At 43.1% G+C, this 118,163-nt stretch overlaps 1 protein-coding gene, 1 long non-coding RNA gene and 2 pseudogenes across 6 annotated transcripts; 2 read left to right on the forward strand and 2 right to left on the reverse strand.

Annotated features, from left to right (window-relative positions):
• The first annotated feature begins 8,833 nt into the window (after nucleotides 1-8,833).
• Nucleotides 8,834-97,098, forward strand: Mtr (5-methyltetrahydrofolate-homocysteine methyltransferase). Of its 4 annotated transcripts, none has more exons than XM_087591587.1 (33): nucleotides 8,834-8,951; nucleotides 15,662-15,876; nucleotides 20,027-20,116; nucleotides 21,421-21,490; nucleotides 23,482-23,574; nucleotides 25,089-25,195; nucleotides 27,797-27,859; nucleotides 36,615-36,709; nucleotides 38,057-38,157; nucleotides 39,785-39,846; nucleotides 41,683-41,750; nucleotides 44,095-44,174; nucleotides 45,738-45,850; nucleotides 47,624-47,764; nucleotides 50,919-51,104; nucleotides 55,840-56,019; nucleotides 58,845-58,961; nucleotides 59,546-59,686; nucleotides 61,521-61,610; nucleotides 62,695-62,847; nucleotides 67,757-67,864; nucleotides 68,741-68,841; nucleotides 76,175-76,242; nucleotides 76,687-76,807; nucleotides 80,695-80,776; nucleotides 81,903-82,001; nucleotides 83,054-83,129; nucleotides 85,598-85,753; nucleotides 87,159-87,355; nucleotides 89,915-90,115; nucleotides 90,788-90,980; nucleotides 92,187-92,299; nucleotides 92,850-97,098. In XM_087591587.1, the coding sequence occupies exons 2-33, from the start codon at nucleotides 15,667-15,669 to the stop codon at nucleotides 92,934-92,936; spliced, it is 3,762 nt and encodes a 1,253-aa protein (XP_087447713.1). In that variant the 5' UTR covers nucleotides 8,834-8,951; nucleotides 15,662-15,666; the 3' UTR covers nucleotides 92,937-97,098.
• LOC120097915 (uncharacterized) lies at nucleotides 28,704-36,508 on the reverse strand. Its single transcript, XR_015641311.1, has 3 exons — nucleotides 36,347-36,508; nucleotides 35,833-35,985; nucleotides 28,704-32,518 (listed from the first exon to the last, which is right to left on the reverse strand). It is a non-coding gene; the product is annotated as an uncharacterized LOC120097915 (long non-coding RNA).
• On the reverse strand, nucleotides 62,868-65,420 carry LOC120097928 (SWI/SNF-related matrix-associated actin-dependent regulator of chromatin subfamily A member 5-like; annotated as a pseudogene). Its single transcript, XR_015641310.1, has one exon. The product of XR_015641310.1 is annotated as an SWI/SNF-related matrix-associated actin-dependent regulator of chromatin subfamily A member 5-like (transcript).
• Nucleotides 97,099-111,175: 14,077 nt separating the features above from the next.
• Nucleotides 111,176-111,733, forward strand: LOC148000230 (small ribosomal subunit protein eS7 pseudogene; annotated as a pseudogene).
• The last annotated feature ends 6,430 nt before the right edge of the window (nucleotides 111,734-118,163 follow it).

The raw sequence follows: 118,163 nt of genomic DNA on the forward strand, positions 1-118,163 counted from the left end.
TTGGTTTGTTTCTTTGACTAAGATCTTTCCATACTATCCAAAGGGGGCAGTGAAAATGTGGAAATTGAAACATTCAGGATGCATCACCAGGGAAGCAATGGCTTGCTCTTTTGGTATTCCAAGGTCTGGTGAAGGTTTGACGTTTAAAATACATCTCTTTGCCTTTTATGTCCGTGTGGGTATCCTTGGGAGGACACACTGGGGGAGGACATGGTTGGGATTCTAGCATGTTTTTTTTTTTTCTTTCCTTGCTTATTCAGAGATCAGCTGGACTTACCTATAAGTGACATCATTAGTGGAATTAAGCATTACGGGATTGGCCTGCCAGTGGGGGAAAACTGATTGCTCAGAAGATGTTTAACACTTTTTTCCTGAGACAGTGTTTCTCTTTGTAGCCCAGGCTGGCTTCAAACAGACAGTCTTCCTGCCTCAGCTTCCTAATTACAGGGAGAGTATGGATATATGTCAGTCTGGCCCCCTTTTAATAATCAAAACGTTTTTGGTTTTTGGTTTGTTTGATTGTTTGTTTGTTTTGAGAGTCTAATGTAGTCCAAGTTGACCTTGAACTCCTGATCCTCCTGCCTCTGCCTCCAAAGTGCTAGACTTACAGTGTGTCCCCAAGTCAGGCTCATTAAAATCTAAAAATTATTTTATTTATTCTGTTGTTATATCTTAACATTGTGTGTGTGTGTGTGTGTGTGTGTGTGTGTGTGTGTGTGGTCAGAGGACAACTTCTGGAAGCTGGTTCTGTCACATGTAAGTCCCAGGGATCCAACTCTGGTTGTCAGGCTCGGTGGCAGGTGCCTTTACTTCCTGAGCCTTCCTGTTGGCTTTCCTCAACATATTTGGATAATTAAGTTCATCAATTTTAATTATGTAAATGTGTGTTTTTGTGTGGTTATGTGTATCCACACGAGTGTAGGCACATGAGAAGCTCAGAGGTATTGGATCTTCTGGAAGTGGAGTCACAGGCAATTTTAGGTTACCAGACCCAGATGCCGAGAACCGAACTCTGGCCTTCTGAAAGGGCAGTTAGTCTCCTTAACTTCTGAGCCATCTCTTTAGCCCTTATTAATGTTCTTGAAGTGGAGTTTTCAGTCATCTCTTCACTGTATTGGAGTGGACGGTCGGATTTGGGGGTGGGGGTGGGTGATCTTTCTGGGATTAGAAGTTGGCAGAGATGGAGGTGGAGTCAAGAAGAAAAAGGAGGTTTCTGTTACTGTCTCTTGATTTCCTGATGCCCACATTTTCCCCCTAGAGCCTTTCATAGAAGTTTCAGAAAGACAGCTCTAAGTGCTTTGTACTTACTTAATAAGGAGCTTGCTATAGCTGTTCCCAATGAGACTAGAAAGCTATAGCCTAGGGCACTAGGTAGAGCTCCCCCATGCGGAGTAAAGGGCTGCCATTCTCAGAGAAAGGAGGTGAAGTTTTCCTCCATGGCCCCTTTGCATTCCTTTGCTGCCTTCCTCCTGGGAGTCAATAGTACTAGAAGTTAGACCTTCTCCTCTTGGATGGGGCAGTGTCTAGGTCCAGCCCGGCTCTCCTGAAGGACACAGGATATCATCTGTGCTCCTGCTTGGTGTCTTCGCCTGGTGAGTGTGTGTTAATTTTCCACTCCTGTTGTCCAAACCTATATTACACGTCACCCCTCTTCACCACACCCCCCCTCCCTGGCCCCCGCCCCCAGAGTTTCCATCATGCAGACAGCTTGCAGTAAATAAAGAAGAAACACCTGTTAAATGTTGGTCCTTGACGACTAGAAAATGAGCTATAAACAAACGAAAACAATTGCTAATTGCAGTTAAAGTGTGAATGGAAAGGGAACAAAGTGTCTAACTGAGTCTGTTTCCTTGGGTTTGATAAGTTTCTGCCTGGAAATTTGTTCTTCTTTTCATTTACCAGTGTTTGCTGATAACCTTACTGACTTTTCACCTTGGCCCATTTTCTTAATTTGCTTCATAATTATTAAGTAGTTGACAGTTTGAAAAGTCTCTGAAATACCTGGGCCTTTGAGTTTAATAGCAGGTGTTTTGGGGTGGTGTGGGGAGGGGAGGGGGTGAGCTTTTGACTATTATATGTGAAACAGGTGCTATGCTCTAACCAGAACTGTGGAGGAGAATCCAGGAAGTCATTCCTCTTAACTAGGAACTTGTGTTTCAGGGTGGCCCTAGGCAACCCATCTCTCTAAAATTTTTTGACCTGTCTATAATATCCCGCAAGGGATTGGATCAGTACTACCTAGTGATATGTGAGAAGAGGAATAAACCATGAAAAACAATAAAATATTTATACCACCATCCTACAAGTTGTTTTATTTCTGATCACAAATTATCAGTTAAAGTTGCCAAAGTGTTTTTTTAAATCATTTTAAAGGATATGCAGGCAATTTGATTAGCTGTAAGCAGACTTCTCATATTCTGAAAGCATTCAGTTGGTGTTGCATTTGCCTCCCTTAAAGAGTAAGAGATGCTTCTTTAAAAGGGGAACAAGAATACCCTTGGCAGGGAATAGGGAGGCAAAGATTAAAACAGAGACAGAAGGAACACCCATTCAGAGCCTGCCCCACATGTGGCCCATACATATACAGTCATCCAATTAGTCAAGATGGATGAAGCAAAGAAGTGCAGGCTGTCAGGAACCGGATGTAGATCCCTCCTGAGAGACACAGCCAGAATACAGCAAATACATAGGCGAATACCAGCAGCAAACCACTGAACTGAGAACGGGACCCCCGTTGAAGGAATCAGAGAAAGGTCTGGAAGAGCTTGATGGGGCTCGGGACCCCATATGAACAACAATGCCAAGCAACCAGAGCTTCCAGGGACTAAGCCACTACCCAAAGACTATACATGGATTGACCCTCATAGGTAGCAATGAATAGCCTAGTAAGAGCACCAGTGGAAGGGGAAGCCCTTGATCCTGCCAAGACTGAACCCCAAGTGAATGTGATTCTTGGGGGGGGGTGGTAATGGGGGGAGGATGAGGAGGGGAACAGCCATATAGAAGGGGAGGGGGAGGGGCTAGGGGGATGTTGGCCCGGAAACCAGGAAAGGGAATAACATTCGAAATGTAAATAAGAAATACTCAAGTTAATAAAGAAAAAAAGGGGGGGGGGTGAAGAGTCAGAGATGGTTGGTAGAGTGCTTACCTAGCATACATGGAGCCCTGTGTTCCCGCAGGAGTGTGTAAACCAAGTTTGGTGGCCCCTGCCTATAATCCTAGTATTGTGTGGGTAAAAGCAGGGGGATCGGAAGCTCTAGGTTGTCTTTACCTACACAAGGAGTTCCTAGACGGCCTGGGTTACACGGATGAGACTCTGCCTCGAAAAGAAAAATAAAGGAAGGATGGGGGATCTCATTTATAGCATGTGGTACGCTGGTGATGGGGAATTGGAACTGACCCACTTCAGGCTGAGTGGTACATGATTTAAGAGGAATGTTTAAACAACAGGTCAGTACGGAATTCCCAGGAGATACATATTTATTAGATGCATTTAACCCAGTTCTTCCAGGTTTCACAGTATGACTGTCTGGACTATGACTCAGACATCTGCGTTTTTTATAAACGCCACAGGCCATACTACTTAACCCTCAAGTGAGGGCCTGTGGCTTAGAGGAAAGTCCATTTGACAATCAACACTGGTAGAAATTAGAAAAGCCCTCACTGAGGAGCTTAATAGGAAGATGGACAACTGCCCAGGCCAGGTCTTTGTGTTGTCTCTTTGTCATTATAAAACTGCTTGGTCATAGCCAGGCATGAGGCTCCTACCTGCAAGGCCAGCGCTTGGGTGGTAGAGTCAGGAGGATTAGCAGTCCAAGGTCACCCATCCTTGGGAGTCAGACTCTCCGGGTCTATGTAAGTCTCTGTTTCAAAGCAAGTTCCCACGACAGCAGTGTGGGCCTCTCTACTGAGAAAACAAACAGAAAACTTGCTTGGGAGGCCATCAAGGCACATGGGTAACTCCTTTTGTATGGCTAGGAACTTCCTGGAAGGGAAGCCACGGAGGCAGATGGATAGGAAGTGGGTCATATGGGCCTTTGCAAGACAAGAGCAGAGAAGGAAGAAGAGTCACACAGAATCTTACACAGAAGGCAGAAAGTCCCTATGAATACTCAGTGTGAACCTTGAAATGGTACAATGGTCAGAACCTAATTAGAAAGAATTGAATTGAGGATAGGGAAGACAAAGAACGAGACTTCAGAGGGTAGGAGGACTTTGCATTTGTTGGCATTTCCTCTAGGCTCCGCCCCACAGTTACCTAGCAATAGCTAGGTGTGCCCGACAGCTGGCCCCTCCTCACTCTCTTCTCTTGCTCCCTTACCCTCTACTTCCTCTCTCCCCATTCCTCTCCCCTCTCTCTCGATCCAGGAGCTCATGCCCCACCCCTGCCCCAGTCTTTCTCTGTCCCTACTCCCCTCCCCATAACCCTAAATAACTCTATTCTATACTATACTGTCCTGTGGCTGGTACTTCAGGGAGAAGGGATACCTCAGCATGGGCCTGCAGAGGCACCCCCCTTCCTCCACGCCATACCGTGCCTCCACTAAACACATCCCTGGCTTTTTTTTTTCTTTTTATAAAACGCAACAGCACTGACCCAGCAGCAGGCCACAGGCTGTGCTAGTTATGTCAACTTGACAAACTAGGCTTACCTGAGAGAACCTCAATAGAGAACGTGCCTCCGCGAGATCTTGCTGCAAGGCATTTCTACGTTAGTGATTGATGGAAGAGGGCCCCGCCCATTGTGGGAGGTCCCGGCCAGCCTGGGTTCTAGAAGGAAGCAGGCTGAGCAGACTAGGGCGAGCAAGCTAGCAAGCAGCAATTGCTCTATGACCTCTACATCAGCTTCTGCCTCCAGGTTCCAGCCCTGTTTGAGTTCCTGTCTTGATTTCTCTTCAGTGATGAGCTATGCTGTGAAAGAATAAGCCAGATAAACCCTTTCCTCCCCAACCTGCCTTTTGGTCATGGTGTTTCACCAGGGCAATAAAGACTATGACAGGCACCACTGGGGGGGAAAAAAAGGACAGATCAAACAGGGTGAAGGAGAACTAAAATCTGTACCAGAACTGGACTTTTTAGTCATTTATTTTGACACGGGGTCTCACTCTAATATAAGACAGTATCCGATTCAGGGTGCTGTCCCTGACCCTCCTTATATCTCATTGCTAACAGTGAGAGGAATTAGCAGCTATCGAGTTCTGCTCTTAATTCGGACATTTAAGCTGATTAACTGTCGTGAACAACAGCTTTCAGAAGCTTTGTCTTTAAACCAAGCCGTGTCGAGGCTGATTAACTCATTAGGACTTGAGCAAAGGTGGAGAGTGTGGAATGTTTCAGGCCCACCACCTACTTAAATTTATCTTGGACTGTTTTAGTCTTCTAAACAGTCATTCATAGCCAGCCTCTGTGTCAGACTTAATACCTCGTGATTAGAAGGCTAAAAACCTTTTGGGCTGTATTAACAAAACACATGCTTCCATCAATCAAAAGTCTAATACCATCAGATAGCCCTCTGAGGCAGATAGCAGAGGTTTCCCCACTGTGCTGTAACCAATGTATTTGTAACATGTCAGATTTCAAAGAAACCCAGAACAAGGCTCACTCAATACCTGTGGCTCCTCTCATCACTTCTCTCCATGCCCCAACCTAACCTCTCCAGCCAAGGGCTTTCCCCCTTCCCCTTGCCCTTCCCCTTCCCCCTTCCCCTCCCTCTTCCCCTCCCTCCTCTTCCCCTCCCTGCTCTTCCCTTCCCTTCTCTTCCCTTCCCTTCCCTTCCCTTCCCTTCCCTTCCCTTCCCTTCCCTTCCCTGTGCTTCTCATTCCTATAAAACTGCCAGGTCAGCCCTGTCTTCTCTTGACCCCTCTCTTCCCCTCCCTCCTCTTTTTCCTCCCTTGACCCAGTTCAGACTCTTCCAGATACCTCCCTTGTATTTACAATAATAACCTCCCCAATCATACCTTGGATTGGTCGTATACTCACTTTTTAATCCATAAAACATCTTGAATTATGAAGTTTTCTTTTTTTAAAAGATTTATTTATTTATTATATATATAAGCACATTGTAGCTGTCTTCCCACCCACTAGAAGAGGGCATCAGATCTCATTACAGATGGTTGTGAGCTGCCATGTGGTTGCTGGGAATTGAATTCAGGGCCTCTGGAAGAGCAGTCAGTGCTCTTAACCACTGAGCCATCTCTCCAGCCCAAGTTTCCTTTGTTTTATTAACCAACTAAATTTATCAACAAACTTCGAAGGATAGGTGATAATCCCTCCCTCCCTCCTATTCTTTCCTAACCCATTCCATATCTCCCCTCCCAGGTATAGCCATCTTTAGTAAGGTGTATAAAACATGCTTGGAGTCTCAAGAAAATTACCTCACGATCCAAACTATGGCAGCCAGGCAAAAGCATTGTTTCTGTAGAAGTGTGTGTAGCTGCACTTGAGGGAGCAAGCGCACCCAGGGAGTGGGTTCTCACTGGGTTTATATTCCTACCACAAGGTGGCTTAGCATTCTTATGAGCCTGGTTAATTTAAAGCTACTCAGTAAGAAGAAAGCAATTTTCTCAAGACTCAGACCCTTGAAGAATCTGATTCCCCACCACCCCCAGCCAAATAGCTTATGTGCAGTTTTTAAAAAGAGTTTGTCAGCTGGGTGCGGTGGCACATGCTTTCAATTCTAGTAGTCAGGACACAGAGGAGGGTGGATCTCTGTGTTTTAGATGCCAGTCTATATTGCAAGTTCCATTCCAAGCAGGGCCATATAATGGGACTATCTCGAAAAACAAGCAAGCAAGCAAACAAATAAAAAATGGAGTTTGTCTTGCTTAACTCTCTTTGATAGAAAAGATGATGGCACAGGGGCTAGAATGATGGTTCAATGGTTAAGAACACTTGCTGGGTTTACAGACGACTTTGATTTGTTTCTACCACCCACCACAGCTCATGACCTCCAGTTCCTCCAGTTCCAGCAGACTTAACTCATTTCTTTGGCCTCTGGTAAAATAAATAGAAAGAGAAAAAGACTCTATTTACGTCTTCTACACAAGGATGCTACAGATATTCTTATACATTTTAAAGATTTACTTTTTATGTTATGTGTATGAGTGTGTACCTGAATGCATGTGTGTACGTCATGCAGGTACCTAAGGAGGCCAGCAGATGGCACTGTATCCCTTGAAACCTGAGTTACAGAAGCTTGTGAGCCTTCAGGTGGGTAATGGGAACCATATCTGGTCCTCTACAAGAGCAGCAAGCGCTTTTCACGGATGAGCTTCCTCTTCAACCTATGCTATAACTTTAAAGTTTACTAATTGAGTCGGGGGTAGGTGGCTTATTCCTATAATGCCAACACTTAGAAGGCTGGGCAGACAGATTGCCTGTTTGAGGGTAGCCTGGGCTACTAAACAGTTCTAGGATGGTTTAGATAACAATGGGAGACCATTGGAAAAACCAATCAAATAAATAAAAACGGTGGTGGAATTAAATACATGGAAATGTTAGACTTCATTTTCCTTCCATGAACACAGCCTTGCTATGTAGCCCAGGCTAGGCTGGAACTCATAAGCCTACTGCCTCATTCTCTTAAATGCTGGGATTATAGGCCTGTACCACTAACTACCCCTGTTCCACCACTCCTGGCTTTATGTATCTTTTTATTCTTCTAGATACATTTGCTTTTAATCTCTTTACCCATAACCCACCTTACTGAACTATCCTTTGTTTTTAAAACACTGGGGGAAAAGATGCTGTGTCTTGCAGGTCTTGATGATAAACAGGAGGCCAATTCAAAGCCAAACTGTACTATATACTAAAATTCTATATTAAAATATGTTGTATTTAAATGTATTTCCTCTGACCCTTCCTTTAAGACCCAGCTACTGTGTGTGTGTGTGTGTGTGTGTGTGTGTGTGTGTGTGTGTGTGTGTGTTGTATGCATGTCTGTGCGCTGAGATGAACGAGCCCCTGGCTTGCAGAGCCCAAAGGAGAACATCTGTATCTTCCTTTCTCACTACCTTATTTCTTGACCTAGGATTGTTTTCTGAACCTGTAGCTCACTGGTTTTTCGTTCAGGCCGGCAGCTAGCGAAACCCAGAAATCTTCCTGTCTCTGTGTCTCATAGAAAATACCCAGGTACTTAGTTGCCTGTCTTTTGGGACATTTCCTATTTTTTTTAATGCTTATTTATTTATGCAGAGTTCTTATTGGCCCACTTGTGCAAGTGTGTATCTCAACGTTTTACATATAGGTACTCAATGTTTACTATCAGCGTGGCCATTAGCATCTACAGTACCTCAGAATTTCCATCGAACATTCACGGGTTTTTATTTTATTTATTTATTTATTTATTTCGGAGCTGGGGACCGAACCCAGGGCCTTGCACTTGCTAGGCAAGCAATCTACCACTGAGCTAAATCCCCAACCCCTACGGGTTTTTATTTTAATCCCTATTACAAGCCTATAAACTAATAGTCACTTTCATTTTAGTCTTGTCTGTGGGTGAGGGAGACAAGATATTTAGTGTCAGCAAAACTAAGCTACAATCGGTTTTCTGACTTCAGATTCCCGGCGCCTGATACTGCACCACTGGTGCGAGTGTATGTACTATGGATTTTTCTACTACAACTTGGAGCAGCCTTTGGGAGGCATTTCCGGAACTCAGAGAAGAGACGCTCCGGTCTCCATAGGGACCCAGTACTCAGGACTACATCTCCCATAGGGCCACGGAGCAAAGCCTCCGGCGATTGGTTACTCCCAACAGCCTATACATAGCGGCGAGGAACTAGTGAGGACCAATCGCATGCCGAGGAGGGGGCGGGCCCTCCTGCGGGAGGCTAGATTGAGCGGAGAGCTAAGGGCCCTGCGGGGGCCTGTGGCCGTGTCTACGTAGTCTACTCCTTTAGTCTTACGTTGAGGCCTTGGCAGTAACGCGGACCTCTGCGCTTGGGAGTTAGGTAAGAAGCGCGTGCCCGAGGTGCAGTACCCGGAGGCCCGGTGTGTCTGCTCTGGAGCTTCAGGGATCTCGTGAGCCAGTTCGTCAGGCCACTAAACGCTGGCTGGAGTCGCCTGCGGTAGGATTCTTTGGAGATCAAGCTTTCTTTGCTTGAAGAGGACGTTTGGCGGCGTGTCGCCTGCGCTGGTGCAGCCGGGTAACTCCTCCACCCAGGTCTAGCGGTTCTGTGGGTCCCTCCGCTCTTCGGTGGTGGTGGGGGCGGTCCTTGCTGGGTCTCTTTCGTCCCTCACCCACACGCGCATGGTCTGGTCCCGGAGCGTTGCCTTTAGCGCCGCAACTACAAGCAACAACTTCCAGCAGGGCTCCTGGAAAGTTTTGCATGATGTAACCGTATTCAGTAAATATTTACCGATCGCTGTCTGCCAGAGACTAGTTCAGAAGCTGGGAGACAGTAAGGCAGTCTAGACAGTTGAACCACGTGGGTTTTTAGTTTTCTTTTCTACTCTTTTGCAAACTCCACGGTTGGCTTGACCGGATTCCCAGTACCCAGGGCTGGGGATGGGAGGTGGAATAGTAATCGTAAATGATTCTGATATTGGTGGCACCGGCTTCCACAATGAGAAAAGACACAAAGGGAGTATAATTTCAGTTTTGAGTGTCTTAAATATTTGGGCAGAGATTCCCGTAAGACGTGTGAGGTAAGACGTAGAAAGGAGAAAATTAGTAATAAGGACATCAGGTTGTGCCTGCAGGCTGGCAGGAAGCCCTCGTTTAATCCCTAGCTCTGTGTAAAACTAGACTCGGAAGTAGAAGAATCTTAAGCTTAAGGCTTTTCTCTGCCACATAATGAGTTCAAGACCAGCCTGGGTTACATGAGACTGTCTGTCTGTCTGTCTGTCTGTCTGTCTCTCTCTCCCTCTTTCTTTCTTTCTATTTATTTATTTTTGATCCTGTTTATTTTTAAGACAGAACAGTGACTGTGTTATGGCATGGTGTGTAGTCCTAGGAAGAGGGTTGCTATAAATAATATCACTCTTTTTCATAGGTCTATGACATAGTCTTTTAGGGCTTCAGGCTTCTTTCTTTCTTTTTAGGAAAGGAAGAGCAATCTCTATTGCTGTCAGCAGAAAGCCTCTGAAATTTAGAATAGATTGAATAGTGAGTGATCCCTTTGCAGAAAAATGGAAGAAAACGGTTGAACATTTGCACCTGACCCTGCTTCTCCACTTTCCTCCATGGTTGAACATTAATTTCTAGGTTTCTTACCTCCTTACCTGTGGTTTAGAAATATTTCTGCTTCTTTCCCCTGTGTGTTGGCATTACAGCCATGTTTTAACATCCTAAAATCTCTTAGTCACTGATGTCCAGCTTTTGTTTTTTGTTTCTCTCTGCATTATTTTTTATCATATTGTCAAGTCTTAAGGAAGATCTAAGATTGTTGAACTTCCAGGTTGAACTGAAAGCTGATGTTTCCTGAGCTGTGGATATGGTTCAGTGGTGGTGGAATGCTCACTTATTGAGAATCAAGGCCAAGAGTTAATCCTTCCAGCAAGTGGTCAGAGAGAGAGTCTAACCTCAGACCCTTTGTATGAGAAAGTTTCAACTGCAGCTTCTAGTGATTTCTTGGTTTCTTCCTTGCATGTTTTTATGAACTTAGCTAAGAACGATTAATGGGAGAATGTATAAAAGGAGCCAGTGAATTGTTAGCATCTCAAATCTTCTGCCCTTTAAAAATTAATGTGAAAAAAAATATTTCAAAAATGAGATAATATGTAAACAGATGCCTATAAAATGTAGCAAATCAGTTCAAACTAGAGATTAGAGGCCCCGCCTCCCCCAACCAATGAAAGACGTTCTGCAAGGAACTTGTGGGGCAGATATTAAAATAGCCAAAGTGGGGAACTGCTGAGAAAGCGTTGAGGTAGTGCTTACAGTGCAGACAAGAGAAGTATGTTTTGTTCCACTCCATTTTGTCCTGTGAGAGGGGAGTCCTTTGCAGACCCATGTGAAGGCCATTCTCTCCAGAGGAGCCGTGTTCCTGACACTGCAGTCACTTACATGCACATATCAGGAACAAATCATCTTATATCTTCTTATTCTTTAAGTTGCTTGGTTTTCATTTGTTTGTTTGCAGTGCTGGGGATCTGCTGTAAGACTTCGTACACGCTAGGAAACTATTTACCCTGAGCTGTATCCCCAGTCTTAGGTAGTTCTCAGGTGCCCTCTGACTTTGTGTTCCTTTCATCATCTGATGGGTGCTATAACCAGTTAGTCCTACGTCCATTTTTCCTTTCGGATATTTGCTGTGAATACAATTGGCAGCAAGTCAAGAAAAGGAAGAAAAAAGAAAAAAGAAAAAACAAAACCTAAAACAACAAAACACCCTATCCTACAAGGCTGTAGGATCTACTCAAACTGGGGAAAATACAATGTGATCTCACTCCTTGGGCTTATTCACCAGGACAGTTCTTGGACTCTTTTCTGTATAGCACTTACTTACATGTACACAGATATTAAACATAAAGCTATTTCTGATTGTCTACTGGGAGTTACTATGAAACATTGTATTCTTGTATTCACCCTTAAAGATGTGTCAAGAATCCATTCTACTTAGAGTCAGAGCAGTTATCACGTCCCTATTTTTCCACCAAGATTACAGATAGAATCTTCTCTATTAAGTTGTAAACCACACAGAATATTCTAGATCTAATGAACTGAACACAGAAACTTTAGGGCGGGGTTCTTTACAGAAGAATAACATTTCAGTGAATGCCCACAGTGTGCTAAGGGAAAGGACAATCATTAAGAGGATTTGGTTTTAACTTTACTTATTGTTTGAGGGATGGTTCGGGTATGTTGGTTTGTAGCTGTTGGTTAAAGTCTCAGGAGACCTGGTCTTTCCTCCCACCACAGCGAGGTAGAGACTCCGGCTCTCAGGTTTACACCGTAAGTACATTTCCTACCGAGTCTTTTCCTTGGCCCAAGGGGATTTACATTTAATAGAGGGTTCTGATGGTAATTAGGAATGCTGGTCTCTAATGATAATTAGACCTAGTAAAAGATAACCTCCTACTAGAAGAGTCAGTGGCCTCTTATGATAAAGTGTACATTTTTACTCTTTAAGGATAATAAACATATGGATGATGTAGAATTGTACTTTGTTGTTGTTTTGAGAAAGAGTCTCATGTAGCCAAGGCTGGCCTCTGAACTCACTATATAGCAAGAATAGCCTTGAAGTCCTGATTCTCCTGCTTCTGACAGTGTTGGAATTACCGGAATGTACCACCAAGCCCAGCTAGCAATAAATTTTCAAGGGCCTAAGTTGCAGAGTTTTGTCTTTAATTCCCACTTATTTATTGTGTATACTCTTTTAATCAATTTGTATTTACTACTCATGATTCTCTTGCTTCTGTAGACTCTTTCATATATAACTATGTAGTTATGTATTTCCTTCTAGATTTCAGAATTTGTATGTGTGGGGGTTTGGTTTTTTATGGTATACAGTGAACTGTTGCAAAGATGGAGATTTACATAAATATAGTAGTTAATTGTTTCTGCCTTTTTCCTATCTATCGATCTATCTATCCATCTATCCATACACTCCAGATTCCCCTCCAGTCCATCCCCCCAGGGTTCCCCATCCCATTCCTTCTCCCCACACTTCCCTCACTGCATTCTCCCCCTCCTCAATACCCACCCCACCAGACCTCTAAACCTTCTGGGGCCTCCAATCTCTTGGGGATTAGGTGCATCTTCTCTGACTGAACCCAGACCCGGGAGTCCTCTGCTGTGTGTGTGTTGTAGGCCTCATCTCAGCTGGTGTATGCTGTCTGGTTGGTGATCCGGTGTCTGAGAGATCTTGGGGGTCCAGGTTAATTGAGACCTCTGGTCCCCCTACAGGATTGCCCTCCTCCTTAGCTTCCTCCAGCTTTTCCCTAATTCAGCCAAAGGGGTCAGCAGCTTCTGCTCATAGGTTGGGTGCACATATCTGCATCTGATTCTTTCAGCTGCTTCTTTGGGTCATTTGGAGAGCAGTCATGGTAGGTCCCTTTTTGTGAATGGCCATAGCTTCAGTAATGGTGTCAGGTCTTGGGGCCTGTTTCTGCCTTTTATGTTCATTCACTGACCCACTAAGAACCAGTTATATTGGTCTAATTATCATTAGAGACCAGCATTCGTAATTACCATCAGAACCCTCTCTTAAACGTAAATCCCCTTGGTCCGAGGAGAAGGCTCAGTAGGAAAATCTGGTCAGTATGCTTAGTGCACTGGGACTTTTGGGGGTGAGGTTCAAGACAGGGTTTCCCTGTGTAACAGAGCTCTGGCTATCTTGAAGTTCACTAGGGTGCCTTCCGACTCAGAGATCCACCTGCCTCTGCCTCCTGAGTGCTGTGTGGTATGCACCACTGTGCCGGGTTGAGTAGGACTTACTTTAGAGTCCACACTGGTAGGTCTCGTGATCTGAGTAGGCAGGTGGTTATTTTCAGGGAGAGGAGAAATCAGATAATAGTGAGACTTGGAGTTTACATTTCTGGGAAGGACATTGTCAGTCACAGAAATAGGGATGTGAGCCAATACATTGAGATTGGTTTTGGAAATTAGATTGAATAATTGGGTATTCTGGGGGAAAATGTCAGGTATGGATAGTTTGAAGCTTGGTCCTCAGCTCAGATTGATTGGTATCTTCAGTAACTAATAGGTCATTGGTTACTGTAGAAAGTAATTTTTTGAAGAGTGGCACAAGAGGAAGCCATATCAGGAAGATGAGGAATCTGCATGTTGGAGATGGGAAGTGGTAGATTAGGGCCACAGGAAGTATTGGGATGTTGCTGATCATATACTCTGTTGGTACTATATTATTACTGTTGCTGTGACAACTACTGTATAGTGAAGGTAACTTAACAGAAACTTTACTTGGGCTTAGTGTTCTAGAAATAATAAGAGTCTGTCATGGTGGGGAAGGAAGCATGGTAGCAAGTGGCGGGAGGATCATGGCTGCAGGAGCTGGAAGATACATTTTACATTTTGACCACAGACAGGAAGCAGAGAGAGTAGAGTGAGACTGTATTCTCAAAGCCCCTAAACCTCCCCAACAGCACAACCAACTGGGACCAAGTGTCAAGTGCCTGACACTTTTAGGGACATTTTCTGTTCAATCATCATGGTACAGAGACAAGGAAATAGCCCAGCTGCAGGAGGAATTTGAGGAGCTTCTAACAGAAGCCATTTGCGTTAGGTTGGTCACTTGTAGAGTGAAAAGGATGAATTAGCAGACGCTGGAGGGATTGAAAAGATGAGCCAGAGAGGCCTCGTTTGTGACCTTCCAGTAGTTCTGAGAAGGCAGGACGGAAGGTAGAGAAGAATGCAGTTGGGAGCTTTTCGGGAAGCAGGCAGAGAGGTGGGGAGCTGGAGGTGCGGGGGGGGGTATTATTTCCTAGAGCAGAGGTGAGTCAGGATCCCCATGCTAGGACTGCTACTGATTCTGGCAGTGGGTGAACGAGTGAGAGTTGAAGCTAACACTTCGAAGGTCAGGTTGGAATTACCAATCTTTTTCCACTGTAATAGCTTTATAGAGTTAACAAAGAAAGCCCCGAAGAGTTAGTGCTTAGGCCCCTTAAACGATTGTTGACTTTTCCTGAACTCTGAGACAGAACTCGCTAAGCCTGCTTCACTTTTGTCTGGGGATTCATCTGTGCTTTGTGGTATGTAAGACAATTGATTGTATAGAGATGTATCATCGTTTTTTGCCAGCAGTGTTCCGATCCTTGTCCTTACCTCTTTCATGAGCTCCGTGCTGTGAGTTATGGGCTCTGCCTCTTTCTTTTTCCTCTTGTGGTGTTGGAGGTCAGACTCAGGTCTTACACACCATGCACTGTCTACCCTTACGTAAATCCTGTCGTTGTAAAAATATAAAAAGTAGAAAAAGTATGGTGTCTTTTATCCCCCCGACACCGCGGTACCCCAAGATATCTGCTAGATATCTTGGTGGAAACATAACCCAACTCCGTGGTGGTGCCCAGTGTCTCCGCACACTTTCCTACACTCAAACCGTCACATAAAAGAACATACAGCACAATAACCTTGGGCCCAATTGATAAGATATAATTGCCCACCTAAACATACAAAGCCCAGTACCATCCATCCCTTAAGAACATTAATAACGGCCTGGAGAGATGGCTCAGCGGTTAAGAGCACCAACTGCTCTTCCAGAGGACCTGAGTTCAAATCCCAGCAACCACATGGTGGCTCACAACCATCTGTAATGGGATCCGATACCCTTTTCTGGTGTGTCTGAAGACAGCTACAGTGTACTTATATATAATAAATCTTTAAAAAAAAAAAGAACATTAATAACACAGAGGGGAACCTTAACATCAGTCTCCATTGTTGTCCCTTGGCTCTTCTCATTCCCACTGCTGTCTCTTCCCCTCTTCCTTCAAGTCTCCTCCTCTTCCTCCAAACTTCTCTCCCGCCCATCCTTCCATCTCATCCAGTGACAGGCCTCCTTCTATCCTGTACCTGCCTCTCACCTGTATTTTACAAATTCAATGGAGAGAAGGTTCTGGTGAAGTCACCTGTGTCCTGAGTATGTGATTGTCCTTGGGGCAGTGGAATTAGCATCAAAATACAGATAACTCCAGGGCAAACCACCACAAAATGCCCAACATAGCTTCTTTCATTCTTTAAAATCAGTTTTTACTTTCTTTAAAGGAGAGATGAAGAAAACCCTGCAGGATGAGATTGAAGCCATTCTTCGGAAGAGGATTATGGTGCTAGATGGCGGGATGGGGACCATGATCCAGCGGTACAAACTAAGCGAAGAAAATTTCCAAGGTCAAGAGTTTAAAGACCACAGCAGGCCACTGAAAGGCAACAATGACATCTTGAGTATAACTCAGCCTGATGTTATTTACCAGATTCATAAGGTGAGTTATTTCCAGGCCCTTAAACGTTTGAGCAAGTTATTTCATGTGTCAGTCTCAGACTGCTGTGGCCTTTGCTCTAGAGAACATGAAGAAAGGACGTGATGTATTTGAAAAGCTGGTGATTTATTTGAAAACCAAGTAAAAGTTACAAGTAAAAGTGTCCACTGTGGAGTTGGGGATTTAGCTCAGTGGTAGAGCGCTTGCCTAGGAAGCGCAAGGCCCTGGGTTCGGTCCCCAGCTCCGAAAAAAAGAACCAAAAAAAAAAAAAAAAAAAAAAAAAAAAAGTGTCCACTGTGTTGGACACTTGGGGTAAGCAGATGATAAAGACAGGGTGTTTTGTTTATTGTTTGTTTGGTTTTTGGTGGTTAAGCATTTAAACTTTTTTTGAAAAACCATAAATTGTGGAATAAATTAGAAGTTCCATGTTTGTCTATTAATAACTTGTTAAGAGATATTGGGTGGGTCTTAGTTTGTGCTGCTATAAAAATTCTCAGATTGGGTGGCTCAAACAACATTTCTGTTTGTCTGTCTGTCATCCGTCCATCCATCCATCCATCCATCCACCCATCCACCCATCCATCCATCCATCCACCCATCCACCCATCCACCCACCCACCCATCCATCCATCCATCCATCCATCCACCCATCCATCCATCCATCCACCCATCCACCCATCCACCCATCCATCCATCCATCCATCCATCCATCTATGTGTGGGTTTTTTTATTTTTTAAGGATTTATTTGTTTATTGTACATATGTGAATACACTGTAGCTGTATCAGAAGAGGGCATTGGATTCCATTACCGATGGTTGTGAGCCACCATGTGGTGCTGGGAATTGAACTCAGGACCTTTAGAAGAGCAGCCAGTGCTCTTAGCCGCTGAGCCATTTCTCTAACCCCCTATGTGTGGGTTTTTTGACTGTATGTAAGCATTGTATAATGTTATTTAATATATATGGGTTTTGACTATATGTTTGTATGTGCATCATGTGTGTGTCTGGTGCCCAGGGAAGCCAAAAGCAGGTGTCAGACCCTCTGGAACTGGAATTTCAAATGGTTGTGAACTGATGTGTGGGTATTGAGAATCAAACCCTTGTCTCCTGGAAGAGGACCCAGTACTCTTTAACGATCGAGCCCTTTCTTCAGGCCCCAGCATTTTATTTCTTATGGTTCACAACAGTGGGAAAGCACATCATTGAGATGCCATTAATCTGGTGTTTGCTGAGGGCCCTCTTTTGCTTATCATGGGCATTTCTTTCCATTGTATGGTAGGGTGCAGCAAAAGAAAGCAGATTTGTTTCTTCTAGTGGGGTATGCTAAGGTCTCTCACTGCCAAGATTCATATGTTAAATTTTAATATGACTTTAGGAGGTACCCTTAAATTTGTTTTGTTTTTTAACACACACATACACACACATACTATATATAAATTAATATATTAATAGATTGTAAGTATATAATGTATACATTATATGTTTTATAAAACATATATAATTGAAGTTTATGTATGATTTGGGTCCATGTATGTCTATACTGCATGCATGGATGTCTAGTACCTGTGGAGCCTGTAGAAGATGTCTGATCCTCTGGGACTGTAGTCACATATGGCTGTGAGCCACCATAGGAATGCTGGGAATAAAGGCATGCTCCTTAGAAGAGCAGCCAGCTCTTAGCCTTAGAACCATCTCTCCAGCCCCCACCTTTTGCTTTTTACGTGTAAGAATAAATCCTATTTGACTATTGCTATAAATTGTTATCTTTCTCAGATAAATACCATCGGTTGGTGCTTATCTTCTTTTTTTTTTCTCTGAGACAGGGTTTATCTGTGTAACCCTGACTGTCCTGGAACTTGCTCTGTAGACCAGGCTGGCCTCAAACTCACAGAGATCCTCCTGCCTCTGCCTCCCAAGTGTAGGAATTAGGACTACTGCCTGGCCCTAATTTTTTTTTTATTGCACATTTTATACTGCATATAAGTGAGTAGAATATGTATGCTTTAAATTTAATGGTTATATGTTTAAGTTACTTTTGTCACTTCTGCTAAAATAGCTGACAGAAATAAAAAGTTATTTTGGCTCATAGAGAAGGCACAGTTTATTGTGGCAAAAGGCACAATAGCAGTTGCTTGCCGTATGTCATTGATCCTGTGACATTGTGCTCATTAGGGAGCAGAGGGAGATTTCTTCCTCCTGCTTGGCCTACTTCCCAAGGCTTCTACAACCTCTTGAAAGTGCTATCAGTTGGGACCAAGTCTTTGAGCATGAATCTAAGTACATTTTACATCCAGACTGTAGCAATATGCTTTACACTTGTGTTCTCTTGTTCAGTGGTGCTTTGGATGGCCTCTCCATGTCATAGAAACATACAGTGGCCTTTTCAGTGTCGTATGACATATAATAAAGTTGCATTAGTTATCTCCTTTTTGATGACTGTATTATAAATGGGCTCATGTTGGTTTTCATTTTTAGGTCTGTAAACATTGTATTCATCAGCTTAGGGAAGACTGAGTTTGTTGACTATTAGAAATCAAAGGAGTCCAGGCTGTGAGTCAGATGGAGATGGAGATGTTATCCAGACAGAGAAACAAGGAAGGCAGGCTTTAAACAACAGAATGGTAGGATGTCGTCTCAGTGATCCGGTGTGTGTGTGTGTGTGTGTGTGTGTGCGCGTGCGTGTGTGCGTGCGTGTGTGTGTGCGTGTGTGTGTGTGCGTGTGTGTGTGTGCATGTGCGCGTGTGTGTGTGCACGTGTGTGTGCGCGCGTCTGTGTGTGTGCACGTGTGCACGTGTGTGTGTGCATGTGCGTGTGTGTGTGCGTGCGTGTGTGTGTGTGCATGTGCGCGCACGTGTGTGTGTATGTGCGCGCACGTGTGTGTGTATGTGTGTGTGCGTGTGTGTGTGTGCATGTGCGTGCACGTGTGTGTGTGCATGTGCGTGTGTGTGTGCACGTGTGTGTGTATGTGTGTGTGTGCGTGTGTGTGTGCATGTGCGTGCACGTGTGTGTGTGTATGTGCGCGCATGTGTGTATGTGTGTGTGTGCGTGTGTGTGTGCATGCGTGCGTGTGCATGCGTGCGTGTGTGTGCATGTGCGTGCACGTGTGTGTATGTGTGTGTGTGTGCATGTGCGTGTGTGTGTGTGCGTGCACGTGTGTGTGTATGTGTGTGCGTGTGCGTATGTGTGTGCATGTGCACGCGTGTGTGTGCATGTGTGTGTATGTGCGCGTGTGTGTGCGTGTGTGTGTGTGCATGTGCGTGCACATGTGTGTGTGAGCATGTGCGTGTGTGTGTGCACGTGTGTGTGTGCGTGCACGTGTGTGTGCATGTGCGTGCACGTGTGTGTGCATGTGCGTGTGTGTGCACGTGTGTGTGTGCGTGCACGTGTGTGTGTGCATGTGCGCGTGTGCGTGTGTGTGCACGTGTGTGTGTGCATGTGCGCGCATGTGTGTGTATGTGTGCGTGCGTGTGTGTGTGTGCGTGCACGTGTGTGTATGTGTGTGCGTGTGCGCGCGTGTGTGTGCATGTGCGCGCACGTGTGTGTGCATGTGCACGCATGTGTGTATGTGTGTGTGCGTGTGTGTGTGCATGTGCGTGTGTGTGCATGTGCGTGCACGTGTGTGTGTATGTGTGTGTGTGTGAGAGAGAGAGAGAGAGAGAGAGAGAGAGAGAGAGAGAGAGAGAGAGAAAGGGAACAGAGTTGGTGTCTTCTGAGTGTCCAGGGTGTGCCAGACACTTGAAGTGCTGGCTGATATTATGTAGACTTACTGTAGGCAGAAAATGGCTTTAATACTTTGGATGAGGAGGCTGGTACTCAGAAAATTTATGGAACTTGATAGGCAGGATTCTTGTTACTGCCCACCCACTGCCCTTTGAAATATCTATTTATATTTTCCCCCTTAAAAATGGCAACAAGTTGGGCGTGGTGGTGCAGGCCTTTAATCTCAGCAGCATCTCTGAGTTCAAGGCCAGCCTGGTGTCTGAATTGTGTTCTGTGCTTATATATAACAACACATGCCTTTCCTTGAGATCTTTGTACCTGCTCACATCTCTAATCTTGAGTGTATTGTTTTAAATGTTGGTTAAAATGTGATTGCTTGTTGGGGCCAGGGACTCTAAGTTCAGGACAGCTGACTTCCTGTCTTTTATTGCAGGAATACTTGCTGGCTGGAGCAGACATCATTGAAACAAACACTTTCAGCAGCACTAGTATCGCCCAGGCTGACTATGGCCTCGAACACTTGGTGAGACTTTCATGTCTAAAATGCATATTAGTATTTGCTGCATTGGAGATTGGTAGTGACAAAACCCCCAAGAGGCAGCCAGTTTAATCCCGTCAGGATCATGGTGCTTATGAGGGTGGTAGTCTATTCATTTTGCACAGTAAGAGTCACACAGCAGTGTGTTCTTTGGTAAAGCAGCATAACTGACTGAGCGACTTGCACATGTAAGTCAATGGCTGTGGCTGTTGCAGTACAGAAGTGGGCAATTAGATGAGCCATGATTCGCAGTGCACCAAGCCCGTTTAGATATCCTGGTTTGCTAATTGCATAATCTGAGGAGCCAAGGCAGTTAAAGGAGACGGCACAGATCACAGATCTAGGAGCACATGCCTGACGGGTCCTTTACTTGTTGTAAGCTGCTTTACATGTATGTACCTACTTGCTTGCTTTTTCCCAGAGAGAAGTCCACGGCCCTTACTCAGATGAAAAAAATTATTCATTTTTATTTGCTTAATGTTTTGCTTGAATATATGTCTGTGCATTCATGAGTGTGCTTGGTGCCCGTGGGGCCAGACGACAGTATCAGTTCTCCTGGAACTCAGTTAACAGGTGATAAAAGCTACCATGTGGGTGCTGGGAATTGAACTCAGGTCCTCTGGAAGAGCATCCAGTGCTTTAACTGGTCAGTCTCTCCAAGGCTGGGTTTCCCTGTGTAGCTCTGGCTATTTTGGAACTCGCTCTGTAGAACAAGCTGACCTCAAACTCAGAGATCTACCTGCCTCTGTCTCTCTGGTGCTGGGATTAAAGTTGTGCACCACCACCCAGCAGAATTTTCAAGGTGTTAATAAACTTCAGAAAGTTCAGAACTGCTTTTCCCCACCATTGTCCAGTGAGAAAATCTGGGCCAGGGAGAGTTACCTTGGGCGCTGCCAGCTGCTCGGCTGAGACAGGATGAAACACCTTAGATGTTGGTGTTTTTCCCGGTAGAGTACTCTCTCTCCCTCCTTCTCTTTCTCTCTTTTTCGAGAGAGACTCCTTTTATAGCCTTGGCAGGATTTGAATTCAGTCTCAACTTCACCAGTGATAGGATTATAGGCTACTATCACTGGGTTAGCATATTTTATTAATCTGTAGACTATTTGGCTGGATCAGCTTATTTGACCTGCTGGATGTCCAGATATCAGCCTTACAGATTATGGTTTCACCCAGCCCTCCTTAGTTCTTACTCCAGTGCCTTGGTGAGTTCAGATAAGAGTCAGTCAGTTACAGATCCCGTCCTGGGCGGAAGAGAAGCAGGACAGACTAACCAGTGGTTGATATGTTAGGCCTACCGGATGAACAAATGCTCCGCAGACGTGGCCAGAAAAGCCGCCGAGGAGATAACTCTGCAGACAGGTAAGGGACATTCTTCTTTCTCTGTTGCACACACACAAGTCCTTTTATGTTCTCAACTCTAATGTGCAGATTTCTCTTACATGATGTTTGGCCTGGGAGCAGATTATTTACTTATTTGTAGGGAACTACTCTGTATTACCATAGTGAACGGTTCAGTGTCTCTGTCATGACACTGTCCCCATGAGCCTTCAGTTCAGGATTTACTCTCCTACCCTGATGACGCTCATAGCCCGCCTTGGTAACTAGGCTCACGATGTTCTGGGTACTTAAAGCTGGGATAATTTTTCCCCTTTGACATTATTGGATCATTAAATAGCAACTGGCTGATTTGATTTTGGTTATTATTAGAGTATTTGATCTTATCCCTGTGAAGCCGCCTTCTTCCCCATGCTCAACTCACTGAAGCAGTGATTGCCTTTGAGCATTTTCCTGTGTAGTCTACCCATGACCTGATTGCTCTTCCTGACTGATGGAGGATATAGCATTAGATTCAGTCTTGCTGGGGCTTGGAAAGTGGTTCCTGAAAGAATTAACCTCCTGGCTAGCTGCCACCAGAACACTTGGGCTGGTGGGAGGCTCTGAGACAGGAAAAGCAATAGAAGGGATAGATATAAAGTTATTGTCAGTAGCAGAGATGTGAAGACATTGTTAGGAAGTGACTGGCAGCATACTAATGAGGACCAAAGCAATTTACGAGGAAATCTGTTTCGAGGAGATAGTGTTTAAGTTCATGGATTTGCAGAGCCTATTAGGCCAACAGATAGGTGGTCATGGGCTATTGAACCAGTCCAACACCAAAGATAAGTACATTGTCCTTACACCTATAATGCCACTGTTCAGCACTGGGGAAGAGTAAGAACATTTGGGCCTGTAACCTTTCCACAGGCTACAAAATGATTTCTTTTTCTTTTTTCTTTTTAATTGTCTTAGAGTCCAAGGTGGGTCTCAGAAAGTGTTGCAGAGGGAACTCTGACCTATTGACCTCTGCCTCCTAAGTGCTAGAATCCCAAATGTGTGCAGTCGTGCCCAGCCAGAGCAGCTCGTCAGCAGTTGGCCGTCCCTTCCTGTGTAGTTGTAAAGCACAGCCCATGTTACTATGTGACTGAAGCCATCAGGCAGTGAGTTATAGGACTCCTGGCCTTTGTTCTGATGTGCATGAGCACAGCCTCCCAGGCTGCTACAGAAACAAGTTCACTTCTGACCTAGAGGCAACATTTTTTAAAATGTAGACTAGAGTGACATTCATTCTGCTTCATACTAGAATTTCAGGCTTTATAATTGTTAATTCGGATTTAGTGTTTATTGAGTTAAAGGCCTGTAGTATAATGCTATAAGGCAGCTCGCATTGTGTTCTGATGTGAGGCACCTTGTTATAGTCAAGACCCCAAGTTTGTCTTGAGAGGAAAGTGTGCCAGCGCACAGCTTTAATAGAGAATGCATGCAGACATATGTGACTTAGAGTTTGGGAGTGCTTTTGACTCCTTAGGGCACTAATATTTATTTGTCCCTTTTATTATGTGATTTTCCTAGTTATGACAAATATGTTAAGATAATTTGTCAGCTATCTCAGTGGCATAAAGTTAAATAGCCTTTTATTAGTTCAATACAAGTTTTGTTTCAAATGAATTCTTAAAAATTAGGCTTTTAGGACTTTAGGTTTCTGATTTATGGGGTTTTACAGCTTTGTATTCAAGGAAAAGTCTCCCCCACCCCCTTCTTTTTCCTTTATTGGGGGTGTTGAGCCAGGATGAGCCCCTCATGTGTGCTAGGCAAGCACCCTACCACTAAGTCCCAGTCATAGCCCGTTTTATTTTATTTTGAGATTGAGTCTCACTAGGAAGTCCCGGTCAGCCTCAACCTCACAGTCCTCCTGCTTCTGAGTACTGAGATTATAGGCGAGTCTTACTGCACTTGATCCTGCAGTCTGTGGGCTCATAGCAAAAGGCCGAGCGACTTGTGATTTCACACTGGTTTTTTCTCTTTTCCCAAAGGAGTCAAGAGGTTTGTGGCTGGATCTCTGGGTCCGACTAACAAGACACTTTCAGTTTCCCCATCTGTGGAAAGGCCAGATTACAGGAACATCAGTGAGTATTCACGTACACAACAGACCTTGGGGAGGTGCTTCAGTAATGTGCAAAGTGGGGCCCCAGAAATGTGTGATTGTACCCGTGTCAAGGGCCTGAAGTACCCAAAAGTTAGCTTTTTTACTTTTAGCATTTTTACTTGAGCTTCCTCTCAGTTCTTGGCAATGTGTCAGTGCTTCCAATAAAACTAACTGAAATAGTACGTAAGAGGAAATAGATTGGGTATCAGCACTTGGTGATACTCTACAGTAACTGCTGTGTTGTTTCTCTCTTCCTCTCCTGTAACTTTTTGGAATTTTTTTTTTTTTTTAAATCTTTTGTTGAGACAGGCTCTGATACAATAGTTTGGGCTAGGTGGCCTAGAACTCTGACTGGTCCATGCTGTTCTCAGCCTTGTGGGAGTCTTTTCATGTCCACCATGCCCAGTTCATACCACCTTTTACTTTATCTAAATAAACTAGCCTTAACTAGATAATTACCATATATAAACTTGTTTTGTTAAAATTTGACCAAAAATTAGGAGTGTAAGTGAGCATTAGCACTGCATAGAAAGGATTTAAAGTCCTAGAACTAATCGTACCACTTGTGGTAATGGATTTTGTGTAGGTGACAAAGCTGGCGGGTTCAGCTTTTGGTATCTCGTGTACAGAATTGTTCATGCTGTGCTAACACGCCTCTTTACTAAGAGCGGCTCTTCCCAGGCTGATGTGTGGTCTGTGTTGTGTTCTCTAGACTGGATGTGACAGTGGGGAGCATGTTTCCAACTGTATGAGTCAGGTGTAGCTATATAGCAAACACAAAGGTATTATATAAGCATCTCTATTAAGTAGCTAGACACCACAGGGCGTTTTAAATAAAGTTTTCCTAGCTGTTACTGGACACTGTTGGTTGAGTCAAAACTTGTCTTCTGTAGAGGCCTCTTCTCTGAAATGAGCGAGGGTAAAATCTGTGGGCTCACAGCTTTTGTTAGAGATTTACCTGTGATGTATCCAGATGTCACTTACTTATTGCACTGTATATTTATTTGGTGTGTGTCTGTGTGTAAATCTAGATGCAGCATCGAATCACCTGGAACTTGAGTTATAGGCAGTTGTGAGCTGCCTGATGTGTGTGCTGGGGTAGAACTCAGGGCCTCTGGAAGAGCAGCAAGTACTCTTAACCACTGAGCCATCCCTCCAGCTCTTGAATCCCATTTCTTAGATTTCTCTCTGACTGGCTAAGATGATGTATGTAAGAGTGATGTGTTTATTGTAAAGATGTAGACAACACAGTTCAGCAAGTCACTGTGCCTGCCCCTGCCGGCTCATCTGTGAGAAGCAGGACAGGTGGCAACAGTTTAGAGAGCCTTGTGCTTACCTCCTTCTACTGCATTTGGTTTATGGAGTGCTATCCTCAAACAACTGCGTTTTTCACCATCATTAATTCACCAGTGCCAGACTTGAGTGCAGCGCACCCTGGTGTCGTTCAGAGGGTGCGGGTTCCTCACGTGCTGCCTGGGATTTGTTTTTTCGCAGCATTTGATGAGCTTGTTGAAGCATACCAGGAGCAGGCCAAGGGACTGCTGGATGGTGGGGTTGACATCTTACTCATTGAGACGATTTTTGATACAGCCAATGCCAAAGTAAGTGAAGGGGGAAAGCGGAGTTGGGCGATGGGGTGAAGAATCTTCTACAGTTAGAAGATAATAATAGCTGTTAACTATTATTATCAGTAAGCTGAAGTTAAATAAATTTCTTGTGTTTGCTCCATTTTCGTCTGTCTCTGATTGACACCACCACACCTGAGTCTAGAAACCATATTTTCTTTTCTGTGATTTATGTCTTCTGCTCTTTTTTCCTAGACTCTTAAAAATTATGAGAGAGAGAGAGAGAGAGAGAGAGAGAGAGAGAGAGAGAGTGAGTGTGTGTTTGTGTGTGTCTGTGTGTGTGTACGTGCACACACGGCTGGGCATGTCTGTAAGTAACAGGTGCCCAGAGTCCAGAAGCATCTGATTCCACCTATATAAAGCTGGAGTTATGGGTGTTTTGAGCTGCCTGATATGATTGATGGGAATCAAACTTGGGTACCATGGAAGAGCAGTCTGTGTTTTTAACCACTGAACTAGCAGATACACAACTGAAAAGACTTAATAGTATTGTTTTTATTGGAAACATGGGTGGCTAAAGAAGAATATAAAGACTAGGTTAGGTTTTTTTTTTTAATTTGGTTAGGTTTTTTTTTTTTTAATTTGGTGGAAAAATACTGAATTTAGAAGTTTTTACATCTGCGGTCTACATTTTTTATGCAGCTATATGTATGAGTTTATATATGTACATACGCATGTATGGGGCATGTGGAAGATGTTAGGTAAGCTTTGTGTCATCCTCAGGAATCCTTAAATCTGTAAAGGATGCTAGCCACTTCCTTTAAGATTTCTCATTGTTCTGGATCTGTCCAGTTAGACTGGCTAGCCAGCAAGCCCCAGGGATCCTTCTGTTTCTGCCTCCCCAGAACTGGGATTACATGTGCACCACCACACCCAGCTTTTAAGTGAGTTCTGGGTGTTGAACTCAGGTCCTCATGCTTCTAAGGCAAGTGTTTCATCAACTGAACTATCTTTCATGTTTAGAATACTTTGTATACATGTGTGTGTGTGTGTGTGTGTGTGTGTGTGTGTGTGGGTATTTAAGTGCCACAGTGTATCAGCAGGCAGCAGACAGTGTCAGTGGACAGCTTGGGGAGTCAGGCCTCTGTTTCTACCATGTGGTCTCTTGACCAAGCTTAGGTTATTCGTGTGGGCAGCAGGCACCTTTACCCAATGAATTGTCTTGTAGGCTTTTTATATTAGAAGTTTCCCTATTGGTATATTTGGAATTTATTTATTTTGGAGTATGAAGTAGAGAGAACATTTCTTTTAATCTTTTTCATTTCATGTGTTTAGGTATTTTTGCTTGCATGTATGCATGTATACCACATACATGCCTGATGCCCACAGAGGCCAGAGAGGATGTAGGATACCTGGAACTGGGTTACAGAGGGTTATGAAGTCATATGGGTATTGGTATTTGAACCTGGATCGTCTGAAAGAGCAGCCTGTGCATTAACCATTGAGCCATCTCTCCAGCCCTAAACAGTTTATTATTTCTCAGTGAAATGAACATACATAAGATTACCTGTCCTGATTAGTTTTTGTCAACCTGGTACAAGCCAGGGTCCTTTGGCAATAGGGAACTTAAGTTGAGAAAATGCTTCCATTAGATTGGCCTGTAAGGAAGACTGTGGTTGATGAGGGAGGGCCCAGCCTCCCACTTGGGAGACAGAGGCAGGTGAGTCTCGGCATTTGAGGCTATCCTGGTCTAGGGCTACACGGTTAAACCCTGTCTTGAAAAAAAAGGAAAACAAAACCAACAACCAACCAGTCAACCAACAACAGCAAAACAAAGAAGATTTTAAGGATCACTTTTTTTTCATTATAAAATAAGAATTTCAGTTTTGTTATTTTTGTAACAGAGTCTTGCTCTGTAGCCCAGGCTGACCTAGAACTGGTCTCATAGGCTGGCCTCAAACTTGATGTCCTTCTAACTTCAGCCTCTCGTGTATTAGAGTTACAGGTGTGCATCACCACATCCAACATTCGGTATTGTCTACTTACGAACTTTCCATGTCAAACAAAGTCAGTGACTCTGAAGATGAAAGGAAGAAGAGATCGAAGATCATTGCTTAGAACTTAAAGCTTGCACTTTTAAGAGTGAAACTGTTTCACAAGCCAAGTTCATGATGGTCTTTCCTAGTGATACACATCTTTGGTTCACATACCTACCTTTGATGTGTACAAAAGGCTGACAGAATAGGCAGGGCATTTTTATGTATATATGTTTATTTTGATTGAAGGAGGAAAGAAAGAAAAGTTAACTCTTTAGTTCTTCAAAGCAAATAATTAGCTTGTTACGTGACCTCAGATTATTTTAATGGTTTGGGGCTTGAACCTAGGCCCTTGTTCATCATGCTAGGCAAGGGCTCCAGTACTGAGCTCTTTTCTTCAATTGAGCATTTGTTACCATGTGCAGTGGACACCCAGAAATGGGCATTACAGTTATGCATTTAGGGGAGATTTCCTTTCCTCAGCTTTGAGTGTATCCTACCTAAAGAAGTCTTGGGAAAGGATGGTTCTGATCAGGCAGTTAGATTGACCTTTGATCTCTCTCAGAAATAAAGATATTCTTTATTTTTTTTTTCTTAACAGGCAGCCTTGTTTGCGCTCCAGAAACTCTTTGAAGAGAATTATGCTTCTCCCAGGCCTATCTTTGTAAGTTCTTAAATGTGTGCATGATAACCCTTAACCCTTTAAAAAGAAAATTTTTTTACAATTAAGGTTTTTATTGTAGATTTTTTTCCTCCTCTGTTCACCACCCTCCTGTTCACCTCCCTCCTATCAATAGCCAGCTTCCTTTTGGAGAAAAGGAAAACGAGCCTCGAAGAGGTTGATTGAACAAGCCAGCTCAATTAGTCCACAGGATCTTGAAGGAAGGAGTGAGGATAAACAAAGTCCGGTAGTCACTGTGCCTAGGGGCTTATCAGGATGACCAAGATAAAAGGAATGCCACAAAATTCCTATCTTGTGTTTACCTTGAACTTTGTGTTAGCCCAAATGTAAATATTATCTGAGTCTACTTTCTTGTCCTGACCTAATGTCCAATTCTTGCCAAATTTCTAGAAGTAGCACCAAGAGCTCTCCACATCTCCCCTTTTTTATTTCATAAACAAGACTGCGTCTGTCTTAGGATATTCTGACAAAACTGTCTTACTTACTCATCCTAGAATACGCATTATCAAGAGCAATGCGCTTTTGTCTTAGGTGGGTAAGGCTCTGTGCAGAATCTTACCCATCTTTGACTGCCAGCCTGTTATATTAATGACTCTGTCTGGGGATCCATTTTTAGTTTCGCATGTGTTTTGGCCACCAACATGTTGATATTATTAAAGGCAAGTTTTATCCCAATGGGCAGGAATAAAAGTATTCCTAGGACAAGAAGGACCAACATGATCAAGCTATATGTGCATTCTTGAAGCTTGACCAAGATGAAAATACTGACCTTAAGCCATGAATAATTTTATCAGCAGTATCCGCAGGATTAAAACTCAGCAGAGCAGCATTCTTTAAATTTATTATATCGTTGTTGCACAGTTAAAACATCCAGAGAAGTGTTAGAATTATGCCAAATACCCTGCAAGTGTCTTTGACTTTGCTCCCAGTTGTAGCAATTGTCATTGTAAATTTTAGGCACAAACTTATTGGCATTTAGCATGACACTTGATGGCTTCATACTCTCAAATGCTGATCCTCCTCTCCAGTACTTTGAGTATAGGCAAAGAGCATCAGAACGCGTTGCTCTGAGCGCCGTCCTCATCTTCACACTCAGCAGTTGCAGAAGCAGTGCTAGCTATTAGTGTAATCAAAGCTGGTACGCTGGCAGCAGTCATGCCCACTGCCCTCTTGCTTCTGCTTAAGGCTGGACTCGCTTCTTCCAGTATCTGCCAGCATTTTTCAGAATACCAAGGTCCTCTAATACTCACAGGCAATGAAACACAAGCTGGCCAATAGACCACCATAAACAACATGCCAGATTTCAGCACACTAACACAATTAGAAAGTGTACAATCAATGCAATTTACATTAAATATGGTAGAATAAACAAAAGTAATTTTAACGTGGCCAATTAACAAAAGATGAGGAGCCTTGGCACATGTATTGACATTTGTTCAAAATCCAGATCCTGTCATTGTTCTAAATCTAGATCTTCTCCCAGTTTTATCTATTGCTAACATATCTTCATAAAGAACCACAGCTAACTTCCAAATATGTTTCTGAAAATGTCCAGGACTTGATTGCCAAAGACCTAGGAATATCTCCTTTTGTCCAGTGTTTGATTCCCAGACTCGTCCATGATTGAGTCAGAATAACTGGTCATATTAAAGGAAGGAGAAAGGTCATTATAACAACTTCTCTATTTGATTAATTTTTTAAAGTCAGTTTCCACAGCCTCCATGTTCTCTGTCCCACAAGGTCTAAAAGCTTGAGACAAGGCAGCTTGTCCAGTCTGGGATACAGGCAGGCAAAGGCCGGTCAGGAACATATGCCGAATACAGCTTCCCTGCCACCATTGTTAGAGTACTCAGCAAGCTCACAGTCAGCATCATTCTTTGTCCCAGCATCAGCATGTCTCACCAGTCACTCTGGAAGCCACCACACACCTTTAGCATCCTGTGGAAACAAACACAGACCTGTCCTCTGCCCCATATTAGTAACAGATTGAGGCCATACCATTGGCCTGTCATAGACTCCTTCCATTTTACCTAGGCATAAGTATGCTGAGTTGTAGGGTGCCATAGACACTCAATAGCAGAGAGTCCCTTGGCGTCTAAGGTCAAGAAATTCAAAATAAAATTTTGCAGAGGATCCCGGCCCGCAGCAGCTCTCTGCTCCCAAACCCCGTGGGAGAGAGACCTCACCGCCTGATCAGGTGGGCACTCCTGAGGCTGCAGAGCGGAGGAGACCAACAACACTGCCCACCCCTGCCCACATCCCTGGCCCAAGAGGCAACTGTATAAGGCCTCTGGGTTCCCGTAGGGGAGGGCCCGGGAGCGGCAGGACCCCTGTGCCTGAGACACCGCCGGAACCTGAAGGAAACAGACCGGATAAACAGTTCTCTGCACCCAAATCCCGTGGGAGGGAGAGCTAAACCTTCAGAGAGGCGGACACGCCTGGGAAACCAGAAGAGACTGCACTTTGTGCACATCCAGACGCCAGAGGAAAACACCAAAGGCCATCTGGAACCCTGGTGCACGGAGGCTCCCGGAAAGAGCGGCGCAGATCTTCCCGGTTGCTGCCACCGCGGAGAGGACTTAGGCAGTACCCCACGAGCAAACTTGAGCCTTGGAACCGCAGGTAGGACCAACTTTTCCCCTGCAAGAAACCTGCTTAGTGAACTCAAGACACAGGCCCACAGGAACAGCTGAAGACCTGTAGAGAGGAAAAACTACACGCCCGAAAGCAGAACACTCTGTCCCCATAACTGGCTGAAAGAAAACAGGAAAACAGGTCTACAGCACTCCTGACACACAGGCTTATAGGACAGTCTAGCCACGGTCAGAAATAGCAGAACAAAGTAACACTAGAGATAATCTGATGGCGAGAGGCAAGCGCAAGAACCCAAGCAACAGAAACCAAGACTACATGGCATCATCGGAGCCCAATTCTCCCACCAAAGCAAACACGGAATATCCAAACACACCAGAAAAGCAAGATCTAGTTTCAAAATCATATTTGATCATGATGCTGGAGGACTTCAAGAAAGACATAAAGAACTCCCTTAGAGAACAAGTAGAAGCCTACAGAGAGGAATCGCAAAAATCCCTGAAAGAATTCCAGGAAAACACAATCAAACAGTTGAAGGAATTAAAAATGGAAATAGAAGCAATCAAGAAAGAACACATGGAAACAACCCTGGACATAGAAAATCAAAAGAAAAGACAAGGAGCTGTAGATACAAGCTTCACCAACAGAATACAAGAGATGGAAGAGAGAATCTCGGGAGCAGAAGATTCCATAGAAATCATTGACTCAACTGTCAAAGATAATGTAAAGCGGAAATAGCTACTGGTCCAAAACATACAGGAAATCCAGGACTCAATGAGAAGATCAAACCTAAGGATAATAGGTATAGAAGAGAGTGAAGACTCCCAGCTCAAAGGACCAGTAAATATCTTCAACAAAATCATAGAAGAAAACTTCCCTAACCTAAAAAAAGAGATACCCATAGGCATACAAGAAGCCTACAGAACTCCAAATAGATTGGACCAGAAAAGAAACACCTCCCGTCACATAATTGTCAAAACACCAAACACACAAAATAAAGAAAGAATATTAAAAGCAGTAGGGGAAAAAGGTCAAGTAACATATAAAGGCAGACCTATCAGAATCACACCAGACTTTTTGCCAGAAACTATGAAGGCCAGAAGATCCTGGACAGATGTCATACAGACCCTAAGAGAACACAAATGCCAGCCCAGGTTACTGTATCCTGCAAAACTCTCAATTAACATAGATGGAGAAACCAAGATATTCCATGACAAAACCAAATTTACACAATATCTTTCTACAAATCCAGCACTACAAAGGATAATAAAGGGTAAAGCCCAACATAAGGAGGCAAGCTATACCCTAGAAGAAGCAAGAAACTAATCGTCTTGGCAACAAAACAAAGAGAATGAAAGCACACAAACATAACCTCACATCCAAATATGAATATAACAGGAAGCAATAATCACTATTCCTTAATATCTCTCAATATCAATGGCCTCAACTCCCCAATAAAAAGACATAGATTAACAAACTGGATACGCAATGAGGACCCTGCATTCTGCTGCCTACAGGAAACACACCTCAGAGACAAAGACAGACACTACCTCAGAGTGAAAGGCTGGAAAACAACTTTCCAAGCAAATGGTCAGAAGAAGCAAGCTGGAGTAGCCATTCTAATATCAAATAAAATCAATTTTCAATTAAAAGTCATCAAAAAAGATAAGGAAGGACACTTCATATTCATCAAAGGAAAAATCCACCAAGATGAACTCTCAATCCTCATCTTCGATTGGTTTATATACAAGTGTGCAATTTCTAGGCTTGAAAGTAAAATGATGCTATCTGGTGCTGGATAGAGGAGCCTTATTTTTTATTATGGCAGCTTGCTATTTTTGTAACATGGTGATTTGGTTGAACACATTAAAGTACAGTAGTAACTGATCTCCCCCTCTTCCTGGATGAGTGAGGAGATGATTAAATGTTGATGTCAGCATCCATGAGCATATTCAGATGAGCTTCTGCTTCTGTTGAAAAGGATGCTGTGTTTGATTGTGGTCCGAAGCTTTGAAGCACTACTTGGCATCTCCTTCCTTGGAGGTCTCACTGTTTAAACATAACAGATTTGATAGCTTGTTGGTAAGGTGAGGTCCAGCTTGTCTCCACTAGGTCATCTTCATGTGAATCTGGTGGTTATACGGTTTTGTTCTAGGGATATTTCATTTTTTTAATAACGGTTTTAGCTGACATTCATGGAGAGAATGAATCCTTAGAAGTGTGTCACTAGTGAAAGGAAATCCTGTCTAGAGTATGTTTCTTTACAAAGCTGTGTCACACCATCTTTTGGGCCCTCTGCTGGAAAAGTAGAATCAAGTCTCAAATAATGCCTTTTAAATTGTATCCTCTAGTATTATAGATGTAGGACAGTACTGTATCATACCTCTGTGGATGTAAAATAGCTTGTACCTGCTTTATGATACGTAGTAGTGACCGTGCTTTATCAGAGCTGTTTTTAATGATGTTGCTCAGAATGTTTTCTTTCCAGATGATGATTGAGAAGCTAATTTAAAAAAAAAATGGTGCCATGTACCACAAGAGTAACAGAACTGTGCTGTTTTCTCGGGTTTTGTTTTTTTACTTTTTTTTTTTTTTAATGGAGTGTGCTGGATGTCTCTACAGTTTTGTTCAGATGACTGCAGAACCTGGAAAAGCTGTTGCTGCTGTTGATGCATAACACACTGCTATTATTGGTCTTTTTATATAAATATAAATATATATATACAGATATATAATTTGAATTTTTTGAAACTTTACCTGTGCTGTCAACTTTCGAAAAAAGTATCCCCGTTTACTGTGTTGAGTTGGCACTGTACAGAAATTAACAGCCATATTGGTCTAGAAATGTTGAACTTAAGTTTTTTCCATTTGTACAGGGGTAACACACTGTATTAAATATATAAGGTCTTATATACGTGGGTTTGATTACAAAAACTAATAAAGTATTCTCTAAATAAAAAAAAAAAAGTAGAGAGAGAGGGGTTGGGGATTTAGCTCAGCGGTAGAGAGCTTGCCTAGCAAGTGAGAGGCCCTGGGTTCTGTCCCCAGCTCCGGAAGAAAAAAAAAAAGTAGAGAGAGAGAGAAATTAAAATTACGCTTTTTTACGCTTTTTTTTTTTTTTTGCTTCTATGTGCGTTTCACATCATGTACCCCAGTTCTGCATTGGTCCCCTCAAACCCAAACTTTGCCCCTGTATCCTTCCTACAAAATAAAAACTACACCAACAAAACAAAAAAAAAAAATTTGCAGAAATAAAAGATTGTGGTGAAGGAGTATACAACTCCCCCTTTTTTGTTTTATGTAACTGATTTTTTTTGGGAGACTCTATGGGCTTGTTCCACACTACCTTGTCCTTGAGTATTATAAAGAGTTCCAGTAATATGGGTAATATTAAATCATCAACAAAATGTCTCAAATGTTTGACTCAATAGCCAGTTCCATTATCTGTTCTAATCTGATTTGGTATACCCAGCATAGAGAAACAACACAAATAATGGGTAATTACATTTTTTGTTGCTTCTTCTGTTAAAACAGTTGCTACAAGAAAGCCTGAAAAGGTGCCAATATTCATATACATATTTTAATTTTCTAAAATCAGAAATATGAATAACATCCATTTGCCATAATTGATAAGGTACGAGTGCTCAAGGATTAACACTGTTATGTGGTATAGAAAGAAATTGAAGACATTGAGGACAAGTCTTTACAATTTGACATGCACATTCTCTAAAAATATCAAGATGTCTGAAGCTATTACTATTTTGAGAAAAGCATGCATAGAGGCAAATTGGAACGACTTCTGGTTAATGATTATCCATTTTGTCTAAAACGTTTGCACATGCAATAGGTCAAATGCAGTATTCTGCAATAACCAATTTTCTTGCTGTTTGGAATAAGGAATAAATATTTCATCAGGCTTTTGTGATTGGATTGCAAACTGCCAATGTTCCACTACACACACACACACACACACACACACACACACACACAACTATCAGTTTAAAAAGTTTCTTTTGCCATATGAGAGCATAACCATAATTTTGGAAAGCAAAACCAATTTTTTTTTCTTTTTTCTTTTTTTCGGAACTGGGGACCGAACCCAGGGCCTTGCGCTTGCTAGGCAAGCGCTCTATCTACCACTGAGCTAATCCCCAACCCGGCAAAATCAATTTTTAACAATGTAAACAATCTAGTCTTTCTAAAATCAGTACTAAATACATTGCTTTCATGTTACAAAGTTTGGCTGCCAGTTCTTGTATGTGAATGCATGATGGTGCAGCTTTTAATATATCATTAAAGAAACATTATTTCAAATCCTATATTTATAAGTCTGATTCCTACGATAGGAATTACATAAAATATATTCTAATTTAAAGGTATCTTTAGAGAACTTTTTCCCTGGGTTGGCACATGCCATGTGTTGTTGCCCAGAATGGCTTCAACCCTGAGTTACCAGTTTTAAGCTAACTTTCTATTACCAATATTATAAAATTTTTAATCATACCCAATAACTTATCAGCCAATAATCTATAACCAATCCATGTAGAACATATTTATACATTTAGGATTAGTCAGAAACCAACATGAAGTGGCTACACACTTTTATGTCTTTAGACTAGTCAAAACTTTTTCTAGCTGTAATTTCAAGAAGCCAATAATCTCAGCCACAGAGATTTTTTTTTTGTAGGAAAAATAGTCATTAGCTTCCTTTCCAGAGAAGCCAAGAAGTTGCTGGCCCCTTTAAGACTGGCTTGTATAGCCAGCCAGCCCTGGCAGGGCTTCTCCAACTGTGCTGGACTCCTAGCTACAGGTGCAGGCTCCTAAGGTAGTTTGTCAGTTCTGTCCTGTCAGTTGAGACTGCTTTTTTTTTTTTTTTTTTTTTTTTTTTTAAATAAGTTAAAACTAAGTCAAGGGGCAAATGATTAGCAGGTAAAGTTTTAACCATTTTTCTTTTGGATATGAAACATAGCAACAATCAAGCAATGAAACAAAAACATCAACTGACAGACATGGACAGATGGTATACCAAGGACAGACAATAGACAGAGGGGGGAGAAAACCAGATGTGCTACCTAAGGGACCCAGAACCAGAACTAAGCATTGCCCCATTGGTAGCCAGAGAGAAGGACGTATCCCGACCTCCTCCTGTCCCTAGGAGAGCTCTGGAACAGCTTACATTCCTTTTCCTTCTCTTTCTCTAAAAGCAGTGTGGAGGACTGCTTTTCTCAAATTCTCCCTCTTGTGTCTAGGGTCTAAACTATCTCTAATCAAGGTTTAAAGACTAAAATCATCTATGAGAATTATCTTCGCTTCTCTAGATTTTAACATAACTAAACACATACACAAAAGGCATTCTGCATTACCTTGTCCCTTTTTACAAGGGTTATTTACTGCTGGCCCAAATTTTCCTTTGCATGTGCTTCCTTTTGCTGCGGTGTTCTTCACTGTATCCATCGGATTCAAGCTCCAGAGTTGAAAGTGGCATCTGACCAAGCCAGCTCAGTCATCAACAGGGTCTTCAGGGAGAGAGTGAGGGTTGAAAAGAAAAAGACTATTAGACAACACTATAACATGACTCCAGCCAGTGGTGAGACTGAAGCTAAATAGGTTTATTTTTTTTCCAGTCTGCTTTTATATCATTCTAGGTACATAACAAAGAATATGGTCATTCCTAAGGCATAAACAGAGTAGTCAAGGAACAAACAAGGCATAAACAGAGGTCCTATGATTACTGCATCAGGGTCTTAACCAGACCTATCTTGATCAAGATACAAAGAACACATTCCTCAGCTGTATTCCCCAAAGCTCTCCACAGTTGAGGAAGAGCGGGCTGTTAAAGGAGGGAAGAGCTTAAGGATTCATGTTGTTAGGGCTTACCGAGGGATGGGCTCGGCCCTGTGACTCCCGAGGCTGCTTGTGGTTTTCTTGCCTCTGATGCTGCCTTTCTCTGTCCTTCTGTAGTCACTTGGCACCTATCGATTGGGACACTTGGGCAGCCCACTGCATGCTGTTGAGCTTGAGTTCCACAGTTCTTGTCCTCATGAAGGAACAAAGAGCTCGCACTTGTTTACAACGTCACACTTTGTCTTTGTGCCCACATTCTTGACCAGAGTCTATATTGCAGCTTTGTTTCCATTGTTAACAGATTTCTGGGACCATTGTTGATAAAAGTGGACGGACTCTTTCTGGCCAGACAGGAGAGGCTTTTGTCACCAGCGTGTCTCATTCAGACCCCCTGTGGTGAGTGACCCTTTCTTGTGCCATTTCCAGGGTGACTGGATTTCCTCTAGTCTGTCAGACTTGACTCTAAGGGCTTCAAGCCACTGTCATGTCGACCTCAGGAGAGCAGCTCCCGTACCTTTTGGGCAGTAAAATGTTTGCCTGTGAGTCTGAAGGTGCTTATAGCTCAAGACCATGCTTGGTCTGGGCAGTGCATTAGGTTATTAACAGTTTATATTTTCAGAACAATGATTGTAGAATGTGGAATGTTAAAGGTCAGGTTTTTATTTTTAGTAGAAGGTTATATAGAAGTTAACAGTCATATAGGATAAGGGCTAACATATGAGAGACTGTTGTTTAATTCTTGACTGTTATCACAGACTCTTTGTTAACAAAGAACATTAGAGTTCTGTGTCATTAATTCACCATTTATTGAAATCCTGCTGTGTGTCCTTGAATACTGGGTAAGTGAAGTAGTCCTCATTGAGGAGAAACACTTCACCAAATAAGAGTGTAAGACATGTTCAGGGGGTAAAGGTGCTTGCTGCTAGGCTTGGTGACCTGAGTGGATCAGGAACTGTATGTGGAAGGAGAGAATCCATTCCTGCATGTCTTCCTCGGACTCCCAGATATGCATGTGTCCCTCTCATGTTCCCTCTTTCTAAATCCAGATGGTAAATTACATGGCGCTGTGTAAAGACACTGCAGGAAATCTGGCTCTGTGCAGTAGTGAGTCCTTGCTTGACTCAGCGACGACTCTTTGGGGACGGTAACATCTGAGCTATGTTGGAAGCTCAAGCCTCAGTTTGTAAGCAGGGAGGCAGGACAGAAGCATGTGTCAGAGTGACCTAAGGTCAGTATGAGAACTGAATAGTTGATGAAGAAGGCCCATATGTGATGTTTTCTTTGAGCATCTCATGGAACCTCAGGTTGGTTTCAAATTCGCTGGGCACTAAGTAGGCTTCCTGCCTCTACCTCCTAAGGGCTGGGATTACAGACATTGGCTATCAAGCCTGGACTTGGATTTAGCAGTCTTAGGGAATGTGAGGATTGGTTGAAAGTTGGCGATCAGAGAATCATGTTTGCTTTAGATCAGGTATAGGTTTATTTAAAAAGAAAAAAAAAGGGTGTAAAACAGAGTTTTCTATCTTCCCTCCTTGCCTCTACTTTTATCAGTTTTCCCTGTTAACATCTTGCCTTGGTGTGGTTCAGTACTAATCTACATTAGTATTAAGTATGGAATTACTTTTGTGCATTCTATGGATCTCTCCAAATATGTAGTGACATATATATGCCATTATAACTTTCATGCATAAATATTTTGAATGAAATGATGACAATTCTAATATCTGCTTATTGTTTTTCTAGCATTGGATTAAATTGTGCTCTGGGTGCAGCTGAAATGAGGCCTTTCATTGAAACAATTGGAAAATGTACAACAGCTTATGTCCTCTGTTACCCAAATGCAGGTGTGTTTAAGGTTCGGGTTGCACATGAAGAACTCTGTATTTTCAAGGCATGGTAAATGGGATGACAGATTTGATTTGAATAATTTGTGTTTTGGGAATATGTTTGTATGTCTGTGTACAAGCATATATGGGAGGGAGGGAATGGGAGACAGAGATGGGGTTGCTCAAGTGTATGTGTTTGAGACTCAACATGAATTTTAGGAAAAAAAAAAGAGTATTTGGGTATATATCGGTCTACTTAGACCTGAAAGAACAGTTTTGCACAAGTTGAAGTTTCAAAATAAGATGTAACTTCAGGGACTTAGTCTAGTTATGTCACTGATGAGTTTTGCTGTGTGAATGTAACCAGAGAAGCCAAAATAAAAAGGTCCCCTTTCCTGTTTCATTTTATTAGCAGAAAAGCTATGGGTAATGTTATGTTCTAAAGGCTAAGAATTCTAGTTAATGGCACATAAAAACTTCAAAGGTATTTGTAGATCTCAAACTATCCAGTAAATATTGATAATTTGGACTGGGCTTGCTGGATTTTCCAGGGAATGTTTTGAGCACTGTTCAGCTACTTAGAGCTAAAAGTAATTTTCTGTATTTTTTAATCCATATGTATTCATTAAAAAAATTTAAACAATTTTATTAGTATCTGTATACATAATCAGTATGTGTGAGTGCAATGACATGTGTGTCATGGAGTACGTAAGGAAGTCAGAGGATAACTTTCAGGAATTGGATCTCCTTCCCTCATGGGTTTTGAGACTTGAACTCAGGTCATCGGTTTATGCAGCAAATGCTTTTACTTGCTGAGACCTCTCACCAGCCTCAAATCGATATGTGTAAAAATGCCTAATACGTGTCTGAGAGATGTTTTGGTGGTTAAAAGCGCTTGTTCTTTCAGAGGACCTGAGTTCAGTACCCAGCACCCACATGTTGGCTCACAACCATCTAAACTCCAGTTCTAGGCAGTTCAACACCTCTTCTGACTCCAGTGGGCACCGGGCACACAGGTGGAACACAGGCATGAATCCGAACAAAATATTCAGGCACAATAAATAAACCTTAAACACGCATAATATATTCTATTTTCCTTTAGTAATTAAGGGCAGAGCATGAATCCAACAGGAAACTTCATAGAGTATAATGTATAAGGTTATACTAAGGAGAGAAACATTTGCTTTAGATACAAAGAGTCACAGCAGTAGGTAAAAGTTACACATGGGAGATAGTTCGGATACTATGACACCTTCTTATGCCCGAAACCCGATTGAAATGCTTGCCTGATTTCAAAGGAGACTTGTTTGTAATTGCATCGCATGTCAAATATTCGTTAGTTCAAAGGCTGTGGGAGTGTGTACAGGGTGATTTCCACACACACAGCTTTATAAAAAGAATGAATTATCTTGTAAGGAGCTTGGAGGTGGAGACTGAGGCGTCTGTGTCATATGGAACTAAACTTGTTTAATAGGCAAAAGCAAAGTAAATGTTCTCCAGATTTTATTTTGCTATACTATTTCTGATGTAGAAATACTGTGTTATTTACTTCTGCAAGCAATTATCATTTTACTGTCAATATAGGACTTTATAATTTTAAAGCACTTGTTAGGAGAGTTTTGAGTAATGGTTGATGTTCTTTCAGGTCTTCCCAATACCTTTGGTGATTATGATGAAACACCAGCCATGATGGCCATGCACCTGAAGGTCAGGAATCCTTTCCTTTCAGTTTTGAGGAGACAGATAGTTATTATGTTGTTTGAATTAATAAACTAATTAACTAACTTTGCAGTCTGGCTTGTCTTGCCTAGGCTGCTCTTATAGAATAATAAGAATTGGCCATTCTTATGCCTTAACCTCCAGAATAGTTGAGATTATGCAGGCATGTGCCACCATGCCTGACGGAAGATGGACTTTAGACAGCATATTTAGAAGCAGAATTGTCCCTCAAGATCTAATCTATAAATAGCAAAGTAAGGTTTAGTTACTCTGAGATAAGGTCGTGGAAGCATAAGGAGGGTCTTAGCTATCTGCTTACTTATTGATTGGCAGTAGTAGCTGTTGGGACATTCCCAGTGAGGTCTGCTCCAAGCTAAATGAGATGAGACTCTCCTCTACAGTGTCACTTCTGCAACCCTACCAAATGATGACCTCCTCTCTCATTCACTTCAAACTGGTGCATGGACTAACTGTCCATGCAGCTGCCTGTTGTTACCTACAAGTCCTCCTTCTCATGACTGTACTTGCTGGTTTTGACTCAGGGGACTGTTGTGAACTGTGACTGAGGAGACTGTTGTGAGCTGTGACTGATTCAGGAGACTGCTGTGAGCTGTGACTGACTCAGGAGACTGTTGTGAGCTGTGACTGACTCAGGAGACTGTTGTGAGCTGTGACTGACTCAGGAGACTGTTGTGAGCTGTGACTGACTCAGGAGACTGTTGTGAGCTGTGACTGACTCAGGAGACTGTTGTGAGCTGTGACTGATTCAGGAGACTGTTGTGAGCTGTGACTGATTCAGGAGACTGTTGTGAGCTGTGACTGACTCAGGAGACTGTTGTGAGCTGTGACTGATTCAGGAGACTGTTGTGAGCTGTGACTGACTCAGGAGACTGTTGTGAGCCGCCGTTGCTTAGCTCATGCATGTCTCATGCTGGCTCTGTTTTCCTTTATCTTTTTGAATTTTTAGCTCCTGGCTCTGATGTTTTCTCCTAGGCTGTTTCTGAGTCAGTTCCTAGGATTTCAGGATTCATTTTGTTTGTTTGTGTCTATCGAGAGGGGTTTTTCTGCAGACTGTACTTGAGCTCGTGATTCTTCTGCCTCAGACTCCTGAGTACTGAGATGATAATTTGAATTATCTTAGTAAATAATCTTGGTACTCTGCTGTCTTAGCCCCTTCATTGGCCTCCGGTTACTGCAGATCCTGCTGATCAGCATGGCGCCTTACCCCACGTGTTTGATGGAGCACTTAAAACATGGCTAATGTGACGGGGGACTTTCTCTTTCTTTCTTTCTTTCTTTCTTTCTTTCTTTCTTTCTTTCTTTCTTTCTTTCTTTCTTTTTTTTTTTTTAATGTTTTTGGGGTTTAGATATGGTTTCTCTGTGTAGCCCTGGCTTTCCTGGAACTTGCTGTATGACCAGGGTGGCCCACCTGCATGTTGGAATTAAAGGTGTTTGCCACCACCACCTGCCATTTTTTATCTTAAAAAACTTAAAATTAAATGGAAAACTGACACTCATGTTATTTGAAAATGCTTTGTCCATTTCATATTCATTCTGCCTAGCATATGGGTAGAAAACTTTCATTTCTTTATACAGGAAGATAAGATTTCCACTGTGTTTCAGACAGCAATGAAAGGTTTCCTAGTATCTGAACTACTTCTTAGTGTATCTTTTACTAGGGCTTATGTCATTTTTGTATCTAAAGTAAATATGTTTATCACTCTTAAGTATGATCATAGTTATTCAGTAAATGCAGAAAGCACATGCTCTTGCGTTGAGTTTTGGTGAGTTAGAATTCAGACGGACTTGCTCTTCCTAATGCAGGACTTTGCCGTGGACGGCTTGGTGAATGTAGTTGGTGGATGCTGTGGTTCAACGCCTGATCACATCAGGTAATGGGGTAATGGTTACTTTTTTTTTTTGCTTTAAAATTTTGTTTGGTTTTATTTATTGATTGTTTTTAATGATATTTTTATTAACTTTTGGAGAGTTTCACATGTATATAATTTTGATGATAATTACTTTGTACTCCGTCTTTTCTGTGCCTCTGAGGCAGGGTCTTGCTATGTAGCTCCTACTGGCCTGGTCCTCATTGTGTATAGCCCATGCTGGCCTCCTGCATCCTGCTGACTTAGCTTCTCAAATTCTGGGATTATGTGTGCCCTTTAATGTTTCGTGTGTGTGTGTGTGTGTGTGTGTGTGTGTGTGTGTGTGTGTAGTGAAAATAACAGTGTTGCTATGGGGACATTTATCCTTATACTTTATGGATCTCAGAGAGATTAGAATCAGTCAGAGGAGGATGTAGTTTAGGACTCTGCCTTTTTCCCTAGAGTAGACAGTGATTGGACTTTTAGCCAGCCCTCCCTATCCTGTGTTTGCACACATAATCCATTATCTCAATTGAATTACCAAAAACTTTTTATTTCCTGCTTTTGTTTACTTGAAAAATTTTTCGTTGGAACTTCCTGTGTAGACCAGGCTGGCTTGGAACTCACAGAGATCTGAGAGCCTCTGCCTTCCAAGTGCTGGTATTAAAGTGAGTGCCTCCATACACCTGGCTTCTGTGAGATTCTTAATAACTATAAGGTTATTGTGTATTTGTCTTTTTGGTGCTGTTACTTGCACCCAGGGGTTTTGTATATACTCAGCATCTACTCTCATACATTATGCCTACATCTCCGTTTTTATACATCTTTTAACAACGTTTTATTGGTTCTTTGTGGATTTCACATCATGCATCCCAGTCCCACTTATCTTCTCCCCTGGTACTTGTCCTCCACCCATGCCCCTCCATGTGGAAGCTGTAGTGCAGCACAGTGTATCCCATAGGACACCCTTTTGTCCACTCTTCATTGCTTGCAAATGCTCATTGCAGTCACTCATGGGTCTATGAAGCCCCTGGCTACACCATCAATACTGGAACCTCACTGGGACCAGATGGCCTGTTGTCGTCCTGTGTTGTAGAGATCCTGTATGTAGTTTTGAGTCTGTAGGTCCAGCCCTTTCATACACTCAAGCAGTTGTTCATCAATGGGATAGAGGTTGGGATGGGCTAATTCAAAGCCCTGGATCTGGGCCTGAGAAGTATCAGAGCTGGTCAGCCTGTTCTCCAGGTCTTATACCCCCAAGGGGTGTGCGGGGAGGTCTATAAGCAACCCCACCCTCCACTCACTGCAATCTGGGTCAGCTCTACCCTCTGTCCAGGTTAAGTACAGGGCCCGCTCTCCTGAGTGTTCAAGCCAGTGAGGGACATGGCTAGTTCTCCCACTTTCATGGCCCAGGGCCAGCTCTGCTGTGCTGCCCAGGTGAGGTGCTACTCTCCTGAGTGCTGCAGGTGAGGAGCAGGGACAGCTGCCCTGCTCTCATAACCCCAAGGGCTGGGTCTCTTGCTCACTACAGTAGGCGAGAGGGCAGAAGGGCATGGACGGGGAGAAATGCAGCCACACCTGCAGTGTCGCTAGGTTACGTCTTTTATGTTATAGTTGAAGGATCGTATCTTCGGATCACAGATTAACTTTTCATTTTTTAGATCACTTCCTCTTGAAAAGAAGTTGTTCTAGCTTGTGTATTTGTGTGTTGATATCTATACTTGTGTATTTAACTCCTACTTTTACTTAGTCATCCACATTCTGATTTGGGGGCAGTAGAGTGAGCAGTACCTACAGTTCCTGATAAACAGAAGCTAGATTTTTATGACTTATCAAAGACACGATTCATTAGAGTTGACAGTGTTACAGAGACTGGATAACTGAAACAGATTTTGAGGAGAGGAGCAATTGTATTTGTACCTTCCCTGCTGCGTGTCTACTGTAGCTAAAACAAAGGCATAGGACCCGATCTCCACACTCCACCCCACACACCCTCTCTAGTATTTCTCAGAGCTACAGACTTCTTTTTGAAGTTGTTGAACTGTTGCTTAGGTTGGTAGCAAAGACCATGCTCTGTGTGTGGATTTGTAAAGACTGTTGTGGGCTGGAGGAATGGAGGCTTGCAGTTGGCATTGCGCACTCACAGAGCTCCGGGCTCTGGTAGTACAGGCAGCGCAGTCGGCAATGGTGAGCTTTGTGTTGCTGAGACGGCTGACGGATGGATGTCTCTGCTGCTGTACACTTAAGTAGGCATATCGTTATGTGCATGGATATAGTGATGCAGAATTAATGTCATAGCTGGAAACTAGCTTAATTAGATTTATGCTACTGTGAATTAATGAATATGGTATTTTCTCTTTTAATTTAGGGAAATTGCAGAAGCTGTGAAAAATTGTAAGCCAAGAGTTCCCCCTGATAGTGTTTTTGAAGGACATATGTTACTGTCTGGTAAGTCATGAGGATGTAGTTGTTAGGGTGAATTTAATGTGCTTATTCTAAGTGGATAGTGATATTTATGCCAGGAAGCTTATGGGGTCAAAGAATGCTTAGTTTTCTTGACACTTAGGTACATTTTTACTAAAGAACTCTTTTTTTTCTAGAGATGGGGTAGAAAGATTAATTTTGGGGTAAAAAATGCCCTCAAACTCCCAGAGATCCACCTGCCTCTGCCTCTGCCTCCTGAGTGTTAAAGGTGTGTATTACCATGCCTAGCTGTTTTGAATTTTTTCCTGAAATGGTGGTATATTAAGACAGTCTCACTGTATAGCCAGGGGTCACCTCAAACTAGCAATCCTCCTGTCTCCACTCTTTGAGTGTTAGGATCACAAGTATGTGCCACCATGTCCTCTCTGAGGGATACTTTCATTAATCTTAGTGGAGATGGTAAACAAGAGGAGTACTGCGGCTTTATCTGACATGTCATTCCTGCTGGATCAGAAGCACTTTGTAGAAGCTCTCAGATCACACAAACACCCTCAACATTTAGTGGTGGTCCTCTCTATTTGCCTGGTAGACAAACCTGCAGATTCTGTGAAAGGTCAAGGGCACAAGGCTCATTGGCACTGAGAAAAGTCAGCAACTGACACTGTAGAAAGCCATTGCTTCCTGAGTCTGTGAACAAATGGCCTGGAATATCTGTATAAAAACCCAGTCTGTATTCATAATCTTCCTCCTGCTCATGCTGGTTTCTTTATATAATGCTTTGGCAACCGACTTAAGGGCTGTTTTCTTTTTTTAGTGACAGCTCTGATAGATGATGCTAATTTTGTGCTTCATTTTTATGATAATTAAGGCAGAGACACTTGGCTGATTGGTAAGCTGAAAAGTTGTCTGGGCAGTTGTCTCAAGATCCTACTCCTACAAGGCCTTGTGTCCCCAGATCTGCCCGTGGCTATTTGGAGAGACTATTTCTTATAAAACTTTTAAAATAAAGGCAGTGTGAGAACCTTTTCGGTGACACCTCACAGTCCTTTTGTTGCTTTTTTACCTGAGTGTAATGCATCTACATGTATTATCTGGTACTTGCCTTGAATTAGCCTGTGCCGGGGGAGATGCTCTTACTCCTTAGCTTTCGGACGTTGCAGGTAGCATAAGCAGGGTTTCCAGACAGAGCAGTAGCTGCACATACGAACTCAAGCAGTTAGGGCAGCATGACAAGACCTGCTCAAGCTCGATCCTCTTTTGACTAGAAGTTTCTTCGTGGCTCTCACCCCAGGCCTTTGGTTATGCAAGGACAATGATGACTTTCTTCATTTTCAGAGGTCGTATGGTTCAGCCCACTAGGGGTAGTTGTAGCACAGAGCTCTGGACTGTTTCTTCCTTTGGAGATCTGTTGTAAGCACAGTTGCAACAAGTAGTCCCTTTCGTGTTCTGAAAAAGAGAGACTGAGCCTGTTTCCCTGTTAGCTCTCCTGCCCCATCTGCTCAGGTGGACTTTTTTTGCTGAAAATATTTTGTTTCATGTCATCCATGTACATTTTCAAGGATTTCTCAAAATGTTTCTCCTTTTAAGGTCTAGAGCCCTTCAGGATTGGACCATACACTAACTTTGTTAACATTGGAGAGCGCTGTAACGTGGCAGGATCCAAGAAATTTGCTAAGCTCATCATGGCAGGAAACTATGAAGTGAGCATCCCGCTGAGGGTCCTGGACATTGACATACCTCTGGGTGACTGCATATCAGCAGAGTGAGGTGTTCTGGCTGCTGCTAGTGCAGGGCTGTAGAATATGTGAGGGTGCTGATGGCATCTGGTAGGAGGTGAGGCTCCTGGAAGACTTGAAGCTGCTGCTGTTGCTACTGCTCAGAAAGCATTACATTTGGGGCGTGGAGGGAGGTGACTCGGAGGGATCCAGCTTCTAGTCTTTCATTGTTAAGTAAGTTTGGATATTTGCAACACTTTCCATTTTGGCCTCCCTGAAACAGTTTGTTTTACAGAACTGTTCTACAGAAAGTGAAAGCTCCTTGGCTTTTTAAAAGATTATGTATTATGTATATGAGCATTTTGCTTGTGTGCATGTGTGTGCACCAGAAGAAGGCATTGGATCCCCAGGAGATGGAGTTACATGTGGTCTGGGGAACTGAACCTGGGACCTCTATAAGAACTGCTCAGTATTTTAACTGCTCCTCCCAAGGAAAATTTTTACTCATCTGACTACATCACATACTTACTGATGAAGATATTGCTGATCCTCTTAGCCGTAGGTTAAACCAAAACAAACAGACCCTTGCCTTGAGAACTCTGAATGTTTAAGCTTTGTAATACTGAAGATGAATCAAATTTAATCCACACAGTGCATGCCCAAGATATCTGGATAGAGTTTACTTTTCTACAAATAGGAAATTAAAAACAGAGGAAAATGGATGAGGTTTTAGGTTGTTTCTATTTGTTTTACTGTGACATAATTTTATTTTATTTTTAAGAAACTGGGGCATAGTGATACATATTTTTCATCTCAGCACTTGGAAGGCATAGGCAGGTAGATTTCTCTGAAATCAGGCTGGCCTTGTCTACATAGTGAGACCCTGTCTCAAAAAGTTTTTTCTTTTAATTAACTTACTCTGTGTGTGTGTGTGTGTGTGTGTGTGTGTGTGTGTGTGTGTGTGTGTGTGTGTGTGTTTTGTACTTTTGTGCAGCTGCATGCATGTGGAGGTCAAGGGACAACTTGCAAGAGTTGATTCTCTTCCTACACGTTTATGCTTTGGGAATCAAACTCAGGTTGTCAGGTTTGGATTCAAGCGCCTTCACCAGAATCATCTCATTGTTCTTTTAATGATGTTTTTTAAATTTCAGGATCTGAATAGATTTAGTTTTTTTAAAATATACTTATTTTGTGAGCTTATTGTGAGTGTGTGTGTGTGTGCGCGCGCAGAAAAGGGCATTGAACTCCTTAGAGCTGGAGTTAGAGGCATTCTGTGGGCTTGTTTCATGTGCCCTGAGGTACAACCTTAGATCCTCATGGTTGTGCATTAAATGCCCTTACTCCTTGGACCATCTTTCTAGCCTATGGATTTAGCCTCACCTCTGCCCAAGAAAGGGTCTTATAACTTCTAGCTGTCCTGGTGCAACTCACTATGTAGACCAAGCCGGCCTTGAACTCACAGTGATCTGTCTGCCTTGTCCTCCCAAGTGTTATAATTAGCCTCATTTTTGGAATTGCTAATTACCGTTTCTTGGCATCCCCTAGAGTTGACTTTTTTAGTGCAGGTGTTGGTTGCCTCGTGGAAGGAAGCTGCTTTGGTGGGCTTCAAGCAGTGAGATGATGTGTGGAAGGGTTGCAGAAGGACACAGGCCCAGTTGGAGCCAGTGTGTTTGTTTCAGTAACAAAGGACCTCCGGGGAAGGGAGGAATTACTCTGCTTAGACATCTCCTAACCATGCTTCTCCCTTTCTTCCTCCAGGAAGCCCTGAGCGTTGCCAAAGTGCAGGTGGAAATGGGAGCTCAGGTGCTGGATATCAACATGGATGACGGCATGCTGGATGGTCCCAGTGCGATGACCAAATTTTGCAACTTCATTGCTTCGGAGCCTGACATTGCCAAGGTTGTACAAGGGTTACAGTCATTAAGAGTGTTTCCCTGGCTTGCCGTTGTTCATTTAGCTTGTCTGTCCTACCTCAGAGGGATGCACTTAGCTATTGCTGCTACACTGATTCTATTCCCACCAGGGGAAATGGAGCTCAGTTAGAGCTTCCTTACCGCAAAAGACACCTTGTTAGGGTATCAGACTAAGACAGGGATGTGTAATGCTTCAATCAAGGTATCGTGTCTTTGTTTATACTCGTGAAAGTTAGGGATCATTGATTAAAAGCATGTGCTGTTTCTGTGGAGGACCTGAGTTAAATTCCCTGTACTTACTTCTGCAAGCTCACAACTGCCTATTAACACCAGCTCCAGGGGATCCAACCTCTCTGCCCCCTAGCCCCATTTGAGTATACAGACCCCCAGACAGACACAGACATACACACATATGCACAAAAGTTTGCTTGTTTGTTTTTGAGACAGGGTCTTACTATGTAGTCCTGGCTGGCCTTGAATTCACAAATATCCATTAAAAAAAATGCTAAAAAAAGTGAAAGTCTTTCTGCATTTGTCTTTTAGTATGTTTTAGAGGGTTCCAGCTAAACCTCATTTCATTTTTGGGTCATTAAATGAATCTCTGTGTGTTCTGGTTCTCAACTTGGGTCATGAGGCTTCATCTGTAATGCCCACTACTAGCCCACTGTGTGTGTGGTGTATGTCGCTGTGTGTGTGTGTGTGTGTGTGTGTGTGTGTGTGTGTGTGTCTGTGTCTGTGTGTCTGTGTGTGTTGGTGTTAGTTTTTAAGATGGGTGTCTGCTGTAGTACACATGACTGGTGTTGGTGTTGGTTTTGAGATGGGTGTCTACTCTATTACACATGACTGGTGTTGGTGTTGGTTTTGGTTTTGAGATGGATGTCTACTCTAGTACACATGACTGGTGTTGGTATTGGTGTTGGTTTTAAGATGGGTGTCTACTCTAGTACACATGACTGGTGTTGGTGTTGGTTTTGGTTTTGAGATGGGTGTCTACTCTAGTACACATGACTGGTGTTGGTATTGGTGTTGGTTTTAAGATGGGTGTCTGCTGTAGTACACATGACTGGTGTTGGTGTTGGTGTTGGTGTTGGTTTTGAGATGGGTGTCTACTCTAGTACACATGACTGGTGTTGGTGTTGGTGTTGGTTTTAAGATGGGTGTCTGCTGTAGTACACATGACTGGTGTTGGTGTTGGTTTTGGTTTAAGATGGGTGTCTGCTGTAGTACACATGACTGGCTTCAAACTCATTATGTAGCCAAAGTTGACCTTGAATCCCTGCTGCATCTACCCTGGACTTTTAAGAGTTTTTTGCTTGCTTTTTGTTTTAAAGAAACTTTCTAGAGTTTCATATCTTTAGGTTTAGGTGTCATTTAGAAACAAATTAGGCCTAGCAAGAGCTTAAGAGAAGCCTGTAGTAAGCACTCAATTATATTTACCCATCTTCCATTTGTGTACTAAAACTTACTAAAAGCTCTTCCACTTTCCGAAGTAGCCCTTTGAGACTGTGAGGTTCAGAGTTTGTCTGAATCAGAGCTCAAGTGGGTGGGTGGGTGGAGGCTGTTGATGAACTGCCTTGGGAAGAAGCCTGCCTCACTGTAGAGCTAAGCACCCTGACGAGGAAGGTGCTGACTCCTTCCTCATCTCTGAAGTGAGATGATCAGACCTGAGGTACTCAATTCGTGGCTTGTGGTGGTGAGTGTCTTATTAACCGTGTGTCCTGGCTTGTTAGTGCTCTGATTGCTGCACCCACTGACCTTCCTTTCCTGGTTTGTATTTACTATTAAACTTCCTGGGGGACACACTTTAGCCATTAGGATAGAATGAAAAAGGGCTGCTAAGCAGAGAGGCTAAGGAAGATCACAGCTGAAGACCAGCGTGGGTTACATCGTGGGACTCCCCCCCACCCCCCAAGACCCTGCCTCTAAAAACCCAAAATATGAGTAGTTCATCTTTAGCAGTAGAGTTAAAACCCCAAACTATTTGCAAGCTCTTCCAGACACTGGCCTGGTTATTAATGCCACTGTGTTTGACCCTTTCCAGGAAAGCTCTTTATTGCTAGTGTTCTAAGGAAAAGCAAAATTGGTAGAGGTTTTCTGTTTTGTTTTTTGTTTTTGTTTTTGAAATGGTGTCTTATATCCTACCCTGACCTAGAAATCAGTATGTAGTTGAGGAAAGCCTTGAACCTCTTATTCTCCCGCCTCCATCTTCTATTGCTAGGATTATAGATTTGTGCCACCAGTTTATAAACTGAGGACCTCTGCGAGAACTCCACCAGTCATGCTATTTCCCTAACCACACCCCCTCCCCTTTAAAACAGTTTAATAGTCATGTGTGCGTTTATGGTACTGGGAAACAAAGCCAGGGCCTCACAGGCCAGACACTGTTGCTGAGGCAGACCTACCCTCACCTCCTTGTTCTTTTTGTTGTGCCGTATTCTAGCCTCTCTTGCCCTCTTGTGATTACTCGTTTAATCATTATCTTGGTGAGCATGGTGAAGCCAAGGACCGTGTGCCTTAAATGGAGGGAGTCAGGTACTGATGGACTGCCCTACGTTACAGTCCTGAGTCAGTTCTCTGACAGGCCTATTTCTTTGGAGCAGTGAGTAGCTCCTTTCACAAGTCTTGGAGCAGAGGCTGGATTAGACCATGGTCTCTCATGTGTTTGTCCTAGTTGTTTGTTTTAGTTTTACTATTATTTTGGAGGGAAGAGGATTAGATCTGATTTTCTTTTCTAATAACTTTTTTTTCTGCTCAGGAATTTATTTTTATAAAGAGAAGATTTAATTTGAGTAACTTGACCAGAGGGTCGTTCCCAAAGGCCAAGAGATTCTACCTTAATATGAGTCAGGGTAGAGTTCTTGAAACTAGAGAAGGTGTTTGCCTTAGGGTTGTGTACTTGGAAGTGTAAACTAGGCACAAGCCTTTTGAATTCCCTGTCTGTCCATGCACATAGTCTCCTGTAAGCTGATCTTAATTTAAATATTTGAACTTCAAGCTTAAGTACGTATATTAAAATCCTACTTCTAACACCCTAAATTTGTTTATTGTTCCCCTGAAGAAAAAATAGAATGTTTTTGGAACCCCTCAAAGGGGACTTGTGGTGATTTGTGAGCCATGATCTTCCTGTCTTCCTGCCGCAGGTGCCCCTGTGCATTGACTCTTCCAATTTTGCTGTGATCGAGGCGGGGTTGAAGTGCTGCCAAGGGAAGTGCATAGTCAACAGCATCAGCCTGAAGGAGGGGGAGGAGGACTTCCTGGAGAAGGCCAGGAAGATTAAGAAGTTTGGAGCTGCTGTGGTGGTTATGGCTTTTGATGAGGAAGGACAGGTAAGTGATTTCTTTTGGGCTGGCACTGTTGTGTCACCCAGGTGAGAAAGCAGTGAGAAAAAACCCAGGTCTGAAATAGCTAATGTGTATACACATAAACATGTACGTATGTTTGTCTTTGCGTATAAATTTACATACACATACATGTTATATTTCTGGAAATTTGATTCTTTACATCAATAGAGAACCTCCCTCTCTTTTTTTTTCCAATAGGAAATGGTTGAATTATTCACTAAGTTCCTGGACAGACAGCTGGTTATGCATTTGGAAGAAATAGAGTCCTGACCATTCATTTCGTGCCACTGTAGTAGAATACCACTACCTTAGTTACTATCCTGTTGTTATGACAACACACCTTGACCAAAGCAACTTAAAAAAAATTCTTTAAGGCTCATGGTTGCAGAGGATTAGAGTCCATGTTTATCATGGTAAGGAGCATGGTGCCAGGCAGGCAGGCAGGCAGGCAGGCAGGCAGGCAGGCAGGCAGGCAGGGTTCTGGAGCAGTAGCTGAGAGCTTACTTCTGATCCACAACTAAAGGGAGGGAAGGTCTGTGTGAGAGAGCACACAAACTGGGAAAGCCCTCACCCAACACCTCCTCCAATAAGGCCACACCTCTTAATCATTCCCCAGAAGTTCTTCAGTGTCTGGACATTAACATTACCAATGGCTCCTGAATTGCTGGAGCCAGTCTCAAGACCATGATTCAGCGGGTCTCAGGTACTATTACTAAGAATAAATAAGCAAAAGTCCCTTATAGCAGAGAACCCTGCCTGACTGAGGCATCCTTCATCTCATTCTGCTGAGCTTCGAGTGGGTCTGTGAAATCCCTGAGGGTATCTGAGGCTTACCAGCCTGTGTGTTTCACAGTGCCCAAAACGATGCCTAGTAGGACCTGCTCCCTACAGAGGCCTCTACTAGGCCTCAGTCTGAGGTCTGTTTCTTTTACTTGGTGGCCAGAATCTAGCTACCGTTCTTGGGGTAGAAGATACCATAAGAATAATATGACAAGGGCTTACCTAGGTTGTAGAGCGGTCCTAGTGTAGCTGTTTTAGCCCTGAAAGCTCCTATCCTAGGAGCATGTCCATGATGTCTTTGGTATGGAACAGTACCCCAGTCTATACATTGCATACTCTGTGCCCAGTTGGCTCAGATAAACATTACCAGAGTGTGCTGTCTTTATTTGCCAATCAAGTGAGGTTACTGAAGAGGTCTTCAGGAGACTCAGTGTTCCCATCCAACAGTGGGGTCCTCCCACCATGCAAGGCTCCTAGAGACTAGAGTATGTATTTTTAAGAACATCTTTTTGTACATTGAGAGTCTACCCTTGTCATTGTTACGCATTCTTATGGAGTGACAGTAAGCCCAGTAATGTGCCCTTACCTGTCCCGTCCTGTCCATACTGTACTTTTTTCTGCACACAAAGCTTGGAACTTAGGAACAGGAAGAAGTTAACAGTATCTGTCATGCCAGTTTTTCTCACTTGCACAGGGTGCTTTACAGCCATTGCTGGTGTACCCAGCTTGTCAGTGTCACCAGTCCTGTGCTCAGGAGCCACTGAGTAAAATAAGGGCCCTGCGTCAGGTGTGGCAGTTCCTTTGTTGCCAGCACTTTAGGGGCACAGACAGGGGGATTTCTGAGAGTTCTAGGGTAGCACGGCAAGTTTCAAGTCATCCAGGACCACAGAATGAGACCCTGTCCCAAAATAAATAAGTGTAAAAAGGATCGAGTGAACATATATTTGTAGATGTTACACAAAAATGCTCCTATCCCAGGTGGGATGGAGCAGGATGGTTGAAGGTATGAGGTTTCTTCACAGTCTCAGATTGGCATGAAATTGAAAACTTAACAATATTACTTTCTGGGTCTTCCATTTATCATTTTTGGACTGCAGGTGACAGTAGGTAATTAGTTCCATGAAACGTAAAAGGACTAAGAAAGGACTACTGGTTTTTCTTCTGCCCATGCTCAGAACACACTGTGTTAGCAATATTCAGAAATTCGGAATGCAGTTTGAAGGGTATGCTGTTTGGAGGTTTGATCCGAAGTCAGCTTTCTTGACAAAATTGAGAAACACTGAGTAAAAGTAGCACTCACCACTCACTCACCCACTCACTCACCCACTCACTCACCCACTCACTCATCACTCACTCACTCACCCACTCACTCACCCACCCACTCACTCATCACTAACCCACTCACTCACCCACTCACTCATCACTCACTCACCCACTCACTCACTCACCCACCCACTCACCCACTCACTCACTCACCCACTCACTCATCACTCACTCACCCACTCACTCACCCACTCACCCACTCACTCATCACTCACCCACTCACTCACTCACCCACTCACCACTCACTCACTCACTCATCACTCACTCACTCACCCTCTCACTCATCACTCACCTACTCACTCACTCACCCACCCACTCACTCATCACTCACTCACTCACCCACTCACTCACCCACTCACCCACCCACTCACTCACTCACCCACTCACTCACTCACCCACTCACTCACCCACTCACTCACCCACTCACTCACTCACCCACTCACTCACCCACCCACTCACTCACTCACCCACTCACTCACCCACTCACTCACCCACCCACTCACTCACTCACTCACCCACTCACTCACCCACCCACTCACTCACCCACTCACTCACTCACCCACTCACTCACCCACTCACTCACCCACCCACTCACTCACCCACTCACCCACTCACTCACCCACTCACCTACTCACTCACTCACCCACTCACTCACTCACCCACTCACTCACTCACTCACCCACTCACTCACCCACTCACCCACCCACTCACTCACTCACCCACTCACTCACTCACCCACTCACCCACCCACCCACTCACCCACTCACTCACTCACTCACTCACCCACTCACTCACCCACTCACTCACCCACCCACTCACTCACTCACTCACCCACTCACCCACTCACTCACCCACTCACCCACTCACCCACTCACTCACTCACCCACTCACCCACCCGCCCACCCACCCGCTCACCCACCCGCTCACTCACCCGCTCACTCACTCACTCACCCGCTCACTCACCCGCTCACTCACCCAGTCACCCACCCACCCACCCACCCACTCACTCACTCACTCACCCGCTCACTCACCCGCTCACTCACCCACTCACCCACCCACCCACTCACTCACTCACCCACTCACTCACCCACCCACTCACCCACCCACCCACTCACCCACCCACTCACTCACCCACCCACCCACTCACTCACCCACTCACTCACCACTCACTCACCCACCCACTCACTCACCCGCTCACTCACCCACTCACTCACTCACCCACCCAGTCACCCACCCACTCACTCACTCACCCACTCACTCACCCACTCACCCACCCACCCACTGACTCATCCCTTCAACATGGTATGGAACACACAGTCTATGGGGATCCAGTGAGATTGACATTCTAGTTAGTGGAGATAATAGTAGAGATTAAAATAACCAAGAACAGTAAGTTGCCAAGCTAATGTCTCTGGAAAGAGATGCCCCAAGGGAAGGAGAAAGGGGAAGGGTGGAGGTGTGCTGATTTGAAGGAAGTGATTAAGGCAGATCTGAAGGGACAGTTGACTCCAAACTTGTTAGCTGTGAAATACAGTTAGGCCTTGTATCGTCCGGGTAGGGCGGCACAGGATGGAAAAGCTCTGAGACTGCAACAGCATGGCAGGTTTTAGGAACGTCGTAGGAGAAGTGAGGGCAAAGGGTGGAGCCGTGGTGGAGGTAGAGGCCCTGGCTAAGTATGACAGGCTGAGGAGCAGGGCGGTGAGCCTTGCTGGAATCTGCGGTTTGCTTTTTTTCAGGGTTCTTTGAGTGGGGAGGAGGAGGATAATTTGTAGGGGTTTGTTTGTTTTTAGGATTTTATTTATTTTATATGTATGAATGTTGCCTGCATGTATGTATGTACATGATTGGCAGGCAGTGTCCATAGATCAGAAGAAGAGTCAGTGGTGAGCCTCCTCATAGGTGATGGGAACCAAACTTGGGTCTTGACTGTTAAGGCATCTTTCTAGCTTTGCTTTTGTTTTGAGACAGGATCTCATTATGTAGTCCAGGCTGACCTTGAACTCAAGAAATTCACTTGTCTCTGCTTTCCTGGGTGCTGAGCCCAGAACTGATTTGTAGTTGCAACTTGAGACACATGGTAACAAGCATACAGGTGTGGGGAATAAATGCATGTCATTCAGTCTGCCTTGCAGGGAGACCCAAGACAGCAACAGTGGTGTTCGAGAGTAGTCGGCACATTGCGGGCAGGTCAGGAGAGGTGGCGCACTTCGAGGACTCTTTCCCAGTGTAGCCCACAGAGGCCTGGCACTCATGCATGTAAACCAGAGTTCTGCCTCTCCATCCCGTGTGCTAGAATTACATGTCTGATACTCAGCTGCTTATTTTTTTAATCTGTCTTTAGAGTTTAATTGTTAATCACTTCTGTCTTTAGAAAGCCAATTTGTTAGTATCACATATAAATGAAATTTTTACATAAGGAGTAAAATTATTATATTGAAAATATAAAATCTTTAACTGATTCTGTTCTGAGATAAGTTGAACACTTAAAAGTTTGATACTTGCTTTTAGAAGAAATTCAGTCATTGAGATTTGAGTGGTTTTGACAAGTGACGTATGCCATTTTCATAGATAACACTTTGCTTTTCTATTGTAAATCACATTTCTGCTTATTTCTCAGGCAACAGAAACAGATGTTAAAGTCAGTGTGTGCACTAGAGCCTACCATCTACTTGTGGAAAAAGTGGGCTTCAATCCAAATGATATCATCTTTGACCCCAACATCCTTACCATTGGAACTGGAATGGAAGAACATAACTTGTATGCTATCAATTTTATTCATGCAACGAGAGTCATTAAGGTAAGTCTGGGTATTTACTGTCTTTACCAATGATAGAGCTCAGATCTGTCAACTTGAGTTAGTGCATGCTTACAACTCACAATACTGATTTGCTCAGAATAGTAACATTTCCTGTCCTTAGCAAATCGTTTTCTTTTCTTTCTTTTTTTTTTTTCTCTCTCTTTTTTTTTTTCTTTTTTTCGGAGCTGGGGACCGAACCCAGGACCTTGTGCTTGCTAGGCAAGCGCTCTACCACTGAGCTAAATCCCCAACCCCAGCAAATCATTTTCTAGAATGTAGGGACTGAATCTTTTATAGAATGCTCTTGTAACACACACGAGAATGTATAAAACATATAGTCTCTACAGGAGATAAGTACTTATGAACCATATAGTAGCTTCACTTTTCTGAAGTGGCCTGAGGCTTCTGTCCCATAGATCCCTCCTTTTCTAAGGAAAATTTCAATTTTCAATTTCATGAAGTAACTCATTTTGATATCTCTTTCTGAGATTTTTTTTTGGTAATTTTATTACTTATATACATGTTCAGTTTATATTATTATCCATTGCTTTTTGTGTTTGCCAGTGCATGTTCTAAATTCTAGTTTTTACCTGAGTCAGTGCCCACACTGCTTTTGTAGTTGGCTGTGGACATGGCCTGTGCAGGCTTGCCTCACATGTCAGATGAGGACAACCTTAGAGACAGTCAGCTCCTACGCTGTAAGCAGGCGTCTTGTTAGTCCCGTTCAGTGCCCTTTCATATTGTTCTGCCTTTGGTTTGTGGTTTCCATTTTTGAAAATGCTCTCTGGTCCCGATGGTAGTGCTTTTTGTGTTCACAAGTACAGGACAGCTGTGGTGTGCCCGTGGACAAAATGCTGTTGGTTACGCCTTATTCAGACATAAGTCACAGGGCTGCTCGCCATGGATTCAGTGTTAATATTCAAGATGCACATCAAATAAAGTTTTTAAAGTGTGTTTATTTGTATTTATGTATATGTATGTGTACCTGGTTGAGCTTTCATGTATTACGTATGTGTTCCAAGTGCCAAAGGAAGCAAAAGAGTGTTGGATTCCCTGGAACTACATTAGAGGTTATTGTGAGCTACTGGACATGGGTCCTCTTGTCTCTTTACCAGAGCACCGTGCACTCTTAACTACTCTACCATCTCCATCCCATAGGACGCCGTTAGCAAACACAAAATAAGGTTGTATGTTGATGACTAGCGCTGCCAGCTGCGATGTCAGGAACAGGCCCTCAGAGTTCTAATTTAGTCTGCCAAGGAGTCTCAAAAAGCAGCTCTATGCCCACACAGCATGAATTGGCCTCTGAGTTTGATGTTATTCAAGTCCTAAAATGCTATTCGACCTCTTTTTGTTTTGGATGGAGGATCTCACTGCATAGCCTAGGATGGTTTAAACTTACACACCTCTTGCCCAACCCCCTTTCCAGTGCCACCAAGCCCATATCAGCCTCATTTTAAGTTTCATCTGTGTTGCTGGTTTTTATCAGCGTGTAATACGCTCCTGTTTCCCTGAATCACAACTAGCCAGTCTACTGTTGGTAACTGGTGTGTAGAACAGTTGTGTTGCGAGCATTCTTGTATTAGGTCAGCACAAAGTTAATTGCAGTTACAGACAGGGAATTTAATCACAGCTAGGTCAAACAGATCTTCATTAATCGGACTAGGAATCAGTATAATCAACTTGGTTTTGCCAATGAGAAATAATTTTTTATTTTTAGCATTAAGAAATAAGTGTTTTGAGGCTGGCCAGATGCTTCAGTGGGTAAATGCATGGTGTCAGTTCAGCATGGTGATGTGAATTTGATTCCCAGCTCCTACATAATAGGGGAGGTGAGAACTGACTCCTGCAGGTTATGTTCTGACCTCTTGATACATTCTGGCTTGTCTACGTATTCCTCCAAATGAATACATGTAGTAAGCATGTTTGCGTAGTCAGTGCTTTAGAATTCAGTAACTCCTAGAAAGAGTTTTCTGTCCTAATGATTGTGGATATTTCCGACATGCAAAGCATTATCAAGATTTTTGACAAATGGTAGTATGTTGCTGAGTGATGGGTAAATATGGTAGATAAACTTAACAGCGAGTAGTAAATCATTAGCAGGAACTCATAAAACAGGACTGCACACTAAAATAGTGTATCACATAACCACATTTATCAAGAGTATATTTTAACATTAAGGAACAGATTTCAACATTGCAATCTTACTACGTTTGCACCAACCTGACAAGTTAACCACGTGTGCCTGAGTTTGTCTGTAGCGTGTGTCCAGGAGTAGAATGACTATACAGTGGTAAGCTGTCTCCCTGGACACTTAGGCCTGTATCTGAGTGAGAGTTACTGTGGTGGGTTAGAGAGCTTGTTCATTTAAGTTACTGAATCCTTCCAGCTTTGCAAGGGTCAGGAATGTATGCGTGTGTGCATTTACAGATGCATTCACCTAACCCTTTGTTTTCCCCGGTCATTTATTCAGCAAATATGTCATGTAACTTCCTCTGCGATGCGCTGCCATGGTCATTATAGAGGTAGTGGAGGTAGAATCAGATGTCGTGTTTTTCCCGCAGCGTTTAAAGTCTAGCAGGAAAAGCCGTTTGTGCTTCAGGGCCTCTGTGACACTGAAGAGGTGGTGGGTTATATGGTACAAGAGGAGCCAGAGCACACGATACAGCAATGTGGCAGACTGGGCTTTGTCCCTAACAAGCTTAGAGTCAGTTACTTTGCACTTTCTTGCTTTTTACTTTTCCTTTGTACAAAGCTTGCAAGCTATGGCTGATGGTGGCTTTTGCAAACTAGAGAATCTTTTCATGCTTTTACATCCTTGCCAGGAAACATTACCAGGAGTCAGAATAAGTGGAGGTCTCTCCAACCTATCCTTCGCCTTCCGAGGGATGGACGCCATTCGAGAAGCAATGCACGGTGTTTTCCTTTATCATGCAATCAAGGTACGGTGAAACCAATTTTGACATAGGTACTGGGAAGAAGGCCCTGTGAGTAAGGTGTTCACTGCATGCGTCTGAGGACTTGTGTTGAAATTTCAGAGCTTGTGTGAAACTTAAGTGTAGTAGTAGTTCCTACTGTAGAATGAGAGATGGACACAGGGTCCTTGGAAGATTGTAGCGCCAGCTTGGCATGTCTAGTGGTAAACAAGAGAGAGACCTTGCCGAAACAATATGAAAGGCAAGAACCAACACTCCATGTTGTCCTCAGACTTTCATACATGTGCCATGGTAAGTGTGTGCATTTGCACACATAAGAGTTTTCAAATAATTGAAACAAAAATGATGGCAGTGTAACTTTGACTTAGAGTAGGACTTACAAAATGAATCCTGCAGGATAGCCTGCTTTGTCTCCTTTAAATGAGGCTTCAGTGGAACAGAGTGCCCTCACCCCTCCACCTGTGTCTTGTCTAGGGCTGCCTTTAGACTGTAGCAGAGTTGACTAGCGGCTGACTGTGTTAGAAAGTTGTCCTCTGATCCCCGAGTTAGGGTATCAATGGAAATCCTCATTGTCTTTTCATTACCTGTAGTTCGGTATGGACATGGGGATAGTCAATGCCGGCAGTCTCCCCGTGTACGATGATATCCATAAGGACCTTCTTCAGCTCTGTGAAGACCTCATCTGGAACAGAGACGCTGAGGCTACTGAGAAACTCTTACGATATGCCCAGGTAAAGGGAAAAGTGTCTTCCTGCCTTAGAGTTTACCACTCACCGGCAGTTACTGAACCTTTATCGTAGAATAGGAGCAAATGGAGAACAAATGTATCTCTGGGTCATTGATCATCATCACCATGGTTTTTATAGCTCTAGAGAAGCTGTTGCATTAGGACGAGGAGGGAGAAATAGACCTTATCTAGGCTTAGTATTCTGAACCTAGATTTCTCTAAATTGATTTTTGAATTTGAAATAGGTCACATTAAGTTGTAGAAAAGTCGCAGAATATCATAGTCAAAAGAAAACCAAAATCACTTACAATCTTGCCCCCTGAAGTTAACCATTGTAGAATGAGGTATTATTACCTCTAGTCATTTTTTTAATATATTACTTGTATGTGCACATATATGGTTTATTGAGAATAATTTTTCCTACAATATATTTTGATCACTGCTTCCGCTTTTCAACTCTTAGATCTTCTCTGTTTTCTCACCCGTCCAACTCTATGCCTCCTTTCTTTCTCTCTTGAGAAAACATACAAACAATAATAATAACTAATAATAATAAAGAATAAAGAAGCATTCTTCCTAACTGCGTCCTTCATGGTCACTGTTCTGTATTGGCTTTCTGTCTGTCTTTCTCTCTTCCTGTTATCAGGCCTTCGGTACAGATCACATTACCCTCCTTCTGCATGTCCTTTAGAAACAATGCAGTGTGACTCTGGCTACAGACCTTTGAGTACTATCTTCCCCCTTCTGCACTTGAACAAAATTCTGTGACTGGGCCTCTCTTACCTTGCATAAATGTCGCTCCAGCAGTATCACTGCTGACCAGTCATTCGTCATTCAGGTTCTGGTCACCAAGCTGCTCTGTCTGGCTTGCAGGGTCTGAGTAGTAGGAGCTGACCCTGCCTTCCAGGGCCTGCAGACACGCGTGTGGGAATCTGAAAGCTGTGGAGCCAGCTCTTGCCTTTCATGTTTACACAGTTTCTGGGGATCGAGGTCAGACCATCAGGCTTCACAGCAAGTGCTTGTTCTACCTGGCTGCTCAACACTGAGATTTCCTATTTGGTCACCTGGTGCCACCAGCGGAGGGGAAACATAGTGGCGTAATCTCCTTGTATTGTGCCTTCGCCCCTTTTCTGGGTTTCTTCCCTGGAGGCTGAGGTTCTCTGAAGGCCTTCATCAGTGTTGAGTTGGTTCTGTTCTCTCAAACTTCCGTGTTGCTGTTACACATCCTGTGCTCACTCAGCCCCAGCCCCTGTACATTCAGACATTCTCAGAACTTCCCCTTCTTTATGTTTTCCTCTCCCTTCCTTATGCGGGTAAAATCTTGAGGTAGATGATCTTACGATGCCACCTCCAGGAACATCCTGCCTTCACTCTAGCCTTTCTTTCTTTTGGGATTCTTTGAGACAAGGTTTCGCTATGTAGTATATGTTGGCCCGGCACTCAGAGTCCTCCCACCTTAGGTTCCCAAGTGCTAGGGACAGGAGTGGGCCACGACTGCTTATGGCTGCCAGCTCCTCTACAGCTGTGTGTGGTGATGTTGATCCTTCCTGAGAGCTGGAGTGTTAGTAACCCTGTGTCCTGGAAATATTTTGACGCCAGTTGTTAAGTTTTAGGAAAGAAGGAAAAAAAATAACCATTACTTTTCTCTACTGAAAGTTCAAATTTTAAAATGTTTCTTTTTCTCTCTCACCACTTACTTCAGTCTTGATTCATGTTGCACACCCTGGGGTCCGGGAACTTAAAGGAAGAATAAGACAATGATTTTTTTTTTTTTAATTGCTGCAAAGAGTTCACTATATACCATCTGTATCCAATTCTTGGTCTTAATTTTAATTCAGACTCATGGCAAAGGAGGGAAGAAAGTCATCCAGACAGATGAGTGGAGGAATGGCTCGATTGAAGAGCGCCTGGAGTATGCTCTTGTGAAGGTGAGTACTAGAGCCTGTCCTGGAAGCCTGGTGGCTCAGTCTGGCTCCCTGGTGCCATTGCTGACAGTAGTTGCAGTAGGAGATGCCTTAGACTTTTGACTGTTGGCCTTTAATCTGAAGATGTCTGTCTGCCAGTGTCTAAAGGGGAATTCCATTTTCATAGATGGGTGTGGCCGGTGCTCTGGAACTCAGTGGCTGCAGTGGGCGAGATAGGCCCACACGCATAACCAGGGCTTACAATTCGTAGTTCTGAGGTCAAGAACCCTCCCCAGTCCCTGTAGTGAGGCTCTAGAATTCAACTTTTAATTCTTCTGAGAGCCACATATTTCAGTTTGTCGACTATTTGTATCCTCCAATTCTTGAGGATCCTGGGCTTTGGAGGAAGGCTTGTTAGCAGTGGCCAGGCAAGTGGGAAAGAAATTCCATGGTATTTTGTTTTGTTTGTTTTATTTTGTTTTCGTTGCTGTCACTTTTGAACTTCACCTTTTAACAATCTTTATCCTGTTGAATCCTGTTCTAGCCAAGTGTTATAGTGAGAGAAGAGACAGATTTATTTATTTGAGACAGGACACTACTGTGTATCCCTGGCCGGCCTTGAACTTAAGGAGGTTCTCTTGCCAATGCCTCTTGAATGCTAGAATTAAAGGCATGCACTACCATACCTCATTGAGCAGATACATTTCATAGATGTGTGTATTTATCAGCATATAGCCAGTTGCTAAGGTTTGAACCCAGACCTCCACACATGTTAAGCACATACTCTACCGCTGAGCTACATTCCTCCTCTTCACTAATACCTTTTTTTTTTTTTTCCTGTGTACTTACCTCCTATTATTAGCTAGGCTCCGAAGATAAATTATATCACAGTGATTGTCACAAACATGAAGTTGGTACTTTTGTTTCTGTAAGTGAGGAAACCAAAACTTAGTGAGTTGCTGTGTCGGTGATGGAACAAGGACTCAGACTCTGGCTGGCTGATCTGGGGTTCATGTTCTAAGTATCTGTGTGATTCATTCTTTGGTTTTGGCCTCAATACAGTTTTCTGTTGTTCCCTTCCCTTACTTCTTTCTTTTTTTCTTTTAAGGGCATTGAAAAGCACATTGTTGAAGACACTGAAGAAGCCAGGTTAAACCGGGAAAAATACCCCCGGCCTCTGAATATAATTGAAGGGCCCCTGATGAATGGCATGAAAGTGGTTGGTGATCTTTTTGGAGCTGGAAAAATGTTTCTACCTCAGGTTGGCAAAATAGAGAGAAATTTTTTTTTAATTAATAAATGAAGCCTGTTTTATTACTTCAATTGTTAATGATAAAAAAAATTTCAGCACAGCTGTTGCATTTAAAAAAGGGAAACTACATACTATGTTTCTAGCTCAGTAAGCAGATGACCTCATGTCTCTGAATGACAGTAACAGTTGAGCACTGTACAGAACATCTTATGAAGACCCGTAAATTAAAGAACTACTAGTTAGTGATTATAAGACAAAACGCATTCATAGTTTCAGCTTCTTTTTTCTTCCTTGGCCATCAGGGGCACCATCCATCTTACGTTTCTGTGTGGAAGGCTTTGGTCCTCTTTTCTTTTTCTCTGCCTTCTCCTTTTCTTCTAGTTCCATATTTTCCCTTTCAATCAAAGTAATTAAGGTATTACACCTCCTCTGGAGCGCCATCGCAGTTCTGGACTTGAGAAACCAATCAAATCTGAACTGAGGGGAGTTTCGGATGCATTGTCGTAACTCATCATAAACATTTTCCTTGTCGAAGCCAAGCTTGTGAAGCATACAAATGAGAAAGCGGTTCTCTTCTTCCGTGTAGTTTTTCCCTTTGTTAGTACCATACGATATTCTTAGTTGGTGAAAGGGTGCTTTGTACCGTCCAATCTTTGTATCTAGTGCTTTCTTGATACTTATTCTTCTTTGAATCCTTGCCTCTCCCCTTTCAATCTGAGCCATAATCTTCTCTATGTCCTGGAGCTCATTGCATCTTTCCCAGAACACAGCTGAGTACTCAATGACTTCTTCTGGAGTTTTCCCTTCTACTTCTCTGGCTATGTTCTCAATATCATTGCGACCCCACTTTTCATTAGCCTTGATAAACTGGTTAAAATCTCTCTTATTCCAATTAGTGAACCCCTGAGTCAGAAGCTTCTCTTTTTCCTCTAACTCCTCGTCATTAAGGGGCCCTGCTTCGTCGATTTTAAGCTGCTCTTCCTTCTGTGCCTGTGCTGCATTGGGTAGATCAGGACTCCGAGGTACCTTGTAACCGATAGTTTTCCTGTAATATAGAATTTCTTTTTCCAGTAATTCAAATAAACATGGAGGAAAGAACTGGAAATCCTGAACATTTGGTTGTTTTGGAGGTCGAGGCGCCTTGGGTGCTTTAGGCTCACTGACACGCAGAGCTTCCCTGAAGTACGCATCTGCAGCATAGTTGGCTTTTCTTTCTCTCTTAGGTGGTTCAATCCACTCTGTGAATGCAATCTTTTGTTTTTCTCTATAGTCTTCTCCTTCAAAGTTATAAACACTGGACTCTGTATCCATCGTAAAGTTTCTAAGTGAGCTTTCACCCATCTTGGAGAGCTTTTCATTCATTTCTGCAGTCTTCTTTGCACCTCTTTCCAAAATACCATCAATATCCTCATCAGTGATTTCACTTTCTTTTGAAGCAAACACATGTGTGGCACCATGTCGAATCATTTGAAGCATTTCATCTTTCCCAATTTTGTTCAGGTTCTGATCTACAAGCCTCCCTTGTTGAATTACGATGGAATCCAGTCTGAGCTTCATCTCGGCACGTTCTACTATTCTTTCTTCCACAGTGTTATCAGTTATAAAGCGGAACACTCGAACAGTCTTCGTTTGTCCAATTCTATGTGCTCGGTCCATAGCCTGAAGATCAACTTGAGGATTCCAATCTGAATCATATAAAATTACTACATCAGCAGTTGCAAGGTTGATGCCCAGACCACCAGCACGTGTGCTTAGCATAAATACAAACTTGGTGCTATTTGGTTCATTGTATGCATTAATGGAGTCTTGTCTCTCATCATGGGGTGTCTGTCCATCCAACCTGCAGTACTCATAATTTCTCCACATGCAATAATCTTCCAAAATGTCTAATACCCTTGTCATCTGACTAAAGATTAGTACTCTTGAACCTTGTTCTTTTAATTTAGGGAGCAGTTTGTCCAACACCACCATCTTGCCGCTGTTGGTAACCAGATGCATATCTGTGGTGTAGGGAGGCCCAGGCTCAGCCCCGTCAAAGAGATAAGGGTGGTTACAGCACTTCCTCAGCTGCATCAAGATGTTCAACAGTCTCATCTTGTCCATCTTCCCTGCTGAGTTCAGTATGTCTATGTCTTTCATTAATATCCGAGTATACCATTCCCTTTGCATTTTGCTAAGACCCACATAGATTTTTACTTCTTTCTTTGGAGGCAAACTCTTTTCAACATCAGCTTTAATTCGACGAAGAAGGAATGGACGCAAAACCATATGAAGCCTCTCAACTAGTTTTTTATCCCCAAGGCAATTATTTGTATCAAACCAGGAATCAAAGTCATCAGCTGAATTAAACACATCTGGTAACAAAAAGTTTAGCAGGGACCAGAGCTCGTGCAGGTTGTTCTGAAGAGGCGTCCCTGTCAGCAACAGTCGGTTTGTAGTCTTGAATTCTCTCACTATTTCTGACAACTTAGATTTTTCATTTTTTATCCTGTGAGCTTCATCTATAACTAAGTATCTCCAGTTAAATTTTTTGAACACAGACTTCTCTTTAATAAGCATTTCATAAGATGTGACACATACATCCCACTAGAGAGAAATTTTAACATTCCCTTTTTTCTGTTTTTCAGTAAATAGTGTTTTCTGAGGTTGCAGAATAGACAGAACTTGAAAGCATTATTTGGTCACTCCTTCTCTGGGTATATTTAGGAACCATTCCTGGCCAGTCTATCTTCACAGTGTATATAGACTAGAAAGCTTGCAGGCATTCTTAGCACCACAGTCTTCTTTTCTGTATTTCCATACTGCCAGGGGCCATGCAGGAGGTGACAGATGGCTTTAGAACTCATAGAATGCGGCCCACCAGTTAGCACAGCCACGATGGGTGTAGGTCAGTTGAGGCTCAACCCTGAGGACGTCATGCTGTTATGGAGTTCTGCTCTGCTTGCTGCCCTCATATCCCTCTCAATCCAAGAACTGTATGAAAACTCTAAGGGGTTTCCAGTCCTTTCCTGGGCAGTGTCTCTGGTCCTCACAACAGTAGTGCTTGATCTCATTCAGGCATTGCTGATGGAGCAGATTAATGATTCACTCACTACCCTGGGAAAGAACTTAAGAGCCATGACCACCATTCTTGGAAAGCATTTGGAAAAATAGTTAGTGAAGCGAGGTTAAGATGTTTTTTGCTACTGGCTCTGATATAGAAAATCTTAGGGAATAATTGGAAGTTCAGAAAGGCACACTCTTATTAGTTAAGCTAGGGACCCTTTATGGTCAGGGAATAAGAACAACGGCAGCACTGGCTGATGTGTCTCACTGAGGCTGGACTGGTGATGACTGACATCTTGTACCCACTTTTGCCCTCGGCTTTTTGATTTGATTAAATAAGAATTACTGATGAGATGAGTAGATGTACATCCTAGAATTTAAAGTAGATGTGACTCATTTTTATATAAAAGTTCAGGTTTGTGATTCCCTTAAGATTCTTATAAGATTACTTTTAAAGATTAGTAATAAAATAATTAGTCATTTCTTTGTAACTGCAAATTGCTGCCTGCCAGTAAGAGAAGCTGGCTGAGAAAACTACCTGTTTGCTCACACTTCATTCATCTAAAGCAAGTTACTTAGTTACAAATGTGTGTGAATTTTGGGGAATCATTTTGTTTTCTTTACCTGTAGTTTTTAATGTGACTTCTTGTAAAATTATTGGGTTACGTACTCGTATTTTTAGTCATTTACTAGAAAAAACTAATTTGTAATCACATGATTTTATATGACTTGAAAGATTTTGCTGGGATATATAAGCCATGAGAGAAAAAATAAACTTGTTGGAACTTTGTTCCTTCCACCTCCAAGTATGTATGTGTACTTATGTATACATGTGTATGTACATGTGTAGTTTGTGTGGGGATATGTTGGGTCTTTGTTCGTCCATCCAGTCTGTATGGTGTATATGTGTAAAGCCTGTCTGCGTGCGTGCTGGTGCTTGCCCCATCCACCAGTTGTGGTGTGTGTTACGTACGTCTGTGCGGGATGCTTGGAGCCTGCTTGCTGGAGCCTTGCCCCATCCAATCTATGTGTGAATATGTACATGTCTGTCTGTATGTAAGTGTATGTGTTTGTATGTATAAAGTTATTAGAGTCAGAGAGAGAAGAGAGGGAGAGAACCTGAGAAAGAGTTTTCTCTTTCCTTTTCTTTCTATCTGCCCCCAAGGAATTAAAAAAGTTCAGAGTTTTCACTGGCTATAGGGAGTGCCAGCCCCAGTAAATTAAGCTTTGTTCCCATAGAGAAAAATCTGCTGAGTAATTTCTCTAATCACTGGCTGCCATTTTAAGCAACCCCTATCAGTATCTGGACTGCCCATCAACTGCTCTCAGCACTGACCTCCACCTGCTGCCTGCCTCAGTTTACCTCCTCGATGTCAAAGCTGGCTATTGACACCATACCACCTCTTACCTCAGTGCCCACCTAAGATAAATGTAATATTAATACTAATATTTGACTTGAAAAGCCAGTGGTCATCTTTAAGAATGCATATTTTGAAAATAATGTTACTCTTTTAAATATTAGGGCTTTAAATAGTATGTTTTAAGTAAAGGCATAATTCTTTATTATTGCAAGTACTTAAAACTATCATTTAGCAAGTCGTGGATGAGCATCTAGTTACGGGGCTCTGAAGTATGTAAAAAGCTCAGAGGGCCTCTTCGTAAACCTCAGTTTTAAGTGAGTTAAAATCCTCTTCATAGAATGCTGGGATGAATTGTACTGAAACATGAAACTTAAAAGATGCATTGAATTCAGAGACAAGGTAAATTTCTCACTATAGAAATCCAGGAACGTCAAATCAGACATTCTTAAGAGACCAACATTGTCAGTCATGTGATGGTTTGCTAATGGTGCCCAACTCTGCTTTTTTTCCAGGTTATAAAGTCAGCCCGTGTCATGAAGAAGGCTGTTGGCCACCTTATCCCTTTCATGGAAAAAGAAAGAGAAGAAGCCAGGGTGCTTAATGGTTCGGTTGAAGAAGAGGCAAGTCATTTAGTCCAGGCCTGGGGCCTCTTTCAGCAAACCTGAAAGACTTGCTTTTCTGAGGTTGGGAACATCGTCAGTAAAGCTTTGATGAGGGTGTTCTCCTGTTTGTGAGCTCAGAGGATTGAACTCAGGCCCATCGCAGCAGGTACTCTGCCTGCTGAGTCAGGTTTGGAGGAAGCAGGTTTGCTTTTAGAAAGCCCTTCCTGAATATGTTTTAGGTGTGCCCTTGTACTACGTGTAGATCCCATTCATCCTGGCTACATCACCAGAATCAGCCGTTAGCCTTTTACTTATTTAGAACTCTGTGAAATTCAGACAACATTGGACACCAGAATTGTAAATTCTTAATCTTAATTTGCGGTTGGCTGAATTAGAGAGATGATGCTTGCCTGCATGCCTTTTCTTCCCATCACTTTCTTGTTGCTGTCATTGTACAAATGTATTGTTCCAGGGAAAGAAAGATGTTTATACACCCTGCACTAGGCTCTTTCAAAATCTGAGGTAATCTGCAGTCACCTAATCTCTCTCTCTCAATTCCCCCCCCCCCCCCAGCTCTCAGCAATACCTCAGCAATTTCAGGGTTTAAGATATGGTCTTTTGCTGTACGAATGTTTCTGTATGAGGATGCTGACTCTGTTTCACATGCTAGAACCTATGAGCTCAGTTGAAATCCCTGTTCTAACATGCTAGGGAGGCCTCCTTTGAATTTGTGGGAGGCACAGAGCTTCAAGTAGAGAGCGTTGGGTCCCCAGTTTATCTTTGAGGTGCTTATGGTATTCCTCTACCAACACCCTTGTGGCTCTTGAGACCCAGATGGTCTTTCCTGGTGACCCCACCCCTAACGCATACTCAACTGCTTGCCTCACTTTGCAGGACCCTTACCAAGGCACCATTGTGCTGGCCACTGTTAAAGGTGATGTGCATGACATTGGCAAGAACATTGTTGGTGTGGTGCTGGGCTGTAATAATTTCAGGTAAGTCGAGATCTCACTTCTTCAATTCCTTCATGTTTAAAAGAGGAATGTAAACATTTTACTGGGTGAGAGGGCTGGAGTAAGGTATAACCATGAATGAGGTGGGATTTTTGTTTTGGTTTTTGGTTCTACAGCTATGAACACAGCTTTTCTTTTGCAGGTTCATAATTATATATCTCTTAAGTATGTATTTGTTAAAGAACATAGAGAATGGGAAGTAATCTCTAGGGGTCAGGCAGCCCGGAGCCTTCTTGAGAGTCTGTTGGACGTAGTTAGGCTTTCAGGGCTAGCTTGTACCCTTTTCCACTCAGCAAACTGACCAGGGCTCTTAGGACAGTTGGTAACACAGACTTTCTAGGAAGGCTTTGTCTTTACTTGTCAAACTGCCCTCTGTGTCTCTTGATGATTAGGGTTCTTTATTGGACAGAACTGGCAGAATAAATATATGTCTATATATCAGTAATGAGTTTATTAAAGAGGCAGTTATTAATTATCAATATTATTTAGACTTTAGTCCAAATAGTATAACAGTGATGGTTTCCTGACAGTAAGGCCAGGATCCAGTAGTTATTCAGTCAGTGAGACTGGATGTATTTGAAGTCACAATCTGGTGTTAGAGTTCCAGGGAAGTCCTAAAGAGCTGCTAATTTCCAGTCCACTTTGGAATCTTAAAGAAGTAGAGCGAGGGAAGGTTGACAGAAAGCTAACACTTCCTTCTTCAATGTCCTTCTATGTGGGCTGCTACTGAGAAAGAATGGCCAGATTTAGGGTGAATCTTCTGACCTCAAATGATCTAGATTTAGGGTAGATCTCTCACCTCAAATGATCTAGCCAAGAAAAGTCTCTCACAATGATACCCAGCTGCTAGGGTTTTAGATACTTCAAAGTGTAGTCAAGTGACAACCAAGGTCAGCCATCACAGTGTTGATGACATAGTATTTGGAATGATACATGAAGGTAAAACTCCCTTTTTATAACTCAGTAACAAATAATTATTCATAGCAATGTTACTTCCAGATAAGCTAATGGTTTTTATTAAGTTTACATTTTCCCTGGTTCACAGTATGTTTCAATGGAAAAGTCACTAATCCCTGGCCTGGTCCCAGTGTCCTGTCAGCAGTCCTTTGGAGTCATGGCTGCTTTTCACTGTGCCTTTTCTCTGGTGGAGGATCTTGCTGGTGCTATGGCTCCTGTGTTCTGTTTGCTGCTGTCAGCTAGTAGTGAGGCTGCTTAGCCTCTCTCCTCTCAACGCTTGACCCGTCTCTGTCTGGAACACTGGTTGGATTCCACTCAGGAAGGCAGAGGCTGGCCGTGTCAGGAGGGCAGCTTTCCCATGGCCACTCTTTCTACCTTTCTTTCCTAGTCTTGAAAATCAGGACTGTAGTTTCTACCATCTACTTACTGTTCATTAAAATGAAGCATCAGCCTCTGTTCTGTGCTGTCACTTACTTGCCAGTATTATTTTGACCTGCATTACTTTAAATGTATTGACTCATTAATATTCAGATTTTCCATTGAGAAATAAGTTGGAATATTCAGAACTATTTTGATCAGATAATTGATTGCATGACAGTTAATTTTTAGATAGACTCTCTCAACTATAGAAAAGATAGTTATATACTTTCCCCATTTAACACTAGTTATTGTAAAATTATAAAAAATAAAATGCTGTCTTTTATTCCGACTAGATTCGGTACCACAGTGCCCCAAGATGTCTGATAGATATCTTCATCTCAGTCAGCAAAGCCTCTCACCCGCTCTGCTCCATCCCATATCACACTGCCGAAGGCCTCTCCCTGAGTCTGGCAACAATTTCTCTACCCATCCAGTCCCCAAGGCAGGCTGCCACCATGCCAGAAATATACATCTAATTCCGTGGTGGCTTAGTGTCCCAGCCGCCACACACTCTCTTAAACTTAATTCACCACAAGAAAGAACACACAACACAATAACCTCTGATCCAATTGATAAGATACAATTGCCCACCTAAGCATACAAAGCCCTGTACACATCCATCCCTTAAGAACATTCATAACAACCTGTAAAGGTGCAGAGTAGAATCTCAACATCAGCCTCCATGTTCTCTCCGTGGCTTCCTCCTCCAGTCTCCTTTTTCCCCCCTGCAAACTTTTTCTCCCGCCCATCTTTCCTTCTTGTCCAGTGACAGGCCTCATTCTATCTTGTACCTGCCTTCACCTGTATGACATCATCCTACACTAGTTATATAAGAAAATCTGCCACTTGGCAGAGAAAGGGTAGCTAATGGTAATCTAGTCTCTCCTCAGGACCTCATGGTGTTATGAGTAATATAGAGGTCTTTCACTTGTCATATTTTGAAGAAAGGCCTTTCAAGAATTTAGTTTTTAAAAGTAAAAATGGGCTAGGTATGCTGGTGCATGTATTTAATCCCACAGCTTTAGATCCCACTTCATGTAGAGGTGGGTGGATCAGCAGAGTGAGTTCCAGGCCAGCCTGGGCAAGCACAGCTTCCTTCTTCCGTGTCCTTTCATATAGGCTGCCACCAGAAGTTATGGCCCAGATTTAGGATAGATATTCTGACCTCAAATGATCCAAATTTAGGATGGGGTGGAGGGAGAGAAGGGGGAAACAGCAGTAATAGACCCTGTGAGTACTGCTTAACTTAACCTCACGTGGAAGGAAAGAAAAAAAGGGCCTCACAGCTGGGCGCTGGACTGTAGGCTGCTTCCATCTAGTGGTCGGTTGTGGGAATTGCAGGGACAGCAGTCTGGAAGTGGTAGCATTTGTACTCCTTCCTCTCCCCTTTCCCGCCTCCACCTACCTCTTTCTATTTTTAGTTAACAAGAAATATATATTCTAAGTTACAATTACAAAGCACAGTATGACATTAAAACACATGTGTACATGTATACTGATCTAGCGATTGTTGCCGTGTGTATCCTTACTGAAGAGGACTCACTCTTCCCGGTTCTTCATAATTAATGCACTGTAGGTTGTGTGCAGAGGGACCTGCACTGCTATGGCACACGAGAGCTCATCCTTCTGCAGCCAGCTCTTTATTCCCCTCCTCCTCACCCTGTTTACCTCTCTTAACTACTCTTCAACTTTCTCATACTGCAAGGTCAACTCAAGTTTCTTCACTTGAGTGAGAGATCGTATTTCTGTATCTGGATTGTTTTACTTAACGTAGTGACCACCAGTTCCGCTTTCCTGAAAATGATAGCGTTCATTCTTTTTATGCCCGAGTAGTATCTCACTCCATGTCACTACTGCATTTTCTTTACCAGTTTATTCGTGGATGGAGGCTTAAGTCATCTTGGGTATATGCACACTTTTGCTTTTCTTTATGATTGTTCTGAATAGGAAAAGAACTAGTTTTCCTCTTTATTTTCTAAATTCTTTGTAATTTAAAGTAGCACTGGATACCATTAGTAACTCATGTTCTGTAACTTTTTTTTTCAAATTTAAATCCCTAGAACAATGCATACCTAAATCAACAACCCCCCCCCCGTTTTTACACTTTTAAAACAGTGTGTGTATGTGTATACACACATAAGTGCTTGTGGAAGTCAATGACAACATCTCAGGGACTGGTTATGCCCACCATTCAAGTTCCAGGGATTCAACTCGAGATGTCAGGTTTAATGGCAAATACCTTTCCCCACAGAGCCATCTCACCAGCTCTGAGGGCTCTGTCCTAAACACTTAGGAAGAACATTGTAACATTAACACTTTTCACAACTTTCTTCCCTCCTCCTCTTTCTATCTCCACATAAGTCTTACTGTGTTTTCCAGGGTGGCCTTGAACTTGAGACATGGGGTATTTCCCACTTAAAGTGAGCAAGGAGTAGCAAAGGATGAGGCTGAGTGGCGGGAAACAAGCAGAAGTGAGAGAGAATGGTGGGGGGTGGAAACTTGTGGGTTCTAGCCGGTCATGGTCCTGAACCATCATGATTTAGGATCTGCCTTGGTTTCTCTTCCCTATATCTAGCTGGTAATGCTAACTTTTTTTTTTTCTTCAAAATGTATCTGCAGTATCCCCTGAGATGCTTCTAGTTTTTGTTTGGTTTTAATGGTCTCTGTGGCACATTGGAAATGCCTCAGCTGTACCACTTGTCATGCAGGCCCCTAACTCAGAGCTTCTGTTTCTCAAGTGTGCCACAAAATTCGTTTGTGTGCCCTTGAAGATGCTGTGGGGCAGCCGAGGTGCGAGGTTGGTGCTCAGACTGGAAGTGTCTGCCTTGGTGAAGCCGTGAACTTACTACGTGTAGAAAACTGTAAATATTTCAGTCATTTCCCAGCAAGGCGTACTAAAAACAGGTTCAGAAGTTGCAGGTTAATGTCGTTCCCCGTCCCCTTGCTCAAGGTTCCCAGTCTGTGTCACTGACCACTGCTTGTCACCCTTCTTCTGGTTCCTTCTTTTCTGAGCGTCCTCAAACATTTTCCAGGCTCAGCCCTTGGGCTTCTCTTCTATCTAGAACTGTCTTAACCTTTCCTGTCTCTTCTCACTGGGCGTCTTGAGACTTGCGTCTGGAGAAGGGTTGGTTTGGTCTCAAGTCCTGCATTTCCGGGGAGGTGTCTGGTAGCATTAGTGCTACGGGTACAGGAATCCCCCAGTAGTTAGGCCTATCAACCACATCATCTATCCAGTGTCTTAACTCCGTATAATCTACCATTGGTAACACCCCAGTGTCTTCATGTCGATCTGTCTTCCTGGGCTTCAGATATACATGCTCATGTAAGTGCTTAAAGGGTTCCATTTATATTGAAATTGTAAACTAATATTTTAAAAGTAGAATTAGTTGTCATCATCTTAAGACCATCTCCCCAACTCACCCCTGTTTCAAAACAGTTTTACCAACCCCCTGGGTGTTGTTTCTCTTACAGTGTTTACAGGATATGACCTGCTTATCCCCTGTACTGCTGCTATACTAGGCCAGACCATTGCTGGTTTGAGGTCTGGATTTGTGTAGCAGCCACCCAGTCTCTGCTTTTCTCCTGACTTTTCTGGTTCAAAGTGAATCTGACTAGAATGAGTCCTACCCCTCCATAGCTCATAGTTCTTGCCCTGGTCTACAAGGACTTTTTTTTAGGGTGTAGTCTGAGAGCTTCGAGGATCCTGTTCTGTCAGAGAAATCACAGTCTCTGAGAAATACAGGCCAGTTTTCAGCTGCGCTCAGTTGAAAAGTGGAGGTTCCATTGTTTGGAGCAGCCCCTCTGTCGCTTTGGTGTGTAGTGTAGTCTGTCCTTTCCCCACAACCTTCTTGCCTATTTCTGTTTAACCCCAGCAATGACCTTGATTTTCCTCATGCATGTAAGTTACCTGAAAGCAACGAGATAAAGTAGGAGGGAACAGCGAGAGCAAGCTATTTGTCATTGTTCAGATGACTTTTAATCACATTTTAGAACATACACCGGGATGCAGAGATGGTTCAGCCATTAAAGGCTGGCTCACAACAAAAATGTCCAAAACGAAATACAGTGTTGTAAAGGACCAGCTTTGAGGTGCCTACCTTTTTTGTCTTGACTTCAGAGCTGTTTGCTCTTTTGCCTAGTTTTATATGCAGCAGCGTCTACTTAGTCATCTTAAACAAAAGCTCTTTAGTTACTAGATTTTCTTCAGTATGTTAAAAAGTGACAGTAGCTCCAGAGGACATCTCCACCTCCAGCGTCTGTTTGCTATGGTTAATACTAACAGAGCCCAGTGTACTTTTTGTCAACTTGACATCGACTCACTTTTTGTTGAAGGTTCCATAGTGTTAGTTAATTAAAAAACAAAACAAACTTCTTATAAAAGGAAATATGGGAGTGAGATACAAGTCCATTCCTCTAAGAGGGCATGCAATAGGAATGATAAGCAAGCCACTTCCCACCTCGGTGTTCAGCACCCACTGTGCACAACTGCTGTTACATTCCAGAGACGTCCATTTAAGACAAGGTATTACTGTGCAGCTCTGAAGCAGGGTCCCAGAACTGGCTAGACGAAGGCTGGCTTCCAATTCATGCCAGTCCTTTTGCCTCAGCTTTTTGAGTTCTGGGATGAACTATCACACCAGTCAGGTTTTTTCTTTAAGAATTATTGACAAATAAATGAAAAATACATGCTCCAATTTTTAAATCATTTAACAGGTATGATAAGGTTAAGTTAAAAAATATATGTAATGGGAACTCTCTCAGCATAACATGGAAGATTTATAGGTAGAATATCTCCAGAATGTTCCTTGTTTCTATGAGTTTTAGGATATGTACCTCTCTGACATTCTTTGACATTCTCTTCCCTGATTTTTTTTTAAGAGTTACTATTTTTACTTATATGTATGTGTTTGGCTGACCTTGGAGACCAAAAGAGGACATTAAATTCCCCAGAGCTGAAGTTATAGAGGTTTTGAGTCATGCTATCACATTATGGTGCTGGGATTTGAACTATGATCCTCTCTCTGCAAGAGTAGCAAGTACTTTTTAACTGCTGAACCATTTCTCTAGACCCTGTTCCCTGGCGTGTCTCGGTGCTTGCTCACCCAGAGTCGTCTTTCTGTTTGAGCCTTGCTGACCTCTCGGTGATGTCTCTGAGTCACTCTTTCTTCCTTCCTTCTGCCCAACAGTTGCTCTGTATGTGCAGTGACTTCTTCCTGTTCATCCTCCCCACCAGCACAATTTTTGACCTGAATAGATAAGGTAGTGGATTTTCTGTTAGTTTCCGATTCATTTCCCAACTTTATTGCTGAGTAACTGAGTGATGGGACCTTGCCTTATCCGATTCCCTTTTTCATTAAAATGGGTCTGGAGGAGTATTGTGAGTAGTACTTGTGACACAGAATTGGTTTAGAGTGCCACTCAGCAGTCATAACGTAGTGGAAACCACCCAGTGTCTGCCTACAGATGAATGGGAAAATGTATGCAGTGGGTCCGTCAGTTCTCTGTCACTGTAAGAAAAGTTTATTTCAGCTTAAAATTTTAGAAATTGCAGCCCCTTGTTGTCTCTGTTGTTTTTTGGTCCTGTGGCTGCACAGCACACCATGATGGGAAATGTAAGGTAAAAGTCTCATAATACCTATGAAAAAGAGGGTCCTGCTTCAAAACACAAGTAGAACAGTAAATAAAAATGCCCTCCTGGAAAACAACCCTTCAGTACCCTGGCCTTTGGAGGGAGAGTTCAAATCTCAACCATAGCATGTAGTGTATTCACACAATAGAATATTATTCCCCCTTAATAAAAGCTACTATGGATGATCTTTGATAGTGTGGTTTTATTTTACATGAGAGCAGCATTTGGTGAATGAAATTAAAATGTTTAGTTCAGCGTTGTCTCTCATGGACGCTTGTTAATTTTCTCCCATCTCGTTTCTCGCCTCAGAGTTATTGATTTAGGAGTCATGACTCCCTGTGATAAGATACTTCAAGCTGCTCTGGACCACAAAGCAGGTACTGCGCACAGCACTCAGCATCGCTCTCCCGAGAGTCAGTGTCGGGAATGGGCAAGCGCAGCCCTTGTGGGGTCTGTGGGGATGGAGCAGCAGGCTCCAGTGAGAGCTATTGGGGCTTGAAGGAGGTGAGCGAGCATCTGTGGGCCTCCTCTTAGCTCTAGCAGTGGACTGGGCCCGCTTCTTAGAGGAAAACAGTTGTATAGTTGTTTTTATGATCAAGCCTGAGATAATTATGAAGTAGAGATGATTTTTATTGTGTGGCTTCCTAAATGTGTTACAAATTCATTACTACAAATTTAAGTTACACAAATAGTAAATTCCTAGAATTAGAAGTTGACATGTTAGGTTTTCTGATCTTCAGTATAACATTTAAGAGTGTCTTACTTCATTTTCTCTCTTTTTCATTCTCACTGGCCAGTTTTTCTTTCTCTCTTGACAATAGATATAATTGGCTTGTCAGGACTCATCACGCCATCCTTGGATGAAATGATTTTTGTTGCCAAGGAAATGGAGAGGTTGGCTATAAAGATTCCATTGTTGATAGGAGGAGCAACCACTTCAAGGTAAGCCAGCGTGAACGGCTCTGTGCCCGCGTTGGATTCTCTTCTGTGCCAGTGTTTTAGGCCAGTGTTGAAGTTTGTAGTTCTTCTCCCTTTGCTTAGCATGCAGTCTCCTTGTTGCACAAACTTCCCATTCCCCTTTGGAGAAGTATCAGAAGGCTTCTGGAGCCTTCTGCAAACCGGGAAACTCCTTTGTGATTCCCTCCCCTTACCATGTTTTGGATTCTGTCTTCTTGCAGTTATCTTTTCTTTAGTCTTCCTTCTCACCTTAAGAATTATAATGTACTCTGAACTCTCTTGAACTCAGACTGAATAGCAAAACGGTGGTGTTCTTTTGGTTTGTTATTTTTCAGAAAGCTGGGACTTGCACTTCTGCATGCTCTGAGCAGGAGTCTGGCTAAGTAATTGTAAGTTCCCTTGAAGATGCTCAAACCTTGTAAGAATTTGGAGACAGACTAGTGAAAATGAAGAAGTCGGGTGGAGGACTTGGGGGAAACTAGGATAAAAGACATAAAGAGGAGAATGTTCACATTGACTCACATAGGCAGTGTTTAACTCAAGTTCTTCCTGGGATCGTGGTCATAGTGAGAATGCCGGGCTTCTGTAGCATTTCTTACATCACAGATACTTGGTTTGCAGGGTGGTCCCGGTTGAACTGGGTAGTCCCACAGTGTGAAGTTTGTTTGTTTGTTTAGTGCAAAAATGAAATTCTAGTCTGGTCGTAAGATTCTAGAACTCCTCACAGAGTGACAGATTTATTTTTAGGAATTGGCTTGTGTGGTTGTAGGGCTGGAAGGTCTGGAATCTGTAGGCTGCAGTATCAGACAAGGGCTGCTATTGCAGTCTTCAGGCAGAAGTTCTTTGTACAAGAGGCAGGGTTAATGAGACTGCTTGATATTTCTCTGAAGTTTTTTAGCTTATTGCAGAGGTTAATCCATTACAGAGGGTAATCTACTGTGTCTACAGATTTAAGTGTCTATTACATCTAAAAAACATGTGGACTGCATGCAGTACCAAACTGCATAGTGTGGCATACCCCAGCTCGCACACAGAATTCGCCATCATGTTATTTGTAGTGTGAATGGAGAGTTCCCACAAGTAGCAGAATATTTATGTCTTTACCTGTTGATTACTTTTCATACCGCGGTGACTTGACAGCTCTGCCATTGTTGCTGATGTTAACAAAACTGGAGTTCTTACTAGCAGAGTGGCTGAATTATTCTTACAGGATCTGGTCGAACATTGATAAAGAGGATTTGAGTTTGTTTTCTTTTGGTTCTGGAATCTATACCTAGGACCTTGTACTTGCTACTCAAGATCTCTCTCACAGGCTATGCTATGTCCCCAGCCCACACTTTACTTAAAATCTTGTCGTTTTTACTTTGAGACAGGGTCTCACTGAATTGCCTAGTCTTGAACTCACTCTAGCCCAGGCTGGCCTTGAATTTGCAGTCCTCTGTCTCAGCTTCCAAGTAGTTGGACAGTCGGTCTATCTGGACCTCCAGGCCTGGCCCATAACTTGAGCTTTATGAAATTAACCTGGTCTTTTGCTTAGGTGGAAAGTGGCAAGAGGACCTGTGGATTATTGTCAGAGTGAAGACTTTAAGAAGTTGTGGTTATGTAATATAACAAATCTGTTGTCTACCTGGGACCCTGGTTCATGCTAATAATATATCACAGTTTGCTTCATTAAGATCAGAAATTTGCTATGTGGTCCTTTTTATTACAAGAGCCATCAGACAAAAGAAAAAAGCCCTCCTGAGACCCTGGTTGCTTCTCCTCAGGTAATTGAGGGTTCAGTGACTCGTCTTTTGCCAGATGACAGCTCAGGATTTGTATGGTTTCAGGAGACAGATTTCTGAGGGTGATAAGACTTTTTCAGTAGTAGCATGAACCAGACAGACCTGTGCTTCTGAGACATTCAAGGTCAAGGTATAACCCTCCAGTGAAGGTTAGGGGTCAGAGATGGGTGGGAATATACTTGGAGTGTCCCTTTTAAACCTGCATTTATAGACAAGAAAACCAATTATTATTCCGTTCGCAGTATGGGTCATGCAGTATCACAAAAGGAAATCTGGCCTTTTTATGGGCAGAACTTCACAAGGATATATATTCTGAAAGTCAGCTGTTAAATTTAACTAATGTATAGCCAATTACTGCAAAGTAGGTTTTGCAATTACTTTTTCTTTGAAAATTTAACCAAGTCACATTGCTCTACTGTAGAGAAAATTTTCTGAGTGAGTGTGTGTGTGTGTGTGTGTTTAGTTGCTCAGAAGTAAGATAAGTAATTTTATCTTCCCGTTTGCACTAACCATAAGCTTTCCATAGAGAAGCTTAGAATTTTAGGGCTGTTCTTACTTCCGATTTAATCTTGATTTCTCTATCTTTATTTTTTTCCTCCTTTCTAAAAAATTCTATGTGTGTGGTGGGGGAGGGAGAGGGAGGAGGGAGGAGGAAGAAGGGAGGAAGGGGAGGAGAGATGGAGAGGAAGAAGGAGAGGGAGAGGGAAGGGGGGAGAAGGGAGGAAGGGGAGGAGGGTGGGGAGAGGCAGAAGGAGAGGGAGAGGGAGAGGGAGGGGGAATCAGAGGACAGCCTTGTGGAGCTGGTTTTCTTGAGTGTGCCTGTGCCATGGTGTGCATGTAGAGGTCAGACAACTTGGGAAACAAGGGTTTCTCTTCGTGGTCCAAAGGCTTGTATTTATTACCATGCTCAGCAGGTGCCTTTACGTTCCAGGGATTGAATTTAGGTTGTCAGGGTTGTACAGTAAGCACATTTACTGGCTGAGCCATCTCACCAGACTTGTTAAAGCACTAGCCATGCATCATTTACATAAAAATCCTGTAATTCTAGACTAGGCCATGATATGAAGTAAAAGATTCTAGACTAGGCCATGATATGAGTGAGGTAAGAGATGATAGTATACTTTGGCTGGGGGAAAGAATATGAAAATACCTGATTTGGGAGAAGCAAACAGCAGGAAACACGTGGTGGGAGCTTCTGTAAGCCATTTGTCTTCATCATCTTCACTGGAGGGAGGCCATGTGTGTTTCCAGTTCTCACTTGGGTTTTGTATGTTTTTAAATGAAATTGCCTATACATAGCCCTACACTATTGCTCTAAGTACCTCACAGTCAGCACAATATGTTTTAAACATGTTTATTGTGATATTTAAAAATTAAAGGTTGTTCTTCCTAGTATCTATATGTTAAAGTTTGGCAGTAGAAACTTGGGGCTGATTAAACTTGCAATATTGTGTTACTTCTGTGCTTTAATTGATTCACTTTTGTGATACCAGGCATTGATTGAACCTAGGGCTTTCTACATTGTAACAAGAGTTACATTGCTCAGCTATATCTCTAGCCGCTTTCTATTTTATTTTTTGTTGACTTTCAGTTTTGAAGTTTCTTTTTACAATTAGAAGGTAGGGTTGAAGCCAGTGGTATGGCTGTCTCTCTCAAAGAGGAGGCAGCAGTCAGATCTGTGTTCTGGGTCTTCTGACTGGTTCCTGCTTCCCCAGGGTGCTGGCTGGTCTCCCAGCTCTTTTGGAGGAAGAACCTTGACCTCGGGTTCCTCTCTCTGCTCAAGCAGGCCTGGGTGGGACTCATTCCTTGTTGGCAGATAACTACGAACAAACCTTTCTTGTTTTGTCAGACTCCCTTGGAACCTAGGCCTATCAATTCCTATCATTTCACCGTTTTTCCATCTCAGGATGGGAAAAGTCATTCTTAGTTTGTAAGGGAAATTTGAAGTGCAATGCTTCTAATACCTTGAAGTTGCTCTTGAAAATACTGTAGAAACATATTATCTCTAATGGTTCTGAGCACGAGTTGTCTGAGCACGGAGCTGTCAGCACTGATGGATATGCATTTCTTCTTGACCCTTATTTTCAGAACCCACACAGCAGTTAAAATAGCACCACGGTACAGTGCGCCTGTAATCCATGTTCTAGATGCATCCAAGAGTGTGGTGGTGGTGAGTGTGGGAGCCTTCCTTTTATTTTAAATGTGCTGTAAAGAGAACAAAGAAAGCATTAAGAGCTAAGGTATCTATCACCCAAGATCCATTTTGTTTTGGCCAGTTTTATTAAAGAAATGTGCAGGAGCAGTTTAGAGTTCCTGGTGTGCTGCCACAGTGTTTGCCGTGCTGGAAGTGAGCCCTGTGTGAGCACATGATGTGCTGTCAGCGATGCTGACAGAAGTGAGCAGCGGCTAAAGGACGGCACCTAGATGCCCGCCCTTGGACATCTGACCAGGCTGACAGATGCCTTTAATTTACAAATATGAGGAGATTTCCTTGACTATTGCTAAAATTAACTGGAATGTAGGGGTTTTAAAATGACCTTGTTTTGGATATAAGAAATTGCTAGGGCCAGCTGACTTAACCTGAAGTCAGAACAGTCACCAGATATTTAAAACCCAGAATAATAGGCAGTTTTCTAAATGAAGTTAACAAAAACCTTGCTCAGGTGTTTTTCTCTTGTCCTCTAGTAAATCCCTATTGTCATTCTCATGTGTTTGCTGAATAATAGGCCACAACACCTGGGAGACATCTGAGAGACCACATGGTCCTTCAGTTTCCAAGTTATTCACCTAGAAACTCAGCGTAAGATAGAAAAGAGCTAAGCAGCCCCCTCTGTCCTTAATCACGTTTGTAGTTTTCAATGAAAGAGCATGATTGGACAACAGAGATTTCTGAAGAAGAAATCTACTGAAGGACCTGGTAATCTGGGAGACTCTAGGAATATCATGCGATTGGATGACAGTGACCACCGTTTCTGAGCTGTCTTCTGAAAGGAAAAATTTCAGATCTGTCTATTTATTTGTATGGAGTTTTATAGTAATCACTATTATACTGAGTTGAGTGTATCACGAGGTTTCTCTGGGGGATGGGGTGGACGTGGTAACACAGTGTCATAGTGTATATGGAGGTCAGTCAACTTGTAGGAACTAGTTCTCTTCTCCTACCATGGGTCCTAGGGATTGAAGTGAGGTGGTCAAGCCTGGTAGCAAGCATCTTTGTTGACCCACCTCCCTGGCCTCGGTGGTGTTTTATCTTCCTTTGCTGCCTCCTGGTTTTTGAATTTTATCTTGCATTTTAGTGTTCTCAGCTGTTAGATGAAAATCTGAAAGATGACTACTTTGAAGAAATACTGGAAGAGTATGAAGATATTAGACAGGACCACTACGAGTCTCTCAAAGTAAGTGATAAAAGCAGGTCATTTTAGAGCACAGTGATCCGTGATTTTTCATGGGCTTTATTGACTGTTTTTAGAAGTCCTTTGAGAAAGGTCTGTTTTCTAGTTCAGATCTGAGTTCTTTGGCATCTAAATTCCTGATTTGGTTTGTTGTTGCTGTTTATTTTTGGTTGTTCTAATGAATTTTAAGTAGGGTGTGACCTGCTTGTATCCCAGCACTTAGATAGGGGCAAGAGGATCATGAGTTCGAGGCCAGCCTGCTAAATAGCAAGCCGATGTCTCAGAACACTTGGGAATTATTTTTTCTGTATTGAGCCCTTAGTAGGCTCTATGCCAGACACCAGGCCTATGAGAAAGAGTAAAGCATGAGCTTATTGGCATCCCCAAAAGAGAGCCAGATCATTCCAAAGTGGTATTCTCAGACTCATTCCTGAGGGGAAGTGGGATTAAGTAGAGCATTAACCAGGCACTCACAAACCTCTCCTCTCCTTACTGGTCCAGACTTTTCTCCATTCAGAATAATGTGCCAAAAATGGTCCCTTGTAGGCTTCAGGAACTCCATAATTACCCTCTTGAAGTCATGGTGGTCCGCCTCACATCTTTATGTGGGGCATTAGAGTTGCTAGGAATGTAAATGAGAGCACGCACAGCAGCCCCAGGTGCTGCTGATGCCTTCTTCCCACTCTCCTTTCATTTGCCTATAGCTGACGGTTCCCTGGGTCTACCCTGGTCTGGTCCTCAGGGTAGTTATGGTGGGGCAGCTAACCAAGATTCCTCATGTTCTGAGAAAGCTGGTCAGGGCTCAGGGTTAGCCTTAGAACCACAAGGTGAAGCTAGTAAATGCATGCCCCTCTTTACTGCCTCCTATTCTAGGGCAGCACGAAGCCATAGTGGATGGGAAAGGGTAGGGATTTTCCTTCGAAAGGGTTTGGTTCTATTCATTTGGTTATTTGTCTTGTTTGTAAAAACTTCTATATTGGCTTTCTTGGTTATGTTTTCATTGTAGACATCGAAAAGCTAAGAGATTCTGACTAAATAACTATTTTCTTCAACAGGAGAGAAAATACTTACCCCTAAGTCAAGCCAGAAAACACAGTTTCCACATTGATTGGCTGTCTGAACCTCACCCAGGTCTGTGGCTGCTGCTGGATACAGCTAAGTGTGGTAACTGACAGTGTCTAGGACGCGTTTGCAGTTCTTACCTATGAAGGAACCTGCAGGGAGAAACTCTCGGTTGTGTGTAAGAATGAGCCACCCTGTGGATGGAAAGGAAGGGGACAGGAGACCTACTGAGTGAGGTGGATTCCCCTTATCTTACTGCATCCTTTGGATGACTCTAACAAGCATGGTTACTGTTCCATTTTAACTGAAGGAGCTGGAATTTCAGATAGGAACTAGACTGGTTGTCAGGGTTCTGTTCCTGGGTTTCTCTTCTGTAGCCTGGGCTGTGCTTGAGTCGCCTCCTCTACTGACCTGAGTTGCGAGCAGGACAGAGGGCTGGCTCGGAATGTCTGAACTGCGAAATGGCTTTGCACTCACAGGTCTTGAAGAGCTCTGTAGCAGGGCTGGGCCCCTGTTCACGTTCTGTTCTGTCTCCGGGTGCTTCCCTTTTAATTTCCGTTATGTGGTTTCCTCCCGTTTTACTTCTAGATACTTTTCTTACCTCACCTAGGTGTTCACAAGGGAATTATATGCGTAAGATGTTTTGACAGGCTCAGAGAGACATGAGATACAAATGCAAAACCAAGACAGGGTGAAAAGGGGTTCTGTTAGTGGAATCCGTATTTTCAAGGTAATGTCTGAAATCAGCTTTCAGTGCTCATGACATCTGTGTTCTACACATGCTCAGCAGAGTTGAGAGATTAAGTTGGAAATGTAGGTGTGCTCAGTTCCAATTTCATTCCTGCTGGCTTCGGTGTGGTTTAGTGGAAAGAGACAGACTGGGAGCTGGAGGCCCGAGTGCTTATCCCTACTTGGCTCCTGGCTCTGATTCACTGTGTGACCTTGAGGGTTTGTTTCTGCATCTGACAAGCTCTGGTGTGTAAAGGGGGAAATGTTGAAAGGATAAAATTAGGTACCAATGTGAAAACCTTTGAAGGAGTAGAAGTCACTACAGCAGAGTCCATGCCGTGGCTGTTTGTTCACTGTTTATCTTTTACTCTAAAGGTTGGTCTAGAGGTATCGATCGGGGCAAGTTGTGGATCCAAAATACATTTTGCTAGAAATGATCCCCAGAAGGGCTGTGGTGCCTGGTAGTGGTGGAGATACTACAAGGGTTGCCTTTTTAACATCACTAGGCTCCATCTACCCTACTGCCTGTAGGATACGGGGTCCATGTTTTGAGGATATCCCAGTTGTCCTCAGGTGCTGTAGGAAGTGGAACCTGTGAGAAAGGGGAGCTTTCTCTCCAGGCCTCTGGAAGCAGAGCCTGAAGCAACCCTAAGATTCTGGGCCTGAAGCCTGTTCAAGAGTAGCCCTGCCCCTGCCCTCAGCAACTCCACAGCTGCAAGTCACTGCCTGCCTCTAAGAAGAGGCCTCTTTGTCTGGGGTGTCAGAGGTCTCTCTTCAGTCTCTCCTAAGAGGACTATGGAGACTTCGTTAGCAAACAAAGCTGCACAATGGTGGTCAAAAAAGAGGGGCAGCCCTGGATCATAGGAGGATGGCAGAACAGATGGGGCAGAGCCACTACGGTGCAGGAGGGCAGATTCCAGTCAAGAGCTCCTCTGCTCTCCCCTTGCTCCTGAGAGGCTGGTGTTCTTTTGAGCAGCTGCTAACAGTGGAACAGCCAGTCCTCGGATTCCTCGTCACAGGGAGACATGGGCACGCAGACTTGGCAGTAGCACTGGTGCCTTGGCCTCTGGCCCAGTGTCCATGTGGCATTGTGTCCTTGGTGTCCTGAAATCACTGGAGCACAGTCTGCCTCTAGAGGCCCCAGAATCATGCATATTATGATGTATTTCAGACTTGGATGTAAAGGACAGTTTCAGAATACCCCTCTACTTCCATTGCCTAATCTAAGAAGTGACTTAGGACTGTCTTTTTTTTAAATCAGGTATTTATTTGTAGTGGCAGTCTCGTATTTGTCCCTCCCCTGCAGATTAGCCACAGTTTGGTTTTGGGACCTTGTTTCAGTATATGTCCCTTACACTCTGTGTGTGTGTGTGTGTGTGTGTGTGTGGGTGTGTGTGAGAGAGAGAGAGAGAGAGAGAGAGAGAGAGAGAGAGAGAGAGAGAGATAATGCAAATGAAGACAAGGCTATTGGTTGTCAGTAGTGTTCTACACAAGCCCTCCTGCAGTGGTCTTTAACACTCTGACCATCTGTATACTCAGGGATGAACTCACGGCTTCCTTTTCTCTTGGACATGGGGCTAGAAGGGTTGAGGGAAGTTTCCAGCAGTCAGTTAGCTACATGGGAAAATTCCTTCTCCCCAGTAAATTAAAGTGCTGCTCTTGGTAAGACAACTCCTACGGGTGACAGGAGGGAAGCAGGTGTGGGAGTAAGCTGCAGAGTGAGGAGCAGGGAAGTACACCTCAGTGTGTGTCAGCGTGAGTGCCGTCCCAGCTGGTGTGCCGTTGACAGCTGTGCCTCCTTCCTCCAGTGAAGCCCACGTTTATTGGGACCCAGGTCTTTGAAGACTACAACCTGCAAAAGCTGGTGGACTACATTGACTGGAAGCCTTTCTTTGATGTCTGGCAGCTCCGCGGCAAGTACCCGAACCGAGGATTTCCCAAGATATTCAATGACAAAGCAGTAGGTTAGTGAGTCCTTCCTGCCTGGTATTCAGGATGTAGCATTGGGACTCTGAGAGTGGTTTGAGAGCATGCACTAAGTGTCCAGTGTGTACAGGCTATAGCTGCTTCCATATTACTCACCCACTCAGCTTTCACATGAACATTTCATTGTTTGCTTGCCCTTATTATGTCAGGTAAATTTGGCCTTTTATTAACATATTCTTTAAATAAATGTACTTACTGACATCAGTTACACACTGGTCTCTGCTTGGCAGAGAGGCAAGCAAAAAAGGCAATGTCCTATGATTTAGTGCCTGACTCACTACGGTGGAGCTGGCAGTAAGTACTAGGTCTGTGCTGGGCTGATGCTGCTGGACTCTTGCACTGGGTTCAGCCTGGAATGCTACCCACATAAGAAGAGGGGCCAGCTTCTGACAGGAGATTGGAGTGGGCTTCCTGGAGGTGGTGGTACTTGAGATGTTATTGAAGATTCCATGGGGCTGGGTCTAGGGATAAGAACCAGAAAAAAAATAAAGGATATTTCAAACAGAAGGAAAGTGAGAAGCTTTGAATACAAGTGCCCAGGTGGAGAATTGCAGATTTCATTGTACCCAGAACACTCAAGGAAGGAGGGAGACCTGATGTGATAAAGTAGAGAAGTGAATACATCAGTAAGTTTTCCCCTCAGTGGTCATGTGTAGCTCACCCCAACCCAGTACCTAGAGGCATGGACTCACAGCATGAAGAGCAGAGCAGAATGGGAGGAGTTATCCTGACGAACCATGAGATTCGATGGAGAGAGCCCTGGAAGCCAACACTTAGGCTTCTAGAGGGTCCTGGACATGGAGGCTGATTCCCAAGTACTTACGGGAAGTTGGTGGATTAGGCAGGGGCTTCTTACTGTACTGTCCTTGTGCCACCACAGGCAAGCTATGAGGGGACTGTAGGACCGCACTTCACACAGGTAGGGCAGCACAGTGTTGCCCACTGAGAGCTGATGGGAACTGAAGGAGTGTGTCCCAGAGCTAGGATACCAGGTAGGAGGGCGCCTACCATGGCAGGTGCTGAAACCTTCCAGGTACAGCACCAACACCATTTAAGAGGACTTGGGCCACATGTCACTGTTCACCCTGTCTCGTCCCCAAATATCACTGGGAAGTTAATGGGGTTGTATGTGGAACATGAGTTCTTGCACTCTTTCTGACGAGAGGTGCCATTGATTTAGCTTCTGAATTCTGCTAAATGGGAAAATACTGAGCTAGAGACAGTGCACTGTGGGGGTTCATTTCATGGACCCACTATCTACTCTATGCTCTGCTTCAGGTTGTGCCCATGGCAAGCCCGACAGTCTTTGTGGGGAAGGAAATGAATTGCTATTTGCAGATTACTATTGGCATCTTAAATAAATCTTACTATGTAATTGAATAGGTGAAGAAGCCAGAAAGGTATATGAGGATGCTCAGAACATGCTGAGCATACTGATCAGTCGAAAGAAACTCCGGGCCAGGGGTGTGGTTGGATTCTGGCCAGCACAGAGCGTCCAAGATGACATCCACCTGTATGCAGAGGGGGCGGTGCCCCAGGCCGCCGAGCCCATAGCCACCTTCTATGGACTGAGGCAGCAGGTACGCAGTGTGGTGGACAGTGAGTACTCTGCTTTGACTTTCAGGTTTGGAAACTATACCAAGCGTTGGTGGGAATTAAATAAGAACTCTGAGCCTCTTATTTATCTGTACCATCATCCAAACGGCCCTCCAGAGGCCTGAGTCTGCGGCATTGGTGAGGATGGAGAGAAGGCACCAGCATAGGTGTGGGGTTCACGGTAGTGTCTGCAGATAGATGGACAGTAGTACTGCTAGCCCAGCTGTCACACACTCATGTTCTCGGTCTTTCAGTCCCTTATGTCTTGAAACTAGGGGGCGACTACTTTATCCAACAATTGCTTTTCATCTGAGTATGCTGTTCAAGACTGCTGTGTGGCTTACTGCCTCCAAGGGAAGCCTGGTGGGAACTAATATCCACTAAAGAGGGAGTGAGACAGCCGTACTGTAACTGTCGCACAGTGCTGTCGTCAGGCAGCTTATGTCCCTGTCTCACAGAGGAAGGACCCCAGTGAGCTTTGTACACAGAGGCAAGCACACTTAGTGCTTCCTGCCTCTACTCTCTTGTAACCTGTCTGCAGCTCACAGCTTCTGGGGCTTTTTTGTTTGTTTTTTCGGCCTCACCTTTAAACATGCAGGCACCATGCAAGGACTTTTAAGTGCTATACACACAGTTGTCTCAGTTAAGAAGTGCAGCTAGAATTTAATAATTTGTAGTAAATAACATTTTTTATTTAAAATTGGTAATATTGCCTTTCATCATAATATAGTTCATAATGACAGGGTTTTAGTAGTAACATCAGATGGCATTCTGATTAAATTTGGCCCTTAATACCATAAGGAGTTATGTGAGGACAATTAAAGCTTTGCTCTATGTGCTCAGGTGCAGACACCACAGGATAGAGCAAGCAGTTCCAGTGCTGTGCTCTGGCCCTGGCTAGGTAACCAGGAGCTTCCCTTTGACTGCTATAGCTGAGGCCAGAGACCCCTTCTTTCATCCTCCAGTCCTTGGGTGTCCTCTGCTGTCCTTTTATTTTCAGAGTGAACCAAATACTGTTGTGTCGGGGAGTCTGGACACGCTGCATAAGGGCATCTGCTACAATGGATTCTCAGTTCACCCTTTGTGTAGTCCTTAGAGGGGGAGTTGGACCATGGATGCATATTGCGTGCTTGGATAGGTACAGAGAAATTGTAGCTAAGCCCTCATTACTCGGTGGGAGCCTTTTGTTCCGAGTGGCTCTGCTTGCCATCTTCTCTAAGGCACAGTGGGACCAGTGACCTGTCTGTCTTGTGCTGCAGAGTGGCTTTGTGTCCCTCTCTTGCTTTTTTATTTTACTTTATTTTTTTGAAATCACAGAACAACAGTAGTGTACCACTGGAAAATGGACTCTCCATTCACCTCTGTCCCAGAGCTCTGGGGCACTCTGTGTGTTTTTATCAGATGTATTTCCACCTGCAGCCACTTGCTCTTCTCTGCCCCGGGTCAGGCTGCATTTGCCCTCATGTCTGTCGAATGGCATAGAAGGTTCTGGGTGGGCTACATGATTAATTGGTCAGTATAGAGCAATAGCCTATATCTAGGAGCATTTGTCTCTAAGAACTGACAGAGCAGTGGTGTCAATTCCTGGATCCTGCCATCGGCTGAGCCTCTGGGGTCAAACTTTATGTCTTAGGTTTCTTGCCTGTGAAATGGAGCTTGTGGGTCGCTTTTCATGGGATTCTGAGAGTTAAATTAGTACCCTGTAAAGAACAATCAAGTACTTAGGAAATACTGGTTAGCAGCTATTAACTGTTAATTGACTGTGTATGTGTAAGGCCTTGTTAGGGAGCGTCATAGCAGCTGAGAATAAGACAGTAGACACCTGGGCTACAGGGTCTTTACTGCTTTGCTGATGCACACAGAAGGCCATGCCTTTATCAGGCCCATTTCAAACCTGCTCTGAATTGAAAACAGTGCCTACAGGTATTCCGAAGTGTTTGGTCGGGGGTAATTGAGCAACTTTCCTGATTACATAATGCTACATTATGTCATATATCTATAAAAATCTCGTTTCATTTGTGTCTTAGTCTATTTTCTGTTGTAGAATGGAATACAGTAGAAATAGTGGAGTTAAGACTGGAGCTTTACAAAGAAAGCTGTTTATCGTTCATTGTTCTGGATGTTAAGAAGTCTAAGATCAGGCAGCCACATCTATTGAGAACCATGTGCTGCTTTGTAACATGGCGTAAGTCAGAAGAGGGGAGAAGCACATGGCACTGAGGAAAGAAGGGTGAACTCTAGCGAGTGCCGGCTCATCCTGAGAGAAAGACGCTAAGCACGTCATGACGGCTCCACCTCATACACTGCAGGTCTTTGTGCCCCACATGGCTGTGTATGAGCACACTCAAACCATAGTAGCATCTCGTTTATTCAGCTAATATTTACTGTTTACTCACTGTGTGCCAGACATTGTTCTGCGTGCCGGCGTGGAGCTGAATGAGCAGGCACACCCCTGTGTCCTGAGACTTAGATTCATAGTTTTTACCGCATGCTGGTGCCATGGCCATGCTAATGGCTTCTCTGCCCAATGCTTGGATTTTAAGGCTGAGAAGGACTCCTCCAGTACAGACCCCTACCACTGCCTCTCAGACTTCGTTGCTCCTCTGCATTCTGGTGTCCGTGACTACTTGGGTCTGTTTGCTGTGGCCTGCTTTGGGGTTGAAGAGCTGAGTAAGGCCTATGAGGATGATGGCGATGACTACAGCAGCATCATGGTGAAGGCCCTGGGGGACAGGCTGGCGGAGGTAAGGCACTGGCAGATACTGGGTGCCGAGGCAGAGTCTAAATGTTGGAGCTCCCACGACAATGTCAGAAAACCTAGCAGCCATTAGAATCTCTCTCTTTTACTTGAGTCAGTTGCTGCTGGCTTTAACGTGACTTACATTTTAAAACCCTGTATCTCCCAAAAGCCACTCATGTACCATGAGCAAAGAGAAACCTTCATTGCTGCATTGGTTGTTGCCCCTGGAGTTTTGACCTCACCTCCTAATTAGTCTTCCTTTAATTATTATTTATTGATAACCTCCAGAATTAAAGTCCGATTTCTTCTTCAGAGTCCTTCTCCTTAGTGTTGGCAACTTTTGTTGAGCTATCTTGCTGCATGTGCGGTGGGGCAACCAGACTGTGGGAGGTCTTGTCCCCTTTCTTCTCAGTGAAAAAATTTCATGGAGAATATAGCTCTGTGGTTCTAGTGCTCTTCTGGTGAAGCTGTGTTCCTGTTGACTTCAGAAAAATAGCTTGGAATTCTCAGATTGCTAACTATGATAGCTTAGAACCCAGACTGAGCCCCTAATGAAAGTGCCAAGTTCTTCCTGACTATGGCCAGGTGTGGAAAGGAGTTCTGGGTTACTGTGATGCACGGCCAGAGGCCACAGGTAGCTTTATTGGTTGCACACCTCTCTCTCTTGTGTTCACAGGCCTTTGCAGAGGAGCTCCACGAGAGAGTGCGCAGAGAACTCTGGGCTTACTGTGGGAGTGAGCAGTTGGGTGTCACAGACTTGCGCAAACTCCGCTATGAGGGCATCCGGCCAGCTCCTGGTTACCCCAGCCAGCCTGACCATACCGAGAAGCTCACCATGTGGAGGCTGGCCAACATCGAGCAGGCCACAGGTGTGTGGGAGACACTGAGCTCCTGTCCTCGCTCATTGAGAGCATGCACTTACCAAAGACATATGTATGCAGTTAAAAGTTTTGTGAAGTGGAAGAATTCATCCCATTCTTTCTCACGTGGATCTGTTCTGGCATTTTACTTCTAAATTGCATTTTACTAACTTAGCAGTGTAAACTATTTACTCCTGCCCCATCCTGGATGGCATTTACTGTGTTCTCTTTTCTTCCCCCTGCCTTTCCTGTCCCAGTTTTCTATGCTTGGTACAATAGTTTGTCCTGTCAGTGGAGTGTTCTGCCTGCCTAGGCCTACACTGCTTGCTGATGACTCTTTCTGGGCTCTAGACTGGGAAGCTGCCAGCCTCCCATAGCTCCTTCTCGACTTCCTGCACTTGTTACTAATGTCCATGCTCTTCTGCAGTCATCATTCCATTGCACGTTCTCTGTGTGGATTGAGTCTCAGAGTTGAAAACTTAAAGTTTACTTGTGCTATCTTGAGACAGTACCCTGTCCTTGTTCAGGGTAGCATCAGTCATTGTTCTGCAGCTGTGTGTTATCCCACCCTTACTGCATAGCTTATGCAGTTGAGAGGACTCAGGTTGAATCACAGACCCAGTGGAGTTCATCAAAGTTAGCTGTCCAAGCTGGTGAGGTTGAATCCGTATCAGAGGAAGGAAGTATTAACAGTCCCGAGGACACCTTCTCCTCAGTGCTTTTGTGGGCTCATTCTTCATTCCTGCAGGCACTGACTTCACAGTCAGTGGGGAGTGTGGGCAGTTCTATCACTCCCAGGGTTAGCAGTCCTGCCTGAGAAGGCTCAGACTTAGGGACAAATCGGAGCCTCTAACACTGATCACAGGTAGCTGGGGAAAGGGTGAAAGTCCTCCAGGCTTGCTCCCACTGGGTGTAACATGCATGTCCTGAATTTGGTTTCCACTTGGCAAGACTTTGCTAGGCCTTGAGATCTGAGCTTCTTATTGTGTCATTGTAAGAAGGCATGAGTTTGGGGTTGGGGATTTGGCTCAGAGGTAGAGCGCTTGCCTAGCAACCGCAAGGCCCTGGGTTCAGTCCCCAGCTCCGAAAAAAAGGAAAAAAAAAAAAGAAGAAAAAAAAAAAAAAAAGAAGAAGAAGGCATGAGTTTACTTGCTGCTATTCAGAGTCGGTTAGTCCCCTGCCCAGGCACTGATCCCTTCCTGTGCTTCCCTTCAGGCATCAGGTTGACAGAATCCTTGGCAATGGCACCTGCTTCAGCAGTGTCGGGTCTCTACTTCTCCAATGTAAAGTCCAAATATTTTGCTGTGGGGAAAATTTCCAAAGATCAGGTAAGTATGTGGCTTTTCTACATAACTGTCTTTAGATGGACCTGTAAGACCCATTTTCCCATTTTAAGTGAAAATAAAGAGATGTAGTGTGGCATGTGTGTGTGTGCATGTGCGCGAGTGTACACACACATACACAGGCATGCACACACACATACACACGCACACACACGCACGCAGAGGCACATACACAGGCATGCACACACACACACACACACACGCAGAGGCACACACACAGGCATGCACACACACGCAGAGGCACACAGACACACACAGAGGCACACACACACAGAGGCACACACACACACACACACACACACACACATACTCACAACCTGCCAGCTTCTAAGCAGCAAATATTCTCCATATGTTTTCTGCCTCGAGAATCGGCGAGTGAGCAAACAGAAAATGTTCTGTCTCTATTTAGCTCAGTAGATTGCTATTAAGACAAGATATTTCAGGTACTCAATGTATATTGGCAAAAACTGTAGAAACTCAGATCAGAAAAATCTAAGCACCTTGGTTTAACAAGATGTTTCTTTCTATCTTGCAGATTGAGGATTATGCCTTGAGGAAGAACATGTCAGTGGCCGAGGTGGAAAAATGGCTTGGCCCCATTCTGGGATATGATACAGACTGACTTCTCTCTCTCCTTTACTCTTTTCTGTTTCTTTTTGAAACTTTTATGTTTGCCGACCTCAAGGGGCTATAGTCCAGTGTGCCTTAGAAATAACAACAGAAAAGCGCCTTTGTGTCTGCCTGCCCTGCCCTGCTGTGAGAAGGCTGGTTGATGGCATGTGATGTAGAGCGTCTTCTAGGGTCTGGGAAAATAAGCACTTTTCCAGGGACCTTAAAGGAGGAGCAACAAGGTGCCAAAGCTCATGGTGTCCCTGAGCCCTCAGGATTGGGACAAGCAGAAGACATCTTTTGGATTTCAAAGCAGGGCACCCAGCTTTTTACCATTTTTGCCTTTGACCCAGGAAGGCACTTGTTCCTGGGTTTGTCTGTTTGGTTCTTTGTCTTGGTTTGTTTTGTTTGTTTTATTGACTGCCTAGTATATTAAAAAAGATTCTGAAAATAAGTTGAATAGGAGAATATACAGAGAAATGTAACCCCGGAGCAAAGTATCACCATGAGAAATGTGACAGTGGTTTCAGCAGTAGACTTGGACAGGAAGAAAAGTATTCCTTCCTTTTCTACTGTAATATCTCATTTCTGAGGCTTAACTAAGTGGATGTAGAACTCGCTGACAGCAGCATGCTCCCTGCTTGCTGGACAGAAACGCCAGAACTGTTTCCCCTGGTGTGCTAGGCACAGTCAATTTTCTAGGGATTTTTGTCTTTGTAGTTTCACAGTCCCTTGTTCTGTGCTGGGAAATGGGAGAGAGAGAGTGACTACCAAAGGTATTTAACATCTAGCTGTTCTCAGAATTGAACAGATTGTTAGCTGAGCCCTGATGTCCTGTGCAGAGCTGGACCTATGGGTAGCTTAAAGCCACCAACTCTTTGTCTGCACTTGACTCCAAATACTTATATTTTAGACTACATTGTCTTGTTCTTTGACATTTCTGGAGAAATTGCTCAAAGCACAGGCTCTGAAGTCATGGACTAAAACTTTAACTTTTCTGCATAGCTGCTATGTGACAGAAGCCAAGTGTTGAGACTTCCCCACCCTGTCTGCTTATTTGAACGAGAACAGTCTTATCAGTCTGTCTCACTGGGGTGAGGTTTAAACAGGATTGTGCATGGGAGACAGTTCTGATACACACAAATATTTAGTAAGTGGAGGTTTGGTAGAGCTCTGTAGTCTTAGCCCTGCAGGTACTCATGGGAATAAGGAGAGAGTAGAGGACTGTGTATGGAGCGTGACTGGTCTCCTGGGACCCCAGCTCACAGTTTACACTGACAGAGAAAGAGAAGCCACCTCTTAGGTGTTACACACGCCACAAGGACTCATCTCGTGTGAGACGGACTCCTTCCTGGCCTCATGTGTGGTCCCAAGCCGCTTAAACCAAACACGCTCCCTGGTGTATTTGGAGGTGAAAAGAAGAAAGCGATAGTTGGGTAATGACAATCCTGCATGTCTGTAATCTTTCCACGATTACTTTCAAAGTAGCACACACTTTTGTGTCACTTGTCCTTAGAGTGAAAATATTTGTCTACTTTTCTTTCTTTTCGGCATCTCTAACTTGTACTGGACTGTAAATGGGACTTGCTAGCCTGAGTCGCTTGGTTTCAGGCCACATTTCCATGGCAGGTGTGTGAGAAAGAATGGCCCTCACATAGTTTCCTGTCTTTCTTTTGAAGAGTTACTAAGTCTTCTTATTTCCTTGCCATTCTTTCAGCTGGCTCCCCGAATATGTCATTGATCTAATCCCATGGCATACGTCATCATCATCTTCTTCCTCCTCATCTTCCTCCTCCTCCTCCTCCTCCTTCCTCTTCTCTCTTCTCCCTGCTTCCTTCTTGCAAGTTTAGGTATATGGATACTCACTAAGAAATATAAAAGAAAACTTGAAAGCATCCTTCTTAGTTTATTTTAGGTATTCCAGAGAAACTGGGTTCCACGACTTAACGTTCTAAACCAGGCTCTGGTGTATGTGCTTGAACACCTAGCATGTTCCCTCACGGTGGCATTTGAATTCACTCACACTTGGAGCTTGCATATTCATTAGGGCTGCATTTTTCCCCTCACAGTTTCGAATTCTTTGTAGCCAGAAGTGCTACCCTGTGTCTGTAGTCACAGGATTTGGGAAGTTGAGACAGGAGGGTTCACGTGAGTAACAGGCCATCCTGAGTTACACAGACTCTCCAAAACAAAAACAGGACCAGCAGCACGGCCTAGTGAGGAGATGCATAGGCTGCCAAACCTGGCCTGGTCTGCTCTCCCACATGGCCGAAGAGAACCAACTGCCTGCCACATGCACAATGAATAAAAAGGCGTTTTCTCTATCTGGCCACTTGCTCTGCTACCGGGGCTCGCACTAGGCACTCAGGATGGTAATATGGGGAACTCTCTCTCCTCGAGCCATTAGCAGTTCCTCTCCATCCATGGGGACAGCCCTTTTCCAGTTGACTCTCATCATGCGCTCCTCACTCACACTGCTTCTTTCACGTGCCGGTCCTTTTTCTCACTTAACTCTGAAGTCAGGGAGCTGTGTCTCTCCTCCCTTACCACTGATGACGTCTTAATTATTAGGACTAGAGGCCTTGCCAGGGGGTCATTTTCTCTTTGCTTTGGACAGTCCCTGTCCCCTCCCTTGTGATACGTTTTTGTTAGCCTCTGCGGTCATTTCTCAACCATTTTTTTCTTAAGTTTTTTTCTTCTATCTACTTACATTCTTACATCCTGTATTAGTTGCTTCCCCAGCCTGTCGTGTCAGAGGTTGATCCCATCTGTAGTACCCCAGGATCCTCCGTCCTAATCCTTACTCCTTCATAAGGTTGCCACCACAGCTCCTGAAGGAGTACACAAGGCATCTCACAGTGAAACATCCCAAACCTTGCTTCTGTGTGTCTCATCCGCTTGCCAGTAGATTCATTAGCGAAGACTAATTGCCACCACCAAATCAGCAGATTGCAGGTTCGCCCCATACTGTCCTTCTTCAGAATAGTTAGCTCAAAAACCCGTTATGCTGGTGGTGGAATTATTCAGGGAAGGTCCTGGCTCACTCCAGTTTAGGGTCCGAAGACTAGAGAGAGAACAGCAGGAAAGGAACACATGAGGAACAGCGAGTAGAAACATTAAAGGTTATAAAGATGCTGGATCTTTCAAAATTGTACTATAAAGGCAAGATTTCCAGCAGCAACACTAGCTGGTGCTGTGATGGAGATAAGTAGATAAGTCATGTGGAATAGCAAAGGATCAAAATGGCCAGATGCTTCCGAAGATGAAGGAAGAGATTTAGGGAATCCGTCTGACAGTACACCAAGTCTTAACTGCAGAAATAATGTCATGTGTAGTTCAGTGCCACCTAAAACTAGAGACTTCTGCTAAGCAAATGAATGATTTAGGTGAGAAGACTTTCTTTTAAGTAACTAATAAGGGATCAGTAACTAGAATGTATAGAAATTTTCTGTCTGGAAAAACGAGAAAGGCTTTCTCACGAGGCTGGTAAACAGTTGTGTCTGGTGATGAGAAGTGTGAGGTTCAGGTTTGCATCTACAGCATGTGCCAGAGTGGGGCTCACAGTCCCAGATGTGTAAGTAGTCACATGCATGTGACATATCATTGCCGGAGGACAGTTAACGCTTCACAGATGTGAGCATCTGCAGAGTAGACAAGGCCAGAACTCGCAGGTTCAGCCACATCTTACATTTTGGTCATGGCAATATGATCAGGTTAGTGACAGGAATTACTGAAGTTCTGTCCATGGGAGAGTGGTTTTATAAGAGACCATGGTGCCGTGAAACTGGGTGAACTACAGCCACTCTTGACAATAAAGGTGGATCACAGAAAATAGGGGCAGAGCGAGTCTCTCGAGTCCGCTTAATGGCATGCTACTGTTTTTATTGAGTTCAAAAGTGAATGAGGTCAAAGAATGTATATGGTAGCTACATGTGTGATTGAAAACTTAAAAGGTCACAGACATCTCAAAATTAAGTTTAGTGATAGAGAGCCTTGGGGGGTGGGGGGGAAAGGGGCCAGAGAAGAGCACACAGGTAGATTATGAATAGTTGCTTTAGTTTTTGGGTGGGAGGGTTATGGCTGTACAGCATTTTTGTACATTTTAAATATGCTATATTTAATGTGTATTTAATATATTTTAATCAATAAAGATAAAGTGAAATGATATCCTCAAATCTGGTCGGATAGCTTCATATGCAATGATGTATATATTAAACACACTTTTGGAAGAAAGTAAGAACATTCTAGGCAGAAGAGCAGGGCTGAAGGCAGCTGGGCAAGAGGGATGCACTGTGCACCTGACATCTCTCAGCCTAGCTATTGGTGGATGAGTGGGTGGTGCCATCTGCCAGGAGCTGAGGAGAGATGAGTTTTGGGAAGATGGGACGTGACTAAACCCAACTGCAGCTGTGGAGCCTAGCCCACCTTGTGTGCATATTGTGGAGCATAGTGCCTGGTGCTCAGTGAAGGGCTGCGGATCCTCTGGTTCTGTTTGTGCTTGGAAGTCCTCAAATGTAGTTTTCAAATTTTCTCTTCCTTCAGCCCTAGTTTTGACAGTAGTGTCACCTTCGTCCTCGGAGGATACGTTCCATGACCCATGGATACATGTACTGTTTTGTGTGCGTGTGTTCTTTAGTACGCATTCTCACTTCTAATGTCTTTCCATCTTAATTACTGTGGCCGTCACTTCTGCTGTGTAAGACACAATAGCAAAACTAGTGTGAATATCCGTTGCTTTCTTGACAGCTGTAGAAGCAAGTTTGTTCTTTTTTTTTTTAAATTTAGAGAATACTTTATTAGTTTTTTTAATCAAACCCACGTATATAAGACCTTACATATTTAATACAGTGTGTTACCCCTGTACAAATGGAAAAAACTTAAGTTCAACATTTCTAGACCAATATGGCTGTTAATTTCTGTACAGTGCCAACTCAACACAGTAAACGGGGATACTTTTTTCCAAAGTTGACAGCACAGCTAAAGTTTCAAAAAATTCAAATTATATATCTGTATATATATATTTATATTTATATAAAAAGACCAATAATAGCAGTGTGTTATGCATCAACAGCAGCAACAGCTTTTCCAGGTTCTGCAGTCATCTGAACAAAACTGTAGAGACATCCAGCACACTCCATTAAAAAAAAAAAAAAGTACAAAAACAAAACCCGAGAAAACAGCACAGTTCTGTTACTCTTGTGGTACATGGCACCATTTTTTTTTTTAAATTAGCTTCTCAATCATCATCTGGAAAGAAAACATTCTGAGCAACATCATTAAAAACAGCTCTGATAAAGCACGGTCACTACTACGTATCATAAAGCAGGTACAAGCTATTTTACATCCACAGAGGTATGATACAGTACTGTCCTACATCTATAATACTAGAGGATACAATTTAAAAGGCATTATTTGAGACTTGATTCTACTTTTCCAGCAGAGGGCCCAAAGGATGGTGTGACACAGCTTTGTAAAGAAACATACTCTAGACAGGATTTCCTTTCACTAGTGGCACACTTCTAAGGATTCATTCTCTCCATGAATGTCAGCTAAAACCGTTATTAAAAAAATGAAATATCCCTAGAACAAAACCGTATAACCACCGGATTCACATGAAGATGACCTAGTGGAGACAAGCTGGACCTCACCTTACCAACAAGCTATCAAATCTGTTATTTTTAAACAGTGAGACCTCCAAGGAAGGAAATGCCAAGTAGTGCTTCAAAGCTTCAGACCACAATCAAACACAGCATCCTTTTCAACAGAAGCAGAAGCTCATCTGAATATGCTCAAGGATGCTGACATCAACATTTAATCATCTCCTCACTCATCCAGGAAGAAGGGGAGATCAGTTACTACTGTACTTTATTGTGTTCAACCAAATCACCATGTTACAAAAATAGCAAGCTGCCATAATAAAAAATAAGGCTCCTCTATCCAGCACCAGATAGCATCATTTTACTTTCAAGCCTAGAAATTGCACACTTGTATATAAACCAACCGAAGATGAGGATTGAGAGTTCATCCTGGTGGATTTTTCTTTTGATGAATATGAAGTGTCCTTCCTTATCTTTTTTGATGACTTTTAATTGAAAATTGATTTTATTTGATATTAGAATGGCTACTCCAGCTTGCTTCTTCTGACCATTTGCTTGGAAAGTTGTTTTCCAGCCTTTCACTCTGAGGTAGTGTCTGTCTTTGTCTCTGAGGTGTGTTTCCTGTAGGCAGCAGAATGCAGGGTCCTCGTTGCGTATCCAGTTTGTTAATCCATGTCTTTTTATTGGGGAGTTGAGGCCATTGATGTTGAGAGATGTTAAGGAATAGTGATTATTGCTTCCTGTTATATTCATATTTGGACGAGAGGTTATGTTTGTGTGCTTTTCTTCTCTTTGTTTTGTTGCCAAGATGATTAGTTTCTTGCTTCTTCTAGGGTATAGCTTGCCTCCTTATGTTGGGCTTTACCCTTTATCATCCTTTGTAGTGCTGGATTTGTAGAAAGATATTGTGTAAATTTGGTTTTGTCATAGAATATCTTGGTTTCTCCATCTATGGTAATTGAGAGTTTTGCAGGATACAGTAACCTGGGCTGGCATTTGTGTTCTCTTAGGGTCTGTATGACATCTGTCCAGGATCTTCTGGCCTTCATAGTTTCTGGCGAAAAGTCTGGTGTGATTCTGATAGGTCTGCCTTTATATGTTACTTGACCTTTTTCCCTTACTGCTTTTAATATTCTTTCTTTATTTTGTGCGTTTGGTGTTTTGACAATTATGTGACGGGAGGTGTTTCTTTTCTGGTCCAATCTATTTGGAGTTCTGTAGGCTTCTTGTATGCCTATGGGTATCTCTTTTTTTAGGTTAGGGAAGTTTTCTTCTATGATTTTGTTGAAGATATTTACTGGTCCTTTGAGCTGGGAGTCTTCACTCTCTTCTATACCTATTATCCTTAGGTTTGATCTTCTCATTGAGTCCTGGATTTCCTGTATGTTTTGGACCAGTAGCTTTTTCTGCTTTACATTATCTTTGACAGTTGAGTCAATGATTTCTATGGAATCTTCTGCTCCTGAGATTCTCTCTTCCATCTCTTGTATTCTGTTGGTGAAGCTTGTATCTACAGCTCCTTGTCTTTTCTTCTGATTTTCTATGTCCAGGGTTGTTTCCATGTGTTCTTTCTTGATTGCTTCTATTTCCATTTTTAATTCCTTCAACTGTTTGATTGTGTTTTCCTGGAATTCTTTCAGGGATTTTTGCGATTCCTCTCTGTAGGCTTCTACTTGTTCTCTAAGGGAGCTCTTTATGTCTTTCTTGAAGTCCTCCAGCATCATGATCAAATATGATTTTGAAACTAGATCTTGCTTTTCTGGTGTGTTTGGATATTCCGTGTTTGTTTTGGTGGGAGAATTGGGCTCCGATGATGCCATGTAGTCTTGGTTTCTGTTGCTTGGGTTCCTGCGCTTGCCTCTCGCCATCAGATTATCTCTAGTGTTACTTTGTTCTGCTATTTCTGACAGTGGCTAGACTGTCCTATAAGCCTGTGTGTCAGGAGTGCTGTAGACCTGTTTTCCTGTTTTCTTTCAGCCAGTTATGGGGACAGAGTGTTCTGCTTTCGGGCGTGTAGTTTTTCCTCTCTACAGGTCTTCAGCTGTTCCTGTGGGCCTGTGTCTTGAGTTCACCAGGCAGGTTTCCTGCAGGGGAAAAGTTGGTCCCACCTGTGGATCCAAGGCTCAAGTTTGCTCGTAGGGTACTGCTCGTGGGGTCCTCTCCGCTGTGGCAGCAACCGGGAAGATCTTCGCCGCTCTTTCCGGGAGCCTCCGCACACCAGGGCTCCAGATGACGCCTGGTGTTCTCCTCTGGCGTCTGGACGTGCACAGAGTGCAGCCTCCCCTGGTCTTCCAGGCGTGTCTGCCTCTCTGAATGTTCAGCTCTCCCTCCCACGGGATCTGGGTGCAGAAACTGTTTATCTGGTCTGTTTCCTTCTGGTTCCGGGGGTGTCTCAGGCGCAGGGGTCCTGCCGCTCCTGGGCCCTCCCCTACGGGAACCCAGAGGCCTTACGAAGCTGCCTCTTGGGCCAGGGACGTGGGCAGGGGTGGGCAGTGTTGGTGGTCTCCTCCACTCTGCAGCCTCAGGAGTGCCCACCTGATCAGGCGGTGAGGTCTCTCTCCCACGGGGTTTGGGAGCAGAGAGGCAAGTTTGTTCTTATCTTAGACCTCAACATAAAATATTTTGTTCTGAGATTGATGATTTTGATTTTTTTTTACTTGAAAAAAAAAGAAATCCATGCAGCTTTTATTTGATGCATCTGAATTGCTTGTATCACCTCTCTTACTCTTTTGTGCAGTGTCATGGGAATTGATTGGTGGCCCAGATAGCTACCAAATGACTAAGGGTATGTAGTGCAGATACCCTGGACAAGGGTCATTCGTGTCCCTAGCAGGACCAGATTGAACAACATGAGAGTTCATCATGTTACTCAGAGTAGTATCCAGTTTAAAACTTACAACTTGTTATTTCTGGAATTTTGGACTTAATATATTTAATTAATAATATATTAATATATGTGGTGTGCAGACTCATAAAACAGGCAAACTACTTTTTGCTAATAATGGATCCTAGCTGTGAGCTCACATATTTTATAAAATAAATAAGTGTTGATGGTGGAAGTGACTGAGAAAATTTTATTTTGAACTGTGGACTACTCTGTACCCTCACCTATGGAACAACTTAGGAAAGTGATGTTTTATTTCATAAGGTGTTGTTACTAGTCTTAATCACATGATGCTGTTTTATTTACTGTGCTCATATTTAAAGGGAAAGTGAAATATGGCTATCTTGTAGATAATGTTAAATATGATTGACTAAAAGTACATGATCTAATATATGCAAGGTCCTGGTTAAATCTCAAGCAATAACAAAACATTTTCTAACATGTTATGGTAAAAATTACTTTTTTAAATTTTTTATTAGATATATTTCTTTACTTACATTTCAAATGTCATCCCCCTTCCCAGCTTCCTGTCCATAAGGCCCCATCCCCTCTCCTCCCCCTCCCCCATACGGGTATTCTCCCCATACATACCCCTTACAGCACCCCCCCATATTCTCCTGCATTGGGGGTTCAACCTTGGCAGGACCAAGGGCTTCCCCTTCCACTGGTGCCCAACAAGGCTATTCTCTGCTACATATGCAGTTGGAGCCCTGGGTCAGTCCATGTATAGTCTTTCGGTAGTGGTTTAGTCCCTGGAAACTCTGGTTGATTAGCACTGTTGTTTTTATGGAGTTGCAAGCTCCTTCAACTCTTTCAATACTTCCTCTAATAACTCCCAAGGGGGTCCTGTTCTCAGTTCGGTGGTTTGCTGCTAGCATTGACCTCTGTATTGGACATGCTCTGGATGTGTCTCTCAGGAGAGATCTATATCCAGTCCCTTTCAGCATGCATTTTTTAGCTTCATCAATCTTAACTAGTTTTGTTGGCTGTATATATATGGGCCAGAAGTTGGAAAGAAACCAGATGCTCTTCAACAGAGGAATGGATTAAAAAAATGTGGTATATCTACACAATGGAGTACTACTCAGCTATCAAAAACAATGACTTCATGAAATTCATAGGCAGATGGATGGAACTAGAAAATATCATCCTGAGTCAGTTTACACAATCACAGAAAAACACACTTCTTATGCACTCATTGATAAGTGGATATTAGCCAAAAAGCTCAAATTACCCAAGATGCAATCCACAGACCACAGGAAGCTCAAGAAGAAGGATGACCAAAATGCGGATACTCCCACTCCTTAAAAGGGGGTGAAATATTCATAGGAAGGGATATGGAAGCAAAGTTTAGAGCAGCAACTGAAGGAAGGGCCATTCAGAGCCTGCCCCACATGTGGCCCATATATATACAGCCACCAAAAATTATTCTTTAAGATGAATGTGGTGGTGCTCACATTTAGTCCCAGCATTCATGAGCAGAAGCTGGCCGATCTCTGAGTTCAAGGTCAGTCTGATCTACACTGAGGGTTCCAGGACAGCCAGGGCTACAAAGGATGCTGTGTCTTGGTGAGGGTCCGGGAGGCATTTCTCTTTAGACAGTTTATTGAAAGCCTTTTTCTAGTCATCATATTTCTCCTGCGTTTCTGGGTGAGCATTAGCATCCATTAAAAATCATTAAGAAAGCTGAAGGGTGTACAGCAATTCATGATAGCAGAGACAGGTTTAGTATCTCATCTGCTGGATCATTTCTCTCCAGCAGACATTGAATGAATTAAATGTTGGATAAAAGGGCTGCAAAAAAAAAAAAAATTGGCTTGGTGGTTAAGAGTACTGGCTGCTTTTCCAGAGGACCTGGGTTCAGTTCCCAGCACCCACATGGCAGCTCACAACCATCTGTAGTTCCAATTCCAGAAGATCCAATTCCCTGTTCTGGCCACTGGCTACTAAGAGTAATACAGGGACAGGTGTATGCAGACAAAATGCATGCACTTGTTTAAAAAAAAAAATCACAAGTAAAGGTTGGAATCAATCATGAATCAATGAATTTACCATCCTTCCCCAAAGTTGAGCAAATTCACAGTAGAGGGAGGGAGGAAAGGAAGGAAGGAAGGAAGGAAGGAAGGAAGGGACAGAGGGAGGGAAGGAAGGGAGGAAGGAAGGAGGGAAGGAAGGGAGGGAGGGAGGAGGATATACCTGTATTACTTAGTTCATCTCAGTTTTGCATAGAAGTCCGGATTAAATTCTATTGTAATTAGAAAATCAAAATCTGCAAATGAGATGAAAGCCAAACCATATTTAGTACTGTATTATTCCTAACAGGTCAGATGAACCCAAGAGAAAGACCCCGTGAGACATCTTCATTTAATTAAAATGTAACACTGAGAGAATCAGAACAAACTTGTACATAAACATCAGAGAGGCGTGGAACCCACTTTACTTGCTGTTCTCAGAAGAGCATGGTATGCAGTAGCTAATGTCACAACCAGAGATTTAGCAATCTTGCCAGGCACATAGTAGGAACATAAGATTGTATAGACTGAACACTAGGAAGCCACGTAGTGCTGTCCAGCTTTTGCAGTCGTTTGCAAGACTTGCCGTATTATCCAGTGCACACAGGCAAATCTGTTCTGTTCATCAAGGAGTTTATCTAAAACTAGACATAGGGATGACTTATGAGTACTGCATTATTCTTGCAGTATCTTTCAAGTCATGAAAAAGTCACTAAAATTCTCTGTAACTGCCGTGCCAAGTTCATTTTGCCCTATGAATTATTGTGCTTGACGGCTAGCCACCCAAGTATGATAAATATGATCTGTCTCTTTTTAACTGAAATACAGATTAAGTAAAGTTCTTCCCCATTATGTCACATAGTTGAGTATCTTCTGCTGTAAAACAGTGAACACTAACATTGTTAAAGCTGGTGAGGAGACACAGAAGGTAGTTTGTCAGGGCAGATGAAAAGTCGCTGGAGTGGAGTGGTTACAAGATGAGGGAGGGAGTTGTGGCAGTGGGCTGGTGCAGGGCAGGGTTGAGTCATTCAACTCCATCCACGTTGAGGGAGGAGGAAAGTGCTAATTTTGCATGGTTTATGTCAGATTAGCAGGACTGTCTGACTAGAGAGAACAGAATAATTACTGGGTTTTATCATGTGAGAAGAGGGGTTTGGTTTTGAATGTCACCCTAATGTTTTACTCAGGATCTACGATTGAAGGCATGAAGATTTTGGTGGGAACAAGAATAAATCTTATGTGGTATTTAGTAATTTGACCAGCAAACATGTATGATCCTGTTAGGGAAAAGTAGGCCAAAGAAGTAGAGACATGACAGCCCTAAAAATAGGAAGAAGGGAAAGAACTTACCTGTGTTTCTCCGGCAGCATCAGAGGAACCAAGCATTCCTTCTGCAAGGAGTAGGATGGGGATGCTCATTTCATTGGTTGTACTGGTGCATACTGTTTCGATCCCGTGGATTCATTTCTATTGCCCCATCAGTTGAAAGGAAAAACTTAGATTTGGGTGAGATCTTGTTGCAGGGCAGAGACAATATGAGCAAAACCTTTTATATAAATCTGCCCCACCATCTTTTCTTCCAGAAGGCTCACATAGCAATGGTGTTATCAGACACAGGACATGCTGGTGAGGCAAATTCCTTCTACTGTTGCTCTGGCTGAGATCCTGAAAAGGTTAAATGTTCCCTATAATGCAGAATGTGTCAATCTACTCATATTCATGCCTTTCTATGTTCATTCTTCGAATATTTCTTGGTCCATATTCTTATATTAAAGCTGACACCGAAGGCTCACCAGAGTAAATTTCCCAGGTCTCCTGAAAGGCACTGTTCTCTAAAAGTCGGTACAAAGAATTTAAACATCAACCTAGTTAGCTTTCCTGTCATGTTGTTTAACCCGTGTTGAGGCCAGCCTGCAGTATACTCATGTAAAAAAATATGGTAAAATGACCTGATAACACACTAAATAGTAATCCTTTTATTGTTATCTCAAAATTAGGTTAAGTATGTGTATGTGTATGCATGTACACATACATGTATATACATTCATGTGTGTCATGAGATGCCAGTTTATGGAAAGACTAGCACACATAGACTTCATATCTCAGCAAAAAAAAGGCCTGTCAGAGTCAACCATGGGCATAAATACAGTACAGAATCGCCTCATGAACACAGATGCAGGAGTCGCTGGCTGACTTCCCTCTTCCATCTCACCATGACCGTTGAGAACAAAAGTGCTCAGGTCTCCCCTATAGGTTACCAACCTGTGTTTCTGCGAAGTACTTCCGGGTAAACATCTGCATTCTGGGGTGGGTGGTGGTTAAAAAAAAACCTGCATTCTGAAGAGAATCAACTTTATCAACACACTGCTGTCTAGAGATCTCCAGATTCAACATCCCTTCCCCCATCTGTGCCTTCCTTCTCCTTACTTCCAACAGCACACTGTTTGAGCCCTAGTACAACATCTACGAAGCCAATAATTTCACATTAACATAAGTTTTTCCCATAATCTCTAGGATTGGAGGTTGGTTCCAAGCATGCTTGCCCAGCACCTTGCCATTGCATGTAAGTCCAGCTTCAAAGGCTCTGATCTCCTCTTTCAGCCTTTGCAGGCACCAGCACACACGTGTGAATGTACACAGCACACTATACATGCAAGTAAAAATAATAAAGTCTCAAAAAACGTTAAGATCTCTCAACCTACTCTAGAATCACTTTTCATTCACATGTTATTTATGAGTAACCTACAGAAAGAATATCACTAGTACCCCTTACTCCCTGTTGCAGTTGGAGTGTTTCTCCTCAGCTCTGTGTTGACGTTTAGTTGTCATTGTAATAGTAGTACTAAGGGGTGGAGATAGCCATGGGAAATTGAAATCCCAGTACTTGGGAGACTGGGCTAGAAAAATGTCCTGAGTTTAAGGTTAGCCTTGGCAACAGAGTAAGTCACTGGCTCAAGGGAAAAAGTGATTTGGCTATGCAACTCTGCCCTCACAAATGGATTAATGTTGTGATTAAGGATCTGGTTCGTTATCTCAGGAGTGTGTTCCTGACATTTTTGTGATGCTTATTAAATAACAGCTTCATCTGAAGATTGTGTGTTCTAGGTTCAGGGAGCGTCCTTGATCAGATTTGTAGTCTCGTCTTCCTAGGAGATAGGTATGTGGTTAACTGCAGTGTATAAATAATACAATATCCATTCTGTAGGCCATGGACCAAGGAATATTTTAATCAAGCCTTAAAGCTTTAATATTAAATAAATTCGTCAGTTTGAAGTTGCCACAGATGGTGATTTCTCTCACGCATGTAGACTAAGTAAACTGAAAACCTGGAAAACACTTGTCATCCTAGAGCCATTAAAGCATGAGTCATAGCAAGAGGTCAAATAGCAGTGTTCACGGGAGCTTGGAAGAAATGATAGGGAGCTTTGAGGGCACAAGTCTCCAGTGGAGGGAGTAATTATCCAGGGGGAGCAAGCAGCATGAGAACTGATCTAAAGTGAGCCTGAGGATGTGGCTGAATTGTGGCTTTATGATGAAATCTTAATGGGCGAAGAGCTGCCTCTTAAGAATGAATGACACATGAACGAGAATGAACGAGAGTGGTTTCCTGGGATGGAACCTAGTGGTAAAGACCCTGAACATTGGTTAAAAAAAAATAGAGGATTTATACCATTGCACACATTTAGTTGATTAAGCATGTTCAGCATTTTGGCTTGTATTTAAACAGACTGGCTCTTAACCATATTCTCAGGCTGAAGTGAAGCTCACAGTTAGGGTCGCACTGAATGAACAACGTATAGCACAGCATAGCTCCAATCTGGCCCAAATGATCTTTCTGCTTCCGCCTTCTGAGTGTGGGACTGTGCACAGGTTCCCCTCCACCTGATGACCCTTTATTTTGACAAGTTCCCTGATGGTAAAATGCCGTCAAACTATGTCATGTGGTATGGAGAAATCTGTCATAAAAGGGTCATCGAGCAATGCAGAAAACCGCATTGTTGATTTATTGTCTTATTTTAAATGGCTATTACCCCATCCTTCAGTAACCACCTCTCTGGCAAACATTAACTGTCAGCATTGAGGGGAACCCCACAGCCAAAAGGCCCAAATGCCCAGGGTTGTTGGCACCTTTCTGGTTTGGTTTGGTTTGGTTTGGCAATAATGCCCCTCAAAACCACAAGTCTCAAACCCAAGCCCATAAACATACCAAGCTGGGTGTGGTCGTGCACACCTTTAATCCCAGTACTGAGGAAGCAGAAGCAGGAAGATCTCTTAAGTTCAAGGCAGTCTGAACTATAAGGTGAATTATAGTTCAGGACTACATAATGAGACCCTGTCTCAAGTAAAAAGAAACAAAATAATAATAATGCAGAAGCAATCGAAGACACCTCATACTAACCCCTGCTTCCATGTGCATGTGTCCATAACTGTATATGCACCTTCACATGCATGTGTACTCATAGTACACACAAACACGTACCACACACACAAAAAGGTGACCGTTCAAACACAAATATTTACATTTTGCAGTAATACTCGATCTCACGTTAAATGGTCTGAGCTCATTGAAAACAAAAAAGTAAAAATATATCAACAAGAACAAGAGTAAGCAAATTGTGGAGAGTATTCATACCATGGAATGTTATTCAATAGTAAGAATGAATAACTCATAGACATGGCCACACAAACGTCACATCTGTCACAGATGTGTAGTGTTATGATTTCATTCACACTAAGTTCAAGTACAGGCTGAAGTGTTCCATAGCCTTCAGAACAGCGAGTGTTCTAGGAGTCAGGGTAAGACTCAAGGCAGGAAATGAAACAAAGAGACCATGAAGAACCCTGCTTACTACTCCTGGCTTGCTCAGCCTGCTTTCTTAAAACACCCAGGGCCACCTCGACAGGTGAGACACCTCCCACATTGAGCTGGGACCTCTCTCATCAGTTGGCAATGAGGAAAAGGCACTACAGACTTGTCTACAGGCAACCCAGTAAAGATACTGTCTCCATTCTCCCTTTCCAGATGCTCTAGCTAGTATCAAGTTGACAAACAGCAAACCAGGGCAGTGAGTCTGGGGGCACTGGGACTGTAGAAAGCCTCTGTAATCTTGGGCTGAGGTTACGATTCTGTGAGAGGAGTATTCATCAAACCTTAGTGAACTGCATTTTAGCTCTCTGCACTGTGCAGTATGTAAGGGGGAATGTAGCCTTGACCGATATTGAACCCTACTTAGTAAACTTATTTTTGCAGTAGCTTGGGCTAGCAATTTCTTATATGCTTCTTATTTTTGGAGAATACAGTTATAAATATGAAAATGAAAAAAGAGTATAGCTGAAACCTGTATCTTTTGGTGTCCTAGCTATAATCTAATTTTTTTTCTTTTATTGGATTTGTAATTAAATTTTAAGAAGAACCCCAGAATTCAGGAACATTTTGGATAAATGCACACTTATCATAAAATAGATCAGAATTTTGGTAGCTGTATCTTTTGAAAACTTATTTATACTTTTATATAAAAGTATATAAAAGTGGTGTTATTCAAAGACCACATCTTAGGTATTTAATAGATTTTACTTTGCTTTGAAGTTTCCAAAGAATGCTTTTAAATATTCTTTCCCACAAAAAGAAATTTCGGTTTTGAAAACATTCATAGAATGGAAGAATTCTCTGGAAAGTCCCCCAGTGAAGCCTGGATTGTCTTGCTGTTTACACTTTAAGCCTCTCGTCTATGGGTCTGTTTCTATAGAGCAAAGGCTGACCCCAGAAAAGTAATTTTTCTTGCTTTGTGGAACCTTTTTTATCTGACAGAAAATGGTAACTCATCAGACTGCGACAGAAACCACCTTTTCAACTCTCAGTCAACTTGATCAATATTATGCATCCATCAAATGAAGGATCTGGAGCGATAACCTCAAAAACCCTGCTAGGCAACAAGGTATTGATTCTGTGTTTGGCCTGATGGATAGATGCACAAAGGCAACAAGTGAAGGCGGAGAGTGGGGACCTGGCCACCTGTCCTTTCCTGCTACACCAGGAAGGATGTGGCTGTACTGGAAAGCACACTGTGGCTTTTTCTGAAAATGCAGCTCCTTCCTGTCACTGTCTTTCAGAGTCTGATCCTAGCTGGGAAAAGCCCTTTCCTTGGGGTTTTCAGGAAGCCTCAGAAACCAACTTAAAATGAAACGTAATCACATTTATTCTGGTGGATTTGAGACTCACTATGACTGGAAATATTTTGAGAGTGTTATTAGTGACTTATAGCAAGGAGTAAGAGTAGATAATAGTATGAAGGAACTGTGGGAAGGTCTTGATTTATCTTTGGGATTATAGACTTATTAGAGGCTTTAGAAGTATTGATTCATATTAAACTAGTAAATGTGCTAATTAGAGCGGGGTCGTTTTGGTTCATTAAGCCAGTCGAGCAGACCTCTCATTAGCTATCCACTCGAGTGCTTAAGAATGATGATAACCTCACCCCTGGAGTCATCATCTGGCAAATGACGGGGCTAACCTCAAATGAAAGTTCTTATTGGTGGTATCTTTTCGCTTCCTTCCCCAGTTGATGCCTAATTTCCTAATGCCTTTGAGAGAATTCCCTGGCACATTGTCAAAGAAATGAGCTGAGCTCTGTTATGGTCCTTGTAGCATCTTGTCAAAATTATTTACTTAGGTCTCTCACCCTACTAGAATGTAACTTTTTGTAAATGAGATCTTATGGTACAAATTAATTATAATTAGTGATAACTATATGTAACATACTGGTTTAGCTAACTCAGCCGTTACAATCTAATAAGTGAAAGTGTAGGCTGCTGTGAACTAAAAAACAGATCTTAATTTAAGTTGCATCCCAGAGCATAAGACCAGCACAAAACACTGACCTACAAACTCAAGTGAAACAAGGGTGGCACTCTCTTAACTGCTCATGAGCTAGTTTTTTGGGGAAACATCTGAGATTGGAGGAAAGCAGACTTATGGGTAAGCATCTTTCCTGTTGCCCCTCAGGTTGTGAGGGAGGGCTCACCAGGAGCTCCAAAGGTAAAGTACTATGTGGGTAACTCCCTTTGACAAGGACTCAGCAGAGACACAGAAAACAATGCTGAAGAGTATCGAGTTACCTGCCTCTGGATGCATCTGAAGGCTGGCATCCTTCCACTGAGTGGACTACATGAGCTCCGAGGTTCTGCCGAGGGAGCATGTCCTTCTTTAATCCATCTTTCACAGTAACAAAGGTGACTGTCTAGATCCTCTGAGGATGCAGCATCACCAAAAGAAGTAATGAGAACATTGCTGGCTTGTATGCTCAGGCACATAAATCCATTTCCAGCTTCATTACTCGGAGTCTGCTCTTCACCATAAAAAGAGAAAGAGTCACAGAATCAAAAATTATGTAACAAACTTACAGCTTTAGCCTGATACCTGGAAATCTATCTTTCCTGTCAGAGAAATTGTGAAGAAACAGATTTAGGTAAACAATGACCCAGAACGCTATTGAAAAAAACTCTCCACTTGCTGGAGGATGTAATTTGGCCGAGTACTACACACTTCCTCCAGTTATTGAGAAGAGAAGAGAACTTCTGGTTCCGTGTACATTAGTCCACAGAGGGTCCAGAAGGTGTGACGTTGTAATGAAGCTGTCTGGCTGCTTTATAGTGTTGATCAGGGAGAATTCTTTTTCAACATCAAAGCAGTTTTCCTTTTTTAAAAAATTGAAAATAGATTTCTCCTCTTTCTAAACTGGCACTCGGTAAGAACAAGTCCATGTTCAGCACAAGCACCAAGATTGTGCGAGAAGCTGGATATGTCCGAGTCTGGCATCGCTCAGACGTTGCTTGAGCTGGGGATGAACGCAGATCTCAAGGCACAGCTGCAGGCACTCAGCATCCTCATGGCCAAAGACTCTGAGGTTGGTGGTGATTGGAAATCTTTCCAGAAAATCCAAATCCGGCTAGTGCATGAGTTGGGGAACAAGTTCTGTGAGAAACGTGTACTCTTCAGTGCACAGAGGAGAGTTTTGCCCAAGCCAACTCACAAACCAAACAAGCCACCCTTGAGGACTTGGTCTTTACAAGCGAAATTGTGGGTAAGAGGATCTGGGTGAAACTGGATGGCGGCTGGCTCGTAAAGGTTCACTTAGAGCACAGCAGAACATTGTGGAACATAGGGTCAAAACTTTTTCTGCTGTGTGTCAGAAGCTCCCAGGGAAGGATGCTGATTTTGAATTTCCAGGGTTTCACTTGTAAAGAAACTGGCTGAATAAAGACTCCTCTGTCTCCCTTCAGAAAAGATCAGGCCTCCAAGAGGTGACGACCTAGTATGACAAAGCAAAGTACAGTAAGACAAGGCAAAAACCACAACATCTGAGCTGGACAAAGCAACCCAACAGGAGGAAAAGTAAGTCCCAGAAGCAGGCAAAAGTGTCAGAGAGTCACACTGTTAGGAGTCCTACGAAACCACGAGGCTAACAGCCACAACATACACACAGAGGACTTGGTGCAGACCCTCGAAAACTCCATGCTTGCTGCTTTGGTCTCTGTGAGCCCATATGAGCCCTGCTTAGTTGATTCAGTGGGCCATGTTCTCCTAGTGTCCTCTGTCCCCTCTTAATTCAACTACAGTCTTTCCTCCTCTTCTGCAGAGTTCCCCAAGCTCCGAGGAGAGGGACCAGATGGAGACCTCCAGTTTAGATGATCTCTCTACATAATGTCTGACTAGGTTTCTGCACCCACTCCCACGTGCTCCTGGAAAAAGCCTCTTTGATGACTACTGGACAAGGGACAGACCTATGAGTATAGCAGAATATTTTTTCTAGTTTATCACTGTGAAAAAAATACTTGAGGAAAATAACTTAATGGAGGAAAGACTGATTTGGGATCATGGTTTTAGATGTCTCAGTCTCTATCTCCCTCTACTGCTTTCTCAGGTCTGTGACAAGGCAAAAATATGAGTGGAAAACTATTAACCTCATGATGATCAGAGATGTGTGTGTGTGTGTGTGTGTGTGTGTGTGTGTGTGTGTGTGTAATTGCAGTGGGGTGTAGATGACTGGGGTTAAGATACAAACTTTTATGGTTATACTCCAGTAGCCCAGTTCCTCCAACTAATTCCTACCTCTTAATAGCCCATTAGCTCTGAACTTATCAATGAAACTAGCATCCTAGTGATCTAATCATCTCTCAAACAATGCTACCAGCTGGGGACTAGCCATTCACATTAGCCTTGTGGGGAGACACCCTGTTCTAGTTTGATTTTCCGTTGCTGTGATGAAATATTCTGACCAAAAGCACCTTGGTGATGAAAGAATTTATTTGACTTACACCGCCAGGTCATAATTCATCATGGAGGGAAGTCAGGGCAAGAACCTTGGAAGAATACTGCTTACTGGTTAACACTTTGGCTTGCTCTTAGGCTCATTCCAAACTAGCTTTCTTATTCCACCTGCCAAGCTCCTACATCAATTAGCAATCAAGCTGGGAGGTGGTGGCACACACTTTTAATACCAGCCCTTGGGAGGCAGAGGCAGGTGGATCTCTGTGAATTGAGGCCAGCCTGGTTTACACAGTGAGTTCCAGGACAGCCAGGGCTTTACACAGAGCAACCTTGTCTCAAAAAAACAAAAAACTAGCAATCAAGGTAATGCCCCTATAGACACATTACTGGCCAGTCTGATCTAGGCAATTTTTCAATTGTTCCCTCTTCCCGGGTGACTCTAGGTTGTGTCAAGTTTGCAGTAAAAACTAGGACATGCTCTATGTGCAAACCATAACAATCTTCACTTCTAAGTCAGAGGTTTATTTTAAAAAGAAGAGACTTTGCAGCTTGCTTCTGTACCTTTCTAGCACTAACATGGATTCAGTAGAATTAAGCAGAAGGGAGGGATAGGACATGTAGATTAAAAGATTTGAGTTGTAGGTCATAGGATCTATTGCAAGAGCTTCACCTAGGCAACCTCTTTCCTGTCCACTGACAGTAGGGTTAAGACTTTCTCAAAGCCCATTGGAGTCTGAGATGACAGTAATACATCTGGAACATTCCTGGAAGGGGTGTGTGCATGCGTGTGCAAGTATGTGTGTGTGTGTGTGTGTGTGTGTGTGTGTGTGTAACAGCAGTGATATCCCAAAGTATCTTCCAAATTCTAAGATTTTTGTTTCATATGAAAGAAAAACTTTCCTTCAGAGGTAGTAGAAGATACAAGTGGACTGGAATGGAGATACATGTATACATTTGTGTGGACTGGAATAGAGATACATGTATACATTTGTGTGCTCCTACCTGCTTCAGTGCTAGAGAAGGAGCAGTGTGCAAGGGGGTGAGAAAACACGAAGAAGCAGAGAGTGATAGAAGAGGGGGTTGGTAGAGAATAGAGCTTAGGGTGACGCTTCGAAGCACAATGGCTCTCACAATCCTCCTGCCTCAGTCAGTTCATTCTGTGCATGCGCCTGCACAGAGTCCAGCAACCGTCTCTTTTTGGATAATGGTCATGGATATTGGTACCACTGATGAAATGAAATGGGAACGGATGGCTGATATACAGTTACCGATGGTTCCATCACATAAATATTACAGGAGACCATCATTTGGGCCTCAACAGATGAGAATGAAAAGTGTGTCACTCATGCTAGAGTTCTACATCAGCGAGCTAAGCTGTTGGTCTAACCTTCCCAGAAGCCAGGAGAAGTGAGAGAGGACAGTCAAACTCCCCATGGACAGTTGTTAAGGTGATGAGATCCCATTCTTTCTAATCCTTATACAGAAGAAGTGACCGGAAGAGCAACCATCCCATCACGGCTCCCCGATTCACAAGAGTAGAAACTTTGAAATAACTGACACCATGTCCTTTATTTCTTATTTCTCCATCTTTGTCTGCCTCCTTGGGATCCTTACCCTGTGATGTGGAATACTGGATTGTCTACTTCGGGAGGTGAAAAGAAAAAGATATCGAAAGGGAATTGTTGTAATTTGCCCTTTGACACTTCTTATAGCAAAAGGTCCATGAAGAGGAGGGTTATGATAGCTATTTTTGGTTATCAACTTGACTACATCTGTAATTAGCTAAAACCCAAATGGCTGGGCACAACTGTGAAAGAGTTTTACTTAATTAAATCATTTGAGGTGGGAAGTCCCAGTTATAATCCAGATTTTTTTTTTTGACCAGAGTTTCTTTGTGTAATCCTGGCCAACCTTGAACTCTCTCTGTAGATTGCAAACTCTGATATTTGTCTGGTGCTTCTTTCTCTGTGCTGAGATTAAACTCGAGTGCCACTGCCGCCTGGCCCCATAATCCAGACCTTCGAGGTGGGAAGACCCACCTTTAATCTGGTGCACACCTTCTGCTGGCTGCCTATATAAAGGTCACGGAGCTAGCTCTCCTTTGCCTGCTTCCTCCTCCAGGTTGTCCTCTGACCTCCACCATGTGCTGTGGCTTGTGTACACACACACACACACACACACACACACACACACACACACACACAATTTTAAAATACATTTTAAAAACAGAATTGTGAAAATGCCTTTGAGCATTTGTCTGTAATTTCTTAGATAAAGGCTCATTTTATTTTTAATTAATTTTTTTAATATTGGCAAAAGGAATTCTAGGTTTCATTATGACATAATTTGCTTTTGTTGATCCTGCTCCCACCATTTTCTTCCACATCTAAGCCCCCCTCTCTGTACCTCTGAGCCTGCACACTGACAGAAAAGTTTCTGTCTTCATGTTATGTGTGCTCCGTGACATCTCCCTCACTTCTATGACCTATGCTTACATGTATGTGTGTGCGCCTCATGCATAGCTGGTGCCTTAGGAAGTCAGAAAAGCCATTGGATTCCCTGGAACTAGATACGGATGCTTGTGAATCGCCATGTGAGTGCTGGGGACAGAATCTGGGTCCTCTGCAAGAGCAGCAAATGCTTTTAACAGCTGAGCCATCTCTCTAGCTCTAACTGCATTTTTATTCTTGCCTGCGTCTATGTGCACAATGGTATGCTATTGCATTCACCAGCTGGAAGAAGGTAACAGGTCTCCCAAAACTGCAATTACAGAGAGTTGCAAGCTGACCTGCAGGTCCTGGGTCTTTGGAAGAGCAGCCAGTGTTCATAACCACTGAGCCATCCCTCTAGCCACAACCACTTTTGATATCTGGATAACCACTTGTTTTTCTAAGTAATTTTGAAATACTTTACTTTGTGGAGAGATCGCTATTTAGTTCCTGCATTTAACAACAGCAAGCCATTGGCTATCTTTGGTTCCTTTCCCCACAACTGCACTAATCTCTGGGGACACATTCCCTGAAGTGGATTCCAGGCTCGATGTTAGATATACACCAATGGCTTCTTTATATGTATTTATAACACTTGTTTCATGGGAAAATGAATTCTTAGTCTTTCAAACAGACTTCTACACAGATAAAAATCATCTCTCGTTGCTGCTTTAAAATTTCACCAGTGGTTATTTGGTGTTCGTGTTGTACACATCTGTATTTATGAGTGTAGACATACTAAGATTCTCGGTGTTCTTAGGATCTGTTCTGTGTTCTCACCTTTGGAGAGCTATGTTATTGTACCCAGAGCGCAGGGTTTCTGCTCTCCTGTTCCCAGGCCATTCTCAACCTGCAGCGAGCATTTACAAAGGCATCTAGCTGCATCTGTTGCTTGGGTGGAAGAGCATGGGAGGGAGGCAGTGTCTGCACTACTGTCTTTCTCTAGAACACTCCTGTAGGCGGAAGGAGTAGGAAGCGTTGTCAAGGCTGAGAAGCAGGACACAGCTGCTTCTGAGAGCTCTCTAAGGAGTTGGGAGGTCTCTTGTGGGCTGCCGTCTATGCTCTCCCAGGTGAAGCCACTGGTTAAATCTATTGCTAATGGAAGTTCTCTAGAGGAGCAGAGATGGGATTTTCTCACTGGAGCTGGCTGCTGACTCTCACATACTTTCAAAAGTTAGCTGGGCTGCCAGCAATGCGTCCAGAAAGAGATTGAAGGGAGAAAGGAACCAAAGGCTGCCCGATTCTTCCCTTCATTCCTCTTTTCCTTCCCTCCATCTCCTAGATACCCCCAGTTGGAAAAACAAAACAAAACAAAAAATCCCTCTTTCCGAACTTTTTTTTTTTTTTTTTTTAGATGATGGATTTTATGTAGACCAGGCTGGCCTTGAAATCACTATGTACCCAAGGATGATCTTGAAATCACAGTCCTCCTACATTCTGGGTGCTGAGATTATAGGTGTGTGTGTGCCACCCTTCCCGGTGTGTCGGGGTACTGTATTCAAGCTCAGCTCAGGCACAGTGATATCCAGAATGTGAGCATCCACTCTTATATAATCCAGCATAGGATCTAGAGAACGTTTTTTTTTTTTTTTTCCTGCAGCTTTGCCCACTGTCCTCAAAACCAAAGGCTTATTTATCATTAACCAAACAACAACAACAACAAGTACTAAAGATGCTAGGGGAGAAGGAGTCCTTCTACACTGCAGGGAAAGGGGGATGGGGGAGTGTTCATGTCTGCAGCTGTTAAGAAAATCAGATTGGAGTTTCCTCAGAAAACTAAAAATAGAATGACCATTTGATCCAGCTATACCATTCCTGGGAATATACTCAAAAGACTCTTTTTTTTTTAATTTAGAGAATACTTTATTAGTTTTTGTAATCAAACCCACGTATATAAGACCTTACATATTTAATACAGTGTGTTACCCCTGTACAAATGGAAAAAACTTAAGTTCAACATTTCTAGACCAATATGGCTGTTAATTTCTGTACAGTGCCAACTCAACACAGTAAACGGGGATACTTTTTTCCAAAGTTGACAGCACAGGTAAAGTTTCAAAAAATTCAAATTATATATCTGTATATATATATTTATATTTATATAAAAAGACCAATAATAGCAGTGTGTTATGCATCAACAGCAGCAACAGCTTTTCCAGGTTCTGCAGTCATCTGAACAAAACTGTAGAGACATCCAGCACACTCCATTAAAAAAAAAAAAGTAAAAAAACAAAACCCGAGAAAACAGCACAGTTCTGTTACTCTTGTGGTACCTGGCACCATTTTTTTTAAATTAGCTTCTCAATCATCATCTGGAAAGAAAACATTCTGAGCAACATCATTAAAAACAGCTCTGATAAAGCACGGTCACTACTACGTATCATAAAGCAGGTACAAGCTATTTTACATCCACAGAGGTATGATACAGTACTGTCCTACATCTATAATACTAGAGGATACAATTTAAAAGGCATTATTTGAGACTTGATTCTACTTTTCCAGCAGAGGGCCCAAAGGATGGTGTGACACAGCTTTGTAAAGAAACATACTCTAGACAGGATTTCCTTTCACTAGTGGCACACTTCGAAGGATTCATTCTCTCCATGAATGTCAGCTAAAACCGTTATTAAAAAAATGAAATATCCCTAGAACAAAACCGTATAACCACCGGATTCACATGAAGATGACCTAGTGGAGACAAGCTGGACCTCACCTTACCAACAAGCTATCAAATCTGTTATGTTTAAACAGTGAGACCTCCAAGGAAGGAGATGCCAAGTAGTGCTTCAAAGCTTCAGACCACAATCAAACACAGCATCCTTTTCAACAGAAGCAGAAGCTCATCTGAATATGCTCATGGATGCTGACATCAACATTTAATCATCTCCTCACTCATCCAGGAAGAAGGGGAGATCAGTTACTACTGTACTTTATTGTGTTCAACCAAATCACCATGTTACAAAAATAGCAAGCTGCCATAATAAAAAATA

This window comes from Rattus norvegicus, chromosome 17, assembly GCF_021556685.1.
Source record: "Rattus norvegicus strain SHRSP/BbbUtx chromosome 17, alternate assembly SHRSP_T2T, whole genome shotgun sequence".
Lineage (NCBI taxonomy): Eukaryota > Metazoa > Chordata > Mammalia > Rodentia > Muridae > Rattus > Rattus norvegicus.

What these genes read in the sequence shown, in the direction of transcription:
- Mtr (XM_087591587.1), top strand. Translation starts at nt 15,667, where the DNA reads ATGAAGAAAACCCTGCAGGATGAGATTGAAGCCATTCTTCGGAAGAGG. An exon ending in TGATGGCCATGCACCTGAAG is followed by an intron (nt 39,847 to 41,682) that starts GTCAGGAATCCT and finishes TTCCTAATGCAG; the next exon opens with GACTTTGCCGTGGACGGCTT. An exon ending in AGGACATATGTTACTGTCTG is followed by an intron (nt 44,175 to 45,737) that starts GTAAGTCATGAG and finishes TCTCCTTTTAAG; the next exon opens with GTCTAGAGCCCTTCAGGATT.